This window comes from Brassica napus, chromosome C2 (assembly GCF_020379485.1).
Source record: "Brassica napus cultivar Da-Ae chromosome C2, Da-Ae, whole genome shotgun sequence".
Classification (NCBI taxonomy): Eukaryota; Viridiplantae; Streptophyta; class Magnoliopsida; order Brassicales; family Brassicaceae; genus Brassica; species Brassica napus.
In genome coordinates, this window is record NC_063445.1 from 8,826,458 (window position 1) to 8,942,155 (window position 115,698).

At 35.6% G+C, this 115,698-nt stretch overlaps 6 protein-coding genes, 3 long non-coding RNA genes, 1 other non-coding gene and 2 pseudogenes across 13 annotated transcripts; 3 read left to right on the forward strand and 9 right to left on the reverse strand.

Annotated features, from left to right (window-relative positions):
- Positions 1-1,270: 1,270 nt before the first annotated feature.
- On the reverse strand, positions 1,271-5,903 carry LOC106429182 (annotated as a pseudogene).
- A 234-nt stretch (positions 5,904-6,137) lies between these two features.
- On the forward strand, positions 6,138-7,390 carry LOC106429167 (protein OXIDATIVE STRESS 3 LIKE 2-like). Its single transcript, XM_013869904.3, has 2 exons — positions 6,138-6,724; positions 6,915-7,390. Exons 1-2 carry the CDS (start codon positions 6,450-6,452, stop codon positions 7,168-7,170), a joined length of 531 nt encoding a protein of 176 aa, XP_013725358.1. The 5' UTR covers positions 6,138-6,449; the 3' UTR covers positions 7,171-7,390.
- Positions 7,391-9,752: 2,362 nt separating this feature from the next.
- LOC106429176 (arabinogalactan protein 14) lies at positions 9,753-10,263 on the reverse strand. The gene has a single exon (XM_013869914.3). It carries the CDS (start codon positions 10,110-10,112, stop codon positions 9,930-9,932), a length of 183 nt encoding a protein of 60 aa, XP_013725368.1. The 5' UTR covers positions 10,113-10,263; the 3' UTR covers positions 9,753-9,929.
- Positions 10,264-23,957: 13,694 nt separating this feature from the next.
- LOC125582617 lies at positions 23,958-24,064 on the forward strand. The gene has a single exon (XR_007320074.1). It is a non-coding gene; the product is annotated as a small nucleolar RNA R71 (small nucleolar RNA).
- A 9,760-nt stretch (positions 24,065-33,824) lies between these two features.
- LOC106429141 lies at positions 33,825-36,333 on the reverse strand. Its single transcript, XM_048747131.1, has 8 exons — positions 36,164-36,333; positions 35,893-36,069; positions 35,690-35,776; positions 35,354-35,611; positions 35,111-35,275; positions 34,983-35,036; positions 34,757-34,903; positions 33,825-34,687 (listed from the first exon to the last, which is right to left on the reverse strand). The coding sequence occupies exons 2-8, from the start codon at positions 36,058-36,060 to the stop codon at positions 34,310-34,312; spliced, it is 1,257 nt and encodes a 418-aa protein (XP_048603088.1). The 5' UTR covers positions 36,061-36,069; positions 36,164-36,333; the 3' UTR covers positions 33,825-34,309.
- Positions 36,334-40,820: 4,487 nt separating this feature from the next.
- Positions 40,821-41,859, reverse strand: LOC111207049. The gene is made up of 2 exons (XR_007319140.1): positions 41,395-41,859; positions 40,821-41,310 (listed from the first exon to the last, which is right to left on the reverse strand). It is a non-coding gene; the product is annotated as an uncharacterized LOC111207049 (long non-coding RNA).
- Positions 41,860-44,816: 2,957 nt separating this feature from the next.
- On the reverse strand, positions 44,817-45,345 carry LOC106429170. Its single transcript, XM_013869908.3, has one exon. It carries the CDS (start codon positions 45,262-45,264, stop codon positions 44,968-44,970), a length of 297 nt encoding a protein of 98 aa, XP_013725362.1. The 5' UTR covers positions 45,265-45,345; the 3' UTR covers positions 44,817-44,967.
- A 291-nt stretch (positions 45,346-45,636) lies between these two features.
- Positions 45,637-49,067, reverse strand: LOC106429178 (pumilio homolog 12-like). 2 transcript variants are annotated; one of them, XM_013869917.3, is made up of 7 exons: positions 48,514-49,067; positions 46,970-48,046; positions 46,742-46,904; positions 46,478-46,641; positions 46,125-46,383; positions 45,938-46,053; positions 45,637-45,832 (listed from the first exon to the last, which is right to left on the reverse strand). In XM_013869917.3, the coding sequence occupies exons 2-6, from the start codon at positions 47,998-48,000 to the stop codon at positions 45,946-45,948; spliced, it is 1,725 nt and encodes a 574-aa protein (XP_013725371.1). In that variant the 5' UTR covers positions 48,001-48,046; positions 48,514-49,067; the 3' UTR covers positions 45,637-45,832; positions 45,938-45,945. The 2 variants fall into 2 exon arrangements, with proteins under 2 accessions (XP_013725371.1, XP_048603089.1); XM_048747132.1 differs by lacking the exon at positions 48,514-49,067 and having other exon boundaries at positions 46,970-48,466.
- A 2,367-nt stretch (positions 49,068-51,434) lies between these two features.
- Positions 51,435-53,614, reverse strand: LOC125581522. 3 transcript variants are annotated; one of them, XR_007319142.1, is made up of 6 exons: positions 52,873-53,614; positions 52,724-52,786; positions 52,568-52,623; positions 52,244-52,395; positions 52,006-52,146; positions 51,435-51,876 (listed from the first exon to the last, which is right to left on the reverse strand). It is a non-coding gene; the product is annotated as an uncharacterized LOC125581522 (long non-coding RNA). The 3 variants fall into 3 exon arrangements; XR_007319143.1 differs by having other exon boundaries at positions 52,006-52,127; positions 52,724-53,613; XR_007319141.1 differs by having other exon boundaries at positions 52,724-53,612.
- Positions 53,615-59,647: 6,033 nt separating this feature from the next.
- Positions 59,648-61,010, reverse strand: LOC106429154 (annotated as a pseudogene).
- Positions 61,011-79,284: 18,274 nt separating this feature from the next.
- Positions 79,285-82,099, reverse strand: LOC106429148 (probable serine/threonine-protein kinase PBL16). The gene is made up of 6 exons (XM_013869888.3): positions 81,539-82,099; positions 80,657-80,976; positions 80,436-80,571; positions 80,217-80,353; positions 79,952-80,075; positions 79,285-79,873 (listed from the first exon to the last, which is right to left on the reverse strand). Exons 1-6 carry the CDS (start codon positions 81,600-81,602, stop codon positions 79,407-79,409), a joined length of 1,248 nt encoding a protein of 415 aa, XP_013725342.1. The 5' UTR covers positions 81,603-82,099; the 3' UTR covers positions 79,285-79,406.
- A 16,036-nt stretch (positions 82,100-98,135) lies between these two features.
- LOC125581523 lies at positions 98,136-101,424 on the forward strand. The gene is made up of 2 exons (XR_007319144.1): positions 98,136-99,598; positions 100,897-101,424. It is a non-coding gene; the product is annotated as an uncharacterized LOC125581523 (long non-coding RNA).
- The last annotated feature ends 14,274 nt before the right edge of the window (positions 101,425-115,698 follow it).

Sequence of the window (115,698 nt, forward strand, 5' to 3'; positions counted from 1 at the left end):
AACTACGAATCTCTTTGTTCTTGTTATCTTCTTGAGATGGTAAAGAGTATAAATCTTATAGGTAGATTATTTTTTCAAATGTGTAAACAAAACCTGCTCTGTTTTCACAAAATAAAGAAATATCAGGAGATTCAAAACATAAACCACAAACATGAAACACCAAACTAATGTTGGGGCAGAGAACGAAGAAACCTAAGAATATCATGCGTCTTCAAAAAAATACACTATTACATGTCTCTGAACTAGACATTTTCTTTTTACCATGTATTTGTTTCTACATCTTGATGAGAATGTCCCCACATTTAGACAAGTAGCGTTCGCTAGGATGTACGCAGCCACTTTCTTCCCTCGCTATGTGTCTAAATATTGTCTCCATTCCATGAAGATGTGTAGTTAAACAATTCGGAACAATTGTTGTCTTGTTTGATCCAGAGGTTCATCGGATCATTGGAACACTATTTACCTATGTATAAAAAGCGTGATTATGAAATTTTTATCACTTAAATCATTGCTAAAGTTTTACATCCAGTATATCGTTTTATACTGCTCACCTAGCATACTAGGAAAGCCTTTTGAAAACATATCCTTGGTACATACCGACTTAAGCCAGATAGAATGAAGTCTTGGAGCGTCATTGGGATACTTGTTGGCACTTTGGAGTTTGGAACCACCTGTTAACTACCTTAGATAAGTAAGTCCTCTTCTCTTCTTCTGCACTTGGTATATGATATGATAAGATAAGATATACGATGTGTTACGTGTCTTAGTGTCTCACAAGATTATTATTACTTAATGATCAAATTTGAAGTGACATTTTATTATTCATCGTCTTTTGTCTGAATATGTGAATCGATAAACCAAGTCAATTTAAAAATATATAGCGTCTCCGGAAATTATGACATTTCGTAAAGACCAAATCAAAGAATTAAGAATAATATAATCTTGACATGATCAGAACTTGAAAGATCCTATCTAACATGTGGTGGAGATGAGTCATAGACACTCTCATTCTCATGGGTCCATAGTCCACATCCCATTCATGTATTTATTAGACTAGAAGTCAAAGGGTTATTTTATTTACCAATAGAACTATTGTTATTGATCAACAGTGAACATTCTTACATATTGTTTCATATTACTTTGCGCAAGAAAAAAAATTCATGTTTCCTAGTTTTTGATAAAATTCCATCTATTTTTATTTTATTTATACGAATCTATCGTTGTTCTGATTATCTTCTTGAAATGCATGAAATTGTTGAATCTTTTTTTTTTTGGTTTTAAAAATTGCTGGAATCCTTCTTACGTCTAATGTTTTTTGGGTCAAATATGTAAACTAAACAACAGCTCTGTTTTCACTAACTAGAAATGGTCCGGAGATTATAATTGTTTTTATAAAAAAAACAGGTGTCAGACACACACCATCACGTTAGAGTTCACTCAAACACTAACTGACATATCTCTGAAACTCTGTTAAGTTTCTTTAACTGCTTGAGCATGCGATGATATTTGTTTCGACATCTTGTGGAGAACGTCGCCATTTTTAGACAAGTAGCGCTTGCTAGTACGTAGGCAGCCACATTCCTCTCTTGCTCTGTGCCTTCATATTGTCTCCATTCCAAGATCTCCAGATGCGTTGATAAACATTCCGGATTTACTGTTGGTTCGTTCCATAGGTTCATCGGATCATTGTAACGGGCACTATGTTGCTGAGACGAAAAAGAGAAACATTACGCGTGTTAGTATTATAAATCGTTATAGAAAGTTAACACAAAAATGATAATTAAAGCTATTTTAACGATTGTATGTCAAACAAAATAAAGCTATTAGTAACTTGATTCTGCTACTAATTAACGTGTTAAATATGACTAGGAGAAAAACAAATATTTTTCTGCATTTTTATTATCGAGTGTATTTGTTATTATATGTTCAGGTAACATATTAGTCAAGTTTAAAGTAACCAAAAAAAGTTCCATACGTCGTACCGATTTAAGCTTGAGAGATCGAAGCAAGTAGATTCGCCCATCCCGCAGAACATGTACATTGCTCTAGATGCTCAAGACAGGGGAAGATAGTGCCACTAGGGTATGGAGTCTGCAATTAAACTATTTATTATATAATGTAATGAGAATAACAAAACATAAAAGGAGAAATCAAGACTTGTGGTCACCAATAGTAAGAAACTGTTTACCTCTGAAGTTAGAGAACAGAGAGAAAGATGCTGAATTGATGTGAGAGATCTTATAAACTTCTCAGATTGGCCACAAATAACCTGAATATTCGCCTTGATCACCTTTGGCATATGTTCAAACTTTAGAAAGTTACTGAATGTATCTTTAAAGTTCAGTTTCTCCAAAGAAGGAGCATTTATCACAAACCCATGATTCTCCTCAACGTATGCGCGTTTGTTTCCCTTTAAAGTTTTCAACAGATAAGCTCTTCAAAGAAGGCACATTGATATTGAATATCATAACATTGTCAGCTTGGGTTCGTTTTAAAACCAAATTATCAAGAACATCACAACCTTCTAGAAGCTTTGCAAGAGATTCATCGCCCGAGAATTTAACCGATAAAAGTTGCAAACTCTTGAGTGATGGCAAACAAAACCAAGGCGGAACAACCTTGAACATCACATCATCATCTTTGGTTTGGTTTACAACCAAATATTCAAGAACCGGACAAACTTGTAAAAAACTTGCAATAGTTTCATCGCCCGAGGAGTTCACCGATAGAAGGTGCAAACTTTTGAGCGATAGCAAACGAAAACTAGGCGGAACAACGTTGATATTTACTGCATGGAGTATCAATGACTTCAAGGTTACGCACGTACTCAAGCAACTTGGCAGTTTTAGCGTTTTTCCAGACATATGGATCCTCAACTTTCTCACAGATCGATTAACTGCGATGTTAACGCAAAAACTGATGTCTGAATCTAAATAGTTCCGACTAAGCTTGAGATGCAATCTCTCTAGAACTTGGCGATCCTTAGATAACAAAGATCCGTAAACAGAACTTAAAAAGGTCACTAAACTCTCATATGATTCATCATCAAACATGACATCAGGCACCAGTTGCCAAGGATTCTCCCACCGTTTTGATAGAAGATGTGTTGCTATATTCTCTTTAAACATCGGAAGTAATGAGAATATCTTCAAGATCAAGTCATCTGGCAACTCATTGATGCTCGGTTCCTCCATAATATTTTTGTCTGCTGGAGTTTCACTCACGGTTTCGGAAAATCCTAATTCGACTCGAACTAACCTGAAGGGGAAACTTGGGACGCAAACAAAGAAGAAACCTAAGAACCCTAGTTCAATTGTGTTTAGCAATTTTTTCAAAAACTATATTTTTAAAATAAAATTTATTAGGAATCAAAACAGTCGTATTCAATAAAAGTTAATTTCCTAATCCTATAGTTAACTTTTTCCAATATTCCTTTTTTTCTTAGTCTTACATGTTTCAATTACAATTGCAGTCTTATCCTCTCGATTTATTTTCTTCCTTTTTGATTGATTTAATTAAAATTTTAAAATAGATACAAACGAAAACTGTCTAAACGTTACAAAATAGAGCAAGATATCATATGAATCACCTCTTTAGACCTGTCATCAGCCGGAATAAAAGTAGAGAAACAGAGCAGAATCATGGCAATTCATGATGAAGATACTAATGTAGTTAACAAAAAAAAAGTTAGTATCTTCATCATGAATTGCCATGATTCTGCTATATTTCTCTACAGAGCAGAATAGACTGACGAATAATAACATTTTAATCACCTTGTCATATTTTCGAATTGCAACCTGAATATTCAATTGTTAAATAATTTACGTTATGAATATGTTTTATTCAGTGTTCATAATACAATCATTTGAAATTAAATATTTTTAAATTTTTAATAGATGGCATTTTTTATTTATATATACATATTAAAATCTATTTAATTTTATATTTTCTAAAACAAAAACATCATTAACTATTTATATACTCACAATTTTAAAAATAAACTATAGAATATAAGGGAGCATATAACATACAAAGTTCATAAATTTAATATTAATAATTGAAAATTTATGTGTAATTTGAAACAACAAAATCTAAAATATTAATTATTAAAGAAAACATAGAGAGTAGTTGATATTGTAGTGAAGATATTCGAAATCATTATCTTAAAAAAATGTTTTCTTCATATGTCGGGAAAAAGCTATCCGAAGCCGGACAAGATTCTTGGTTTAAGGATATAGCGTAATTACCGATTTATACTATCAAAGCAGAATCCTTCTTACGATTATGCCCTATACTTTTCCAATTAATTACAAAAAAATTCATTACTTTTTTCAATTGTTTTTAATGGTTTTCGGAAATTAAAAGTCCAACACATTTGATTCTATCCACCTAACAAAACAACCCAGTGTAAATAGCTTAGTTTGTATTGAGAGATACTTTATTTTGTCAGATCGTCTTCGGACACAAACAAAAACAACAGATTCTCATCGGAATAAACAAATCTATCATCGGAGCACACATGCATTATCTGAAAAGTAAAAAACAGAAAAAAATTAGTTTGTAAAAAAAAGTTTTTAAACGCGTACGATATAATGATTAGCAAAACGGTTGGATTCGTGTTATACCTTCGTAGATTGGTGATGATAGATCATGTTGCATCAGTTCTTACTTTATTATTTATAGAGAGAAGCAATATTTTTTAAAGATTATTCAGAAAATTCAAAAATACATTATTCTCTTTTGCCGGTTTTAGGATAGTTAAACCTGTTTTGGGTTGGGTTATAGAAAACAAAAGTTGGTCGTTCATTTGTAAGCCCAACTTATCAGTAATTCTTCATGTAATTTTTGATCATATAAGCTTTAAAGCTCAGTTTTTACTTTTTTATATTTGTTAACATAAACATGGATAATTTTTGTTCTTATTAAAAATGGTTATTTTTATGAATTAATTTTAAAATGGTTTTTATTTTATATTATAAATGTTAATTTATTTTCATTATTGAAATCAACTTCAATATAAATAGATTTATAAAAGATAAGAAATATTACTATGTAAAATATGGATTTCTCAATACAACGAAATCACAAAAAATATTATACGTTAAATATTTAAATTTAGCCAATTTTGTTCTAAAAATACAAAAATGTGATTTTTAACCGTATTATCCAAAAAAACAGGTATCAAACCGGCACCAAATTAAACTCGAACTTTATCTGAGTTTTTAATATTTTTATCCCAATCAAACTGAGAGCTAACTAATTAATCTGAAACCAAACCTAAACTCACAAATAATCGAATGGTCCATATATTTCTTAATTCGAAAAAACAAAATCACAATTGACACCGAAAACAAAAAAAACAAATTACAGTCGAAGCGAAAATTGAACGCACATGCCTAAATATATTAGTGAACAAATAGATGGATTAATAAATTTTTCAACGAAAAATATTCCGCGCTTTCAAAACGCGGATCAAAATCTAGTATACATAAAATGTCAATATAAAAATATTAGAGGATAGATATTTGGGATATCTTATTCTATATTAAAAATTAGGGTAAAGTCGTTACGAGTGATGGGAACTAAAAAATTTTGGTCCAATTAACAATAAATCAGTTAAAATAAAAATTAAAAGGTAACGATAGTGGTGACGAGGACATGATACGGATATGTTTAAAAGAATTGTTCTTATCCTCTTTGCTAACACACTACCATGTGGAATTGAAAACTCCTAAACAAATCTAAACCATATACTATTTAATAAATAAATCTTAGTATTTAATTACAAACCGACGTTGTAATATTTTATCCTCTCCTGCCAGCTTTAGACCTAATCTATCTTATCTACTATTTAATTTTGGAGTAAATGCCTATAGTTACCTTATTATCATCTTTTAAACTAGGACAAAGACAATGATTTTTTGGGATTTTTCTTAATTTTTATCGTTTCTAAAATTATTGTGATGGTATAAAAGAGAATATTATCTCATAAATGGCATATAAAGAAAAAGGGAGTTACAAAAACAAAACAAAAAGCGGGAAATGAGAGTGACGGTCCATAGAATGAGAACCGCATATCAGAAACACAATAATAGCAATTATCATATCATTTGCAATAGATAGATAGATAACAATAATAACAAACGATGAAAGAAATATTTTGAGATAAAAAGTGAAATTAGACAGAAGAGTCAACGTTATCCACGGCTTGCACGTAAGTAATACCCACACATTTATTTATCCTTTTTTTCTTTTTAAATTTTAAAAATAAAACTGGAACCTCTTCACATATCCATATATATAAATGTACATGTATATCTTCTTCAAATAGAACTCATGTTTCTGTGTTCCCAATTCCAGAACAACAACACACATCTTGACATCAGAACTCTCTTGTTCTGTTTCTAATCCTGTTTCAAGAATTCGTTTTACTTGATTTCTGTTGAAATATGAATCTGAATATAAAGAACATGGGCAATATGATCTATCAAGATTCAAGTAGGACACAAGAAGAAGAAGACCTTGTTGAAGGAGTTTCAAGATCGATGTTAGAAGCTGAAACGTTCTCAGTGGAAAAAGAAGAAAAAGATTTGTCATCTTGTTCATTATCTTCCATGTGTTCATCTGATTTAACAGAGGAGGATGAGGATGATGATGCTTCTTCATCTTCTTCAAATGGACCTCTTGACGATCTCTCTGACCTCATGTTACACCTCCCAATCAAGTAAGAAAACATTCTCTGATCATATTAGTCTCTTAAAAACTTCTTTCTGTAGTAATTATTTTAAGGTTTTCGATTACTTAATGGTGAATGGATCTAAAGATTTCCTCATCTCAAGATCTCAACTATCTCAAAGATTGTCTGTTTTTATTGATATTTATTTTCTAACAAAAGTTGTTTAATCTTTTGGCAGGAGGGGGTTGTCAAAGTTTTATGAAGGAAAATCTCAATCATTCACATCACTAGCAAGTGTTAAAAGTCTTGAAGATCTTATGAAGAGAGGTTTTAAAAATACAAGTAATAAAGCAAGAAGAAAGGCATGTAAGAGCACTGGAGGAATAATAGATCAAAGCTACAAAAGGTTTTATAGCCCAAAAGCTACAATCTCCAAGAAAGCCACAAGAACACCTTCTTCTGTTCTCTCTTGTCTAGCCAGGAAAATAATTTAGATCTGAGAGTCTTTCTTTAATTTTTTAAAAATCCTTTTTACGATTCACCAAATCGGTTTCAGTAACATAACCAAAAAAAAAACATGTTCACCTTAAATATTAAGCCTGTAAGAAAGCTATTCCAGTGTCTTAAATGTGTAGAAAAGTTAAATAGGCTTGTTCGTACACCCTTTTTGGCCTTTGGCTCTGTTTAGTTGAATGTGTCAAAGCTTGTTGCATAGCAAGAGACAGCTTGTCTCATGTTCCGAACCGATAACCTGAGAAAGTTTATGTAATGGATATCAGATCATTGATTGGTATGGCTATGCAAAAAAAAAAAAAAAGATGAAAACTGTATCTGGAAATTTGGATTTGAGTGGAATTTAGTTTAGTACTCTACTCTGATAAGTTGTAGAGGTACTCCTTCGAAAATAACGGAACTCGAGCACTTTTACTTCTTCAACTAACTTATCAACAACTTATGGGATATAAGGATTGTAGAGCTTTCTCCCTGTGAATGCCATTGTTATAGTATACAGAACTTATCCATTTATCAGCGTTTTTCTCGTTCTGGCTGATCATATTTATATTTCTTACCTTCTCTTCAAGATCAACTCAAAGGCGTTGATAAATCTTAGTAAACTCATTTCTGCTGGTCACACACTTACTCCAAACCTTGCCATACTTAGGATCATCACCACTCTGCGAAAAGGGTGCAAACAAAAAGTAACGCAGTGGTGTAGATTATACTGCAACCGTAGTGTAGAACGAGAACGCCTGTGAGGAAAGTTGGTTTGTTACACGATCCGAATTAAATCTAACTTGTGCTTCTTTGTAAAATGCCAGTTAGACTTAGATATAACTTGAGGTTTCTTGGAATGAGTACCCTTTATAACTTGAGGTTTCTTGGAATGAGTACCCTTTCCTTTGATCTTCGAACAGAGGTCCATAGCAAAACAAATATAGGGAGAAAACAAGAATATAAGTAAGCGAGAAAGGAGGTTTATTTGGAATTGAATCATGGCAAGTTCTGTGTGTTTTGGTTGCCAAAGTAAGTCTCCAACCCGCGGTTTGTTCTCAATTTGACTGTCTAGATTACCCAAATAAAAACAACAGTAGAAACATTAGCAAGTTCCCAACAACAAAGAGACGAGACAGTTAATTGTGACTTCAGTTGTTTGAGTCGGGTAACTTCTGCAACAAGTAAACACCAAAGAAACCTACAACGCAAGCTAAGAAAAACAACCACACCTTTGGACAGGTCTTAATCAAAGTCAGTGCACATCATGGAGAAATTAGAAGCCCAAGTTGCGCTAATACAAATAAACGTACGATGATGGGCTTAACGGGGCATATATTAGGGTTTAAACAAGTTCTGCTAATACTGTTTCAAAGGTAGTTTGTAATTGTATACTGCATCCAGTCAAACTATCAACTAGGGTTCGGGCGTTCGGGTTCGAATTGGCTATTTCAGACTTTTGGGTATTTTGGTATTTGGATTTTTGGGTATTTTCAGTTTAGGAATTTCTATACTTTGGATCGGATTCAGATATTTTAAATTCGGGTTCGGATATTTAGATTTGGAAAACAAAATCATATTCTCTGTTTCTTAAGTTTCTTGTATTAAAAAATATACCTTTAACTTAACTGATTTTCTAATTCTATTAGATTGAACGATTAATATGTTTAGAGATAAAACTTTAAAAATAGAAAAACACTCATTTGATTGTTGTTTTGAAGTTTTGGATGCTACTTTTGTTAATCTATGAGCTAAAAGTGCGCTTGATATGAATTTTAAATAAGTAGCAAATGACTTGTCCATAACTATATGTATATTATTTGATCTTGAGCCATGTATAATATTACTATAAATATATATATTTCTAATAAAATGAATGAAGTAAAATATAAATATATGGTTATGTGTACATATGTTTGGTTATCTTCGGATATTCATTCGGATTTGGATATCTAGTCTTTCTGACAATATTTGTTCAGGTAGTTTGATACTTTGGTTCAGATTTTTGTTTGAATTTTTTGGGTCGGGTTCGGAAACGGATTCAAATGTAAAATGCTCAAGCCTATTATCATGGAAAACAGTGGTAAACCATGCTTCAGTACCAAACGAATTAAAAGAAATCTTTTGGGAAGAATTAAATTATTTGATTACAATTTTTTATATTAGTTGCATTCTTAAAAAAGATATGCCATGTGAATACTTAAAAGGTGTTTGCTTTTTGTCCGCTCTCACTTTAAAAAGGAAGCATACTAGCCAGCTTTAAGTTGCTTTTATATATTCGAATTTAGTATATGACTAAAGGTCTATAAGCTAACTAATGTTTGAACAAAAGACACCATAAAAAACCAAATATATAAGTATATTAGAGCAACCTCAACGGAGTATTTTTGCTCTTGGGTTCTTAAAATGTGTATTGAGCAAGAACCCCCGTTGACATACACATGTATGTGTTTTAAGAATCCAAGAGCAAGAACCCCATTGAGATTGTTCTTAGATTATTATATCTAGCCTTACCGTATGAAAATTTCTCGATTTTTGTTTGCATCATATCTACCTTTGAAGATAATGAATAAATATATCAAAAGAGGAAAAATTAATGATTATTATTGATGTTAGGATGAGTCAATTTTAATAACGTTACATGGAAGAAATAGATCAAACTCAAGACATAAAATCAGCAACAAGATGTCAAGAACTCAACGAGACACAAACAAATGATTTTATTTAATTCACTTAAAATATAAGAAGGGGAAAAAACTTCTTAAAAGATTAATCCGAAGGCCAAAACCGTGACGGAGGCGAAGAAAGTAGGGATAAACGAGGATGCATCGGAGGTAGGGCTCGGGGCAGGAGCGTCAACCGCTGCAGCCGACTGTTCAACCGCAGAAAATACTATCAATGCAACCAAAACCGCTATGAAAAGCTTCATCTTCATTGCCTCCATTGTTATTATTTTGGATTTGAGACTCAGAGAGAGCAGATGAAGAGAAGGAAAAAGAGGTTTCGGTGTTTATTGTTGTTTTTGATTTGTGACTTGTGAATTACATTTGTTAGTGTTTATATACACGAGAACGCATGAAAGGCCAAGGTGTGTACATGTCACTTTACACCGACGCGTTGAATAATTTAATCTTAATGTTCTCAATACTTTATAACAAAAACCACGACCAATTTAATTTTAACTGTATAATATATGTGTTACTGTACTGTGGAATTGGTTTGTGACACGTAAAAGGTTTTAGTTATTTTTTACCAATTTTGTGCATTATATAAAGAACTGGTTACGACAACTGAAACTAGAAATAAGAGAAATTGTTGGAGCTTTAAACCTAAAAGGCTACAATGACATCGAAATATCACTGATTAAATAAATAAATAAATAAATAATATATATATATATATATATATATATAATATTTTAGAATAAAAAATTTTCACGGTCTAAAACCTGTTTAAAAATGCTGGTCGAGATTTCTCTCCCAGACACTAGTCTCAAGGCAAAGCGTATTCAGAAGACCAGCGGATAATAGACTGAAAGTGACCATTCACTTTCTTTCTTCAGAAAGAAAGTATTCACTGGGCACTTCGAAGGTTCTCAATAAAAACCCTACTCCTTACCCTGAAATAGCATCCTCCAAACAACTATTCCATCTTCACACCAGCCACAAATCTCGACCTAGAAGCATCTTCACGGCTTAAAACCTGTTTGAAGAAGCACAACAACAAGCTAAACAGTTCTCAACCGCAGCCATCACCACCACCACCACCGAAGATTCTTCAAGAGTTGTTCTAACTTTTTTCAAAGTAACAAAGCAGAAGAGTACCTCTATCATAGTAAACGGGTGCTAGGAGTAGACATCTAACTCCTCCAGCAACGAGTACTAGCAACCACAATCAATGGCGACGAGATTTACTCTGGCTGAAAAGGGGAAACAACAGATGAGAGAAGAACAGAATAACAAAGTGAAGAGAATCAAAGCCCCCAGCATTGATACCTCAGCTCTCATCAAGGAAAATGCTCTTACCTTGATAGGAAGACTCACCAACCCACAAGAGCAAAAGATATGAGCCCTCATTCCAGCCCTTCCACGCAAATGGAACCTGCAAGGCAAAGCAGTAGGCTCAGACCTGGGAAACAACTGCTTCCAGTTTAGATTTGAAAGAGAGGAGGACCTGCGAAGAGTTCTTGACAACAGGCCCTATCACTTTGCATACTGGATGGTCATTCTACAGAGGTGGGAACCAGTGATATCCAACTACTTTCCGTCCATGATACCATTCTGGATCAGAATCAAAGGACTCCCACTTCACTACTGGCAGGATGATATGGTCTGTAGAGTGGGCCAGGAGCTAGGCACAATGGAGAACCATGAATTAACAAAGACAACAGCCATGGTTAAAGTGTCAGTTGATGGACTAAAGCCCCTGGTCAAGGAATTGATAATTGAGTTCGACTCGGGAGAAGAAACCTCGGTCACCTTGGAATATGAGAGACTAGAGGGTCACTGCTCGCACTGCTTCTCGCTCTACACTCAAGAAGAAACTGTCCCCAGAAACGAGAGGAGGAAGCAAACCGAAATCAAAATCAATCACAAAAAGCAGAGGAGAATTTCTATGAAACAAGAACCTCAAGCTCTCGACATACGGAGAAAGTAGAAAAGGAACAAAGCAAGAAAAAGGTAGACACTGACCTAGTCGGCTTCAAGACAAGGGTAGATAGACATGGAAAGGTCTTTGGTGAGAGAGTAAGCACAAGACAAACTCGGATCCCTCCACCAGTACCTTCTACAAACGCTATACATCCCCCAAAACCGACATGGAGTCAAAAAATAACACAAGAGGAAGCTCAATCATACTACTCTCCACAGTACACTCAGAGCAGACAAGCTAGCTACAGAGAGACAAAAAGAGGACGAGACCTGTTCCCCAAACGAAGCCAAGGCCAATGGAGGCCCAAACATACGATGGATCCAGAAGAGAACTTAACAAGAACGGCGGAACAACGCTCCCTTGTTCCCAGAGATACCGTAGCTCCTGAAATAACATAAACAAATCCAATTGGGCTCCGCATTCCAACGATGGAGGAAGTAATGGAGGACTTACACCATGTAACAAGGCAGTACTTAAGCTGCCCTGATCTGGTGGAAGCAGCTGCTAGGAGACAGAGAGTCTCATTTGGAGATGCCTCGGGGCAGATGGAAGAGACGGCGGCGTCAATCATAGCAGCAGAGACTCGCAGACACGCTCTGTTCTCACAGTCTAGGGGACCCGAGAGTAACCCCAATACCCCACCACCACCACTGAACCATGAGTTTCCCCTCAGAGATATAACCCTCCCAGCTCCCACAGACAACTGTAGCCCAATGATTGAGGAGAATACTTATGCAGCAGGGGAAGACACTGAAATAGATCTTAAATACAGAGAGGTCGACACAACTCCACGACGAGAGTCTGAAGGACCTACAAAGTTGAAATCGATTGTCATTAGCCATGTCCTTGGACCAGATGAAGTACCCTTGATCCCCCAAGAACCTGTTGAACAGGTTAGGGAAGATGAGACCCTCAAAGATTTTCAAAATAAAGTCAAAAGAAGGGTACGTAAACCAACTCTGACCAGACCATCAGGGAATAGTCCTAATATCCTAAGGGGAGCTAGCTCGAAAAAAAGGAAAATCTCGCAGATACAGAACTCACCGGCTAGAGGAGCAGGCCCTTCAAAGGGACCTAGATCATCAGTGCAGAAGAAGGCAACCAGTGATGGAGCCTCTGCAGTACCACCAAAAAATTCGAGGAGTAATAACCCAAACCCGCCCATAAACCTCATTCCTGCAAGGACCAAGAGAAGCTCGGATTTTCGGGCCTCTCCACACCTGGCTCCTTAGTCGTATCAAGCTGGAATTGTAATGGGTTGGGGAACCCCATTACGATCCAGCGTTTGAAGGAGATCCACAGGAGAAATGCTCCTGATATCTTCTTCCTCATGGAGACAAAAAATCCCACTGAGGTGGTCTTGGACAAACTACAGTGGCTCCACCCAGATCAATACGTTGTGGTACCACCAGAAACGCCAGGTAGCGGAGGACTGTTCTTAACTTGGAAACCTGATATCAAACTAGAAGTGTTGAAGTCCTCGAAGAACTTCATAGACACCACAATTACTCATAAAGGAGTCAGCTTCCATGCCACCTTTGTATACGGGGAACCTGATCATACAAAACGTCAATCGGTTTGGGAAGAGCTGACAAAGTTACAAATCAATCAAGGGGAACCGTGGCTACTGACAGGTGAGAAGTGAGAAGTGCGGAGGACCAGACAGGGCTGAAGGGACCTTCTGCGCCTTCAGAACTTTCCTATCCCACAATGACCTCTTCGATCTAAAACATTCGGGTAGCTATCTATCATGGAGAGGACTGATATTAGAAGTTTTCAAGGCTCCTAAGACAAATGTTGTAGTATAAATGATTGTCGAACCAATTCTAAGGGACTTCAAGCACTGAGAATGCAAGTACTTACTTAATCTAAATGCAACCGATGATTTTAAAGGTTTTCAAAACTAATGATTATTACTAATGCAGTTTCAGAATAATAAAAATGGTAAATGAGTTGACTTTCTTAACTAAGGAAATGAGAACTCATGGGCATAGGAATTAGACCTTGGGTGATCAAGTTTCAAACTAAGGATGGCAAACGAACAATCAAACTATCAACCTTAAGCTTAGACACGATTCTAAACAAACTCTATAGATGAATGTTCATTTACTAACACATTTCAAACAACAAATGTCTTCGGTTGAATAATATGGAAGCAATCATTACTAACAGGTCTAAGGCTGTCTTAGCACTTCTAACAACAAATGTCTTTGGCAAAATATGCTAAAAGCTTAGAAGAGTTGTTTCAGGCATTTCATCGAACACCTTTTGGGTGGGAAATGCCTAAAGATCAACTTTTGAGAAGCTAACTCAAAAGATGCATTATGATTACTCTACTAGCAAGGTTTTGGAATGATCTACTCTAAAACATCCTAGCTCTAACCTAATCACCCTTAATCTTCCTAACCCATGAATTCAAATGGTGATTACTCACTACTCTTCATGATTCCTCTTAAATCCATTTTGGATATCAGATTAATCATACAGAGGGATACAACAACGAATTGGAAAACACAGAATTGCAATAACTAGATGAACAAAGATGATTCAAGAGATGAACTTTCCAAAAGTTTTTCTTAGAACAAAAGATCATCTGTCTGGTGGCTGCAAAAAATCCTTAAAACATAGGTTTTCAGAAGTAAAAACGTGCATAATGAAATGACTAAAAGGGCCTTGAGTAGAAATGAATTCGAGCAAACAGAAGGCGCGCAGCGACCTCCAGTAGTCGCTCCGGGAGGTCGCTCCAGGCTTCGGGAGCGACCTGGAGGGGTCGCTGCAAGACGTCGCTCTGGGTCGCTCTTCACGAGCGACCTCGCTGTGTCGCTCCGGTCACGTCGCTCCGGGTGATGGAGACGCGAGCGACCTCGCTGTGTCGCTCCAGGCCGCATCGCTCCGGGTGATGGAGACGCGAGCGACCTCGCTGTGTCACTCCGGTCAAGTCGCTCTGAAAGGATGTCACAACGACTTCACGGTGTCACTCCGGTGAGGTCGCTCCCATGCACTGCTCGTCCAATGATCACCTTTATCACCTATTTTGAGCTCCAAATGCACCCAAATGTCTCCAAGAACTCCATGTGGTACTCCAATACCTGATAAGGACTTATGTATGCAAAATGCAACCTAAACATGGCTAAATCCTAGTCTATATGATCAAAATGCACATGGGTGAATGAATAAGACAATGGAAATATGCAAGATATCAACTCCCCCAAACTTGTTCTTTTACTTGTGCGCAAGTGAACTTTCTAGAACTCATAGGGAGAGAGGTTTGAAGGTGGGAGCTCATAGCCAAAAGAAACACAACTAGCACTCGATTCAACATCTAATCTAACATGAGCACACTCTCTTATTACACTCTAGCTTCTCTAGGCCTATCTCAACTCTTTTTGCCCTTATACTCATCGTCAAGCATCTACACATTCAAATCAACCAACTCTCACATTCATTAAGCATAAATCATCAAGTGAATTCTTGCAAATGGTCAATTGGTCCAAATCATTTGGTTGAGTAAGGGAAAACTTTTATTCAAGTGGGTCAAGAGGTTCAATATTCATGATCTTTTAAAGTGGTTTACTCTCAAAACAAGTAGCCTTGACATTGCACATAATATATCTAAGAAAGTGACCAACTCATGCATACAATGCTCAATCTCCATTGTTCTACTCTTTTCCCAAACATACAAGTTATGCAATCACTTCATAATGTCAAACCCAACTCTCATCTCTCACCAAAAGATCCCAAGAACACTTTGCACATAAAACTCTTTTTCTTTGAAATCTATAAAGGATTTTCTTAACTTCTAAACAAATCTTAGCTCTAAACAACTTTTGCTAGCCCCCTTTTCTTTTTTTTCTCCTTTTTTTTTTTTTTTTTTTTTGTTTTTGTTTGGGGGCCATGACTTTTCACAAATCGAGCTAGAAGTTTCTCTACTTATCCCATAAAGACTAGTCAATTAAACACAAGAGTTCACTCTTTTCCTTCAACTTTATCATACTCCCAAATCAAACTTCACAACACTCACCCCCATCCTATGGCTAGACAATAATGTGCCTAATCTAGCAAGAATGCAGATCAAGCATTGTCGTTCCCGATACTCTCAACATTATGTGCATGTAAGACTTTCCGAAGAAGACCTCACTCATCAATCAATGAAGGCTTAAACAGAGGAAGAGATTTTGGGGAGAGGTCTACCACTAGAGGTTGTCAAAAAAGATTGGCATAAATGATGTGACAACTCAAGTGTGTATATCCATGATTCAGTACACAAGGGACCATGAGCAAGATGCATTAAGTTCGTTCAGTTCAAATAAGGTTGTAGTTGGCTTCAAAGACTGAGTTTCAGTAATCAACAAGTTTCAGGAATAGTTTTCAAGGCTCGAAGCATACAAGTCCTTTTGAGAGGTGCATAAGCTACTCAGGTGCAAAGTAGTGTTCTTTACAAGGCATTTAAAATCATTGCTCCCAATGCAAGTGAATGCAACTTATATGCTCTAGACTCTCCTAGAAATGCAAATGATGCAAACTAAATGATTTTTTTTTTCATATGCAAATAGATATGCAATGCATGACTCAATGAAACAACATCAAAGCAAACATGATCAAATACTTGGTACCTCCCCCAAACTTAAATGACACAGCCTCTGTATTGTCAAGGAGAGGGAGATACCCAAAAAGAGAAGACTAATATGGAAAAACAAAATGATATATACAGGGGAAAGTAGAGAAGTACCTTCAAGGATAGTAAGTGGGGGCAGATGCCCCAGCATCATCGTCGTCCGGTGGAAACGTGGTGTAGTAACCTCCATGTCCTGAGGTGTAGTCTCCATACCATTGTTGGCCCTGAACTTCTTCAATCTCAGCTTCACTCTCTGAAGAGGCTAGGGATGGAGACTTGTTTCCAGAGGCGGAAGGCGGAGTGGGTGGGTTCCTCCATTGTCGCTGGAGCTGTCTATCAGTGAGTGGGAAACCAAGATCAGTGGGCTGAGGTGGGGGTTTGGGGACTGATGTGTTCGCGAAGGCGAAGTCGGCTGAGCTACATCCAGCTATTCCTCCTCTGGTCAAGACATCGGCCACCTTCTTTATGAACTTGGCTGAAGTCTTTGCTTGCTTCTTCACCGTCTTGCTCAGCGCCTTGCACTTGTCCTTCAGCTTTTCGATTATTCTGTCTTGTGCCTTGTTCCATCGCTGAAGTTGGCTAATGTGGTCATGAGCATCACGAAGCGCACCAGGGGGAAGGACTCCATCATGTGGCTTGAAGTAGTAGCGTGGAGGTCCATAGATGGGTACAGATTCTTCCCTAGAAGGTTCTGTGAAGTCGTGTCTCGTCGGAACACTCCTTTTCCTTGGTGCAGCAATGGGACCGAGAGACCCGTGTTCTCCAAGAAAGTCTTCTTGGGATAAGTTGAAGCTGATAGCTCCAGGTCTCTCTAAGCTCGTCAGTCTCTGGTTTGGAAGAACCACTTCGACCGGCTTGCCCTGCAAGTAGTAGTGGTAGACGTAGTCCTTCCCATACATCCCACTGAAATAGGTGGCAATCCTCAAGTAAGTGCCATCGATGAACTTAGGCCCTGCTGCGTCTTTTCCCAAGGGAACATTCAGAAATTGGAGTGGTGTGATCATCCCGCATATCCCAACCTTTGGTTGCGAATCAGTTGTGTACCATGCCCAGTCTCTGTAGTGCTCGAGATGATTCACGAAGAAGCTGACCATCCCGAAGGAAGCATAGATGTTGTTGCTTGGATGGGACAACGTTCCAGGTGGGGCGTAAGGGCGGATAGCCGGGCAGAGCAGTCGCATGTCTTCCTCGGTGACACTACCAGCTTGCTTTCGTGGGTAGAATGCATGGACGAGCATCCTATGGAGGTAGCGTACAGACGGGTGCCGGATATGTGAGTTCTTGTCAGCCCCGGTAGAGTGCTTGTTTCCAGTGATTAACTTTCAAAGCTGAGTGGGGAGGTTTTCACAGTTGGGAAGGGAGTAGTCTGCCAAGTCTTGGAAACCCATGACTCTCCCAATGTCTTTGAAGTTCATGTTGTACTCTATCCCATTGACCTTGAACTTTATTTTTCCCCATCCTTGCCTCACGTGCGGATCGTCATGGTAAGTGACCTCAAGGGAAGACAAGAACTGACATGAGACATCTCGGTAGGTGGGGTAGGCCATGGTGAGGAGTTTGGACATCTTCAGGTGCCCCAGCATTGCCTCAATATCAGAATCGAGACCCACCTCCTTCAGCAAATCAAGGTCAGCGAATCTGGTCGGAGTCCAAGTTACCCCATTTAACAAATGGTGATACAGCTCTTCCTCAGATGGAGTTTTCGCCCTATCTCTATCCTCAATAACATCTTTCCCCTTGGACATCTTGGCCCTCTTTGTAGGAGCCTGCTCATATGCACTTTCATCGCCACTTTCTTCATCTGCGGCAACTGCTATACTCTTTCCTGCCCTCTTCTCTAGCTCCTTTGCCTTCTTTGCAGCCACGGTTTTCTGTCGAGAAGTCCTTTGTGTCCCAGAACCAGCTCGTTCCGAGGCTAAAGCCTTTCCTCTCAACGAAGACTCTTGACTTTCAGGTTCTTGCCTCTCAGCATCCGACTTTCCTTTAGTTTTCCTAACCATTGTACCTGGACCGGCTCGGGAGCAACCTGGAGTGGTCGCTCTGATGGATCGCTCTGTGTCGTAGTAAACGCGAGCGACCTCACGTGGTCACTGCGTCACGTCGCTCCCAGCGACAGAAAACGCGAGCGACCTCACGTGGTCACTGCGAGACGTCGCTCCGAGAGTGATTCTCGAGCCTTGGAGACAGAGAACGCGAGCGACTTAGCCGAGTAGCTCTGATCACGTCGCTCCCAGCGATAGAAACGCGAGCGACCTCACGTGGTCGCTGCGAGACGTCGCTCCTAGAGCGACTCTCGAGCTCCGGACACCGAATATGCGAGCGACTTGGACCAGTCGCTCTGATCACATCGCTCCTAGCTGGAGCGACCTCGTGGCGTCGCTGCGGAAACTCACTCCCACGCTCGAGTCCTTGCCTTGACCGGATCGATGAACCACCTGAACACTACTTCAACACTTTCCCTTCTTTTTTTTTTATGAAATATGATGAAAATGAAAATACCAATGCAATATGTACAAGGATACGCATGGGACTTCCTCCCAAGTGAGCTTGTTTTAAGTCTCTAGCTTGACTTTGCCTCCTTTTGGACTAGGCTGGGGGTAGGATCAGACAGTGGAGTTGAAACTCCATCTTCCTCAGGTGCATCCGCCATGTAGAGCTTAACCCTTTGTCCATTGACTGTGAAGTCTCTTCCATCAGTACTCCACAAAACTATTGCTCCATATGGCTTAACCTCTTTGACCTTGAAAGGGCCGGACCACCTTGACTTAAGCTTTCCTGGAAACAACTTCAGTCTTGAGTTGTAGAGAAGAACTTGATCTCCTTCTTTAAACTGTCTCTTTAGGATATTCTTGTCATGGAAAGCTTTAGTCTTCTCCTTGTAGATCCTTGAATTTTCGAAGGCATCCATTCTTATCTCATCAAGCTCATGTTGCTGAAAATGCCCTTTCTCCTTGGCACTCTTGATGTCAAAGTTCAGCAACTTTACTGCCCAAAGTGCCTTGTACTCAAGCTCCACTGGTAGATGGCAAGCTTTCCCATACAATAGGTTAAAAGGTGTGGTCCCCAGAGGTGTCTTGTAAGCTGTCCTGTAAGCCCAGAGCGCATCATCAAGCTTAACTGACCAAGCCTTCCTTGTAATCCCCACAATCTTCTCCAGAATGGACTTGATCTCTCTGTTAGAAATCTCAACTTGACCACTTGTTTGAGGATGGTAAGGAGTTGCAACCTTGCTTAACACCGTTCTTCCTGAGAAGTCCCTCAAGCAGTTTGTTGATGAAATGAGACCCTCCATCACTGATTACAACTCTTGGAACTCCGGACCTTGGAAAGATGGTGCTCTTGAACATCTTGATTACCACTCTTGCATCATTGGTGGGACTTGCAATAGCTTCCACCCATTTTGAGACATAATCAACAGCTACCAGGATGTACTTGTTGCCATGTGATGATGGAAATGGCCCCATGAAGTCAATACCCCACACATCAAACACTTCAACTTCAAGGATTGGATTCTGAGGCATCTCATTCCTCTTGGTGATGTTTCCCCTCCTTTGGCATGAATCACACCTTGAAACAAAGTCTTGTGTGTCCTTGAACATGTGTGGCCACCAGAATCCAGCTTGTAACACCTTAGCAACAGTCTTGAAGGTAGCAAAGTGGCCTCCATAAGATGATCCATGACACTGTGTAAGGATCCCATCAATCTCCTCATTAGCAACCACTCTCCTATAAAGTTGATCTTTGCAGAGAATGTAGAGGTAGGGCTCATCCCAGTAGTATCTCTTAACATCCTTGTAGAACTTCTTCTTGGCATAACCCACAAGATTCAAAGGCTCTTTTCTTGTGGCTAGGTAATTCACCAAATCAGCATACCAGGGTTCTTTCTCTTCTGTTGCTTTGACTTCTTCAAGCTTCCTTCCAGTCTCACAAACTGCTATCACTGCTCCAATAGCCATGATCTGTTCCTCAGGGAGTCCTTCATCAATGGGAATGCCACACTCCACTCTCAGCCTGGACAAGTGATCAGCTACACCATTCTCAACTCATGGCTTGTCCTTGATCTCCAAATCAAACTCTTGCAGCAAAAGAATCCATCTCAAGAGCCTGGGCTTTGCATCCTTCTTCGCCAAAAGGTGTCTCAACGCAGCATGATCTGTGTAGACAATGACTTTAGATCCCACCAAGTAGCTTCTGAACTTCTCAAAGGCAAAGACAATGGCTAGCATCTCTTTCTCTGTTGTGGCATATCTCTTCTGAGCATCATTCAGGGTTTGGCTCGCGTAGTAGATCACATGGGTCTTGCCATCTTTCTTCTGCCCCAAAACAGCTCCCACAGCATAATCACTAGCATCACACATGATCTCAAAGGGGAGATCCCAATTAGGTGGCTGGACAATTGGAGCACTGATGAGTTCACCTTTCAGCTTCTTGAAGGCTTCTAGACACTCCACATCAAAGCTGAAGGTGGCTTCTTTGCACAGCAGCCTGGTCAATGGTCTAGTGATCATGGAGAAGTCCTTTATGAATCTCCTGTAAAACCCAGCATGACCAAGAAAACTTCGGATGTCTTTCACTGTCTTTGGTGGGGGCAAACCAACCATAACATCGATTTTGGCCTTATCCACCTCAATCCCCTTCTCTGAAATCTTGTGCCCCAGCACAATCCCTTCTTTGACCATGAAGTGACACTTCTCCCAGTTCAGCACAAGGTTGGTGTCTTCACATCTCTGTAGGACCCTGCACAAATTTGACAAACAAGCAGAAAACGAAGATCCATAGACAGAGAAATCATCCATGAACACCTCCACAACATCCTCAATCAGATCAGAAAAGATCGACATCATGCACCTTTGAAAGGTGGCTGGAGCATTACATAGACCAAATGGCATTCTTCGATATGCGAAGGTACCATAAGGACATGTGAATGTTGTTTTCTCCTGATCATTGGGATGTATGGGGATCTGGAAGAATCCTGAATATCCATCAAGAAAACAATAGAATGGATGATTTGCAAGTCTCTCAAGCATCTGATCAATAAATAGGAGTGGAAAATGATCTTTTCTAGATGCAGAGTTCAGTTTGCGGTAATCAATACACATCCTATGCCCAGTGACTGTTCTTGTTGGTATCAATTCATCCTTGTCATTTTTAATCACAGTTATACCACCCTTTTTGGCACAACATGCACAGGAGATGCCCATTTAGAATCTGAGATAGGGTAGATAACACCAGCATCTAAGAGTTTAAGAATCTCTTTCTTTACAACATCCTTCAGGTTAGGATTTAACCTTCTTTGATGCTCGATAGAAGTCATTGATTCATCCTCAAGATGTATCCTATGCATACACAAAGAGGGTGATATTCCCTTGATGTCATCAAGTGAGTAACCTATTGCTTTTCTAAATCTTTTAAGTGTTTTCAAAAGTTCAGATAGCTCAGTTTCAGTAAGTTCACTACTCACAATGACTGGATAAGTTCCATTAGGACCAAGAAATGCATACCTTACACCATTGGGGAGAGGTTTAAGCTCCACCTTAGGCGCCTTAAGCTCGCTCCAGTCGTTTTGCTGGGTGTCCCCTTGTTGAATGACCGAGGCTTCCTGATGGACAATTTGAGGCAGCTCCTCATACTGATCCTTACTACCAAATCCTCTGTGTGAATCCAACATCATCCCATAGGCAGCACTCTCCAGGTTCTGAATCACTTCAGCTGGCCTCTCTATCGTCAAAGCATGCTGTAGAGGGTCTTCTATTGACAATTCTTCAAGGAGCTCATCAGCAAGGGCATCCATCTCTTCAATGTAGAAAACTTGCCCTTGAACTGTTGGTTTCTTCATTACCTCCTTGATGTCAAAGTGAAGAACATGCCCTTTACCCAAGTGGAGATCAATCTTGCCCTCTTTCACATTAACAATTGCTCCTGCTGTAGCTAAGAAAGGCCTTCCAAGGATTAAAGGATCTGCAGCTTCTTCACCCATCTCAAGCACCACAAAGTCTGTAGGGATCTCATATTTTCCAACCATAACGGGGAGGTCCTCCAAGATACCCACCGGGTACTTCACTGAACGATCAGCCAATACTAGAGACAGTCTACACTTCTTGTACTGAGTGAAACCAAGCTTCTTAGCAACAGATAAAGGCATCAAGCTGACACTAGCTCCCAAATCGCAGAGACATCTATCAAATACCATAGGTCCAAGAGCACAAGGTAATGTGAAGCATCCTGGATCTTCTAGCTTCTTTGGAACAACAAGCCTGGATGATGGCACTGCACTCATGAGTGAGAATCATCATGCCCTTCATCTCTTTCTTGTTTGCAGCTACAACATCTTTCAGGAACTTACTATATTGAGGAATTAGCATGAAAGCATCAATAATGGACATTGTGACTTGAACTTCACTCATTTGCTTCTCAAATAGAGCTTTGTACTTCTCTAGCAGCTGCCTCTTGAATCTACCAGGGAATGGTAGTTTGGGTTCATAAGGAGGAGGAACAAAAGAATTTTCACTTGCTGGAGCAACAACTTCACCATCTTTCACTGTTTTCTTCTCTTACCCAACCTTTCCTTTACCTTTCGCTTCCACAATCTTCTCCAAGATTTCATCATTGATTTTCTCATCAACAATCACCACTTCATCATCTATGTTGATGGCAACCCCCTCACCTTGTTTCTCAGCATCCTTGGTGAGAGCTTTCTGAGGTAACTCCTTACCACTCCTGAGGGTGATAGCTTTCATGGTCTCCTTGGGGTTTTGCTCAGATTTTCCAGGTAAAGAACCTTGTTGGCGATTTTGTTGAGTGTTCATGGCAGCAAACTGGTTCTCCAAGGTTCTGAACTTGTTGTTGAGCTCATTGTAGCTTCCATCAATCTTTGCGTGAAGGTTTTTCAACTCATAGCCAACATGCTTCTCACTTCTTGTCTGAGACTCCAAGATTTGTTTTAGTAGGGCATCAGTGCTGCTGACTGGAGGAGTAGAGGTAGAAGTAGTAGGTTGTTGTTGGGCAGGTTGTTGTCCTTTGTTGTTGAAACCGGGAGGAGGGTTTTGTTGAGGCTGATAGCTGCCTTGCTGGTTGTTCCGAGGCTGATAACCACTATGTTGGTTGTTGGGGTAAGGTCTCTGTTGGTAGTTGTTGTACTGAAAGTTTGGCTCTTTCTTATACCAGCTACCATTGTTGTTGATGAAGCACAGCTCTTCTTGCCCTTCCAAACCATCAACTTCCTGGACCACAGGTATGGCTTCTTTGTTTGGGTTACCAACAAAGTGCAGCTGCTCCTGGGTAGCCTTATCAGCAATGAGAATGTCAATCTTATCCTGGAGAGCCCTCGTCTGCTTATCATCTATTCGACTGCCTCTGTCGTGGTCTCCACTGTAGATAGCATCACTCTTTACCATATTGTCAACCAGCTATTCTGCATCTTCCTCAGTTCTCCCCAAGAAGAACCCATTGCTAGCTGTATCCAGTCTGGCCATGTACTTAGGCAGAGCACCACGGTGGAATGTGCTCAGCAAACTCTCCATAGAGAAACCATGGAGTGGGCATTGAGCTTGGTAGCCCTTGAATCTCTCTCAGGCTTCACTGAAGCCTTCCAAGCCTTTCTGTTGAAAACTGGAGATCTCATTTCTCAGCTTAGCAGTTCTTGAAATAGAGAAGAACTTTTCCAAGAAAGCTTTCTTGCAGTCATCCCAAGTGGTGATTGAGTCACTTGGTAGAGACTTCTCTCACTGTCGTGCCTTATCCCCCAGAGAGAAAGGGAATAACTTCAGCTTTAAGGCATCCTCAGACACACCATTGGTTTTTGATAACCTACAGTAGCTGTAGAACATGTCCAAGTGATCAAATGGGTCCTCTAGAGCCAAGCCATGGTACTTGTTGTTCTCGATCACGTTGAGGAGTCCTGATTTGATCTCAAAGTTGTTGGCTGCTACAGCTGGTGCTCGGATTCCCAATCTATGACCATGAATGTTGGGGTGGTCATAAGTGCCAATGGGTCGAGCTACTCGCTGTTGGTTTTGAGGAACGTTGTTGGCATCATTTTGAGGTATGTCTCCTATATCAGTATCCAATCTCTGCAAGTGAAACTGTTGCTCTTCTTCTCTTCTCTTTCTAGCACACTCTCTCTCTAAAGCTCTGATGTCTGCGGATCTTGGAACTAGGTTTGATGGACCCCTGCTCCTCAAGTTCATACACCTGTAAATTAAAGGGAGGTGAAGAAGGAGAATCAGTAACTAAAGAAAATAAAAACGACTTAGTCTCAAGCAAATGACTAAATCTCAATGTTCAAATCTACTTAGAATTTGGCAACGGCGCCAATTTGATATTAGGAGTTTTCAAGGCTCCTAAGACAAATGTTGTAGTATAAATGATTGTCGAACCAATTCTAAGGGATTTCAAGCACTGAGAATGCAAGTACTTACTTAATCTAAGTGCAACCGATGATTTTAAAGGTTTTCTAAACTAATGATTATTACTAATGCAGTTTCAGAATAATAAAAACGGTAAATGAGTTGACTTTCTTAACTAAGGAAATGAGAACTCATGGGCATAGGAATTAGACCTTGGGTGATCAAGTTTCGAACTAAGGATGGCAAACGAACAATCAAACTATCAACCTTAAGCTTAGACACGATTCTAAACAAACTCTATGTCTAGATGAATGTTCATTTACTAACACATTTCAAACAACAAATGTCTTCGGTTGAATAATATGGAAGCAATCATTACTAACAGGTCTAAGGCTATCTTAGCACTTCTAACAACAAATGTCTTTGGCAAAATATGCTAAAAGCTTAGAAGAATTGTTTCAGGCATTTCATCGAACACCTTTTGGGTGGGAAATGCCTAAAGATCAATTTTTGAGAAGCTAACTCAGAAGATGCATTATGATTACTCTACTAGCAAGGTTTTGGAATGATCTACTCTAAAACATCCTAGCTCTAACCTAATCACCCTTAATCTTCCTAACCCATGAATTCAAATGGTGATTACTCACTACTCTTCATGATTCCTCTTAAATCCATTTTGGATATCAGATTAATCATACAGAGGGATATAACAATGAATTGGAAAACACAGAATTGCAATAACTAGATGAACAAAGATGATTCAAGAGATGAACTTTCCAAAGGTTTTTCTTAGAACAAAAGATCATATGTCTGGTGGCTGCCAAAAATCCTTAAAACATAGGTTTTCAGAAGTAAAAACGTGCATAATGAAATGACCAAAAGGGCCTTGAGTATAAATGAATTCGAGCAAACAGAAGGCGCGCAGCGATCTCCAGTAGTCGCTCCGGGAGGTCGCTCCAGGCTTCGGGAGCGACCTGGAGGGGTCGCTGCAAGACGTCGCTCTGGGTCGCTCTTCGCGAGTGACCTCTCTGTGTCACTCCGGTCACGTCTCTCCGGGTGATGGAGACGCGAGCGACCTCGCTGTGTCGCTCCAGGCCGCGTCGCTCCGGGTGATGGAGACGCGAGCGACCTCGCTGTGTCGCTCCGGTCAAGTCGCTCTGAAAGGGTGTCACAGCGACTTCACGGTGTCGCTCCGGTGAGGTCGCTCTCATGCACTGCTCGTCCAATGATCACCGTTATCACCTCTTTTGAGCTCCAAATGCACCCAAATGTCTCCAAGAACTCCATGTGGTACTCCAATACCTGATAAGGACTCATGTATGCAAAATGCAACCTAAACATGGCTAAATCCTAGTCTATATGATCAAAATGCACATGGGTGAATGGATAAGACAATGGAAATATGCAAGATATCAAGGACAGAGGCATTCTCACCTAGTCTAGTGTAGACTTGACAGATCGATCAGCAACAACGAATGGATAGAGCTTTTCCCCTCCTGTAGAAGCAGCTACATGAAGTATGAGGGTTCAGACCATCGACCACTCATATCCTACCTGGATGCGATAAGGAAAAAAGACACTAAATTGTTCAGATACGACAGAAGGCTCCGAGAAAACCCAGAAGTGAAACAACTGATCCATGAAGTCTGGGTGGGAGCAAAAAACCTTCATGTGGAGGAAAGACTTACCTTATCTAGAAGGGCAATCTGTAGATGGTGCAAAGAGCATCAGGAGAATAACATGAAAGATATCGATCTTCTCAAAACACAACTGGAAGAGGTTATGGCTAATCCAATAGCTGATGAGAGTAGAATCCACGAGATCAACAAGAAACTTCTCTTTGCATATAAATCCAAAGAAGACTTTTGGAAACAAAGGAGCAGACAACTATGGTTAACGTTTGGAGATTCAAACTCTAATTACTTCCACGCGGTGACAAGAGGAAGGAAAACAAGGAATAGAATGACGGTGATTGAGGATGAAGATGGGCTACCTGTCTATGAAGTAACGCAAATCTCGGAGGTTATCTGCAAGTTCTACTCCCAACTCTTCACGGCTAGCAATCTAGATGGAGAAGATGTAGTAAATGAAGCTCTCCAACCCTGCGTTACACAAGAACAGAATGAAAGGCTTATTGGGATCCCTTCCTTTTGCGAAATTAAAGAGGCTACCTTTGCTATTCACCCTGATAAGGCTCCAGGCCCAGATGGCTTCTCAGCTAGTTTCTTTCAGACTAACTGGACACAGTAGGGGATGCAGTATCACGAGAGATCCAGCTCTTCTTCATCTCAGGGTACCTACCCTCGTCAATCAACAAAACATTTGTCAGATTGATTCCCAAAACCACAACGGCCTCTAAAGTGGCAGAGTATCGTCCTATAGCACTCTGCAACGTTTATTTCAAGATTATCTCAAAGCTCCTATCATTACGGCTCAAACCAGTGCTAAGTTCAATAATATCTGAGCATCAGTCAGCGTTTATACCAGAGAGAGCAATTCAAGACAATATTCTCATTACACATGAGGTTCTACACTTCCTAAAGGCGTCAAAGGCAGAAAAAAGGTGCACAATGGCGGTGAAAACAGATATGTCAAAAGCCTACGACATAGTGGAATGGGGTTTCATAGCTAAAGTACTAAAAAGACTAGGCTTCCACGAGATTTGGACAAACTGGATTATGCAATGTGTGACTACGGTTACCTATTCATATCTAGTTAATGACTCAAGCTACGGAGAAGTACAACCATACCGGGGGATTAGACAGGGAGATCCAATGTCTCCTTACCTGTTTATTCTGTGCGGAGAGGTTTTGTCGGGGCTGTGCAAAAACGCAGCAAAAAATGGTGATCTCCAGGGAGTAAGGGTCGCTCGAGGTTGCCCACGGATCAATTATCTGCTCTTTGCAGATGATACCATGTTCTTCTGTCAATCCTCGACGAAGAACTGTGCAGCGCTAGTGGAAATCCTCCCAAAATACGGGAGAGCATATGGACAACAGATTAATAAGACCAAATCCTCCATTACCTTCTCCTAAAAAACACCCCATGCAGTCAAAGAAGAGGCAAAGTTAATTCTTGGAATCAGTAAAGAAGGTGGAGTAGGGAAGTACTTGGGAGTACCAGAACACTTTGGCAGGAAAAAGAGAGACCTCTTCACTGCCTTAGTTGACAGAATCCGACAGCGAGCTATGAGCCTATCAACAAGACTACTGTCTAAAGCTGGTAAACTCACTATGCTGAAGTCCGTCCTCACCTCAACACCAACATACACCATGTCTTGCTTCTTGATACCTGTAAGTTTGTGCAAGAGAATACAATCAGTCTTAACTAGATATTGGTGGGATGGTCCCCAAGGGAAAAAGAAAATGTGTTGGGTGGCTTGGGACAAGCTAACTCAACCTAAAGGGAGTGGAGGTTTGGGTTTCAGAGATATCCAAATATTCAACCAAGCTCTACTCGCCAAAGTACCTTGGAGAATCCTAACGGCCCCAAGTAGCCTCCTAGCACGCACACTGATGGGAACATATTGTCACAAACAGAGCTTTCTAAAAGTCTCAGCGTCTAGTTCGTGCTCACACGGCTGGAGGGAGATTCTTGCCGGGAGAGATCTACTACAAGGCAACCTAGGAAAGGCCATAGGAAATGGTAATACAACAAACATCTGGAGAGATTCTTGGATTTCTCTAGATACTCAAACCAAACCCTATGGCCCGACCGGAGAAGCAGTAAAGGACCTAACAGTGGCAGACCTACTCACTTCAAACCTAGAGTGGAATAAAAAGAGAATCACAAAAGTATTACCTGCTTTTGCTGACCAAATCCAATGCCTCCACCCAAGCAAGTCTGGAGCTGAAGACTCGGTCATCTGGCTTCCTCTGCCTTCAGGGATATACTCTACGAGATCAGGATATAACTTCATTGCATCATGCCCTCTACCTCAGATACCGCAAGCAAACCCAGGAGACTTCAATTGGATTAAATGGAAAGGCTCATTCTCTCCAAAAATGAACATGTTCTTGTGGACAATCATACAAAACGTTCTCCCCTTAGGAGAGAACCTACAGAAACGAGGAATGAGCTCAGACCTGAAGTGCGTGAGATGCCAAGAAAGAGAGACAAAAACCCATCTCTTCTTCAACTGTTCATTTGCGAAAGAAGTATGGAGCGTAGTACCTCTAGCTCAAACGGTTCACATAGCCGCTGAGGATAGCTTCACGAACGTGATCACCAAGTTCCGGAAAATGATTTGCCTCCCCCCGACAGAAATAAGTGGTAACGTCCTACCCTGGATCTGTAGGGAAATTTGGACCTCAAGGAATGCTCTGGTCTTTGAAAATAAGAACAGCTCATCCAAAGAAACAGCAACAAAGGGACTAGCATCAGCAAAGGAATGAAACCTGGCTCAGCAAAAGACTCAAGCGCATTCTTCTCCACAGCATATTGCGAGAGAAGCGGCTCCATCAATGGGAAGTCAACAACAACAATCAACGGCGATTATATGCAATACAGACGCGGCGTGGGATAAGGAAAGGAAGAGAGCTGGACTAGCGTGGACATTCTCAGGCACATCCCCTCCGATCGCAATGGAAGAAACCCTCGTCCAGGAGTTTGTCGGATCACCGCTGATGGCGGAAGCCTTGGCGGTGAGAGCGGCTCTATCAAAGGCAGTGGACCTCGAGATCCCTGATCTGAAAGTCTACACCGACTGCACAACGCTCCTTGGAGCAATCAACGGCACATCGCAGAGAAAAGAGATTATTGGTGTTGTCTCCGACATCTGATCGATCTCTACTGCTTTCGCCTCTATCTTCTTTTTTCATGTTTCAAGATCGAACAACTCTGTTTGTGATCGACTAGCGAAGGAGTCCCTTCGATTTCCTATAACGAACCTGGGCTGAAGCCCATTGGGCCTTCTTTAATTTTTAATATAATTTTCAGTGACAAAAAAAAAGAATAAAAAATCTTCAAAATAAAGGTTAATGATAGTTTTGACCAAAAAAAATATAATATCAATAATAAATCTGTTTCACTTAATTTTATCTTGTGAGCATTTGTTAATTTATATATTTCTCTTCTTACGTTATTTATTTTCTATTTGTTGAAGAGTTAGGTTTCTTGATCCCCTAAAATAAGAGTTTGGTTTCAACTTTTCAGTGTGCTCGTCCAATGAATGTTTTTTTTTTTACACTTTTTATTTCTCCGAATTGCTTTTTATTTAGTTTTTTTCTTTCCTCTCTTACCACACACTTCATCTATATATCAGATTTCTTCATAATATAGATTATAAATGATCAGTAAACTTAATATATTTTTCTTTGTGTGTGTGAAATGAGTAGATATGATATAAGCAATGACCTGTTGAGTGGTGTCTTATAGGTAAAGAAGATGGAAACTGGATGATGGTTCCATGTGCTTAAGTAACATGATTTGGCCTAACCCATAATGTCTCCAAATTATTGTTGTTCTCTTTTTCTCCTTTACCTTTTGTTTATCCTTTGTTATTAATCGACTTTGATATTTGAGTTGGCGTATCAGTTTTTCGTTTATTATTCAATACTAGATTTTTTAACCGCGCTACGCGCGGATAAGATATTATATGTATTTTTTAATTCTAAAAAAATAATAAATAATATTGTATTACTTTATTTAAAGAATATAAAATAAAACTACATAACATAAATATATTTTTTAATTTTTCTTTGTGGAAATCATTATTTTGTTTGATTGTTGTACTTGATTCACATATTTGCATAGATATTTGTGATAGATGAATAATTATATTTTTATCATCAGTAAATAATATATATTTATTATATAATATAAGAAAAATGAAATTATTTACTTTTTAAATAAACTTGTCTCATGTTGGGGACTCGGTTATAGACATATCATATTCGAGTGAGACATTTTTACAGTTATCAATCTTCTTAACAGTCAAGAAACAACTCTGAATATCAAAACAATATCCCATACGATCTCTTTGTGGAATAACTGCTCTGAAGAAATTGAATTTAGACACAAAAAAAATCTGGAAATGGATGTGCAGATGTGTTATTTAAGTCAGCTTTACAAGGTACTATTTATAGTTCATATATCATTTATGTCCATCCTATTTTTTTGTCCATCATTTCTTAAACATCTTGAAATAACTGATACTAATTAATAATAAACTTTTGGCTCGCAGAAAAAAAAATCAAATTTGTCTAATTATCGCTTAAATATTTTATTAATATTATCTAAGAAACTTTTATGTGATATCATAGTTTAATTTTTATTAGTTTTTTTTTTGTTAATTTTTAGAGTTTTTTGTATTTAAGATTTTTTTCCATATTAAGCTTCTATTTTTTCACATAATTGATATATATATATATATATATATATGTGTGTTTGTCATAAAAATTACCATCAAATCAGTTTTACTTAGTTATTATTTTGTTTTTAATGAAAATACACTTTTTAAATAATTTAATTTAAAATAAAATTATTTATTAATTTGCTGTATTCTAAAAATTTGATTGATTTAATTAATTTGCTTTGGTGGATAACTTAAAAAGTTTTCATATGAATCGGGGAAAGCAAGTGTATGTTGTTATATTATATTTATTTGTGTATATAGAATCTATATATAATGCTATTGTAATAAAGAAAGAACATTATTTTTTTGTAACTTCAAAAAGATACATTATTACAATTTGAAATTAATCAAAATTGAATAAAATGGTAATTAAATATTTTTAAATCTAATTGTTTTTTATCTTGTTTAGTTGGATTCTCATGAAAATAAATCGATAGGTTAAACAAATGTTTCAAAATTTTTTATGTTATTGTTTTGTCTATAAATTAAAAAATTTATTGAATTGATATATTTAATTATTGCATCCTTAAATAATATTTTATTAAGACATTAGAGAACTATGTTTTGAGTTGTTTTGTCAAAATTGTACAAAAATCTATGCTTTTTCATATTTGTCACGAAAATTTATATGTTAAACTTACTTTTACAAAATTTTTAACTTTGTCACGAAAACAAAAAATCTATGCTTTTTCATATTTGTCAATGTTTTTACACTTTCAAAGAATATATTAGCTTAGTCACTTACTTATTTTTTTTTACAAAACAAAGTATCGGAGTGTTGAAAGTTGAATTTATATTACTGTAACTGTACATAAAAGTTTGTGATTACATAGTTAGTGATTCTTGTATATGTGTCCAAGAAAGTTTCAATGGCTTAGTGGTACATGTCCTATATGTATGTCATACTAACCCGGGTTCGATCCTTTCTGTCGCATTGTTTTTTTATTTCTTACGAAAAAATAATAAATGAGATGACGTGGCAACTTCGGGCTCTCTGATTGGTTGATTTTCCTATGCTGCGTAGACACTCTCTCCATGGCTTATATTTGTCTTTTAGTATTGTACTAGATTAAGATCCACGCCTTGCGCGGGATAAACATTATATATATAAATTATTTTATGTATTATATGTTCTTACATATTATGAAATAATAAATATATATTGAATAATTAAAAGTCAGTAACTATTACATATATAATTAAATTGGTGCGAACGTACAAATCAATTTTATTAATCCATTTTTTTAAAAAAATTGATAGGATATGTAATTAAATTTAAATGATATTAACATACATAGTATATTTTTAATATCAATGTCTATTAAATGATGATTTCTACTCATATGTTTTTTTGATTATGTGTATCTTTAATAGCAAAAACTTTAAATTACTGATAACAAAATTTTCATTATGGAATTAATAATTTTAGTAATTTATAATTTAAAAAAATTATCAATGTTAGTTCAAAACTTTTATCAAAAAAAATTATTCAAAGTAAATTTTGAAACTAAAATATTTATTTATTCAACATGGTTTATAGTTTAATTTAGAATGATATATATATACATATATATTAAATCTTAATGATTAATTAAATTAGATTTTTACTTATATGACTTTTACTTATATGATTTTGTAATCATTTGTATTTTTTATAAAAAAATTTTAAATCATGGATCGAAAAATTTGAATGTGAGACTTATAACAGTTTTAGTAATTTATAGTAATTTTTTAAAATTCAAAATATAACATATACAGAAAAAATCTAAATTTTTATAATACGGTTATTGTGATTTTTTAAAATTTATTTTAATAGTTTAAAATTAAACAAATTTGATAGAAGATACCTTATTTTTTATTAGATCTTTATTATTCAAAATCATTAATTGTCATATATACTTTAGCCACATTAGGCAATTCCATAATCTTTATTTAAAGAAATAATAAATGATATTAATAATGAAGTTATGGTTAGTTTAATAAAAACTTATTATATAATTAGATGGACTAACCTATTTTTTTAATAATTCTAAGAATCATCATAGTGATGACATGTGGTTACAAAAATAAGTTGTAATGTTTCTCAAATAATATACAGGGGATATTGATATCAATATTTAGCTTCAACATTATTATTAAGTAATTATTGGAACGTTTAATTATGTATATTATCATAACTCATTGTATTTTTTTTTTTTGAAAAAGGGCATCATAACTCATTGTATTTCGTCGTAACCTTTGTCAATCATCAGAGGTTCATCCGGTCGAATAATAATTTTCTGTGATATCGTTAAATTTATGATAGATCATACTTTTACAATTTAATTAAATTAATTTTATAGACTATACTTAAGCCTTTAAATCTAACATGCATGATAGTTTAGCCTTTTTTTTTTTTTTGATCAAATAGTTTAGCCTTTAAATCACAGAAAAATGAAAATACTTTCATTTGCAGCCCTTAATTAGTTATATTTATGTACCTTTTTCAACAGTTGTAGTTATTCACTTCTAACTGAAAAAAAAATCAAGTTAGTTAATTAGTTATTTATAAAAGTAAACCACTAAATTAATTATCATTTTCCTCAGTTTAAAAAAACATTATTAGACACTTATAATTGGAATTTCATTCATTCAGTAACAGAATAATTAGTTGGTGCAGTGAATCAAACATCCATCATTTCATAACCAAAATGTTCAAAAAAAATAAAAATCATTTCATAACCAAATGCAACAAAGGGAGAATGCAACCTTCTTGTCTTGAAGGTTACAAGAGAGAAGACTTATCCGATTCTCTCTTTCACAATATCAAACTACAAACAAACTTGTTCTACAGACAATCTCTCTTTCCCACTTACAAATTCTCTTTTCAGTAAGCAGCAAATGCAACAAAGGAAAGACTCCTAAACAACCCGAAGCTCTGCAACCTCCATGTCTTCAAGGTTACAAAAGATAAGACTTATCAAATTCTCTTTCACACTTACAAACTGCAGACAGAGTTGTTCTCTTCCAACCCAAGTAACAAATAAAAACCCCAAAACCGCAACTAAAACCTAATCAAAACATAGAAACCCAAAGGGAAAAGTGTAAGAAAAAAATCAACAAAAACGATATTTCCACACTTCACATAAACACAAGTGTTACTTCTCTACATCTTCCTCTTTCTTCTGTTCTACCATCTACTGACAATTAGGGTTTCTTCCGGGGCCACCATAGTAAAAGTAATGCCCCCAATCATCATTCTTACCAACCTCAACATCATAGCAATTCGACTTCTCAGTAAAAGTGTTGAGCCCTTTTGGTTCCTTCAGGTTATTAGAGCTATCAACAACTTGAATATTCCGAAAGTAACTTGCTTTCGAGAACCCTGCATCCGGAAACTGACCGCTCCCCATTTGAGTGGTCGTGTGGTGACCATCTTCCTCCATGTTCACTACTTCCCCACCCCATTCCACTATCGATGCACTGTCAGCTAAGTACGAGAACAGAAAGCTTGGCCAGTACCCCAACACGTACCCGTCCCCAAACTGCATCCACCAGTGCCCTTCTTTCAGATCCTACAAGCAAAAAAATGTGCACCAGTTAACATCTTTGGTAATGATGTGTTAATGGAAACTGGTTCTTACTTTCCAAATGGTAATGCTGATATCGTATTGCGGGTTATGGAAGCCAGATACAGGAGATATACTAGCTCCCATTGCTATTTGACTGTTGATTTGTATAAAACCGGAACAAAGGAGATTGTAGCAGCCAGTAGCTTGATAAGCATCACTCTGTCGTTTGTTCAAAATATAGAAAAACAGTAAGAATCATCAATAAACAGAATAAAACTTAACAGGGTTTGAAGCTTACCGTCCAGTATGTGAATAATCTTGTATTGTTATCACCATATAGATCCGGACTAACCTGTTTTGTGTATATATATATATGTTAAAAGAAACTAAAGATGTTTATGGAAAGAAGTTAAAATAGATAGGTACCTGCCAACCAGCTTCAATGCTGTTGAGATCTTGACCAAAAGCACCACCAAGAATCCACAGCTGAGACAAGCTGAACTCATTTGAGCTTTGTACTTTGGGTTCCCAAACGTTTATAGTCGCCTTAGCTCCGTAAAACTTGCCTCCTTCCACATAAGCTATAGCGTGCTAAATGCCACATACCAAAAAAGAGAGGTTTTAGATGAAGAAACTTCATGTAGGTGGGGAAGAATCAAGAGTCTTTACCTGGTGACCACTTTGGTTGGCGAGATCAGGATCAGCAGAACGCGGCAGGGGGACTGTACGGTGCTTCTTCTTACCGTAGCGTTTAGCGGAGCTTGCTCTCAGAACGTCTTCTTTCTTTGTCCTCCTCACTGGTATTGTCCCCGAGGAACACGCTCCGGTCTGGTGCCATAACTGAGTGACTGGATTGAACTTCTCTTTTGGCTTCTCAGACACTTTGTTCTCACCAAACATCAGGTCAGGGATGGTACTAGGATTCATCTGTTTTTAATAAACATAATATGTTAAGTCATAGACAAAACTAAAAAAGGATTGAGGCAAATGGTGAATCAAGAATACCTGAATCTTGTGGTCTTTGAGGAAAGGATGGTCAAAAGCTGGTTGCTTGGAGATATGAACACAGTCTATTATGTCACCGTCTGGACTCTGTTCACACACACACTCAAGGAGTTAGATTTACACATAGTAATCAAAAGGTTCCAACTTTCTTCTTACTAAACGATGGAACCAAAGCTTGCATGAAAGTAAAAAAGGCTAAAAACCTGAATGCTCTTAACGGCTGGTTTGTTCAATCGTTTCAAGTGTTTGTGCACTTCCAAGTTCTGAGTCGAGACACTGAGCCTCCCTGCTGCGCATGTTAGAGAGAGCAGTCCCCAAGAGCAGAACCAAATGAAAACCCTCTCATTGCTAAAATGCGCCTCAGAACTCATCTTCTCAGTCTAAAGCCAACAAGAAGAAAGAGAGAAAGATATGGTTCTCACTAATCTAAGAAAGCTCTTTATTTGGTGGAGTTTTTTTGAAAAAAGCAAACACCTTTATTAGTCTTCTTCTCTCTAGAAGACCTCTTACTCTGTAACCCACCACCACTAACACCAGTGATTCTGCAGCGACATTGAAGTGGGTCTCTCCTTTTTTGATGATGAAAAGACTCCCACTTTTTGTCTTTCTCCTTTTTTTGCCACTTTCTCTCTCTCTACTTCTAATTAACCCTTAAAAATACATGTTATGTATGAGTAATAAAGACAAAACTAATAAAGATCCAATTACTTTACAGCCCTCGAAAGTAAATAATTACGAAAACGAAACCGTCTAAAAACATCATTCGGAAAAAAACACCTCAACTTTCAAATGATTATTTGTTTAATGGGTATTCAAATAATTGTTTGTTTAATGATAAAAACATTAACGGTAAAAATACATGTGTATAAAATGAGTTTTGTGCTGTCTTTGGTAACAAATAAGAGGATTCGTTTTGTGATGTCTTTGAGTTTCACTGAAAGGTAAGGTTAATCTAATACGGTCACTGGATCAGTCTAATATTCAAACTCTAAGAGAAATGTGTGGCATAGCTCTACTTTCTTAAGAGAAATGAGATGTGTAACATGTGTTAATCACAAATCAATATTATTCCTAACGAAATAAGAGTTTGGCATATGCTTATATAAAAAATAATACCATTATAAGTTCTATAACTGTAAAAAAAAAACAATTTGAAATATGATGCAAGTAGGAACCCACAAGCATGGCGAGTTAGTCGATGCAACTCCTGATATTTCACTAGATCCGAAGAGCAACGAACCAAAATTGATTGCATAGAATATCAAAATATGGTAAATTAGTTGGTTTGCTAGATTATAGGAAGTATAGTATTTTAATTTTAACTAAATAAAGAAAATACAATAAATATTTTAAGGTTATTAATTATTTCAGTGACATATTGTAAGTTTAAAGTTTAATTCTTATTTGTACTTCTATTTTAATAGTACAGATGCAAGACTAAACTCCCAAACTTAATGATAAATAATGATAAGTTAGTGTTATGCAATTTAATGCGAAGACGGTCGTTTCAATCTACACTATTAAACAATAATCTCTAATAGAATTATGTTTTTGTTTTTTAAAGTTAATTATAATAGTATGCCACTGCTTTTTAAAATTATTTTAATTAAAAAGATATTCTTTTTTTCAACCGATCAGAATTCATCAATTTTCCAAACCAATTATATTCCACATCATTTAATATAATTCCATCTTTGTATCGTTCTTTTTTCTAACTGACTAAATTCATAAAAAAAAATATATAATAATGCTCTAAGAACCTCTCCTGTTTTCTAGATACACACTCTAATCTAATAGCTTACTCAAACACTGAAAAGCCACAGAATATATAAAAAAATTATTTGCGTACTTTTCAAGCATATATTCCTCTTCTACACTAGTGTTTCTTTCTGTTTTTTTTTTTTTTGAGCAAAGTGTTTCTTTCTGTTAATTTATGATTTTGAAATGAGAAAATTCTGAAACATCGTATCGAACGATGTCAATAAAGATACAATAAATAAACGAGAACAAAGTTCTGCAAAAAGTGGCAACTTTATCAGTAAATATTAAACATATTGTTTTGACCCATCATGCTACTGGTCCAATAGCTTATTACTTTTTGTTAAATACATTCTAGTACTATATTTTATTTGAGCAACTCAGATTAAACAACTAATTACTTCTTCTTTTTTGAGAAAAATAATAATTACATTGTTTTGTTATAAAATATATACGCATATACTCCCTCTGGATTTAAATATAAGATGTTTAAGGTTTTACACACATATTAAGAAACAATAAATACAATATTTTAGTTGTTACTTTTTGATTATATCAATAAAGTTTCACCACTCATAATTTTACTTTTTAATTTATATTTAAATTTTAAAAATAAATGCATTAATTATATCTCAAAACATCATACATTTGTATACAAGATAAAAATATAGAACATCTTACATTCGTATCCGGAGGGAGTATAGTTTTCTGTTATCACGAAATAGACAACTAAAACTACATTTTTTTTGTCAACCAACTAAAACTACATAGTTATAAATTATAATTAATGTTCTACAAAACAAAGCTACTTTGTTACAAAACAACGCTACTTTGTTCTAAAAAAAACATAGCTACTTTCCACTCAAATAGCGGATTCAGGGTGCATGGTAGCCGTACAGAAATGAAAATATATAAATCAGCTTATTTGTAAAAATAATTTGATAATTCCTATGGAGTTGGCTTATAAACTATTATATAATTATTTTAAAAAACTTCCGTTGAACACACTTAAACTTTATCTTTAAATTGACTTATTGTTTTTTCTTTACTGAAATTTACTTATTGTTATTTATTTGAATGGTTGATAGTATTACTGCACTAGAAAACTAAGTCTAAAGTAATCTAAAATGTCACCAAAACATCAACTTGATTATAATACTTTTAACAACACTTAGAAATATTATCTCCATGTACAGAAGATTAATGTTCTGCTTTTTTATTATACACTAAAGAGTAAGGTTTTAAGTTTAGTTAATGCATTTCACTTTAAAATTAAAACATAAATTTAAAGTAACATATATATATATAAGTGGATGAAATTTATTAGGAAGAAAATAAAACTTTATAAAATTTACAAATTAAATTATAGGATAATAAATAAAAATAAATATTAAAATTTTCTTAATACGTATAAACAACATTAAATATCATTTAAAAAAATACAGAGGGAGTATAAGTTTCTAAAGTTAAAGATAAGCGTAACAGAAAATATGACTGGAATAAAACAAAGCTTTCACATTGATCCAAAATTTAGAATATGTTAAAATTAAAATAATCTATAATTTAAATATAAAAATGTGTAAAATGATGGAAATTAATCTAAAATTTGATAAAAGTAATAAAATCGTATGTTATAAACAGTGGTGTAATTTGAGAATGGAATAATAGTAAATATGGTTGGTAGTTGGTACGAGTTGCCTGGTAAAAATAATGCTGTCTTTTGTTTGTTTGCAAATAGTTCCAGTCTAGTTAAGGACTATAAACCTGTATATTATGGGGAAGCAGACACAAGATTATCTGTCCCGATGTAGCTGTTGGCCTATCTTCTCTTTCGGTTTGCTCGCCGTTACCAAGGGAAACGGAGACAGTGCCAGTCCCCGTTTAAATTCTGACGGCGTCATCTCATTGATTGACTCGACGAAGGGAGAAATAAATCAAATCTAACGAACGTTGGGGAATCCAATACGAGTCAAAGACTGCAGCAGAGCATCATTATGAGGTTCCACAGAAAAGAGAGATTTTGGTATAAAATTTTAAAGGGTTTTTATGATTGTCACTTTTGATATTTTAAAGAGAGACTTACATAGAGAGACACATTATGTCTTATGTTTACGCTTGGAGACACATTGTCTAGTTGACACACTTTATGTGTACAGTTGTTTTATTTTGGACAGAAATGACCTTTCCTTTGAATAAGCTGAAGAATATTATTTTTAAAGAGGCATCCGAAAGCTAACTAGATTTATGTTTGGTTGCAGTTAAAATTAAAGGTTTAAACGGTTTGAAGACGTAAAAATCAACGTACAATTCAACAACAATTGAGTTAGTTAGTTATTTTATTTATATTATTATTATTTTTCATTCCATTTTATGTTTATTTGTTCTTTTTCCAAAGTTTAAGACATATAAAGCAAAAATAATTAATACTATAAATTATAATTTCTTTTTCTCTACATTTTAACATCCATTTTCATATATATTTTTTATAGATTTTAATAATTATATAAAAATACGTGGACACGAGAAATGTGGACAGACAATTGTGGACATAGAAAAAAAAATACATGGACACGATAAGTGTGGACAGAAAATTGTGGACATAGAAGAAAAATACGTTAACAATGATTATTTTTCACTCCATTTTATGTTTTTTTGTTTTTTTCTCCAAAGTTTAAGACATATAAAGCAAAAATAATTACTACTATAAATTGTAATTTCTTTTTCTCTACATTTTAACATCTATTTTCATATATATATTTTTTATATATTTTAACAATTATATAAAAATACGTGGACACGAGAAATGTGGACAGACAATTGTGGACATAGAAAAAAAACATGGATACGATAAGTGTGGACAGAAAATTGTGGACATAGAAGAAAAATAAGTTAACAGTTATTATTTTTCATTCCATTTTATGTTTATTTGTTTTTTTCAAAGTCTAAGACATATAAAGCAAAAATAATTACTACTATAAATTGTAATTTCTTTTTCTCTACATTTTACCATCTATTTTCATATATATTTTTTATATATTTTAATGTGGACAGAAAATTATGGACATAGAAAAACAATACATGGACAAGAGAAGTGTGGACATAGAAGAAAAATAAGTTAATAGAAAAGATGTGGACATATAGATGGATGAAAAAACGTTAAAAAAAACTTTTATTTTCATTTTTTAGTTTTTTTCTGTTTGGTTAAAAGAATTATTTGGTAACATATATATTTAGTTTGTAAATAGTTCATATTTGAAAAATATTTATAGAGAGAAGATAAGCGTGGACGGCTACATGTGGACATATAAACATGTAGGAGTACATGCGTATGAGTGTGGACGGGTAATCATGAACGGTTATTTGTGGACAGATATGCATGAACATATGCATATGGATAAAATATACATATGGATAGATAGACGTGCGTGGATCTGTACAATGGACAATTATTTGGTGGTGATTTGTGTTTGTGTGACAAAACATATATGCCAAACAAAATGTCAACCTTATGAATAATGAGATATCAAAAGCATAAACAGTTAGCAATGAAGCTCTTATCCTTTTCCTCAGCAATGTTCCAAACACCATCTTCATCTAATTCAATTTCAGAGGTAGATGGCTTTTCAACAGATAACCATAAAGGTAGGTCTTGAGACAAAGAAATAAAATGTTTTAAAAAAACACAGGATAAGAGTATTTCCGAATGCAAGACGGAAGAGACATAAACAGATACCTTTGTGTACTGATTCTTTACACGGAGTGAACCTGAGAAGAAAACTAAATCTATTGTATATATGATGACTTGCATAGAAGAGAAATTGGGACGAGAATACACACTCATACTCCAATTGTTGTTCCAACTGCTTCAAAAATTAACAAACGAAAAGGGAACAAATCACCATCAATAAGAACATGAATAGGAAAAAGTTTGAAACTTTGTCTCATACCAATCATTGCACGATCTACGGCTAGAGTTGCAGGGTTTGTGTCTTTGCAGATTTGCAGAGGTTCTAAGAGGAATTGCAGCGGCTCTAAGAGAATTAAAAGTGTGTATGGCGCCAGTGGTTGCTCGTGGTGAAGAACAGAGCCCTCTGTCTGAGCTAAACGAGATGATGATTGGTTCAAGCCTTTTGCTGGAGCTCAACGAGAGAGGGAGAGTGGTTCCGTCGGTGGGGTTTAGGGATGTAGCTTTCCATTAACGATAGATATTGTTATTTAAGCGGATTAGAGATTGTGATTTGTGAGAATTGGGGAAGTTAGAATTTTATCAGTTAATGATTTTGTTTTTAAAAAAAAAAAAATCTGCTTAGTTACAACAAGAAGGTAACGAGAGAGAAAAAGCTTTCAAGGGTATAATGGACAAACGGTAAGACAAATGTGTGTTGCAAGTGGGATGTGTTCTTTAGTGTAATTAGAAAGTCAAAATGTGTCCTCCAATGTAAATTTCTCTATTTTAAAAGAACTTACAAATTTCCTGTACTTAATTTTCACTTGTATCAGAGAAGTCATGAAAAACAAGCTAGTGTCAGAAGGCTTTTCTAGTTATTCTATGCCACTTTGAAGCAATTAAAAAACATATCTATTTATAAATAATAACTATAATGCTTTTTTTTTGTCAACACTATAATGCTTAAAACTCTAAATTTCCTAGTCCGTAATAAAGTCATCAGTGAGTAATAGATATGTTAATTTTTTAAGAAGAACGAATTTCATAAAATGTTCTCTTAATTAATTTCTTATTCTTGTTTATTTTGTTAGATAGCTTTGAGTAGGTAGGTTAGGTACAGGAAGTAAAAAAGATGAGCATTTACATGTGTTCTTTCGGTTTTTTTTTTGTGAAGTCTTTAATTAATTCAGCCATCATCCTCGTTAATCACCACTCTTGTCTTTTCTAATTACAAAAAGTAAATTGTACTCCTTGTCTAACGTGCGTGCACTAAACAGACAAAAGTGATTACCGCAAATTTCATCTACGGTTCGTATAATCTCTCGGTGCTAATCGGACTGTTGGATGCATCTGGTATCATGTTCTTTTGATAACTAAAACTTTGTTTCCTGACCGTTTTGATTAAAGACTGATCTTTAGAAGTTAGAAAACAATGTACTAATGTTACAAGGGATTTAAAAACGTCTGCCAGTCAATTCTGTAATAGTAGTACTTGACATATGGGCCCATATCCATATATGCAGTGTTCTTACACTAGCTAGATTTTATGGATATCTGAGCATGACAAACTTTTAGTCATTTGTCATTGCAGAATCAATGGTTCTTATAGTTAAAGCCTAAAGGCATGCGTTTCATTATTACATAAGTCTGTCTTTTAAGCATTAGTTCTTGTTAGAAATGGAGTTATATAATGTTGCGGTAATTATGATCCGCCGAGACAGAGCGAAGTGAAAAATTGAATCGATTTTAAGTTCCTATTGATTAATCTAAAATCACAATTTCGTGATCCTGTTTTAATTCTCATTTCATGAATATCAAAGTTTTTGGTTCTTTCTAATTTTGTTTCCAAATTGAATACGGGACTTGTTGCCACTTAAGCCTTTATCGGTCATCCTATTCGCACGAACTTGGGCCATCTTAATCCTCCTCGCACTGACTCGGCACAAGTTGGATTTGTTTCATTTACGGTATAACTAATATGCCTCGTGAATTTTGTTTTATACCATTTTCACACATAGCTGCTTGTGTAATTTATGTTCTATAGTTCGGAATGATAAACATTATAATTTCGATATAATTCAGTGAAACTTTAGTCGACACAAATAAAAACTGAGATGGAAAAATTATAAATTAAACATTTTTTTTTTATCAAACAACAATTCCATTAATTTAAAGTCTCAACCTCCATCAAAAGAGGAAATATAAAGTAGAAAGGCACAATTTGCCATATTACATACAAACACAAGGAAACACAACATATACATGTGAATCCTCAAAAGATAAGATAAAAGATCGAATAGCCAATAAAATCCAATGAACATCAGAAGGCAACTCTCTAAAAGGAGGTGACTGAGTTCATGGCAGTCTGAGTGCAAACCAGCTGAGAAATGCCCAAAAGGGCTAGACACTCTGCAACAAAGGCAGTAAGGTCATGATACTGGGACAATGAACAACCAAGTCTTCGTGAGACCAAACAAATCTGATGTAATGTAAAGAAGCAAATACCGTTGCTTTTCTTTCCAAATTGCCACCAATGGTTAGAAAACAATACATACACTTCCACAGTTAAACCACAGACATATAAAACCCTGCGTACTGCTCACTGTCCCAGTATATAACACTTTAAACATAAACAAATTCTAACAAACACCTGAGTTAAATAACTGGAAGGAACATTAAGAGTGACATACTTGAGGATTCTGCAAGATTTTGAAGTTCAGTTCCCACATAAAGTACCTCAGAACGCTATGAAACTTTAAGCCTTTCACGTTTTTGGGAAAGACTTTTCTTCAATTGAAAATCGGGAATTAGATTCCATAAAACATCTCAAACCTGGAGAAAAATATAAGAGATAGATTGTATCCTTGCATAAGGCCCATAAAACATAAGATATTGTCGGACAAGCCAGCCCGAGACTTCGGCTTAAGGAAACGGCTAACGGCTTAGCGCGCGGTCTCGGCTCCTGACCACTTTTACTTGGCTCCACGAAATAGGAGCGCCGACTTGGTTACGAGGCTAATTACTCGAGCCTTTTATCAGGCCGGAGAAGAGCTAAAGCCCATTACTGTGAGACGAGCTAGGGTAAACGGTGGAGAAGGGAAGTTCGACTACATAAGGAGGAGAGAGGGGAAAAGAGGAGGATCCGAACATCTACACACACTCTTGGCGCTAAAACTAGGTTTTACTCTTTTGTATTTTTGTCGACTTGTATTTTCTTGGCCACTTCTCCAAGCACCGGCTTACTTTCTAACAGTTGTTCCTCATTTGTAACCGAACAACATTCCAATCTAATAAAATGCATTTGAACTAACCCACCGACAAGTTCGGTTTCTCTTCCTCGTTTCCCGACTGAACTAACCGAACTTGGTTCAAACAAAAAAGTTCAGCAAGAAATCAGTAGACATCTCAAGGAAACACACATATTCACACACACAGACAACAAAACTTTAAACTTCAACAGAAATAGACCCAAATAAATTTCAGTTCCAAAGAAGATTTTGAGAGGGTTCAATGATTTGAGAAGTGTACCTCGCTCCATTCCGAGACGGTCACACAAGAACAACTCCTTGACGAATAAAAGAAAATATCGACAAAAGACTGATCTACCAAAAAAACTCTAAGTAGAGTTATGCTCGGTGAGTGTTTACAGATAAATCTCCTGATTAAACACTTTGAGACATCCTCTAGATCAAATCATCCGAAAACAGAGTTAACTGGAATTTCATTATAATCTATATGTCAATCAAAAGCTAGATTAAACACGCTTAACTAACTAATCATATTCTTAGATCAAAACCGATTCTTTGAATACAGAACAAATTATAAAAACATCCTCCCATCACAGATAATTTCGTCACTCTAAATGAAGATGATGGTAATTCTGATGATTAACAATCGAAGAAGAAGAAGAAGACGACGACGATGATGAATCGTCATCCCAACTATCATCATCAGGTTCTGGTGGGGCAACACAGATATAATTCCAGAACCATAACACGAATCGACCCAATTGCTGAAGCGGAAAACAGCAAACGAGCTGCAACATCTCGCCGCTTCTGATTCTATCCGACGCCGGAATCCACCGTAACCGCTGAAATATATCCGCCGATAGGTGCGCTACGGACATCACCGTGTCGCCTCGGAACACCATGTCTCTCTGCAAGTCGTCCTCTTATCTCTACAATTTTGGATTTTTGTTTTTTCTTACAGTCGATCTCTTTGTCTGTGACTCTGTGTTTTATCAACAACGTTGACTTTTCAAACCTATGTGATTTTGACACGTTGACTCTATCAAGATGTGGAGAGCTTATTATTTTACAGTTGACACTTTATTATATTGAACTGTAAAATAAAGCTCTTTTTAAAGTGTCAACGTGTTCACTCTATCACTTCCTTTTTATTCAAAAACCTAGTTACTTCTTTCCCAAGGAACCATTCCACACAAAGAAAATGAAAACCTAGTTACTTCTCACCCAAAGAACCTTGGATATAAATCAGATTTTTAGGGCGTTTATGTCATTGATAATCAATTTTCTCTTTTATACGTCACAAAAACATTTAATATGATATTTCATAACAGAGATGATTATAAGATTAGGTTAAAGGCATTCTCTGAATGTTTAGTCTCTTTGGATCTTTGAACCAAAAACGTTACGTTACATTACATTACACTTACAAGGTAACTTTACCAACAACAAGCAGCAACATTTGGTACAAATCTGCAATTATCAAAGAAAAAAAAAGAAACATATTAACGGTAAAATCATGAGACAAAAGTTTAGTGTTCAAAAAAAAAAAAAGTGACAAAAAGTTTAGATTTTTACCTGCTGAGTTACTTCTTCATGCTAAGTGCAGAGAGGACCTTTTTACCGTAACGATTGGTACGAAGAGATGAGATATGAAGTTTAATGGTATCAACCAAAAGACCATGAAGACTCCCCTGCAACAATCTGATTTTTAGATACTGAATTTAAAACAGTATTTAAATTATTCACTAATTTTTTTAATTACCTTGGATCGTTTAAGAGCTGCTTGAATGACATAATTTCCATAAGGATCCAACATAACTTGATCCAGACAACCATAGGTTATGAGTTCTATGATAATGCGAGCTTGGTGTTTGTCATCAGCTAGTTTCAGACACTTCTCAACCACATTGCTGCTACATTTCTGCGTCGATAACTTGGTGTAACTCCCTTCTAATCGCTCGAGTATCTCGTTGATTGCCCATCGAAGCTTAAGATCAAATACATATTGAAGAACATAGTTCCTGCAAAGCATTGGATTTTCTCTCCATTATCATCAAGCATTGTTTTCAAAATCTCAAAAGAGATAATATCCAAAACATATATATATATATATACCCAAAAGGGTCTTGTGAGAAGAGTAGAGCATTAGATGCAATCTCAGAGACTAAGTGTTCCTTTTGATCTCCTTCGAAATGGGCAAGACATTTTTGTAGAACACAACATCCATATCGATCAGTTGCAAGCTCAACACAATGAGTCATCACAGCTTCAAAAAGAAACTGGACATACAAAAACAAAAAGATAGATCATATTTTCATATCAGTTCAGATTATTAGAGTGAATCTTTAACTTAAAAAAAACAGTGAAGAAAGTCATTACCTTCTTGCAGTGAGGTAACAAGTACTGCAAGCACCGTTGAGCTACATGATTACCGTTTACATTCTTTATCAATGTCACAACGCTATGCTTCAAAGCAGATACAATGATTGCAATCCCCTCTTGTCTCTTAACCGTTTCAACTATCTTTTGAACAGCTCTAGTCCTGTAATAACATAAAAAGATCAATGATACATATAGGAAGAAAAGGTTTTAAAGGTTTTGTTTTACCCGTGCATGTCACAAGAGATTTTAATAAGCAGTCCTGGCTTTCTAGCTATGGAATGAACAATCTGCATTCTCTGATCTTCGCTGCACAATTCGAGCAGCTTCTGAACTAGATAGTTCCCAAAAGGGTCTATCATAAGCTCGCTGATATAGTCAATGATCTCGTTAAAGATCATATCGATATCGTTCCCATCTCCCTCAGCAAACTTCCTCTGCAGGAAGCGGCATCCGTGCTGGTCCTTGGCCATGTAGTATATCTTCCCTCTTGCCTCTGCAAGAGAGTTGTACTTTGGAGGATGTAATGTTAGATTGTTGAGGCTCATTGCGAGATCTTGGTCGAGTCCAACAGTACCGTACTTTATGACTTTAGCAGTGTTTAAACCAAGTGGCGATCTCATTAGAATCTTCTCTGGATAGTACATTTTCTTCCTCACAATGCTTTCATCACCGTCTTCTCCATTACAAAACAAGTTTCTGTTAGACTGTTCAGCTCGGCGGTAACCAAAATGTTCTTGTCTTGGAGAAGTATCCATTAAAGGGTACTTGTTATTACAGAGATAGAGGAGATGAGAGTTCATAGGCATGTACTGTTCTTCGTCGATATTCTTCCAGTTGATATTAGATTGATCCAAAGCTTGATGGTGAGGCTGAGAATTAGAATTAGGAAAGTAACCAACATGTTGAAGCTTCCTAAGCATTAGTGGATCGAGTTTTCTTGAATCAAACTTGTCTGCATATACACAAGGTGAGGTGTTTGGAGAGTGGTAAGAAGGGAAGAACATAAGTTGGGGATTCCCTGGAGTGTTTAAGTTTAAGTTTCCTTCAGCAAATGAAGAGGTTAATGCACGATCAATAGGAAGATGAGTTCTCTGTTCTTCAAATGTAGCCACTTTCTTGATGGATGATGATGATCTGGTTGAGCTCAAACAAATAGGGAAAGGGCTATAGTCGTTTCCTGAAGTAACTTTGGGAATCTCTCCAAGAAGCTTCTCTAATTCATCAAACTCTGTCTCATTTCTTCTTCTATGATCCATATCAACAGAGGAAAAAGTCCAAACTTCCAACTCCAAAATTCTAAAACTGAAACGAAACAAGAACACTTGAGGCTGAATCAAATTACACCAAAGAAACTATGTGAAGAGTTTGATGTAAGAAACAGACAAAAGATCTTCATTAATGTCACAAAGAAACACCTTATAACATATAGTAAAAGAAACAGAAGTCATTGGTAGGTTCTTAAATACATCAAAAAAAACAAAACATTGGGATTAGAATCCACCACTAGTTAGCAACACAACATTACTTTTATTTTGTCTTAAAGATACTTTCAGTTTCACTAGAAGCTGAACCATTCAAGATAAAAAATATTTTACATATAAATCTTCCATAGTGAAATCAAACACTAAACAAAACGATCATCAGATCTTATCAAAAATAAACGATCATCAGTTTGATCTCTAAGGATGACCCACAAATCTTATAAAAAGAGACCAGTTTTGAAAAAAGAAACTGAGATTTTGTACGAGGATCAAAAAAAAAAACCTTACAATATTAAACAGAAGGAAAAGGTCCGATCTTAGCTAGTGTTCCGATCAAAGCAAATGAAATCACCAATCGGCAAAAGGTGATGAAGGAGGAAAAAAATCTCACACACGCAAAGAGAGAAAGGGAAACAAAAGAGAGACTAAAAAACCATACAAGAAAAAGAAAATATTTCTGTTTCCAAAAGAGGAAATATAATAAAGAAGAAGAAGAAAAAGGGAGAGAATTATGAGAGATGAAAATAGTTTCTAGGAAAAATGCAAAGAGAGTGCAAGGGATAGAGAGGGTGTTTATATTTTTGGTAGGCGGCGTGAAGAAGAAGGAGAAATATAGAGAGAGTTTCTGAGTAAATATATCGAATCATTTTTTATGTTTTGTTTATCAACCATTTTTATGTTATTTAATAGCAAAATTAGAGAGAGAAAAAAGAGACAATGAAAAAAAACAATAGGATCTTTTGATTTTATCTCCTTATGAGAAGAGGAGAGCTTAATTAGATGAAATGAAATTGAATTAAACTAAATTAATTCAAATAGGAAGAAAATAGACATAGAAATGATGAGAAGAAAGGAAGTAAAAAAAAGGAGTGCATGAAAATGGAAAGGTCTTTTGGGTACAAACTTATAAAGTACTAGATCTTTTTTCCGCGCTACGCGCGGATTATGTCTTTTAAATTTATGTTTTAAATTATTTTCAAACATTTGAAAATATAAAAATATTATTCTGAAGTATGTGCAACCGCAAAGAGTTGAAATATCATAATATGTATTGGATGTCTTTCAAGCAAGTTAAATTTTTGAAAAATAGTATTCCAAAATTTGGATTTAAGCAAAACAATATTAATTTCTAGAATAACTTTAAAAAATATATTTAGGCATTCAAAAAAATATTTTTTTTAAAGGTGTCACTACTGCATACCAATTATTTAAACACGAAAATAAATTTATTAATGTTGTTTTTGTACCTAATATCCAAAATTGTATGACATTCTCTTAGACCAAAATCTCTATTCTAAATATTTCTCACACTTAAAAAAGGTTATTTTCACATTATTTGAAATACGAAAATGCTTCGCAGTAGCTTAGTAGTATCACTATCACCAACTCAATGTTTAATGATATATAGATAATTAACTAAAATCTTGGTTGTTTTTAAGAAATGTGCTTATGATTCAATTTTTGGTACATTACTTGTTTTGATGATCTAATAAAAAGGATAAAACCTACTTAATATATATGTATATATTGATAATTTATTGTATTTTATTATTCATTATGAACAATTTTACTGTCCATTTATTAGATATTCTATTTTTCTCATAAAATAATTTTGTGTATAAAATATGAAACAATATTTAGCGATAAGTTTGGATTATAAACGTTCAGTCAGCAAATTATTCTATCTTAAAATAAAATTTCAAACTTAATATAAATATACCTAAATTCAATAATTTTGAATGCTGGTTTTTTGGTTTATGATAAAAACTAAATGGGAAAATTTGGAGAAATATACTACAGTAAATTTTTAATTTGAAAACTACACCATTGTGTAAGTTTTTTTTTGAAAAATACACTTATGTATATATAAATTTACTAAATTGTCCAATCTGAATATTTCTCAATTCCTAATTTATTTTGTATTTAAAGTAAGGTTTTAGAAAAACAGTTTTTTTTTATAAAAAGAAATGTTTATCTTAAACTATTTATCTTTATCTACAAAATATATTATTTTAATATATCTTAAACTATTTATTTTTTGAGAAAAAAAAGAAGGTAACCTTCTTTGTATCCTCCATGTCTGAAACAAAACTTTTATTCTATAGTTTCACAGATTCTTCCTATTTCCTCTCATTTCATTAAGAAATTTGCTAATTCATGAATCAGATTTCAGTTTCTAATTCTGCTTCTATTTTATTCTGAAAATACTTCTGTTTTTTTTTCGTTTAGTAAAATTATGCTGCATATAGCTAGAGGTTTTGGAAAAGAGAAAAAATCATGATTTTTTGTTTTTATAATATAATTGTTATTTTAAAATTTTAAAAGATAAAATAACATATATTTATCTAAACATACAAATTTATCTTAAACATAAATAATTATAATAATAATACTATTTTTAGTTTGGAGTATATTTTAATTATTGAAATATCTAATATGGATAAAAATGTCAATTCACATTGAATAAAGTTTATTTTTCAAAAAATAAATAGAAGGTGTAATATCGCAAAGGAAAAAGGAAATGCATAAAAATTTATGAAATTGTAAAGGGATGGAAGCATGTTGGGTTGACGGGTTCACAGATTTGTTACTTCACTCATGGGGTCATTTACGACCATCCTCTTTGCCCTTAACACCCTGGGGATTTGGCTCATCGCCTTGACGTTCAATATTACAAATATTGAGATCAGAAAGCGGTAAACAGAGAATGATACTTATGTCACGCCAGTCCCACAACTCCTGAGAAGAAATATTTGTGGAGAAGAGTGGTGTCATGCTTCTCCACCAATTTTGACAAAAAAAAAAAGAAGTATTGTTTGCTTCCTGGAATTCACTCATCTCTGCCCTCACTTGTAATTGGGGTATTGTTTGATTTTTTTTGCCCCTTGAATGCAATCTGATTCTTCAAAAAAAAAAAATTCAATCAGTATTTCTTGTCAGAGAAACTGGACATTTTTGTTCTAATCATATAACTTAATATCAAAATAATAATAATTTTTTTCAAATGTAAAATTTAAAAGAAAATAAAATTTAAAACATTAGTACTCTTCGAACTGAATCCAACAACACAACTCTGTAACATTCTTGGGACAGTATATTCTTTTCTTTTATTTTTTAAACGTGGAAAGATTTACTCGTAAGTTCTTTGTAAATTACATTTGGCAAAAAAAAATTGGTCGAAAAAAAGTTCTTTGTAAATCACAGAAGACTTAAAATATGTTAAAACTTTCCATGCTGAAGACCTTTCAAAGAACACCACTGATCTCTAAAAGACTTTAAGAGTCTGCTTTACAATACAAAGATCCACAATAGTAGTTATTTTCTTGGTTAAGTAGTAGATCCTACTTGATCAAAAAAAAGTAGTAGATCCTAAAAATGTTACGAAGTGACATGTTAGAATCTCTGGACAACAATTACTACTTCTGCAGCATCCTTACATTTCCAGGGTTTCATGCTAAGCCTATTTTCAAGTGGTGGGTGGTTCAGCACTCATAGCTTCATGTCTGAAACTCCAACCTTAGTCCCATTCACAAAACGATCCGAGAATACAAAAGGTTGCAATCTGGACTTCTCTTCAAACTTGTTGTGTCAATGTTGGAATGGTCACAGTCAAAACCTTTAGTCCTTGTTCTTCAAGCGATACACACCACTCTGGAGATTAGATTTTGCATAATAGATTAGTCAAGAGAGACATAAAAGCTCCAAAATAAAAGATGGGAATGTTCTATGAACAAATGATTCGAGAAAAACAGTCCACAACATTACGTAAAAGAAATTTACCGATGAAGGATGCAGGCGTAGAGTTTAGCGGTGCGTCCACATCTCTGATCACTTCACCTTGACTGATCACCCAGTTGACCAAGTGATAGGGTGTACGTGAATTGGAGAACATGTTCATGTATCTGCAGGTTTCCTCTTGATCTTCAGTTTTCATGTGTGATCGTTTGGAAATATCAAGCAAAAACAATTAAGTAACCGAAAGCAACTAACTTTTAGTAGCCAATAACTATATGCATACCTAAGGGAGGCCTTGCCAAAAAGAAACTACCAGTTGATAGCAATGTTCTTTAACTGCAAACTTCTTTCGGATTTTCCACTTCATAGCCTCTCCGCCAATTCAGTCATAGCTTCTGTTATGGTTTCAGTTAAAGCAGTTTCGTCTTCTGAACCCTGAAAGATTTTTAAGAGCGTCAGTATGATTCAGTAAAGCTACAACAGCCCTTCCATATACAAATATGATTCAACAAAAATAACTCCACAACATTTTATAAATGAAAAACATTAAATTTGAAATTCTCATGTCACCTGTAGAGTAGAAACAATGTTTAGCTAAAGAACGTACCAATAGTGGAGTCAAATGCAGATATGGCTCCACCAGAAGCATCTTTATAATGCCATCTGTGAAGTCAAAATCAAGAAAACATCAGAATATACTCAATCATCTGTATTCCCTGTAAATTGAAGACTACAAAGAACTCTCCATAGAAAAGAGACTCACCAAAGAAGTAGCAACTGTGGAACCCAAAGATCTTCTGAAGCACAGATTCTCGCAGATCTCTTCCTAACTCCGAATCAAATATCAAGCTAAAGAAGCTGAGAAGCTACGATTCCAGCAAATTAAACAACGGTGCAAGAGTCAGAACCAACCTCTTTACTCAATCTTTCACTAATAAACGGCATGAACATCTCCAAACAATCATCATCAACACCACAATAACTACTCTCTTACACTTCTTCATCCACAACCCAAACTCGACTCAAATCAGCAAAACTAAACCCAGAACAAATCACCTTCAAGCTTCGTGTTCTCCGTGGGTGGAGGCGCTGCGTCTTCCGGCAGCCTCGTCGGAGCTCATCTCGTCTCCCCACCCGGTACCTGATCATCAAGATGGAGGAGGAAGCGTCCGTCGTCGTCAAGGTGGTACCTTTCTCTCTCGTTGCGGTTCGGTTGGATCTCTGGTGTGGTAGATCCCCAGGTGAGCGCCATCGCTCTGGTGGTTCGTCAGTGAAGTTGTCAGCTTCCTGTTAGAGGACTACGGGAGCGGTGCTAGAATTGCCAAATTTTAAGAATACATTGAACTTCAGGGAATATGAAGAGATGAGAAGAGAAACTCTGAAGATTAAGAATTAACGGAGACGGCGAGTTTATTTGTGGAGGAAGGAAAGCGATGAACGCTGCGGTTACATGTTTTTTTTAATTGAACCGGATAGCTCAGTCCATTGCTAACCAATGAAGCCCATCGGAACATATTAGAGCCCATACAAAATCAACAGTTTACTGAACAGATCTACGTGGATTATTAAAATGTTTTGATTGGCCAAATAAATTTGCCTACGTGGACATGTTAAAAACACTCCATATATTGCTTTTAGTATAGGATAGATCTCTCTTGCTTCTATCGGTACGTTTCTATCCCTTTTTTTCTTTTTAAATATGGCTCTCTGCTTTTTTCTTCTCTCTTTATATATACAGACATTTACCCACGTAGATATGTGTACACATCTATCTATACACGTTTTATTATAAGTTTATAACGTATATTTCTACACATGCTTTTAACTATTAAAAGACTATTTACAAACGCTTTAGCGGCTTTACAAAGTTGTAGTATTTCATTCACAATTTATCATAAATACATCTACAATTTATAATTTAAACACTTTCATATAATTAACTGTATATTCTTTTTGAAACACAACACAAATTAACTTTATATTCATTATTCAAAAATTGAATTAAAGTGGTTGAAACTGAATGAAATTTTGGCTAATTGTTATCCTAAGTTGGAGACTTCTAACCTGAAATGTCTAGATTCATAACAAATTGTTGAGTACTTAAAAGTCAGAAGTTCTTAGGAAGCTATTAAATTGTTGTCTTTTACCTTAAATTTATCATCAACTTGCAACGTTTTTACTTGCAGTGTTTCACTCTTTTAAGTAACAACATAATGTTAGTAGTATATAATCTCAGACGAATTCGAAAGAAAAAGTCGTAAACATATCTCTATTTGATACATTGAAGTCTTGAGAAAACCGTTTCCTTTTGTTAATTGCTTGAGAAAATAACTTATGAATCTTTCGAGTTAACATTTAACAATTACCTGTTTGTTTAACGAACGCAGCGTTCGTCATTGGCGTCTTAGATTTCTTCATAAGTTTCTTCACGTTGATTAAATAAAATGAAAAACTGAAACGCTGCGTCAGGAAAAAATGAAGCTTTCCGGTGCTACCGCTGACGCCAAAAAAAGTGGCGACCATTGTTCCTCATTTCTCTCTTCTCTCTGCAACTGAAAACAGAGACGCGACTTCAACTGTTCATCTCTCTTTCTCTTTGGATACTCCTTTTTCCTTCTAAATTTTGATATGTAGACGCTGCCGCAGCGTTTGTTTAACGAACAGGGTAATATCATGAGTAATTACAAACTAACAGATCAAGTAGGTTAACTAGCTAGTTTCTTTCAAAAAATAATTCTTTTAAATGTTACAAATCATTCGCCGTAATAAGAAGAAGAATATTTACGTTCTTGAAAAAATAGCCAACGGTGACAAAGCTCCACTGAAACCCTAATTTTCATAGCTCACAGTCTATCAATTTATTGCAATCAAACATCTTTTTCATTGTCACGCGATCTACACAAGCTACAATATTCTACTCAATTCTCATATCACAAATCACTTGCTACGATAAACTATATGTTTGTTTGCGTGTTCTTTTTTGAAAACAAGGGTTTGCTCTATATGTTTGTATGTTAGTCGAGCCAATCAGATTCTAACTCGCAGATTTAGATGCATGATTGACTTAAAAATGCTCTAAAGTTGTTATCATCAATAATAGCATATCACACTGAACCTAAAACTAAAATGTGAACGAAATTTCAAGAAAGACAACTAAGTAGCTCTCATTCCCTTCAAAATTTTTCTCTCCTTTAAAACTCCAAGTTGTCGTTTTACAGTAAAAACTTATGAACAACCCCCAGAAATAAGGTTATGATGTATGAATCATAACGGAACCCACTTGCAACTTTTAAAGTATGAACTGACTTTGAAAATGTTGTAAAGTTGTATTTCACCAAAAAAATTGCAAAGTTGTAGAGTTTTTTCTCGTCATAAATTCGTATTACTGGATTTAAGAACAAACCAAAATGGTAGAAATAAGCTTCAAGGAACCAAGACAACTAAAGTAACTTCTCATCAACTTTAAAACTATACATTGTGGTTTTATAGAAAAATATTATGAACAAAACCCAAAAACAGTGGGTTATAGGAAAGATATGAGTCACAATGGAACACACTAGCTATTTAAAGTATGATTTAATTTGAAATTACTCAGTAGTTGTATTATCAATTTCTTATCAATAATTCTCTTTCTTAGATTGAAAATAAACCAAAAATAACTAATAAATTATAGAGGAGATTATAGAGTTTCATTGGAGATGCCCTAAGGAATCTCTCACCAATTAAAATAAACAAAAAAACAAAAAAATGGAGAAAATTAAAAGATACAGTGTGAAAGTGTCTTGTACAAGAGACTATAGTATTTTTTGAGAGACAATGGAATAGACAATGAAAAAAAGACAATGAAAAAAAATCGGATCTTTTGATTTTATTTTCTTATGAGAACAGGAGAACTAAATTAAGTGAAATCAAATTGAATTAAATCAAATAAGAAGAAAATAGACATAAAATGATGAGAAGAAATGAATTAAAATAAAAAAGGAGTGCATGAAAATGGAAAGGTCTTGTGGGTCACAAACTTATAAATTCTCTTCTCTCTTACTTCTTTTGGGTACGTTTTTTTTTTGACAACACTTTTGGGTACGTTTCTGTCCCTTTTTTCTTTCTTTTTATTTAATGACTTTCTGTTTCTTATCTAATCTATTAAAATTTAAGTACATTTGAGAATTAACCCTTACTTTACAATTATAATTACATCTTCTGCCATTGACATTACAAAGTATTTATTTACTAAACAATTCCCAGACCTTTTCATGTTTTTTACCAAGCCCAACTCAGTGGACATCTACGATAAAGTCTTTTTTTTTGAGCAACCTACGATAGTCTCATAGATAGAAAATAAATGATTAATATTTCAAAAATATTCCATTCCCTTTACGATGTACCTATTTATTCGGCTGGTATCGTGATAAGGAGACTGACATAACAATTATTATATGCTTTAAACCACCTCATAATCTAAGGTCATTATTGTGACAAATCTTAATATCTAAGCTTAAGAGGTATATTCCTTCCAAGTTCTTGCAAAACACGTTTTCAATAATTTTCAGTTTTAGATTTTTTTAAGAAAAATCTTCACACGAGCCATCAATATATAGAATATTCCTTCTATCATACCACAAACCCAACATAAGTCTTTTTAATGTTACAAATCTAAAAATATAATTGCAACTAACCAAATCAGTTTTTGGTAAAAAATGTGTAAAAGTTTATAATAAAAATATCATTATACCTATTTATATATCTTATTAAGAACTACAAATGTTGCTACAAATAAATAATGAAATATTATAAATATATATAAACAAACAAATTATTTCTTTTAGTTAATTCACCTTTATTGTTATATATCTATGTTTCATTGCTAAACCATCGTGATATATATATATATATATATATATATATACACGTCTATATTTATGTATATATATATATATGTATATACAATTGAATAAAATAATTCGACTGTTTAAAACAATTAATAAAATTATTGCATATAAAATATAAAATCATATTATACATAATGGGTCTATATTGGTTAGTCTTAAGAAAAATATATACGATCAAACACGTAAGAAAAATATATACGATCAAACATGGAAGAATAATTTTATGAACTATATAAAAGTTAAAAAAACACCCACACAGGCGTGCGGATCAGAATCGAGTTTTCTTTATATATACAGACATACACACATAGATATGTGTTAAATATTTATACGCATGCTTTAAATATTTAAAGACTATAACAAACGCTTTACAAAATTGTAGTTTTTTTGTAACTGAAAAATTGTAGTATCATTCACAATTTATGGTAAAAATATATCTACAATTTTATAATTTACAATTTTCATATAATTGTGTTTATATTCATTATTCAAAAAATGATATGAATGTTTTGTAAAATTGGTTGAACCTGAATGAATTTTGCCTATTTGTTATCCTAAGTTCGAGACATTCAAAACTGAAACGATAGATTCACAACAAGTTATTAAGAAGTCAGAAGTTTGTAGGAAGGCTATTAAATTGTTGTCTTTTACCTTAAATTCATTATCAACTTGGAGCGTTTTTACTTGCAATGTTTCACTCTTTTGAGTAACAGTATAATAATGTTAGTATAGTATATAATTTCAGAATAATCCTTAAAAAAGGTCTAAAACTCTTTATTAATAAAATGTTCAAAAGACATCTCTAATAGATACATTGAAGTCTTGAGAAAGTTTTTTCTTCTGATAATTGTTTGAGAAAATAACTTATGAATCTTTTGAATTGACAAAATCATGAGAGATTAACAACTAACACATTCTTTCAAGTAGATTAGATAGCTTCTTCCAAATACTAATAATTTTAAAAACTAATCAAATCATTCAGCTCAGTGCCGTGCATAGAGTTTAGGAGCCTAAGGCAAATTTTAAAATAAACTTATTTACAACTATAATAAAAACTATTTTTTAATGTCACCTTTACAATACACAAGTTTAACAAAGTAAAAAAATAAACTTATTACTTAAATATGCTATATTATGGTATATAGAAAAAAAAACATGAAATCAGAAGGTGAGTTAGTCCATTCTAATGGAAAAGATTTTTTAAAAATAAATATAAACTACTAGAATAGAAATTATTTTAAATTTTGGGGCCCTAAAAAAATTATATTAATCAGGGATCTGAGACGAGTGCCTTTATAATACACTGTAGGCATGCTTCTGATTCAGCTGTAAAAAAGAATTTTTGCTTTCTTGAAAAGTAAATAGCTAGGGGGGATAAAGAAAATAGATAACGGTGACAAGGCTCCACTGGAACCCTAATTTGCATTGCTCACAGAATCAATTTAATTATTACAATCAAACATACACAAGCTACAAATGTTCTACTCAATTCTCAGATCAAAGATCACTTGCTTCGATCTTCAGAACACAGCCAAAAACTAATTTGTTTGTATGTTCTTTTCAGAAACAAGGGTTTGATATATGTTTGTATGTTTGTCGCGAGCCAATCAGATTCTAACTCGCAGATTCTTATGCATGATTGACTTAAAAATGCTCTAAAGTTGTTATCATCAATAATATTATATCAAATTGAACTTAAAAACTTAATGTTAGAACGAAGTTGCTTCAGCTTCCAAATTTTCTCTCCATTAAATCTCCAAGTTGTTGTTTTACAGTAAAAAGTTTTGAACAACCCCATAAATTATAAGGTCGCGAATTATGAGCATAATAATTTAGTTTACAAAAAAAAAGAATTATGAGCATAATGGAACCCACACTTGCAACTTTTAAAGTATGAACTGACCTCGAAAATGTTGTAAGAAATTTTTCTCGTCATAACATGCCTGTTCTTTTTCTTGACGCATGCGGCAGCGTCAGCGGTTAAAAAAACACGAAGGAAATATTGTAGTTAACGCCATCGTTTTTTAAGTTTGTGTCGCTGCGAATTATTTTACGGAGTGTTGCCGGCGATGTTAGTGACACTGAAAAAAACAGTGTTCATCGGAATTGCCTTCGTGGTCAAACGCGGATGTCGCTGCCATTTATTCTCCATATCCTTAAGCCTCAAAAAACTTACAATTAGGCATTATTTTGAACGCTTGACGCTGACACTGCGATTCTTTACCTAACAGGGCTAAATTCGTATTACTGGATTTCAGAACAAATCAAAATGGAAGAAAGAAGCTTCAAGGAACCAAGACAACTACAATTACTTGTCATCAACACAAAGTGTAGTGCTTTAGGATCGCGCGCGTCTTCATGGTTTCTGATTGAATCTAGCCGTTCGATCGGTTATTCACCTAAACAGAATGAAGTTGAAAGTCTCAACTTAAAGTCTAAACCTCACCAACTCTACTCTACTCTACACACGTACGAGCGAGCTTCTTGTAAACACTCAAGTCATTTTGTCAGTTGTCACGTACTCACGTTGGAAAGTTTGATCAGTATAACATTTTTCGGTCGTCATAATGGCTTATTGGGTTTTTCCTAAAGTAGTAGGCCCATTATAGTAGGCCTTTTTTAAAATAACAGGTCACACGCAATATGTAATATATATTATTGGTATAATATACAATACCATACTTGATATATATTGTTGGTATTTGGTATCAATGATCAACAAATCAACATGCTAAAAAAAGCAAAAACTCAACATGCTCAAAACGTACTATCGACCTTCATGCATCGCAGGGGTAATCTGAGGTGGTGAAATTCACCACAAAGTTTTTTAGTAGTTTGGAAATAATCAGTTTCAAGCGCTTACTCGAGTACAAACCCTCGCTTCTCTATAGACTTTACCTGGCTGACACATATAACCTTTGTTGGGAGCACAATGAGAATCCTCCGAACAAATACACAACCCTTCCAAAGCACATCCTTGTTTCACTATCGTTACGTTTCCTTTTAACCCTAGAATCTGATCGGTCCACTCTGTAGAAAACAACCCCAACGGATCCAACCTCTCCTTTACTTTCAAAAACGCATTTGCGTTTTTATATTTTCTAATGACACCATCAAATGCTATATTCCTATTCTTCCCCCAATGTGGTAACGCCTCGTATTTTAATACTATGGCTATTTGCTCGATCTCTTCGACATAGTCCTCATAGAGACGCGCGCGGTGTCAAGGGATCATCTTTGCTTCGGTAGTAAGTTAGGTCAAAGTCTAAAGCTTTCTTCTCTTTCCCGAGAAAAGCAGGGGAGGATGTGACATAGCGCATTAAAATACCGTTGCTGCCTTCAAGGACGCAGAGAGATTTTGGTTCGATCTTCACAAGTGCTTTGATGTCGTTGATGAAATCTTTGACATGTGTGAGAGGAATACTTAACGTTGTTTGAAGAAAAAACTCTCCGTTTATGCGTGGGTCCCACGGACAAGCCGTGATCAATCCATCCTGAATGCTGTCTAGACACGAACCGGACGACATCATACGGTCTTGGCTTCCTATAACCGGATAGCCTGTAAATATAAAGCCTGTGGTAGAAATTATAAGTGAAATATTGATAAAAGTTTAGTCAATTTGTTCTAAAAAAAAAAAAATTGATAAAAATCTAGTCAATTTGTATGCAAAGAATCTTAGATGTATAAGAAAGTCAATAAATTACCATTGTTAGTCACACCATATGAGATTGAAAACAAAAATGAAGATGTTTCCTCTGTTCTAACACACCTCCTGTTTGCATCTGCAGATGCCTCTTCACTCTCCTCTGCATACAATGAAAGCAAATATATAGAAGAAACATTATAAATGTGCAAAAGATATATAATAATGTTAGATATCTTGAACAATAAAGAATCAACCTACTAATCTGTTGACGGCTAAGGCTGTGGAGAGTTGCGGACGGAATGGGAAAAAATCGAACAAGCCATCGCCAGAAGTGTTGAAGGGAACTCTATCGTCCATTCTATACACCACTTTGCCTTGGCTCGGTAACCATATGAAATCTGCAAACCACTTTGCCTTGGCTCGGTAACCGTATTTTTTTAAAAAATTTCAAGATTTTCAAAAAATATTTATTTCAAAATAAAAAGGAAACTACTATTCAATTTAGTGAAAATGCAAAATTATTAAAGGAATCAATTTGATATATAAAGTAAACCTTGGAAAGACCAACATAAAATCAACTAACAAAAAAAATCTTAAAGAATACAAGATTTTAAAATAATAAAAAAATATGAATCTAAAGCACTTTTCATTACATATGAATCTAACAAAATATGATTTCAAAATGGAAGCTATTTCTTTCAAAAAAATATCAATAATAAATTTTGTAAGCAAAATTGCCAAATAACTAAAAGAATCAGTTTATTATAAGAAATAAATGTTTGGAAGATCAACATAAAATTAAGTAACAAAATAATCTTAAAAATATAAGGATTTCAAATAATAAAGACAATGTAAATCTAAATCACTTTTTCATTACGTATGAATCTAAATAACATATGATTTCAAAATTGAGGATATATATTATTTAAGTGTTCACATAGAATTTAAAAATATCATTATAATAATATAAAAGTCAGCATCTTAATTTGATAAAGTAAATAAAAATATTATTAAAGATAATTAACTTGATATATAAAATAATTATATATTTGAAATTAAACAAAAAATTAACAAAAATAAAAATATTCAAAAAGAAACAAAGTTTTAAAAAACATATTTATAAATAATCACGTATGTAAAAATAAATAAAAATCAGCACAAAACTATAAAAAGATAAATTAAAATTTGTAAAACTTATCTTTAAAGTTAGATTGATATTTGTAGCTAATTATTGAAAACTTAATATAATAAGAGATTGTTCACGTACCTTATAGGAATTGATATTGATCGCATATTATTACTAAAAATATAATTATGTATGTAACATTTAATATGATATGAACTATATGCTTTAAAAACAGAAATAACTGAAGATATTCAAAAATAACATATACTATATATAATTTGATGCCGTAAATTATTGAGAATATCCGTATATTATCTTGAAGCACCAAGAAAAATATGTTAATCACCATTTTATATATTACTTATAGAACTTTCAAAAATTGTTTCTTTCATAATCAATGTAAAATTTAGAAAAAACCAAAATCATTAAAGGAATCATATTGATATATAAACTAAATATTTGGAAGAATAACATAAATTTTACGTACAAAATATAATATTAAAAAATAAAAGAATTTGAAATAATAAAGAAAATATGAATCTAAAGCACATATGATTTTAAAATTGAGGCTATATGTTATTTAAAGTGGTCAAATAGAAGCTAAAATTATTATTAATAATATGTATTCTCAAAATGTTAATTTGATATTTTTAAATATAAAATTTCAGATATTTCACTACAAGAAAACACATGCTTAACGACGAAAATTAACGAGGAAAAACAATCCTCGTAAATTTGCGTCGAGTTTACGACGAATTTACGTGAAAAACTAAAGTCATCGTTATTTCCTCGTAATATAACGACAAAACTGTTTCGTCGTAAAGTGGATGTAATTTTACGAGTATTTTACGAGGAAAAACTATTTCCTCGTAAATACGACGTAAACTTTGCGTGGTATTTACGAGGGAATAGTTTACGTGTATTTAGCGAGGAAATTTTTGAATCCACCAACTTCATAGGTGTTACACGTTTTTTTTGCCCACCTAATTAATTTTCGTCGTAAATTCATAGCAAAATTACAACTACCAGATTCGAATTTTCCTATAAATATGGATGTTTGAACATCATTTTAAACACACCAACAACAAAAAACGTGAAAGAAAAAAAATGGCTGGCTCCGGGACTATTTACGAGTTGCGGAAGTGGATGTATATGCATAGAGATGCTAACGGGAGAGTGACGAAAGAATACCTTGCGGGTCTGGAGACATTTATGCATCAAGCAGATTCAACACCGCTCGCCCAAGAAAGTGGTAAGATGTTCTGTCCTTGTCGGAAATGCAACAATTCGAAACTGGCAAACCGTGAAAATGTTTGGAAGCATTTAATAAATAGAGGTTTCACGCCAAATTACTATATCTGGTTTCAACATGGAGAAGGTTTTAATTATGTTCAGAACGAAGCTAGTAGTAGTAATAGCAATTTTCAGGAAAAAGAACCGGTTGATCGTCATTTGCATAATGAACATAGTTACCATCAGGAGGAGATGATAGATTATGATAGGGTTCATGATATGGTAGCTGATGCATTCGTAGCTCATGATGAAGATGAAGAACCTAATATAGATGCAAAAAAGTTTTACGAAATGTTAAACGCGGCGAATCAACCACTTTACAGTGGTTGTAGAGAAGGTCTCTCTAAATTGTCGTTAGCTGCTAGAATGATGAATATTAAAACTGATCACAATCTACCTGAAAGTTGCATGAACGAATAGGCGGACTTGTTTAAAGAGTATTTGCCGGAAGACAATGTGTCTGCTGATTCTTATTATGAGATTCAGAAACTGGTTTATAGTCTTGGGTTGCCTTCGGAGATGATAGATGTTTGCATCGACAACTGCATGATCTATTGGGGAGATGATGAGAAGCTAGAAGAATGTCGATTCTGCAAGAAGCCACGATTCAAGCCGCAAGGACGGGGACGTAATAGGGTACCGTACCAAAGGATGTGGTACCTACCAATTACAGACAGATTGAAAAGATTGTATCAATCAGAGCAGACTGCTGGAAAGATGAGATGGCATGCCGAGCATACTCAGACGGATGGTGAGATGACTCATCCATCAGATGCAAGAGCCTGGAAACATTTCAACAAAGTACATCCAGATTTCGCTAGCAATATCCGGAATGTGTATCTCGGATTATGCACAGATGGATTTAGTCCGTTCGGAATGTCAGGGAGACAATATTCATTGTGGCCAGTCTTTCTTACTCCATACAACCTGCCACCGGAGATGTGCATGCAACGGGAGTTACTATTCTTGACCATATTAATACCTGGTCCGAACCATCCAAAAAGTCCCTGGATGTTTTCCTACAACCACTGATAAAAGAGTTGAAGGATTTGTGGTCAACAGGGGTGAGGACGTATGACTGTTCAACGAAGACGAATTTTACGATGCGAGCGATGCTTTTGTGGACCATAAGTGATTTTCCTGCCTATGGGATGTTGTCTGGATGGACTACACATGGGAGATTAGCTTGTCCATATTGTAATGGAACGACAGATGCGTTTCAACTGAAGAATGGTAGGAAGACAAGTTGGTTTGATTGTCACCGTCGATTTCTTCCCATTGGCCATCCTTACCGAAGAAACAAGAATTTGTTTAGGCACAAAAGGGTTGTGAGAGACACTCCTCCTCCATATCTAACTGGAGAACAAATTGAAGCGCAAATCGACTACTACGGAGCTAACGAAACAGTTCGTTGGGGTGGTAATTGGCATGTCCCTCGTAATATGCCAGATTCTTACGGTGTTCATCACAACTGGCACAAGAAGAGTATATTTTGGGAGTTGCCATATTGGAAGGATTTTCTTCTGCGCCACAACCTCGATGTGATGCATATAGAGAAGAATTTCTTTGAGAACATCATGAATACAATATTGAATGTCCCAGGGAAGACAAAAGACAACATAAAATCGAGGTTGGACTTGCCGGATATTTGCTCAAGAAGCGAGTTACATATTAAAAGCAATGGACAAGTTCCCGTTCCGATATTCAGATTATCTTCAGAAAAAAAGTCGGTGTTGTTCAACTGGGTGGCATCAGAAGTGAAGTTCCCCGATGGGTATGTTTCGAATCTCTCTAGATGTGTTGAAAAGGGTCAAAAGTTCTCCGGGATGAAGAGTCATGATTGTCATGTATTTATGCAACGACTACTGCCCTTTGCATTTGCGGAGCTACTTCCAACAAACGTACATTACTTGCAGGTACGTAGTGTATTATATCACAATAATTTACAAAATAATATATGACTAACAATGTGTTTAATTTTTTTTTGAATATAAAAGGCATTGGAGCATTTTTCAGGGATCTGAGCACACGCACTCTTAAAGAAGAAGTTGTGGAACAGCTTCAGGAGAACATTCCCATCTTATTGCGCAACTTGGAGAAGATATTTCCTCCCAGATTTTTTGACGTCATGGAGCATCTAGCTGTCCACCTCCCATATGAGGCATTGCTTCGTGGACCTGTACATTACGGATGGATGTATCAGTATGAGCGAGCCATGAAATATTTGAAGGGAAAAGCAAAGAACCTCGCCAAAGTTGAAGGTTCTATAATTGCTGGAAGTTTGACGGAAGAAGTTTCTCACTTCACATCGTACTACTTTGCGTCAAAAGTACGTACACGGAGAAGAGCTCCAAGAAGATATGATGATGGTGGTGTTGCGCCAACATATGCAGTTGCTGGTGTTCCAGACATCTTTTTCCAGATTGGGCGACTCGGTAGGAAGTCTAAAGAGGTTTGGTGGTCGAGTGAAGAAGACGCTCATAGTGCACACACCTATATTCCACTCAATTGCGAAGATCCATTGATGCGTTATTTTGAAAGGTAACATATATTGACACTTCGAAACACATATAAGTATAATTAATTGTATAATTGCGAGAGATTCATTCCTATAAAATGTGATTTTACAGCCTATTTGTTTCTCAAGTCGAAGAAACATTTCCTGGTATATCCACAAGTGACGTAGACAAAAGGAAAGATCAACACTTCATTAAGTGGTTGGGGAATCAGATATTAACTAAAACATTTTTTTCATACATTATCTGTATTTCATTAACATTCTCTTTATTTTTGCAGGTTGATTATGACGACGACGATGCAGATTATCCTAAGTGGTTACACGAAGTAATTCAATCTCCACTTGTAAAGGTCACCACATCACAGATGTATTTCACACGAGGCTATACTTTTCATACATATGACTATGGTAGACAGCGGGCGACCAGTAACTATGGAATATGTGTGAAAGGGGAAACAGATTTCTACGGGATCTTGACGGAGATTATTGAAGTCGAATTTCCAGGGATACTGAAGCTGAAATGCGTCCTCTTCAAATGTGAATGGTTCGACCCCGTCGTCAACAGAGGTGTTCGGTCTAACAAATTCGGTGTAGTTGATGTCAACGGTGGACGAAGGTACAACAAATTCGAGCCTTTCATCTTAGCTTCACAAGCAGACCAAGTTAGCTTCCTTCCATACCCTCGGATGAGAGATTCAGGTATAAATTGGTTAGCAGTGATCAAAGTTACACCTCGAGGACGAATCATCAGTGGAGAAGAACCACCATTGCAAGAAGAACAGATAAATGAAGTTGAGGAACCTGAACAAGAAATTGATGACATCCTTCTCATTGATCCGCATAATCACGAGTACGAAGATCTTACCGATGATGCCACAGACGAAGCTGTTGAAGATGAGTTTAATGAAAATGATGATGTTTCTAGTGATGGCGAGAATGTCGATGTATCCGATTGATGTATTTATTTTATGAATAAGATGAGGGAGTTTGTTTTATGAATAAGATAATGTGGGGTTTGTTTTATGAATAAGGTAATGCCGGGAGTTTGTTTTATGAATAAGCAAATGTGGGAATTGTGGTTTGGAATGGAAATAAAGATGGGGTTTGGAGTATATGAAGTAGAAAATAAGGAATATGGGGTTTGGGGTTTCGGATTCAAGGGATTTAAACATAACACTCGTTAATTCCACGTAACAAAAAATCGTCGTAAAGGACTCGTAGGTCAACGAGGAAATAACGAGGAAATATAAAAATAAAGAACGCGGGACTCGTTAATTTCACGTAGGACAAAATCGTCGTAAATACCACGTACGATGAATTCGTCGTAAAAACCATGTAGGATGAAATCGTCGTAAATACAACGTAAGACAACGAGGAAATAACGACGAAACCTAAAAATAAAGATGGGGTTTGGAATATATGAAGTAGAAAATAAGGAATATGGGGTTTGGGGTTTGGGGTTTGGGGTTTCGGGTTTGGGTTTCGGGTTTGGGGTTTGGGGTTTCGGGTTTTTGGTTTCGGGTTTCGGGTTTAGGGGTTCTGGGTTTGGGGTTTGGGGTTCGGGGTTTAGGGGTTCGGAGTTTGGGGTTTCGGGTTTAGGGGTTTGGGGTTTCGGGTTTCGGGTTTTGGATTTCGGGTTTCGGGTTTCGGGTTTGGGGTTTCGAGTTTGGGTTTCGGGTTTAGGGGTTCGGGGTTTGGGGTTTCGGGTTTTGGATTTCGGGTTTCGGGTTTCGTGTTTCGGGTTTGGGGTTCTAGGGATTTAACCATAACACTCGTTAAAAATAATGACGAAACTTAAAATTAAATATGGGGTTTGGAATATATGAAGTAGAAAATTAAAGAAGGGGTTTGGGTTTCGGGTTTCGGGTTTGGGCTTTCGGGTTTCGGGTTTGGGGGTTGGGGTTTTGGGTTTCGGGTATGAGGTTTTGGGTTTCGGGTTTCGGGTTTCGGAGTTGGGGTTTCGGGTTTCGGGTTTGGGCTTTCGGGTTTCGGGTTTGGGGGTTGGGGTTTAGGAATAACGACGAAACTTAAAATTAAATATGGGGTTTGGAATATATGAAGTAGAAAATTAAAGATGGGGGTTTGGGTTTTGGGTTTCGGGTTTGGGCTTTCGGGTTTCGGGTTTGGGGGTTGGGGTTTGGGGTTTCGGGTATGGGGTTTCGTGTTTCGGATTCTAGGGATTTAAACATAACACTCGTTAATTCCACGTAGGATGAAATTATCGTAAATACCACGTAAGCATAAATCGTCGTAAAGACCACGTAACCAGAAATCGTCGTAAAGACCACGTAAGCAGAAATCGTCGTAAAGACCACGTAAAAAGATTTAAACATAAAAACACGTTAATTCCACGTAAGCATAAATCGTCGTAAATACCTCGTAGTGTAAAAACTAGAAAAAAGGGAAAAGGATAAAAATACCAGAATAACATGTGGCAAGACTTCCAGCAATTATAATACGTAAGTCTCGCCCACATGAATTCTAATATCTTATCCTTTTCCTATTTTTTTCAAATATTTATAATTTGAATATGATTTTGCTGAGGAATGTGATTTCAGATAGGTGTGTGATTTGAGAGTTTATGTGTGGTTTGAGAATGAGAGTTGTGGGTATATTTATAGGAAAGCAAGTCTCGTTAATTCCACGTAAGCAAAATCGTCGTTAATACCTCGTAAACAAAAACACGGGCCTTTGTGATTCCTCGCAATTTCCTCGTAAAAGAAAAACACGGGCCTTTGTAACTGCTCGCTATTTCGTCGTAAACTTACGACGAATTTGCGACGATATGTAATCTTATATATACACCCGAGCGCTCACTCTTTCTTTCCTCTCTACTTCCTCTCTACTTCCTCTCCATTTCGTAGCAATGGTAAGCCTCTCTGATTCCTCTCTAATTTGGTTAGTTTATGATAGGTTAGGTGGTTAGTATAGGGAATTTAGATAGGTTTGCCGATTTTATGTTATTTAGTGTTGATTAGGTGGATAATGTTGGGAAATATATTGTTGATGTTAATTTTAAAAATTTCATTTTTTTCCCAGGTTCGAAAAGGAAGACTTACTGCCCATTACAGAGAGATCTTCGGTGAGCCGGGTAGTCGTTTAGACCCGGCCTCTTCTTCCGCTCCCAGTTCTTCGGGCCAGGAGACTGTCCCCGAGACTCAGTACACTCAGAGAGTCTCTGGGTCTACTTCTTCTAGTGCACCATCGGCTCCTCATGTGCCTCCTCCGATGCCTCCTCCTGTGCCTCCTCCGATGGCACCTCCGATGTTCGCCGATATTCATCCTGATCTGATGGTGCCTCCGAGTGCTCCTTACTCGCAGTACACTGTAGAGGACATTCTCAGTCTGCCAGGCAGAGAAAGTTTACCAGTCATCGATGCAGACCGACCGGACGGAACGTTGTGGTATGTTGCATTAAAATTTTTTTAATTCGTTTAAATTTCTTTTATAACATTAAAAAATAATTTATATTTTAAATTTGTATTTTCCAGGTGGGGGGTTGACGGATGTCTTGCATCGGACGTAACCGACACGATCAAGGGTTACTTCTCCATGGCACATCCAAACTGGAGTAAGACGCCTCACTACGTCAGAAAGACGTGGTTCAAAATTTACGCTGTAAGTTTCTATTAATTAATTATATATATTTTAATTTTTTCATGATTTATACATATACTTTCTAAAAAAATAATTGTTAATTTATTTTTTCCAACATCAAAAATATAATTGGGCCTTGGGGATCACTGAGAGGGTGAGGAAGAAGTTTAACGCGAAAGCGAAAGTTCGCTTGTTGGACACGGTCTCCAACTGGAAGGGTGACTGGATCGTGAAGGAGTATGAGCGTGGCAAACCCGCTGAGCTCACCACGGATGTGTGGGATGGCCTCATCCGTTATTGGCGCCTTCCTGATTCCATTAGAATCGCCCAGGCTTGCTCTAACTCCCGTAACACGGTCGATGAGCACGGGAACGGGCCGATGCTTCACACTACGGGCCAAAAATCCCACGCCGGTGTCCGTTTGGAAATGGTAATTAAATATTTTATTAAATAATTTTTTTAATACATATATTAATTTATTCTAACTTACTTAACTGTTTTTTAGGCCAAAGAGACGGGACATCTCCCGTCTCTTATGGAACTTTACGAGAGGACCCACAAGAACAAGGGGGGCGTATTTGTAGATGGCAAGTCCGAGCAAATCTACAACGACGTAGTTGTTCGGGTTGAAGACCGCCAGACTCAGCTGACCCAGCAGTCTACCGACGGATTACCCGTCACCTTATCCACACTTGAAGTGGATAAGATTTACGAGGAGATAAATTTTCAAAAAAAGTTAATTTTTAATTATTCATTTAATTTAACTTTAAATTTTTACTTACAATATTTATTTTTTGTTTTTAAGGTTGTCCCTAAAAAAAAGGGACGGACGTTGGGTATTGGTTCCGTCAACGATGTTCCGAGAGCGACATCGTCTTATGGTCAGCGACGGGATGATGAAGTCACGGAGCTGCGTAGAGAGTCCGCTCAGCTGCGTAACGAGTTGACCGCGACAAAATCTCGTATGGGTGGAGTCGAGGGCTTCTTGGACGTTATTGCGGCCACAAATCCGGAATGGGAGTCCATGTTGAGGAACATGCGACAACAACATCCCATTCAAGGCGAGTCATCCGACGTACATAACGAGGCGGATGTTACGAGGAGGAGTGATGAATTCTACCGGGCGATGAACGACCCTTAGTTTTTTTTTTTGGTTGTTGTATTATATAAATTCAAAACTTATTTATATATAAAATATTTTCATATTGATTTATTTTTATTTTGAATTTTAATTTATTATTAAATTAAATAATTTTAATTATTTTTTAATTATATTTTTAAATTCTGTAAAATAATAAAAACAAAGTAAATTTGTATCCAATGTACGACCTCTTTACGTGGAAACCTTACGAGGAAATGACGAGAAACATTTAACGAGTATTTTACGAGGAATCATTTACGAGGAAATAACGAGGAAAAGTTTACGACCATTTTACGAGGAAATCATTTCGTGGTTGTTACGTGTATTTTGCGAGGAAACTTTTTCAAGGTATTTACGTGTAGGTTAGGAGGAACTATTTTCGAGGTATTTGCGAGGAATTATAGCGACGTCCTTACGTGGAATATTGACGTGGTTTTTACGAGAAATCGTCCTACTTCGTCTTTACGAAGAAATATATTCCTCGCCAAGTTACGACGAATTAGCGAGGAAATATGTGTTACGACAGACGTGTAACGAGCAAACGCGTTTCCTCGCTAATTCGTCGTAAAGCCTCTTTTACGACGAATTAGCGAGGAAAACCGCCCTCGTTAAGATTATGTTTTCTTGTAGTGTTTTATTTCTCTCAAAATAAAATTTAATAAGTTTAAATTTTTTTGCCAGAAATAATTAACTTTATTTTTAAACTAAATATTTGAAAATTAAAAATAAAATTTTATCGAACAAAAATAACATTTTAAAAAAGAAATCAACATAAAAAAATATTCTAATAATCATGTATGTGAAAGTAAAATAAAAATAAATACAAAATTACAAAAAATGATAAATTAACTAATGTATTAATTATCTTAAAAATTAGATTGGTATTTATAATAAATTCTTGAAAACTTAACATAAAAAGAGTTTAACAAGAAAAAACAAATTATGTCCAGAGCCAATATTACGATAAGGGCTATATACTATTAACAATATTCATATATAAATAAAAATACGAAAAATATTCCAAATCAGTATCATTGTTTAATATTTTTATAAATCTTAATATTTCGAAAGTAAATCAATAAATTAATTTCAAAATATGAACTAAAATTAACTAACTTGATATATATGCTAACTATCTTAAAACATAACACTAAAATTTATTTAAAAAATTCATAAAGTATGTCAAAACATAAAATAGCATATACATAAAAATAAAATATATAATTAATATTAAAATAATTAACCTAATCAAATAAGTAAAAAATAAAATTTTAGTATTTTTATATTGGTGTTGGCTACAAAATCATCTAATTTTATAATAGATTATAAAAGGTTCTTAAAAACATTGGTCAATTTTCGTTTCTTTTTTACCGGGCCAATTCAGTTTTGGCTTATAATAAGCTTACAAAGTTCTATTAAAAATAAAATGTGGTAAGAATAATCCACAATTAATACACATATTGTTGATTAAACAGTTTGTTTATCTGCTTTTGAATTGTCATTTATCAATTAAATAAATTAATATAGTTATTTACTCATCAACAATTAGATTTTAATAAATTTTGAGACAATTGTTTTTAAAAAGTCATAATCCAAATATTCATTTAACTAACCAAACATGTTTTTATGAAACATACCTAAATTTTTTTATTATCTAAAATATTTTTTTTTAAATTAGGTCACTAATAATAATAAATCGAAGTACATGGTACCCTTTTCCGAGAAAATTAACTTCTCAATCGGGGAAAACATTTTGTGAACCGCTAAAACATCATAATCCCACCATTAATTTATATTGTAACTATATCAAGTAGGAGATATATTTAATTTTTTAGATTTTTATTTTTTATTTTAATAAATAAAATATTTCTTAATATTAGCATAAATTTTATATATATATATATTCTCCCTTTCTTATATCTAACAAACAGATAGTTACTATTATTTAAATTTCATCAAAATATTTATTATGATTTAGACCTAAATATACATATAAAACTATTAGATATGCATTTAAAAGAATTAAATAAGAGTATTTTAAATACAAATATGCATAAAATAAGTATATAATAATATATTCATTCTAAAAATTTGGTAAATACAAAAAAGTTAGATATATTGCATAAGGATTAATCTTTTATGTCATTCAAATAGAAATACATATAAAATTATAATAAAATATTTATAACAGTGGTGTATTAGTTAATAAGCATGGAACAATCTATATGACGCTTTTAATTTTTTTTATTAAGAAACAATATACACATGTTTATAAATACATTTACACATTTACGTATACAAACAAAGTGATATCTAAATATTAGTTATTTAAATGGTAAAATTGTATAAAAACTTAACTATGAAAAATAATAAAGCGCACTTTAAATAAATTTCATAGAAAAATGTATATAAAACAATTTTCTATTATATTATCTTAATATTATTAAAAAATAAAACTAATTATTAATAAAGTATTCATAATAGTGTATAGCATAGTATAGTAGTGTACATGTACTGAGAAATCTATGTGATATTAAAATTATGTACTTATAAGAAACTATAAATACTTTAGTAACAGTAATTTTACTTTTATAATACAAACAAATAAATAGCTATGTTCAAAAATAACAAATTTATAAAAATAATGTAAATAAGAAATCAAATAATATTTTAATAATATTAATAAAAATATTTTTTACGAAATTTATCTTTTTCTTAAAAAATATTGCAAAATTAAATTAAATTATTAAAGCAGATTTGCGTTTAACGCGAATAAAAAATCTAGTTTAAGTGAAATATTTGATCATCGCTTCATTTATAGTCTCCACATATCATCGCATTGTCCCATCATTAAATATATATTATTACTATCTAGCAACCAGTATAATTTGAGCTTTTGTGGGTATAAAGTATTGGGACCCTAGATTATGTAGCATCACATGATGTCAATATAATGTTGCAAAGAAAAAGACAAACTTTTGTATGGAAAATAGACTCAACTGTTTTAAACTGGGGCTTTGATGGGGGTAGTTATACCCTACCATCACATAGTTACTCTTCTGACAATGATATTATGAGATTTAACTTAGCAGAAACTTCTCATCTGAAACCCTGTTAAAAACGACAAGTTATAGAAAATTAGTAGTCTTTGGTGGACCGGTATGATACAGGCTTCGATAGTTTGTCGTAATAGGCTACAACTTACCCTAAACATCTCAGCTCATCACCCATTTCACACCATACAATAAACCATAAATGGAAACTAGCGAGGGCCGTATGTGGATCAATATTTGTAGATTTTTCTTTAAAGTCATTAACTAGATTTTGACCCGCGCTTTGAAAGCGCGGGATTTATTTCTTTTTAAATAAAGATCTTATATACTCCCTCTGTTTTGATATGTAAGTAGTTTTCGCAAAAAATGTTTGTTTCACAATGTAGGATGTTTACATAATCCAAAACACCTTTTACATTTATTACATGTTGTATGACCAATCAAATAATTCATACTTTTTTATTATTGGTTGAATTTATGTATTAAATGCTATTTTTTTCAAAAGTAAAATTTTTCTTAATATTCACACTTTTAATTAAAACTATTTACAAATAAAAACAGAGGGAGTAATAAATATGGTCAGTTATAAATATAGTGCGGGATTGGTTATACATATTTTGGTTACAAATATTATTAGTTATAAATATGGCAAGTGAATTAATTATGGATCAATAACTTTTTTAAAATGATAGGTTATAAATATAGCAAATGAATTAATTTAAAAAAATCCAAATTAGGTAATGGCACTCTCTTGTAAATAACTTCAAAAGCTATGAGCAGAATTCTAGTAGGGATTCTGCTTTAATAGTATAGATTAGGCTGTTACCAACTGGCCTACACTTTCGGGTTATTCAAGTAATATCAGCGTAGTCCAATACTTATTAGCTGGACTCAAAATTATAAGTTCATAACTACGGTCGTTAGATTGGGATAGATAAGAATATTTTGTAATTAATAACCACATATCTAACCATCAATAAAGATGTGAAAAAAAAAGGTAGCCTGAGAGACACATGGGAATTGAGAAATAGGTGCCCACATTATGGATGTGTCTAGATGAGACGATCAATTATGTATTTATTTATCATGCGCTATATTGCCCATCCCTTTAACTCCTGACAATATTCCCAACTTCCCTCGAATAAATTAGATGTCAAATAAAAAATATAGAATGTTTGCTAGGAAGAATGTCCAACCAAAATGGAAATATGGAAGAAGAAAATTCCTGGACGGAAGAAGAAAAATTATTCAGGGATGTTATAATATAACTGAAAAGCGTGTAACAAAAATCTATTTGAGGGATTATTATCCGCAGCAATTTACTATGAAAAATAGCTTAAAACATGGACGGATCTAGAAAGTAAATTAATATGGGACACAATATATATTTCTAAAATAAACTAAATATAATGTAATAAATTAACTTAATTATTATTTTACATATATTTAACAAAACAATTAAGTTAAATAAAAGAGACAAGCATTAATAATAAGTATCTAATTTGTAAGGTTAAGATAAAAATATATATTACACATATAGTTTCATTATAAAACACATATTCAATAATATGTTGTTGTCTTAAAATAAGTATTAATATAACAAAATAATTAATTAATACTAAATAAAATCACTTATGGAGAATAAGAAAATAGTTTTAGCAATACAAACTGTACAATAAAGGAGAAAAGGATTTTACCAAAGAAAACAATAAAGGAGAAAATATACTTTTTTTTTACTGCAAATATACATAAAGGAGAAAATATACATATTTATGAAAATAAAATAAGATGTTAAGAAAATAAAACTTAAAAAGAACAAGTGACGTTTCAAACTAGAGTTGATGTGAAGGGTGGATGAGCTCTATTAAGTCTATTAAAAATATAGAATGTTTGCTAGGAAGAATGTCCAACCAAAATGGAAATATGGAAGAAAAAAAATCCGGAAGAGGAAAAATTATTCAGTGATGTTATAATATAACTGAAAAGCGTGTAACAAAAATCTATCTGAGGGATTATTATCCGCAAAAGTTTACTACGAAAAATAGCTCAAAGCAGGGGCAGATCTAGAAAGTAAATTAATATGGAGCATAATATATATATATATATATATATATATATATATATATATATATATATATATTGTTATATATTTTTTCTAAAATAAACTAAATATAATGTAATAAATTAACTTAATTATTATTTTACATGTATTTAACAAAACAATTAGGTTAAATAAAAGAGACAAGCATTAATAATAAGTATCTATTTTGTAAGGTTAAGATAAAAATATATATTACACATATAGTTTCATTATAAAACACATATTCAATAATATGTTGTTGTCTTAAAATAAGTATTAATATAACAAAATAATTAATTAATACTAAATAAAATCACTTATAAAGAATAAGAAAATAGTTTTAGCAATACAAACTGTGCAATAAAGGAGAAAAGGATTTTACCAAAAAAAACAATAAAGGAGAAAATATACTTTTTTTAACTGCAAATATACATAAAGGAGAAAATATACATATTTATGAAAATAAAATAAGATGTTAAGAAAATAAAACTGTAAAAGAACAAGTGAAGTTTTGAACTGGAGTTGATGTGAAGGGTGGAGGAGCTCTATTAAGTCTTTTGGCCAATAGCACTAACAACAACCATTGGTAACATATGAGTGCATCAAATTTATATTTTTGAGTATGTAGCACGTGCCACACCCTGCTTTAGCTTGGGTCCGCCCCTGGCTCAAAAGAGTGTGGAGCTTCACAGTACCGGCCTTGAGGGGAAGCCACAGAAGCATTGGCTTCCGGCCTTCTATATTATTAACAAATATCGGCCTTTATTTCAATAAACCATCTTTAGTGTAGTGGTTTACTTAACAGTGTATTGAGTAAGGGGCTTAGGTTTATGGTGGTAGCCTATTTTTTCTTATTTTGCTTCTAGCCTTGTGAAAGTCAAGACCGGTGCTGGAGCTTCGCTTTGTCCCAAAAAGAACGCAGATAGTTAAAAGAATGACTTAACCTTTCCACATACGGAAATGATAATCATGATAGGAGAATGGATCACAAGTAGCGTCGCTGTTGGGTTCTGGAGCTCCATCTATTAGGGGTCGGAGGAATCCGTTAAGGTTTGTATTCGTTTCATCTAAAATCAGAAAGACTGATATGGGCAGTGTGAAGCCTGATAAGATGAAATAAATGCTATTTTTATATCTATACGTTAATGAGCCTTATGTTAGTGTTTTGGTTTGGCGAAGAATACAATCATATTAATGAATCTCAAAATCCACATGGTACAGAATTTCGTTAATGTATAAGAAATAACTAGAGTTTGACCCGTGCATCCGCACGGGTGTTTAATTTAATAAAATAGACATATAAATTTTTTTACAATACAAAATATAATAGTTGTACAAACATACATTCATATGGGTATTTATTCAATTTGTAATTGTGATAAATGGACTATTTTTATTGTGTGTAAGTTTTTGATTTCTCAAATTGTGGTAGAATACAAAACCAATTAAAAATATATTATATAATATATTTGTCGATTTATATTTTTGACTATTGTAACCATTTTGATGTATTTATTTCTAAATTAGAGTACCAATTATTATGTTTATATATATTAATAAATCTATATTTTCAAAATTAAATGTATCATGTTTTAATAACATAGATATAATATGTCTCTAAATTTTTTTTTTATATGCCAAATAAATTTCACTTTTATTTTCATTTTTGAGAAAATATTAAATTGAAATTTATTTGTTGTATTCATATAATTCAAATTTATACGTGTGAATTGTATTAATCATCAAATTATTTAATATCTATTTAAATAAAAATATCTATAGTTTATATTTTGCATGTGAAATAAAATAATGATATATATGAATATATCTACAACATTTAAAGTTTGTAGATACATTTTAAATAAATTTGTTTAGTTTTATTGTAAAATTTGGTTACAGAATAATCCGGTTAGAAAATAATCGTAAGTTTCGTACGTTTGGTTAGAAAAAAATTTTAAAAAATAAATAATTTTTTTGTTAATCAATTAAGTTTGAAGTTTGGATAGCGAAAAATCTAACAAAATAAATGATTTGTTGTCAATTAATCAATAGTTATTAATTAGGTAGCACATGTAGTTATTAGAATGAAAAAAAAATATTTCTAATACTTACTTCACTTTTAATAATATAGATATATTAAAATAGATATTTTGATTATATTGAATATATGGAGGGCGTAACAAAGATATAATATTCATTGAACAAATGGACGATGTTTGTATATGTTTTCTTGTTGTTCATATGTTGATCTCGTGTGGTTAAAATGATTTTTTCACTTATTACGTAATTTTTGTACACTATAGTATAAATATATATTTAAAAATTGGATTGTAAGTTACAACTGATTCATGATATGATTATTAAAGTACAAAATAATCATCTTTTTCGTGAAAAAATATCTCAACTGATTCATGTTTTGATGTTCCTTATTGTTTAGATTTGCTTAAATTATTGTTGTCATGTTTTTAGTTAAAAAATCAATTTAGGAAAATGCATTAATAAAACAGGAAAGACAAAGAATATTTATTGTTAGGTTTATTAAATATTGCAATGACATTCTATTGTAAATATTGTGCAAGTCTAAGGGTTATTTTAATTTTGTACTTCTCTTTTAATAGATTAGATTTGGAAAAAGCATGATTAAGTATAAAAAAGTGTTATGTTTTATTGAAAATGCAAGTAGATACCACTGTGGAAAGTTAAATGATATCAATTAATAAGAGTGTAAAGGTATAAGACTATAAGTTCGATATGAAGAAATTTGGATCTCCTTTTTCTTCGAGGTTCTCTTGTATAAGTTGATGGCGTGGATCACAACCGTAACGAGGTCTCCGGTGAGTATCTGATGACTTTATAATCATTTTAAATGTTTTGATCTTTTTTACATTTTAGTTTGACCATATCAACTCGACATGGATTGTTATATCAGTTAAGGATAGGCATTTGATCTTTGTGGGTACATCATTTTTTCTAGGTCTTAGTCACACTGGATCAGACTCTCAGACTAGATCTAGAAAAGAGTGAAACACGTCCCCAATAAATACGAACTTCAATCCAGTAAAATTGGATTTATATTGATTACTATTATTCCTGAACCAAAACATGTATATCAGTGGAAGTTTTTTTAGTCCAGTTGTTTAGCTGATGGTTCATTGATGCTTCTACACCAATAGGTTTAGGGTTCAAACCCTAGAAATTTCAAATTATGCATTGGAGAAAAATGATAACAAGAGATTTTCAGCATAGTGCATGGTGTACCATCGGACATGGATCTCATAGGACGGTTCAGAGTGAAGCAGTCAGACGTGTATTCTTGTAAGGTGGAGAATTGTCGACCGTAGAATCGTGTATGTAATAGTTCTCATCGTTGTAATAACATAACTAACCAAACTTAAAAAAAAAAAGGTATATCAAACAAATTAAATTAAAATTCTCAAAATATACATACATTTAGCTAGAATGATTAAACAGACTTAAAAAAAAACAGGTATGTCAAACAAATTAAATTAAAATTTACAAAATATACATACATTTAGCTAGAATGAGTCAATTGACCTGTGATTTTAGAATCAATATGTTTGACCAATCTGAATCAGATCGTCAAAACTTTTGTGTTCAAATTAAGTTGCATTGACGAACCTATTTGAGGCCCATCTTTTATTGGGCCATACGAAATAACAGACGTACATGAAACCTGAGGTGGATGCTAAATATGGCAAGCAACTTTTACGCTACAGACAACATTGGACTTAGAGCATCTGCATTGCAGTATGCTGAGCGTCTCTTATGTTGAGGGGGTCCACGAATTTTGACAAAACCGTCTTCAATTGTTGCAGAAGAAGAAACGTATATTGGGTATATGCTGTACTGTTTTGTGGGCCCCACGACACATGGCGGTCCTATAAATCCGAAAAAATAAAATAAAAATTAAAAAACTAGAAACCCAACCACGTTTTTGGGATAAAGTTGCTCTTACACACTAGGTTAAAAGCTCTCTTAATCAGTATTTTGTCAGAATACACACAAACACAATCTTGTTTTTACTTTTGAAACTGTACGTTAAGAAATTAAAAGAAACCAAGTGATCAAATACTATGTGACATCAATTATCATCATCTTCAGTGACCTTCTTCACCTCGTCAACCTCCTTAAACTCTTCAACCTTCTTCAGTTCTTTAACTTTCATCAACCCATTCTTAGGCAATTCGTCTATAATGGTGATAGCTGCTTTCTGAACAGTGGGGACAAGTAAGGCCTCCTCTTCTGTGGCCTGAAGAGGCTCCAAAGAATCCACTATGTCCCTCATTAAAGGCCGAGCCTTAGGGTTCCGGTTAAGGCAATGGTAAGCTAACATTGCAGCCTTTTGAACCGACTTAACAGGGTATTCACAGTTCATTCTAGGGTCTACAATGTTCAACACTTTCTTCTTCTCTTTCAGCAGTGGAAGAGCCCAATCTATAAGGTTTTGCTCACGCGTTGGCCGTGACTTGTCTAATGATTTTCTCCCTGTGAGAAGCTCTAGCAGAACTACACCGAAACTGTACACATCACTCCCTGGTGTCAAATGACCTGTGCACCAAGAAAGTTGATATGATCATAAAGATAAGATATATCACAATACTAAAATGGTATCTATGAGAAACTTACCAGTCATGATGTATTCAGGAGCTGCATAGCCGTAAGTTCCCATTATACGTGTGGAAACGTGAGATTTGTCTCCTACAGGACCGTCTTTAGCGAGTCCAAAGTCAGATAACTTCGCATTGTATTCCTGTTACGAACACTAATATGAAACCTCCACAGTTGTATTTGTGCCCATATACAAGAGACGATCTTTATGCTATACTACTACTAGTAATATTACTAAGTACTAACCCTTTTTTTTTTTTTGTAACATTTACTAAGTACTAACCATATCTAGAAGAATGTTGGAGGTTTTGAAATCGCGATATATGACTGGTTTCTTTGCTTCATGAAGAAAGGCTAGTCCTTTGGCTGCACCGAATGCAATCTTCATTCTAATGGCCCATGAAAGAGGAAGCAACACTCCTACCAAGAATTACAATACAATCCATTCAAGAGTGATTTCCATGTAAGATAGACATATAAGTGTAAGAACCCTAAAACTCACTTGAGAAAAGGTTGTTCTCCACGCTACCACGAGCCATGTACTCGTAGATTAGCACCCTGTGATTATCCTCACAGCAATAGCCGACCAACTTCACCAAGTTCGGATGTGAAAGCTGTCCCAAGAATATCACCTCTGCCTACACAACATCAACACAGTAGATAATAATCTCGGTCCATTATCTGAAACTTGGGATACAAGCAAAAGACAGAGAGACTACTAACCAGCCATTCTCTGTGGCCCTGATAGCTATTATCGCCGTCGTGAACTTTAACTGCTACAGGGAGTGGTTGAGGAACTTTTTGATCACCTAATTCCTCTTTAATAAAACCCTTGTAGACACTTCCAAATCCACCACCGCCGAGAACTTTGTCTAGTCTGAAGTTACCTGTAATGTTCTTAAGCTCATCGTATGTGAAAGCTGTCAGAGGATTCGTAGCTGAGTCACGTCTTAGATCTTCTACTTCTTTTGGGTTTGATGGCAGCTTTTGAACTTCTTTAATATACGTCGCTTCTTGTGTTGGACTCTGGTCTTTAGGTGACTCTGTTCAAAAATACAAAAATATATCCATTGTTTCGATTCTGCGGGTAGAGTTAAAGATTCTACTAAAATGGTGTGGAGTTGATTGATTTTGGAAATATTCTTCTAGGTGGTCTAAATAAAGTCCAACAACATAGAATATTAGAATGTATAATTAAAAACATGACTTTTGAAGGGACCAATCTAGAAGAAAATAAAAGCATAAACCACTCTGATAAAGAAAAGAGAGATGAAATGGAAGGAGACTATAGAACAAAGAACACCACAGATTAAACTTGGTTCAAAAATATATACAAATAAGTCCAAACTTAGAGAATATAGAGAAACGAGGAAAATAAAAAACCTTCATCTAGAAATAAACCCAGAAAAGAGGAATATTAACAGAGCATAATAGAGTGAACCACGAAAGTAAAAGAATATTAAATTTTACTTCCATAACAGTACCGTATAATTTTCTCTTTTTTTGCCTAATAACGTATAATTTTTTTTTGCATCTAATATAACGTATAATTTTCCAGAAAACAAAACACCAAAATAAAAAAGAAGAAGAGGTAAAGAAATAAACCTGATTTAGCGTTTGCAGAAACTCTGTGATTAAAGGGCTCAAAATTACACCAACAGTTACCCATTATTCCCAAACAACACACACACTCGCACAAAAAAAAAGAAGAAAAAAAGCTTACTATATAATGAGAAATGAAAGAAAACAACCCAACTTTCTTTTCTCTTGTACGTTACAAATGCATGCCCATAAAGAAAAACCTAGTTCTCAGTTTCTCTTCTTGGAATATAATTCTCCTCTTCCGGGTTTTCTTTATTTCTTTCTTTTCTTTTTTCCTAAGAACCAAAAAGGTAAAGATTGTTGAAAGAGAGACACACTAAGGAGATGTTTCTTCTTCTAGAGAGAGAGAGAGAGAGATTCTTCGTGGCAATGATGGGCGGAGAGGTATGAGGTTGATGAGGAAGAGGTCGTTGCCCATGGCGAAGATGGGCCCATTTTCTATTTCTCTTTATTCCACTGACAAATCAAAACAGAGACTCAGGAATGTAAAGCAAGAACCATTCATTGTTTTATTTATTCGTGGGATGTTTTTATTTGTTTAATAGTGCGCATGTATGACTATGAATGACGATGCGCATTTTCAGTCCACAACTCTTTTTGTATTATTTGCCTTTCCCAATTCTTTCTTATTAATTTTTTTCGTTAAAGTTTGTGTTCACATTTCTTTCTTTTTTGGCGTCACTTCACATATATTTCATTTTTATTGAATACTATGTTAGTGAATAGTTTCGCAACTTATATGGGGAGTTCTTTTTATACAAAAACGGATGTGCTCATTTTACACAAGCAGAGCTGTCGACTGGCCTATTTACTTAAAAGACCAAAACAAATAATAATAAAATTTAAATCTATTATATATTAAAGGAAAACTTCTTTTGCGTTAGCTTTCTCAATGAGAAAATAAAAAAAAAATATTTTTCTCCGAATAGTTTTATATAAAGAGTATATCTTTTTTTTTTGAACACATATAAAGAGTATCACTACAAGAAAACATATTTTTTACTAGGACAGTATTCGTTGTAAATTCGTCGTAAACGGGGTGTTACGACGAATTAACGTCGAAAGACGTTTCGTTGTTAAACGTCCGTCGTAACGGAGGTTTCGTCGTAAACGACTCGTTACGTTTACGACGAAATATATTCCTCGTAAAGCGCAGGGAAAGGATTCGTCGTAAACGCCACGTAAGACTTCGTCGTAAATCCCACGTAATTATTTCGATGTAAAGCACACGTAAATACTTTCGTTGTAAATCACTCGTAAACCTTTCGATGTAAAATCCTCGTAAATATTTCGATGTTAATTACTCGTAAACGTTCGTTGTAAACTCCATGTAATGTTTACGAGGAGTTTACATCGTTACTTATTATATTATTATTAATTAGTATATAATAGATTTTAATTTATTTTTAATATTCAGAATTTAATATTCAGAATTTAGAATTTTAAAACAAAATATGAAATTGGAAAACATATTTTAAAAAAGTCATACAATAATATTTAAATTCATAATACAAACTGAAAAAAAAACTACATATTGTCGAAGTAGTTGGTGGGGTTGCTCGGCTGTTGACGGGTTGGATCGGACTCTTGGGGATCTCGTGGTGGCATTCCAAGAGCGGCTCGTCTCTCACTCAACATTCTCTGCATAACCGGGTTTCCCACTGCCATCACGTTTAGCAAATCCTCAAGAGAGTCTAAACGAACCTGCTGACTATCCATTTGAGCCTTCTGGCTATCCATTTGAGCCTTCATCTGAGCAGTCTCTTCATCCCGTCTCGAACTGTATGACGAAGTTGCCCTTACAACTTCGTTAACAGAGCCTATACCGACTATCTGTCCCTTCTTTTTAGGAGCCACCTATAAAATCAAAACATATATTAATATAGTTAATTATGTTAAAATATTTAAAATAATGTAAACTAAAATTTTAAGTTACCTCTTCGAAAATTCTGTCGACCTCTTGGGTGGACAATGTGACTGCTAATCCATCGGGAGACTCCTGGGTTAATTGCGTCTCCCGTTCTTCAATCCGACCGGCCACTGTTCGGAAGAGTTTCTCAGATGCAGGATCCACAAAAACTCCGTCGGATGTGGCGTGAGTCATCTTGAATAGGTCAGACAGAGAAGGTAAGACTCCCGTCTTCTCGAACTACAAAAAAAAAATAAATTAAATATTATATTAATTGAATATTTTAAAATATATATTTAAAACAAAACTTACAGCTTCTAGACGGACTCATGCATGAGGTTTTTGTCCGGTTCTGTGAAGCATGGGCTAATGACCATCTTTATCCATCGTCCTTCGAGAAGCCGAGCACGAATTGGCCTTTCTGATCGAAGAGGGGTCCTCCCAATAGGCGATGAGGCCATCCCACACATCCGTCGTGAGCTCAGTGGGCTTTCCCTCATACCCGTAGATCTCCCACTTGTCTTTCCAATCAGAGACTGTGTTGCAGAGGCGTATCTTTGCCTTTGCAACGAATTCAGCCTTCACCCTCTCGGTGATTCCCAAAGACCAATGCCACTTTTGCTGAAACATAAAAATTTTGAAAAAATTACGATTAATAATAAATATTAAAAATATATATATATATAAGTGAAAATTTAATTAAATTTAAAAATCTTACCGCAAAACATTTAAACCACGTGATCTTAACGTGATTTGGTGTCTTGCTTCAGTTCGGGTATGCCCCGTCGTAGTAACCCTTAATCGTCTCCGAAACGCTCCTGCTAACACGGTTGTTAGCCCCAAACCTGAAAAAAAAAATAATTTAACCGTTACAAAATAAAAATTAATTAAATTTTAAAGTAATAAAAATTAATAACTTACCAATAAGTTCCTCGGGGTCTATCGGGGTCTAGAACATCCAAACCCTCCCGTCCAGGCTGGGCAAGCAAATCCTCCACCGTATATCTCGCGAAGGGAGCATATGAAGGCACACGCAAATCCGGATGAACTGCACCTTCTGGGACAGGCTCAGGTGCAGCCGCTGGAGGAGGAGGTGGAGGCATCTGCGGTGGAAGAGGAGGACTCGAAAAAACTCTCTGAGAAGTCTGAGAGTCTGGAACTGCATCGGAAGACGATGAACCGGAAGAAGATGTACCGGAACCATCGCCAAACAACTGGGCATAAGTAGGTGCTGCTGGTTTCCTTCTAGGAGCCATCTAAAAAAAATTAAATAAATTTAATCAATTATGACGACATAATTAAAAAATTATTCCGTTACCTAACTAATCACCTAAACTATAGGATTCCGTCATCTAACTAATCACCTAAACTAATTATCTAAATAATCACCTAAACTAATTATCTAACTAATTAATAACCTAAACAAACTTTAAAAAAAAAAAAAAAAAAGAGGGAAGAGAATGTACCTTAGGGAGAGGAGAGGAGTTTAGGAGGAATGGACGAGGCAGCCTCGTCTCGGCGTCCCAATATATAAAAGAGTTTCGTCGTAAACGCGACGTAACATTACGACGAAGTTACCAGACCCGCTTTTTTTCATTTACGACGAAGTTACCAGGCCCGCGTTTTTCGATTTACGACGAAATTACGTCGAAACGTCTGTTTACGACGAATTTACAAGGCCCACGTTTGCGACGAATTTACCAGGCCCGCGTTTTTCCATTTACGACGAAATTACGTGGAAACATCGGTTTACGACGATTTTACAACGCTTAACCCTAAACACCGAGAATGAAATCCCTAAACCCCAAAGTCACATATCATCTAACATCATATCTCTTCTTCTCTACTACTTTATGCTCTTTCTCCAACTTAAACTCTAAAACCCTAAAACTCCAAATAATTTTTTTAAAATTAACACAAATACATATTATATAAAACAACATTTGTTACACATACATTAGGATGGTAAAAAAACAATATTTCTTTAAACATACGTTACAATAGAGAAATACAACATCAGAGACATATATTACATCACTCTAAATCGTTTTCGTTCTCATCAATATTACATCTTCTCAATATGCATGACATCCAGATTGTGGCGTAAGAGAAGATCCTTCCAATAGGGTAGCTCCCAAAATATACTCTTCTTATGCCAATTGTGAGACACACCATATCCATCAGGCATATTTCCAGGAACATGCCAATTTCCTCCAACTTTAACTGTTTCCTGAGCTCCGTAATAATCAATGTCTGCTTCGATCTGCTGGCCGGTTAGATATGGAGGAGGACCGTCTCTGACAATTTTTTTGTGCCGAAACAATGTCTTATTTCTTCTGTACGGATGGGCAAGTGGAAGAAAGCGACGATGACAGTCAAACCAACAACTCTTCCTACCATTCTTCAGTTGAAAAGCATCCGTCGATCCAAGACAATATGGACAAGATAATCTTCCATGTGTTGTCCAGCCAGACAACATCCCATAAGCAGGGAAATCACTTATCGTCCACAGCAGAACTGCTCGCATCGTAAAATTGTTTTTCAAGGAACAATCGTACGTCCTCACCCCTTCTGACCACAATTGCTTTAGCTCTTCTATCAACGGTTGAAGAAAAACATCAAGAGACCGTTTTGGATGCTTCGGCCCAGGGATTAATATGGTCAAAAATAGAAATTCTTGTTCCATGCACATATCCGGCGGTAAATTGTACGGCGTAAGAATGACTGGCCACAAAGAATATTGTCTACCAGACATTCCAAATGGACTAAATCCATCGGTGCATAACCCAAGATAGACATTCCGAATATTTGTAGCAAAATCTGCGTGTACCTTGTTGAAATGTTTCCACGCTCTTGCGTCTGATGGATGTGCAACCTCACCATCTCTCTGGACATGTTCCGCATGCCACCTCATCGACGCAGCAGTCCTCTCAGATTGATATAATCTTTTCAATCTGTCTGTAATTGGTAGGTACCACATCCTTTGGTACGGTACCCTATTCCTCCCACGGCCTTGCGGTTTGAATCGTGGTTTTTTGCAGAATCGACACTCTTCTAACTTGTCATCTTCTTTCCAGTAGATCATGCAGTTGTCGATGCAAACATCAATCATCTCCGAAGGCAACCCAAGACTATAAACCAATTTCTGAATCTCATAATAAGATTCAGCAGACACGTTGTCTTCTGGCAAATACTCTTTAAACAACTCCGCCCATGCATCCATGCAATTCTCAGGTAAATTATGATCCGTTTTAATATTCATCATCCTAGCTGCTAGAGACAATTTAGAGAGACCTTCTCTACAACCAGCGTAGATTGGTTGATTTGCAGCATCTAGCATTTCATAAAACCTTTTTGCATCCAAATTAGGTTCTTCTACATTTCTAGTTCCATCAGCTATTGTTGTAGTTGTTTCTAAAAATGCATCACTAATCATATCTTGAACCCTATCATGATCTACCATCTGCTTATGATCTTGATGATAATTATATTCATTATGCAAATGATTCGGTTCTTCACTATGATGACCATCCTCAAAATTATTATTACTACTACTAGCTTCATTTCCCCCATAACCCTCTCCATGTTGATACCAAATGTAGTACTGTGGTGTAAATCCTCTGTTTACTAAATGCTTCCATACAGTTTCACTACGTGCAAATTTTGAATTCTTGCATTTCCGACAGGGGCAGAACATCTTACCGCTTTCCTGTGTGATCGGTGTACAGCCCGCCTGGTGCATGAATGTCTCTAGCCCGCCTAGAAATGCGTTCGTCACCCTCCCGTCGGAATCTTTGTGCAAATACATCCAACTCCGTAACTCGTAAATACTACCGCCACCGGCCATTTTTTCTTATATTTTTTTTCTTATATTTTTTTTTCTGATTTTTTTTTTCGGATTTTTTTTCTCCCGTTTGTGTGCTGTGAGGAAGAGAGTTGTGGGAAATGACATATATATAGAGAAATTTTCGAGTTGGGTAGTTGAAATATAACAACGATTTTACAAGGAATATTTTACATGGATTTTACATGGTTTTAACATATTATTTACAACGACTTTACGACGAAATTAGGTAAGTTAAAGCACATTTAATACACGTTTTCACCTAAATATAACGGTAACATGCTTCGTTGTAATGTCGATGTAATGATTACGACATATTTCTCATTCCACGTACATTCGTCGTAAACTTACAAGGAGTTTACGACGAAATCAGTTCGTCGTAACTTTACATGGCGTTTACGACGAAAGTTAGATTCCTCGTAATTTCGTTGTAAAGCCCATGTAAATTTACGACGAAATATTTTCGTCGTAAAGTTTCGTTGTTATAGGCACGTTTTCTTGTAGTGTATATCTATACTTGTCAAATAATGTTATCTACAAACAAAAATAGTGGATAAATATGATTTGAATAATTAATTAGCATCAACTAATATAATTAGATGAAAAAATTCCATAGACACCTTACCTAACATACTATTATTATACACTTATTTTATTTTCAGATATACAAATACACAAGATTAATGTTCCACTCAAAAAGCTACCAGTATGACTATGAGTTCTTCTATATATATCCTCACAGCATCTTTAATTGAAACCCATTTAGGGGTGCTTATTTTTTATTTTTTTTTCTGATTAAAAAAAATAATTAAAAAAATAATCAATCGTAGACCGCTACGTATCAGTGAAGTCCACAAACAGTGCACACAATCCACTTAAATCGGTGCTTATTTGAAGCATATTTAACCCAAAAACCCATTTTGGGGTGCTTATTTATTTATTTTTTTTATTTTTTTTGATTTAAAAAAAAAATTTAAAAATGAACTAATCGCGGGTTACCACGTGTCAATGGAATCCGCAAACAATGCAAACAACGCAGTAGCAACAGTGTTTATATAAGCGGCATAGACACCGGTTGTTTCAATTTAGTGGAATCCACCCCACTATTTTATTAATTTTTTTTAAGCTCCCTTCTAAACACTTTGGGATAAAGATTTTCTAAGCAACTGTTTTTAAGTTTTTTTGTGGGGTCTACACTAAACACTTGCATCAAGCATCTGCGTTGAGGGTGCTCTCACGCACATTTAGCCTTTATGTCTCTTGATTATTATTAGACTAGTATAGAAATTTGTGGAAAATTATCTTTTAGAGAATTAAGACCTAAAGTTTTATGTATATCATAGTTACGCGAAATTTATAATCCGAAAGGGAAGCAATAAATGGTTAGCTGTTCTAGACGTGTGATATTTTTTTCTTAGTTATCTCAGCTTTACATGATTATAAGTTTAATTTCGTTTGTTTACATCTTTTTTTATTGTCATCTGAAAATTATATTAAAAATGGTGAAATGCGATCGTACACACGAAAACTGAACACAAAAACTGAAAAGAACAGTTTCCTTTCGGAAACCACAGTTTGTTACTTTGTTTACATCAACACGGTAAATTAATTGGATTAATCCTATCAACTAGGGGTGGACAAAGAAACAAAACCAAACCGAGTCAAACAGAACCAACCGAACCAAAACCGATCCAAACCGAACCAAAGTTTACCATCAAATAATTTGGTTTAAGATTTTCCTAACCCGAACAAACCCAACCGAAACCGATCCGAATTAAACCGAATCGATAAACCAATGTGTTTTTATTACTATTTGAATTAAACATACTAACAACATGCAATATACTAAAATCTTAACACTGAAGTCCCTATTAACTTTATTAGCAATGTTGGATTTTTTAATTTTATATTTACTTTAGTTAACTTTGGTTTGATTGTGTTCTTATAAAAAAATTTGTGGTTTTTTTTTTATTTTTGTTTCAGTTTTATATTAGATTTAATCTACATTGTTTATTTTTCATAGTCATTGACGATTTCATGACTATCCATTTATATTTTAAAACATAATTTCTCTTAAAAGAATTAAACTAAGAGAATCCGATTAAGTCGAACCAAAACACATACCAAGTCGAACACAAACTGAACCGAATACAAACCGAACCGAAACCGATCCAAACTGAATTAATTATGGTTTACTTCAGTTGAAAAAAATTCTAAAATAGAATTAAATAAACCGAACCCAAACCGAACCGATAAAATAACCGAGTGCCCACTCTGACAACTATGCTTTTTTGCTTCCTCCTCTATAAATGATCTAATAACATTTTTCGTGATGAGTTTTGTAAACTAAACTTGTTTAAGTGTATACCTCCCCCCTCCCCAAATTAATAATGTCTTGAGAATTTTCTTATTAGACATTTTTTAGACAAGGCCCTAAGTTAAATATGTTATACCAAATCATAATTCCAGCTTTCAACGAGTGAAGTTGAAGTTATGATCATACTTTAATTCGTATTTTGTTTAAAGTTTACTCATTGAAATGCAAGAAACCATAAGTGTGTGAATGCATAATAGCTATGTGTGTCTATGTGTAATAATAAGCGGTAGAAAGTTTCTTCAACAAGAGATATATTTCAACACCCACTAGTTTGTTTCTGTGGATTGCTTTTTATCTCCTCCAGGTGTTAGGCTTGAATATCATTTATGTTTCTTTTATTTTATTTCTTGCTTCGTTTAAAATTAGGCTTGAAATGTCTTGTTTTCCAACTAATAGCAAATTTCTGAGTTCTTTTGGATACAGAAGAAATCGAAGTTCTTTGATTCGTGGATGGAAATTTGCTATATGTATATTTCATTCCACACCCACTTGTTCTTTTATCGTTTCTATATTTCTCAGGGTCCCCTTAAGATATTGCTAAACAATTACTGTCTTACTCTCTTTTAGTAAAAGGAAAACTATTTGTTTACATTTCAATCACGGAACGCCAGTCTTTTTTTTACAACAATCACGGAACGCCAGTTAGGACCAAAAAACCCATATGCCATATGTTCATACAGAATCACTTATTGAGCATATAAATTTTAAAATGAAAGATATTTAGTGTCTAATTAGTTGGAAAAAAAGGATTTTTAGTGGTTATATAACTTAGTGGTTCACTGTTTCTACGAGTGTTACTTATTAATTAGTCTTTCAGTGACATCATCCCAATCTAGTTTATAATTCGGTAGAATACACTAATAATAAAAAACTAACTCTACATACGTAAACACTTATATATTGCATGCTGATAAACTTTGTAGATAAATAAGATTCTACAGTTTAAACCTTGTTAATTTTATAGACGATAATACAGTCAGATATATATAATATAATATGTTATCTTATATTAATTTTGTTCCTTGTCATAAGCGGGTCAAGAAAACGAAAAGAGTATCCTATATCTTATGGGTATCTATAGCTAGTATCTAACTATTGGAACATGTTTTTTTTATTAACCAGTCTAGTATCTAACTATTGGAACATATGGTTTTTCATATTAACCAGAAGGCGTAGGGCCTCCAATCCAAATATTCCTCTAGGTCAGGAGTACCTGAAGTTGCTAATGCAAGATATGCACTACAAGAAAACAACGACATACTGAGGGAAAAAACCGTCGGTATGTCGTCGGAATAACGTTATTCCGACGACATACCGACGAAACAAGTCCTCGGAAATAACTCCTCGGAAATTCATTTTTCCTCGGAAATCCCTCGGAATTTTCCGACGGAATTCCGAGGAAACAAATTTCCGAGGAAATTCCGAGGACCACCAGTTCGTCGGAAAGCTCCTCGGAATATACCAAGGGAGAACTTCATCGGGATATTTCGATGGACTTTCCGATGGTCCAATCCTCGGAAGTTCCGACGAAATATTCCTCGAAATTTTCATCGGAAAATTCCGAGGAACGGGGTCGCTCGGAATATTCCGAGGAACATGTCCCTCGGTATATTCCGAGGAACGGGGTCCCTCGGTATATTCCGAGGAAGATGTCCCTCGGTATATTCCGAGGAAGATGTCCCTCGGTATATTCCGAGGAACGGGGTCTCTCGGTATATTCCGAGGAACGGGGTCCCTCGGTATATTCCGAGGAAGATGTCCCTCGGTATATTCCGAGGGTTCAATTCCTCGGAATGTAAAAAATATTAATTTTTTTTAAAAAAATAAAATTTTTGAAATTTAAATTCAAAAATATAAAATTAAAATTAAAATTGAAATCATATTAATTAATATTCAAAGTTTCACAAATAAAAATAAAACATTCCGAGTTTTTGGAAAAAAAAAAACTACGGGTCTGGCACGTCGGGGAACACCTCGTTCGGGTACATCCTCTGCATCATCTCCATCATTTGCTGGTTCAGCCTCCTCTGTGCCTGATAGCCCGCCTATTGAGCCGCCATCTGGGTCTCCAACAAAGATATGCGATCGCCGATCACCCTTGTCCTTCAACTGAGCCGTAAGTACTTCTGGATCAACAAAGGGCGGTGGTGCAGAAGAAGGAGGAACCGACCTGGTGCGACGACCCAAACCGACCAAACGTCCCTTCTTCTTTGGAACCGACTGAAATAGAAAATATCCAAATTTAGAAATTTAAATCAAGAAATAAATAAATTGAACTTTAAAAAAAAGAACTTACGGATTCAACGATTTCGTTGATTCGAAACCGGGATAAGTTGGTCGAAGCCGTCGAAGCGTCATCCTCGGTTTGAAGCTGAGACACTTCGTCTTGCACCTGAGTTTGGACCAGGCTGACCACTTCCCTCACAAGACCGTCATCAATCTGGCCGGTCTTCTTGTTGGTATACGCCCTCTTCATTAGGGCGAGATCATCAACCGGCTCGCCATCATTTTCTTCCGCCTTGAAAAAAACATAAATTAAAAAAACATTAGAAATTAGAAGAAATAGACAAAAAATAAAATTTCAAAACTTAAATAATTGAAGAAAAAACGGCTTAACTTACCATGCGATCTCCCAGAGAGGCAATAGATTGAGCACCCAAGTTATGCTTGAAGACGCCCTTCCCTTTACCGTCGCTCCTGCGGTTGGTGGAGTTGGTGGAAGAAATTTCTTTCGTCTCTTTCTTATCCCAATGCGCACACAACTCCGTCCAGACCGTGTTGTTTATCGACTTTGGGACCTTTTAATAAAAAAAAAAGAAAATAGTTTAATAAATTAAAAAATACTTTAATAAATTAAAAAATTGTTTAGTAAATTAAATCGAACCTTATTGATTTCCCACTTCTTCTTCCACTCGTGGATCTGCTTCCCGTAGTTGTCCATAACTTTATGGACGAAGTGGTGATAGATGAAGAGCGTCTCATCGGAATTCCAGGTGAATTCTTGCTGAAAAAAAAAACACAATTAGTAGAAAATTTATATTAAAGATTAAAAATATAAGTAAAAAATTAGAATACTTACCGCAAACTGCCGAAACCACAGATGCTGCTTGTCGGTAGGGAAGTCAGTGAAAGTCGGATGTCCTTTGTCGAGGGCCGAGTACATCATACGGTTGATCCATGCGCTGATCCCGTTCCCGGATCGGTTGAACCTAATAAAAAGAACAAACGCTTAATAATGAATCAAATTTTAATGAAAAAAAAATATGTTTAATTACCATGTTTGACCCCGTCCATTTGGATACGGAGTGAGATAGGGAAGATGGTCACGACCGGGCTGTCGAACCAACTCCGCAACACTCATCACGCCCGGAGGACCCGGAGGAGCAGGAGCGGGTGCAGCAGCGGGAGCGAGAGGAGCAGGAGCGGGTGCAGCAGCGGGAGCGAGAGGAGCAGGAGCAGGTGCAGCAGAGGGAGATGTATAGTAGGAGCTGTGGGGCGAAGGGGAATCCTGAAAATGGCCGGAATCCCGAGACTGGCTCCCCGTACCACCACGAAAATGGCTGGAATCCTGAGATGAATCTGAATCTGGATCTTGGTGAAACTCTCCAATCACTGGTTCATCCTCTACGTGAACGACGGCTTCCTCTCCGAAGTCGGTTAAATCGACTACAAGGCCAACTCCAGCTAAATCTTCTACTGCACTTAAGTTGTCGGATGTGCTTGGTTGTAGTGGGTCTTCCAGCTCAGAACTTCCCTGAACTCGGCCTCTCGGGTTGAGTCTTGTAACAGTAACCCATGGATCATCTCTGTTCCTTACCCAGGGGTACTTGATGTAACAAACCTGTAACATTAAAAAAATTATTAGTAAAATTATAAATTAATACACATGATGATGAATCATTCTAAATAATTAACATTTAATTACCTGATCGGCCTGAGAAGCAAGAATGAAAGGATCATAATATTGCAGCTTTCGCCTCGAATTTACTGATGTAACACCAAATGCATCTGTTCTCACACCTCGATCTAGAGTGTTGCCGTGCCAATCACAATAGAAAACAGTACAGCGCAATCCAACCATGCCCAAATACTTGATTTCCAAAATCTCATGTATGTGTCCGTAGTATACATCATCTCCTGATGCAGAACAAACGCCAGCATCATAAGTCGTACTCGAACGTCTCCTCTTCTGAGTTGTGAATGCATATCCTCGAGTACAAAATCTCGGATATGACTTCACAATAAATTTTGGTCCAACGACCATCTCGCGTATCCAATCGTCAAATGTTTCACCTCTGGCCAAACCAGCAGACACCTATATATCAATAAATTTGAATTAGTATAATATGTGATAAATGATATTTTAATTTGTTTAAAGCACTCACATAAGTAAACATCCATCCAGAAAATTCTCTCTGCTTCATTTCTTCTAGTTCGTCCTCTGTGGCGTATCTATATTCGAACCTCTTTTCTGCCATGAAAATCCTGTACATATGATGACAATAATGTAATTAATTAAGATTTAAATTTCAACTTGTTAAAATAAAAATTTGTAAGCTTATTTATTTACCTCTCATATTGAAGAGCATCTTCACAGTTGGTGAGCAAATATGTTTGCAAATTACTGCGCTCCTGCTCAGTAAGTCGACAGTCCTTTGGTTTTCCGCTAAGTCGTCCAACGTTTGTGAAAATGTCTGGAACCGTAACATGATATGTTGCCCGTTCGCCTCTATCATCATGCCGAGCAGGTCTTCTGTTTTTGGTCTGAACTTCTGCTGGAAAGTAGTACTCGGCAAAGTTTGAAGTTTCTTCATTGATCATCTGTGCGACTATAGAACCTTCCACCCTACTTAAATTTTTCACCATCTTCTTCAAATAGAACATATACCGCTCATACAGATACATCCATCTATACTGCACAGGATCACCAAGTTCCAATTCTCTTGCCAGGTGAATAACAAGATGCTCCATAACATTAAAAAATGAGGGAGGAAATATCTTCTCAAGGTTGCACTGAATCACGGCTATGTTAGTCTTCAAATTTTCAATACCTTCAAGAGTCACTGATCTTGTGCATAAATCGCGGAAGAAACCACTTATCCCTGCAATTTCTTCATGAACATTTCGTGGTAATAGTTCCTTGAAGGCAAACGGAAGGAGGCGCTGCATCATTACATGGCAATCGTGGCTTTTCAAGCCAGTAAACTTTCCTTCCTTTCTGTCGATACAGTTACGCAAATTAGATGCGTAACCATCTGGAAATTCCACATCGTTTGAAATCCAATCAAAGAACGCATCTTTTCCCTCTGCATCAAGTCGGTATATGGGAAAAGGAGCCCTACCATTCTCATCAACATGAAGTTCTGAACGAGCACATATATCGACTAAATCCAGTCTTGACTTCAAATTATCCTTTGTTTTACCTTGAACATTAAGGATCGTGTTCATGAGATTGTCAAAAAGGTTCTTCTCAATATGCATGACATCTAAATTATGCCTTAGCAGATGATCCTCCCAGTATGGCAGATCCCAGAAAATATTTTTTTGTGCCAGTTATGTAGGTCTCCAACAGCATCTACCGGAAAACGCTCATGTCCACCGACGTCTGGCGTCCTTTCTGCACCAAAATCTCTTAGTTGTGTCTTCAAATCTTTCCCACAAATTTCCGGAGGTGGACTGTCAAACACCCTCTTGTTCTTCGTAAACAAATTCATACTCCTATGATATGGATGATCAGGTGGTAGGAATTTCCTGTGACAGTCAAACCAATACGTTTTCCTTCCGTGTTTTAGTTTGAAAGCATCAGTGTTATCTTGACAATATGGACATGATAGCCTTCCATGCGTTGTCCATCCAGATGACATACCATTTGCTGGAAAATTGTCCACATTAGTACTGCCCGCATTTGAAAGTTTTCTTTACACGAAACATCGTATGTTTCAGCACCTTGAGCCCATAGTTGTTGCAACTCATATATTAATGGCTGAAGAAACATATCAAGTGATCTCTTAGGATGCTCTGGTCCGGGAACGAGAATCGAGAGAAACAAAAACTCTCGTCGCAAGCACAAGTTTGGGGGTAGGTTGTATGGTGTAAGAATGACTGGCCATAGAGAATACTGTCTTCCACTCTTGCCAAACGGGCTGAAACCATCAGTACATAATCCAAGGTAGACATTTCTTCTCTCATACGCAAACTCGGGATACTTTGATTGGAAATGCTTCCACGCTTTTGCATCTGAAGGATGTCTGATCTCACCATCTGTTGAGTGCTCCGCATGCCATCTCATTGGTTGCGCTGTGCGTTCAGACAGATACAACCTCTGCAACCTTTCCGTCAAAGGCAAATACCACATCCTTTTATATGGCACTGGAACTCTTCCACTCGTATCTTTATAACGAGGCTTTCCACAAAATTTGCATGTAACCCGCTGTTCATCCGCCCTCCAATAAATCATGCAGTTGTCGCTGCATACATCTATTACATGATACGATAAACCAAGACCAGCTACGAGTTTCTGAACCTCGTAGTATGAACCAGGAGCTACATTATCCTCGGGTAGAATACCTTTTACAAAATCAGCAATCGCATCCACACAGTCTTCAGCCAAATTATAATCTGTTTTAATGCCCATCAATCTTGCAGCAGATGATAAAACTGAATGACCATCTCTGCAACCTTCGTACAATGGTTGCTTTCCAGCATCCAACATATCATAAAATCTCCTAGCTTGTGCATTGGGTAAATCTTCTCCTCTAAAATGATCATTTACCATCTCCTCAGTACCTACACCATAATCTACATTCGTTCTAATTGGTTCTTCTAATCTAACCGCTGGCTGAGGTTCGCTAGTACTACCATGTTCATAATCAGTTTCCCCATGATGATACCAAATTTTGTAACTTCGTGTAAACCCACTCAAATATAGATGAGTCCAAACATGCCACTCTTTAAAAACCTTTCTATTTTTACAATTAGAGCAAGGACATCTTAACATACATGTTTTTGCTTCCGGTTGTCGGTGAACTAACCCCATGAATTCGGTTATACCTCGTTGGTATTCTTCCGTAAGCAATCTCGTGTTCGGATCCAAATGAGGTCGATCGATCCAAGAACGAAAATAATTTGAAGAAGACATGTTTTTTATGAATCAAATTCGTGTGTAAATAGAGTAAGAGGGAGGATGAAGATATGGAGTGAATAAAGAGGAAGAGGAGTGCTTGTATTTATAGTTGAAATCCTGCCGACAGACCAAGGAAATTCCGACGGAATTCCGACGCCAACGGCTATTTCGTCAGAATTTCCTCGGAATTTTTAAAATCCCCCAACGGCTATAATATATCCTCGGAATTCATCGGTTTTTTCCGAGGAATACATTTTTCCTCGGTATTTCATAAGAATATTCCGACGGATTGATATTTCCTCCGAATTCCGTCGGTATATAAAATTCTGAGGAAACCAAATTTTGGGTTTCCTCGGGATATCTTCGGAAATTCCGAGGATTTAATTTTCCGTCGGAATGTCCGTCAGAATACCGATGTTTTCTTGTAGTGATGGCATAAAACCTTTTTCTCAACAGAAACCGAATTATAGACACAATATATCTATTATCTAATTTAAGCACTAAGTCACTAATCCAACTCACGTTGATACTATTGGAATACTTGTACGTTATTGGAATATTTGTACGTTTAAGGTTTGTGTCGAAGTACCACAACTTATATATATGAAAATATACAAAATACTACAGATTGTACATCTAAAAAACTTAGGTATATATAAATTACTTTAAAATATTTAAAATTATATCAGCATTTAAATTTCTTAATTGTAGACCAACCAAAATTTTCTTCTCAAGTACTTTAGTACGACACAATAACTTAACTTGCATCTTACGATTATACGTTCTCATATATAAAGAGGATTAGAATATGAGAACGGAGAGGATTATATGACAATGTTTTAATCATTTAGGATTACTATACGTACGTGCATCATCATTAATGGACATTGGTTGATGTTATTAATACTGAAAATAATGAACCAAATCTAAGAATCTTCCTAGATGAAAATGCAGTCCACCAAGTATCAACTGAACCAAATACATAAATTTAGTAAATTATGGCAAGCATTGCACCATATTTCTGTGCTTCCTCTTTTCTCTCGTTTTTCTTTCTAATTGGAGATTAATGTTAAGCTTAATTAACATGCACCTTCTTTGGAAAAAACTCTTTTTTTTTGTAAAAGACTTTGCAGCACACAAACCTGAAAAACAGATATATGTATTTCTAATCATAAAATATCTGAGAGTTCCAAAAAAAAAGAGTTCCAAAAAAAAAAAATCATAAAATATCTGACTAGAGACAATATATAAGACTTCTAAAATTAAAGAATTGCTGTAATTTTATTTTATATACTTCTGAAAGACTGTGTAGAGATGTGTAGTAACATGATAAGGATAACCACCGACTTTACAATCGGTCTAGGTCATGATCATTTCTCAAGTTCTTGCGTCAATCCTACGCATTTATCAGGTAACATAATGTTGGAAGGTTGGTTGAACATAGTTGATTGGAAGTTTTGGATGAAAAGGGGCCATGATCCAAGGGACCAAATACTCCCAACATACAAAACAAAACCTTAGACCATGCGCAGCAGGGGTTTTAGTGAGGTTCATGGGCTCGAGTTCTAACGTGCCGATGAATAAAAGAAAATAAAAAATGGGTTCGTTTTGATGAACCGGACCTTACGAGTGATATCGTATGAAGCGGGTTCAAGCCACGCGTCGTGTGTTGATTTGTTGAACGAAAGCGCGTAGAGGAGGAGGAAAGTTGGGCTTCCCCGTGTATCGACTCATTTGCTCTTCTCGACCAAAAAGCTAGGGTTTCGTTGTGAGAGGCGATTTCTCGTGCAACGCCGTCTCCCGGAGGTTTTCTCGTTCTAATCGATGACAGAGTATCTTCTCCACTTGCTCAGGTGAGTATCGAGTAGATTGAGGGTTGAATTGGGTCGATTTTGTGGTCGAAACTCGAAACTGTTTTCTCGGATTTCAAATCAATTTGGGGCTTTCGAGTTTGGGATGTAAATCTATATGTGGGTTTCGAATAATTGCTGTAAATCGTCATGGTCGTTTCATTTAGGGTTCGTTTCTCTGAGATTTCAAATCGATAGAGGGATTTCGAGTTAGGGTTCTAAATTGATTCGGGGGGTTTCGTTTAATAATTGTAAATCCTCAAGAGGGTTCGATATAGGGGTCGTTTATTATATTGTTTGGATTTTAATGTTCTAAAATAGATTCGATTTGTTTTACAGATGGATCCCTCAGAAGAGAGAAAGCATTCAAAGAGGCAAAAGACTACATCAACATGCTTTCATACACTTGCGATTCAGAATACGGGATTCCGAGAAGGTGTTCCTGTGGTGGGAGAATCATCGACGAGGTTCGAGTGAAGCAGGAGTACGACACTCTTCCTGGGAAGCGTTTCTTCACCTGTGCCAACTACGAGGTAAGACTCTGAAGAACATTTTCATTCATTATGTTTATAGACATACGTATGCTGATATTTTTTTGGTTCTAAACAAGGCTGATGGGTTTCACTATCGTCAGCCTTGGGTGATTGGTGTCCAGGAGCAGATCGAAAGCTTGACTAAGCGTCTAGAGGAGGCTGAGGAGGTGATGAAGTTTGTACCGAGTCTGAAAAACCAGATTGAGACACTAGAGGTTAGTAAACAAATTTTTTTTTTGTCACATTTTTCTCTACATATTTTTTCTAATAACTTATTATGTGAATAAGACATTTTCATTGTTGTTTCCATGTGCATGCACAGGCTAAAGGGCTCACTCGGCAGGTTGATCGCCTCACTGCGGAGGTTTATAACCTCACGGTGCAAGTAGCTGACCTGGAGAAGCTCTGCTTCGAATAACCACCAAAGGTTAGACTCTATCTTAACTGAACTATAACTACGCGTTTTGGTTGCTTCGTAGCTAGACGTTAACTAGAACTGAAGTAGGTTGAGTAGAGCTTTAAATGATCTGAACTAGCTAGACTATAACTCGTACTTGAATTTGCTTTATCATTCATTGTTGTGTTTGTTGGTTAAAGTTTAAAAATTGTTCGAGTTAAATAAACCTGATTTGATGTGTAATAAATGCTAACTGTGAATAAGTTGTTGTGTATTTAAATTTAGTTGTTGTGTAATTAACTGTGGTTGTTGTTGTGTAATTAACCTAAGCGAAACTAGTTTAAAACATAGGGAATCCACTTATAAAAACACAAACAATCCACCCTTAAAAATCACTAAAACCTCTAAACATCAAACAAAACCAAAACAGAAAATGGATCCTTTTTCCCTACACTCTCCCGGGTTTGTTAACCTGTTAGCCTCACAGAGCAGTCCACCACTAGACGTAGACTCTGCTGAGGCACATGTTTCCTCTCCCGGGTTAGTTAAGCCAATGGAAAGGAGAAAGTGGTCAACCAAAGAAGACATTGTGCTGACCAGTGCTTGGTTGAACACCAGCAAAGATCCCATTGTCAGTAATGAACAGAAGTTAGGATCCTTTTGGAAGAGGATAGGGGAGTATTTCAATTCGAGTCCTCACCTCGTTGGCTCCCTTCCAAGACACTGGAGTCAATGTAAGCAGAGGTGGGGAAGGGTGAATGCGGAGTTCTGCAGGTTTGTGGGATGCTATGAAAGTGCATTGAAGGAGCAATCGATTGGCCAAACAGAGAATGATGTCATGAAGGCTGCGCATGACATCTTCTTCAATGACTATAATGCCAAGTTCACTTTTGAACATTGCTGGAGGGAACTTCGGTTCGATCAGAAATGGAGATCACACTCTCAGCCGAAGGAGAAAAGTAAGGAAGGTGGTCCGCAAGTGGTGGCTGACGAGGAAGAGGTTAGGCCTCCGGGTGTTAAAGCTAGCAAAGCTGCCAAACGCAAGAAGCCAAACGAAGCAGCTTTTGATCGGATACAAACCATCCTAGCTCAGAAAAACACCATATCCAAACAAAAGATCCTAGATCGCCTCTTAGCCAAAAACATAGACACACTTTCTGATCATGAAGTGGCTCTTAAGAATAAGCTAATCTCTGAAATGCTTTGATTTGGTTAGTGTATTAGCTTGTTTTTGTTTATTCAATCTTTTTTCCTTTCTTTGAATAGTAGCAGTGTATTTGGTTAGTGTATTAGCTTGTTTATTGATTCTGTTCTCTTTTGTTTTGCAGGTCACGGGTTGGAAGGCCAGGGTGTTGCAGGTCACGGGTTGGAAGGTTGCGGGGTGTTGCAGGTGAAGGATTTTGTTTGTTTCTATATGTTATTTGTGGATACTTTAAGCCACGGGTAGTAGGACTTTATGTCAGTTTTTAATCCCGGATGTAAACGGATGTACTATGTGTAGGATTTGATGTCTTTTTCTGTTGATTCACGGATGTAAAACAATGTCTCTCTCTATATAAACTATGTCTTTCAGTTTGGTTATAAAATGTGCATCACTTCTCTTCTCTATGTCTGTCTCTTATTATTACAACTGAGAAAAACACACAAAGAAACTGTCTCACTTCTCTTCTCTTGTCTCTCTCTCGTTATCACCTCTCTTCTCTTGTCTCTTCTCTTCTCTTGTCTCTCTCTTCTCTTCTCTTGTCAACAAACTGTGGTAACAATCTGTTCGTGGTGCTCAAACATCAAACTTGAAGCTTCAAATTTCTCTCCTATAGTAGTGAATTCAACAACAAGCTTCAAGCTCCAAATCAAGGTAAGTGATAATGCAAAAAGATGATATAATGCGAAAAAATATACCTTATGAAAAAATATGATAGAATAATACAAAAAAAAAAATAGATTTTGATGAAAGATGATATAATGTGAAAAAAATTAGATTATGAAAAAAGATGATAGAATAATGAAAAAATATAGCTTATGAAAAAATATGATAGAATAATGCAAAAAAAAAAGATTTTGACAAAAGATGATGTAATGTGAAAAAATATAGATTATGGAAAAAAAATGATAGAATAATGGAAAAAAATATATTTTGATAAAAAATGATACACTAATGAAAAAAAAATTATGAAAAAATATAATAAAATTATAGAAATATGTACAATTGATTAAATTTTAGTTACAAATCCCCTTTTGTCATTTTAGGAAAAAAAAAACACCCAATGTCTTCCTCATCAAGTAGTTGATGAAGCTTTAGAAGAAATGGTCGACCAAGTAGTTGATAATTTCATCGACTCAGTGATTCATGCTCCCCAACAAGCCGGCGAGACGAGCAGGAGAGTCAAGTAGAAGTTCGAAGGTGAAAAGGAGAGAAAGTATCCATGTCGGTGATATGTTAGGCATTCGCAGAGAAGTTCTAGATACAGAGAAGCATGATCGTTTGAAAACTGATTTAATGGAAAATATATGGCAAAAGTTTGGTAATGAAGATGAATAATGTTTGTATGTTTGTATGTTCTCGATTTATGTAATCTACTCTTAATGTATTCAATAAAAAGTTTTAAAATATTTATAATATATTTTAATATTTTATTCATGTATTCTCAATAATTTGATTTTTTTTTAAATATAAATATTATTATTTTATTCTTATGAACTCATTCTTCAGGTTCACTAATGCAGAAAACAATAGATACATGTTCATAACTATTCATGGACCCACCAAAAAATATTAAAAAATCCTTATGAATCCCAAGGGGTGGTTCACTAATGCTCTTGCTCTTATCATCCTCAGCAGCAGCAACAACAACAATACCCAACGTAAATAAAAGTGGAGAAACCTCTAATCTAGATTGAGAACAAACTTAAATATTGCATCAGACAAAACTCGCATGTAATCCATTATGTCCATTTTTTTCATCTTCTCCAACCTTTCACTGTTACGTCATTTGATTCTAAACCGTCGCTTACGTGTTTTCGAGTCTCTTCCCTACCATTTTCTCTTCATGGGCGGAGTTCTTCAGAATCTCTGACGTGTTGGGTTCCTGAGATAATGCCAGATCGAACCAAATCGAGACCAACCCACGTCGGCATTTCACTAAAGTTTCGATTTTTATCAACCCTTAGCTAAAAAGATGGAGACTTTAAACCTAGATGAGCATTTCGAGTAGAGAAGACGAAGACCCACTGAAACATTTTCACAGAGACTTACTTACTCGCTGGGGCCGTATTGGGCAGCGTCGTACACACCATCGTAGCTCCAATCGAGAGAGCCAAGCTCCTCCTCCAAACCCAAGAGAGCAGCATCGCCCTCGCCTCGGGGAAGAAGACAAGATTCAAAGGAATGCTCGACTTCATCCACCGCATGGTCCGTGAAGAAGGCGTCATCTGTAGCGCTCAACTTCTCCCTCAAGGATCTCTACAAAGGTCTTCTCCGAAACAGCAGCACCTCTCGAGAGAAGAATCATCATCTCTTCTCTGGGGGGTTGTACTTTGGTGGGTTTGATACGGTTAAGGAGGTTTTATTTGAGGATAAGGAGCTGGCGTTGTGGGAGAGATGGGTTTTGGCTCAGGGTGTGACTACTTTTGCTGGTTTAGCTTCTCTGGGGGTTGTACTTTGGTGGGTTTGATTGATAGACTCTCGATCTATGTAACTGAATAATATTGTACTTCTTATTGAATCAAAAGAGAGATACAACTTTGATTGTGAGAAGTAGTCAAGCTCTCATAACGAACTAAGTACAAATCACCAGTCTCATAACGACTGTGAAGTAAAGACTCATAACGTCTAATACATTCAAGATCAAAGCATAATCAGCTCAGCTCAACTACCACTTCTATTTATACTTCTACTCTTCACTCAATAACCGTAACTGCAAAGACTCCACTTCAAATAGAAGTTTTCCCTTCCTTTCTTTATTTTTAATCTTCACTTCAACACTCCTTCTCTTCCACGTCTAACACTTCTTTGCCTCTCTTCTTTCGATAATAAACCTTCTTGAGTCTATCAATACTTCCCCCAACGAAATCCAGTTTTCCCTCAAGCTGGTACGAAGGAAACACTGCTTGAACTCCTCATAAGAGACCCACGAATCCTCCAAAGCTGGTTTATCGAGCCAATGAACCAACAATTCCAACTCTCCTTTGCTTCCAAAACGTTTATCCAAAATAATCTCAGGTACCACTACCTCTTCTGCCTCCATAATACAGTTAGGAGGAAGCGTATCACTCAAATCTTGTTGCCCAACTGCCAACTTTAATTGAGAAATGTGAAAAAAGGATGAATACGAGCCGCTGGTGGTAGTAACAACTTATAAGCCGTTGCACCAATGCGTTCCACAACTCGATAAGGGTCATAGAACTTCGCAGCTAGCTTTTGACAGAAACGTCTGGCCAATGTCTTCTGTCGATAAGGTTGTAATTTCAAACACCATATCTCCCACATTTAACACCACATCCCTTCTCTCTTTATCATCCTGCTACTTCATTATCTCCTGAGCACGTAGAAGATTCTGTTTAAGTGACTCCAAGACCACATCCCTTTCTTGTAAAGCCTTCTCCAATTCATAATTGGACGTTGAACCAGACTCGAATCTCAAGAGTGGAGGAGGATCACGCCCATATAACACCTTAAATGGGGTCGACTGAAGTGATTTATGGTATGTAGTGTTTTCCCATAGTTCAGCCCAAGCCAAATAAGTATGCCACGATCGCGGGTGTGAAGAGCTGAAGCATCTCAAATAGGTTTTTAAACATCGGTTAAGTACTTCTGATTGACCATCAGTCTGAGGGTGGAAAACGGTACTGTATTTCAATGTTGTGCCAGCCAAACGAAATACCTCCGTCCAGAAAGAGCTCCAAAAAAATTGATCTCTGTCAAACACGATTGTCTGGGGAAATCCGTGCAACTTAACCACCTCGCCCACAAACTTCTTTGCAACATCAAGAGCCGTAAAAGGATGCTTAAGACTCATGAAATGAGCATATTTACTGAGGCGGTCAATCACTACCAAGATGACATTGAACCCATTCGAAGTAGGAAGTCCCTCTATGAAGTCCATATTGATGTCTTCCCACACACGCTCTAGAATAGGTAACGGTTGGAGAAGTCCAGCTGGAGACAGAGTTGAATGTTTGTGTGTCTGATAAACCGCTCAAGCTGCTACATACTGTTGAATCTGCTTATACATTCCCTTCCAAAAGAACGAACATTGAACTCGTTTTACTGTCTTCAAAACCGCTGAGTGACCTCCCATCTTACTGTCATGAGCCTCATGTAGAATCACTTGAATGAAACGAGATGACTTCGGTATCACCAGATGATGTTTAGACCACAATTTTCCATCAATGACCTGAAACTTCTTTGAAATCAACTCCCCTGTCTGAATCTTTCGAATTGTTTCCTGAATCAACCCATCATCTACAATTTCTTTATACAAATCTTCCCATTGAAGCACTTTAAGGACCGTTAACGCCAACAATAGTGAAGATACCGACACAGATCTTGACAAATCGTCCGCTGCTTTATTCTCAGGGCCTGGTTTGTAGAATATTTCAAAGTCAAATCCCAAGATCTTCGTTAACCACTTCTGATACTCCATATTGACTTCTTTCTGTTCCAACAAAAACTTGAGACTGCGTTGATCTGTATGGACATGAAACTTGCGTCCATTCAGGTAATGTTTCCACTTCCTTATAGCCATGACGATGGCCATGAACTCCCTCTCATATGCTGGTTTTAGCTGTTCGCGTGGAGTGAGTGCGTGACTGAAATACGCTATTGGACGTTTATTCTGCATCAAGACAACTCCCAATCCGAAGCTTGACGCATCTGACTCCACCACAAAAACTTGCTCAAAGTCTGGTAAGGCTAGTACCGGTGCATGAACCATTGCATACTTCAGTCGATCAAATGCTTCTTGTGATTCCTTGGACCAAGCGAAGTGATCCTTCTTCAATAATACTGTCAATGGTCTAGCAATACTCCCATAATCTTTGACAAATTTTTGGTAATATCCTGTTAGACCCAAAAAAACCTGAAGTTGCTTAACTGTCTTTGGTAACGGCCACACGTTCATAGATGTAATCTTCTCTGAATCAGTAGCTACCCCTTGAGCTGATATTATGTGACCCAAATCCTCACACTACAAGAAAACATAATCTTAACGAGGGCGGTTTTCCTCGTGAGTTCGTCGTAAAAGAGGCTTTACGACGAATTAGCGAGGAACCACGTTTGGTCGTTACTCATCTGTCGTAACACATATTTCCTCGCCAATTCGTCGTAACGTAGCGAGGAATATATTTCGTCGTAAAGACGAAGTAGATCATTTCGTCGTAAAGACCACGTCAACATTCCACGTAAGGAGGTCGCTATATTTCCTCGTAAATACCTCGAAACAAGTTCCTCGTAAACTACACGTAAATACCTTGAAAGTGTTTCCTCCTAAAATACTCGTTTATCTTTCCTCGTTATTTCCTCGTAAATGGTTTCTCGTAAAATACTCGTTTATTATTTCTCGTCATTTCCTTGTAAGGTTTCCACGTAAATAGGTCGTACCTTAGCTACGAATTTACTTCGTTTTTATTATTTTACAGAATTTAAAAATATAATTAAAAAATAATTAAAATTATTTAATTTATTAATAAAATTGAAATTTAAAATAAAAATAAATCAATATGAAAATATTTTATATATAAATAAGTTTTGAATTTATAATACAACAACCGGAAAAAAAAAAAACTAAGAGTCGTTCATCGCCTGGTAGAATTCATCACTCCTCCTCGTAACATTCGCCTCGTTATGTACGTCGGATGACTCGCCTCGAATGGGATGTTGTTGTCGCATGTTCCTCAACATGGACTTCCATTCCGGATTTGTGCCCGCTATAACGTCCAAGAATCCCTCGACTCACCGAAGATCTCTCTGTAATGGGCATTAAGTCTTTATTTTCGAACCTGAGAAAAAAATTAAAATTTTAAAATTAACATCAACAGTATATTTCCCAACATTATCCACCTAATGAACACTAAATAACATAAAATCCGTAAACCTATCTAAATTCCCTATATTAACCACCTAATCTATCCTAAACTAACCAAATTAGAGAGGAATTAGAGAGACTTACCATTGCTACGAAATGGAGAGGAGGTGGAGAGGAAGTAGAGAGGAAAGAAAGAGTGAGGGCTCGGGGGTATATATAAGATTACATATCGTCGTAAATTCGTCGTAAGGTTACGACGAAATAGCGAGCAGTTACAAAGGCCCGTGTTTTTTAATACGAGGAAATTACGAGGAATCGCAAAGGCCCGTGTTTTTATATACGAGGTATTAACGACGATTTTGCTTACGTGGAATTAACGAGCCTTGCTTTCCTATAAATATACCCACAACTCTCATTCTCAAACCACACACAAACTCCCAAATCACACCCTATCTGAAATCACATTCCTCAGTAAAATCCTATTCAAATTATAAATATTTGAAAAAATAGGAAAAGGATAAGATATTAGAATTCATGTGGGCGAGACTTACGTATTATAATTGCTGGAAGTCTTGCCACATGTTAATCTGGTATTTTTATCCTTTTCCCTTTTTTTTTTCTAGTTTTTACACTACGAGGTATTTACGACGATTTCTACTTACGTGGAATTAACGAATGTTATGTTTAAATCCTTTTACGTGGTATTTACGACGATTTCATCCAACGTGGTCTTTACGACGATTTATGCTTACGTGGAATTAACGAGTGTTTTGTTTAAATCCTTTTACGTGGTGTTTACGACGATTTCTGCTTACGTGGAATTAACGAGTATTATGTTTAAATCCCTAAAATCCGAAACCCCAAACCCCAAACCCCAAACCCCAAACCCCAAACCTGAAACCCAAAACCCCAAACCTCAAACCACGAAACCTCCAAACCCCAAACCCCAAACCCCAAACCCCAAACCCCAAACCCCAAACCCCAAACCCGAAACCCGAAACCCGAAACCCCACACCCCAAACCTCAAACCCCGAAACCTCTAAACCCCAAACCCGAAACCCCAAACCCCATATTCCAAACCCCAAACTCCATATTCCATATTTTCATATATTCCAAACTCCATCTTTATTTTTAAATTTCGTCGTTATTTCCTCGTTGGCTTACGAGGTATTTACGACGATTTCTGCCTACGTGGAATTTACGACGATTTCTTATACGTGGTCTTTACGACGATTTCTGCCTACGTGGAATTTACGACGATTTCTTATACGTGGTCTTTACGACGATTTGTGCTTACGTGGAATTAACGAGTATTATGTTTAAATCCCTAAAATCCGAAACCTCCAAACCCCAAACCACAAACCCCAAACCTGAAACCCTAAACCCCAAACCTCAAACCCCGAAACCTCCAAACCCCAAACCCCAAACCCCAAACCCCAAACCCCAAACCCCAAACCTCAAACCCCGAAACCTCTAAACCCCAAACCCCAAACCCCAAACCCCATATTCCAAACCCAAAACTCCATATTTCTTATTTTCATATATTCCAAACTCCATCTTTATTTTTAAATTTCGTCGTTATTTTCTCGTGTGCTTACGAGGTATTTACGACGATTTCTGCCTACGTGGAATTTACGACGATTTCTTATACGTGGTCTTTACGACGATTTCTGCCTACGTGGAATTAACGAGTATTATGTTTAAATCCCTAAAATCCGAAACCTCCAAACCCCAAACACCCAAACCCCAAACCCCAAACCCCAAACCCCAAACCCCAAACCTGAAACCCCAAACCCCAAACCTCAAACCCCGAAACCTCCAAACCCCAAACCCCAAACCCCAAACCCCAAACCCCAAACCCCAAACCTCAAACCCCGAAACCTTTAAACCCCAAACCCGAAACCCGAAACCCCAAACCCCAAACCCCATATTCCAAACCCAAAACTCCATATTCCTTACTTTCATATATTTCAAACTCCATCTTTATTTTTTAATTTCGTCGTTATTTCCTCGTTGGCTTACGAGGTATTTACGACGATTTCTGCCTACTTGGAATTTACGACGATTTCTTATACGTGGTCTTTACGACGATTTCTGCCTACGTGGAATTTATGACGATTTCTTATACGTGGTCTTTACGACGATTTGTGCTTACGTGGAATTAACGAGCCTGCGTTCTTTATTTTAATATTTCGTCTTTATTTCCTCGTTGGCTTACGTGGAATTAACGAGTGTTATGTTTAAATCCCTAGAATCCGAAACCCCAAACCCCAAACCCCATATTCCTTATTTTCTACTTCATATATTCCAAACCCCATCTTTATTTCTATTCCAAACCACAATTCCCACATTTGCTTATTCATAAAACAAACTCCCACATTACCTTATTCATAAAACAAACCCCACATTATCTTATTCATAAAACAAACTCTCTCATCTTATTCATAAAACAAATACATCAATCGGATACATCGACATTCTCGTCATCACTGGAAACATCATCATTTTCATTAAACTCGTCTTCAACAGCTTCGTCTGTGGTATCATCGGTAAGATCTTCGTACTCGTGATTATGCGGATCAATGAGAAGGATGTCATCAATTTCTTGTTCAGGTTCCTCGACTTCATTTATCTGTTCTTCTTGCAATTGTGGTTCTTCTCCACTGATGATTCGTCCTCGAGGTGTAACTTTGATCACTGCTAACCAATTTATACCTAAATCTCTCATCCGAGGGTATGGAAGGAAGCTAACTTGGTCTGCTTGTGAAGCTAAGATGAAAGGCTCGAATTTGTTGTACCTTCGTCCACCGTTGACATCAACTACACCGAATTTGTTAGACCGAACACCTCTGTTGACGACGGGGTCGAACCATTCACATTTGAAGAGGACGCATTTCAACTTCAGTATCCCTGGAAATTCGACTCCAATAATCTCCGTCAAGATCCCGTAGAAATCTGTTTCCCCTTTCACACATATTCCATAGTTACTGGTCGCCCGCTGTTTACCATACTCATATGTATGAAAAGTATAGCCTCGTGTGAAATACATCTGTGATGTGGTGACCTTTACAAGTGGAGATTGAATTACTTCGTGTAACCACTTAGGATAATCTGCATATGTGATGTGGTGACCTTCAAAAAAAAAACGTGTAACACCTACAAAGTTGGTGGATTCAAAATTTCCTCGCTAAATACACGTAAACTATTTCCTCGTAAATAACACGCAAAGTTTACGTCGTATCTACGAGGAAATAGTTTTTCCTCGTAAAATACTCGTTAAATTACATCCACTTTACGACAAAACACTTTTGTCGTTACGTTACGAGGAAATAACGATGACTTTAGTTTTCCACGTAAGTTCCTCGTAAAATCGACGTAAATTTACGAGGATTGTTTTTCCTCGTTAAATTTCCTCGCTAAGCATGTGTTTTCTTGTAGTGTCAACCTTCTCCACTCCAAAAGTACATTTCTTCTGATTTGCAAACAAGCTCTGCTCTCTTAGTACTTGTAATACCAGACGAAGATGCTCCTCATGAGATTGTTGGTCTTTACTGTAGACCAATATGTCATAAAAAAACACCAAAACAAACTTCCGAAGAAACGGTTTGAAGACCTTGTTCATCAAATCTTGAAATGTGGTTGGGGCATTGGTGAGACCGAAGGGCATCACAAGGAATTCGTAGTGACCTTCCACCATTCTGAAAGCTGTTTTATGAATATCATATTCCACCATTCTGATCTGATGATAACCGGATCTTAGATCAAGTTTGGTAAAGACAGATGCTCCGTGTAGTTCATCAAGTAGCTGATCTATGACTGGTATCGGGTGTTTATCTAACACAGTTGCTCTATTCAATGCCCTGTAGTCGACGCAGAAGCGAAAAGACCCATCCTTCTTCTTTACTAATAGCACTGGGCTCGAAAAAAGACTGGTGCTTGGTCTGATGATCTCGGTAGTTAACATATCATTGACCATTTGCTCCATTGCTACTTTTCTTGCGTGAGGGTATCGATAAGGCCGAACAGAGACTGTCGATACTCCAGGTTTGAGGTTGATCGCGTGTTCTTTGCCACAAACTGGTGGTAAAGTTGTAGGAATCGCAAACACGTCTTCAAACTCCTGGAGTAATTTTGAGAATTGTATACAAACTTCTGGAATCGGAGATGTTGCGATAGAAGTAGTAAGAAGCACTTCTCTTCATTCCTTAATACTTGTATAGACTGGCATCAGAGACTTGAAGGAGAACTTGGTGCAATGTAACGCCTTTTCTCCCAACAAAGTCACCTTGTTCCCGTTATAGACAAAGGAAAGGACCTGCTCTCTCCAGTCCACTTCACACTTGCCTAAGGTTTCAAGCCACTGAATGCCGAGTATCACATCTACGTTTCCCAGTTCAAGGGAGATGAAGTCACTTGTGAAGTTGGTTTTGTTTAATTGAAATGTGACTGCTCTGCAAATTCCCGAAGCATTCACAGTCACACCATTACCCAACAACATGTCCAGGCTACTGTCAGCATAAATTTTCAGTCGTAGCCTGTCCACAACTTCAGGTGAAATGAAGTTGTGAGATGCTCCGCTATCGAGCATGACTATCACCTCTTTACCGCATATCTCTCCTCTCATCTTGGTCGTCATAGGAGAGTCAATGCCCAAGTGCGAGTTTAGTGATAACGTGTGTAAGACTTGCTGTTTGTAGCCACACTGCAACTCTTCTTCTCCATTGGTGTTAACCACTTCAAGTTCTAACCCGTTGATCACTGTTAACACTCGTAATTGCCTGTTAGGACACTCCATCTTATGAGCTGGTGTCCATGGTGCTTTACATCTAAAGCAGATCTTCTCTTTGAGCATACGATCTAACTCAGCATCTGAATATCACTACAAGAAATATCGGTATTAATAGCACCCGATAAACGCTATCATATCGTTTTCATAGCGTTTCAAAGAACGCCGTGACAGACGCAGCTATAATAGACCCCCCCCCCTAGCGTAGCTTTTTTCGCGTGCTGTAACAATATACAGATATTATAGCGTTGGTCCTGTGTTATATTATACCTATTTATAGCGATTTCTTTTCGCTATTTAAATATTTTATGTGGCACTTTTCGTGTGCCATAAAATATTTTGTTATGACATTTGTTTTTTGTCATAGAATACCTTTTTGTAGCTCAGTTTTTTTTGGATTTTTGAACATTTAATAGCAATTTTTTTGTGCCATTGAATATTATAATACAGTGTTTTACTTGTGCTATGACGTTTATATTCTAGGTAATACTGAATAGCTAATATTTTCTATATTGACACATTTTTCGGTTTGAATTACTAATTTTTTTATATGGGATATAGAATTGAAAAATATTGTAAAAAAAAAAGAAAATTAAAAAATAGAATTTTTAGTGACCGTAACCAGACTAGAAATATGCAAAAAGCACTATAATGTACCAAAAACTAAACCGGGTTTAAAATCTAAATCTAACAAAAAAAAACCAAAAATATCCCTATAACTCCTTCGCACCGCCTCCTCCGCACGTCTCCCGCTCTGCCTCCTCCGCCGCCACAACCTCCATCTATGAAACTCCTCCATCGTTGCTTATTCTTTTGCTTCCGCCTCTTCTCTCTGTCTGCTGATTTTCTTCATCTTCTTCATCTTCTGCTTATCCCTGAAACCCAGTTTTCAAAACATAAACAGAAAAAGATTCAAACTTTCATGGAAAATTCTTTTTATCAACTTCATTTACCAAAAAAAGAGCCGAAATCAGAATCAAAAGAGAGAGAGAGAGAGAGAGATATTACGAGAACCTCTTCATCATCATTCACTACCTCTAAAAAATGAATCAAAAGGACCAAATCGATCAAAAGGACGGACTAGAGATTACGAATCTAAACCCTAATTGGAGCCCCGATGAGGAACTTACTCGATGGCTTAGTCGATGTCAGATTCTGTTTTGATTGGAGATTCTCTTGGGCTCGAGACATGAACCAACGAGGTGAGAAGTGGAGTCCTTCGTAAAAGATGGAGGGTTTATTCCAGAGTAGGAGAAAAGATGGAGCTACGAATTTATTGTAGGTGATTCGGGAAGTGGGTTTGGCGCTGTGATGTCGTCGGAGAAGAGGTATCGGCGGCGAGAAGGTTTGGTGGAGATGGGTCAACGAGGGGAAGGTACGAGCATAAGCTGCCATGAGTAAAGCTCAGAACTTTACAAAGAAAGGTTCGAATTCAAACGGTGTAAGACTCAAACTCGACGATTCAGAGGTGGTTTCTTGATTAGAGTAGAGATTTTTCTTTCAGGTTTACGGTAGAAGATGAGAGGAGCAGAGATCGAGAGAGAGAAAACCCATTAAAAAAAAGAAGCAAATGTTTATGTCCCTTAGATTAAATTCATCAAAGGTTAAGATTACAAAAAGAAGTTATCCCCACTTTCTTGTATAAGCCAATAGAAAAGAATCACTAGGATTGCTGTTGAAAAGAAGAAGAATAACGTAAAAGGAGGTGAGATAGACGGCTGTGATATAATAACCGGTAATCCTTGCCCTTCTCGACCGATGAGAAAGAAGTTTACGGATTGACACTTACTTTTAGTGTTTCTTTTGTGTTTTGATTATCATGTTGTTTAGTTTTATTATTAAAGTGCATAATCTATAGAAAGTAATAAAAATTGCAATTTAAATTTCGAGATTCTAAATAAAAGCTTAGACATGTTGAATAATTACAAGTTTTTGATGGTTATATTCTGAATAAGTATATAATTTGAGTCTTAGAATATACTTAAATCTGTGACAAAAAAAATATATATATATATATATACTTGAATTTAAATTTAAACTTTCTATTATAATTCTTTATGGTTTAGGGATTTAGAGTTTTGAAAGTATAAGGGTTAGAGTTGTATATAAAAGCTTAGACATGTTGAATAATTACAAGTTTTTGATGGTTATATTCTGAATAAGTATATAATTTGAGTCTTAGAATATACTTGAATCTGTGACAAAAATATATATATATATATATATACTTGAATTTAAATTTAAACTTTCTATTATAATTCTTTATGATTTAGGGATTTAGAGTTTTGAAAGTATAAGGGTTAGAGTTGTATATAAAGGTTTGTTATTAAGATTTAGATTTGATGTTTGTTGAATTTTTGGGAATAAGGTTTGGGTTTTTGGAGTAGAGTTTGGGGGTCAGGGGATAGGATTTGGGGTTTAATACTAAAGTTCATAGTTAAGTTTCCAAAAATATAGTTTAGATTCAAAGTTTAGATTTATGATATAAAGTTTAAAGTTTATATCTAAAGTTTTAAGTTTGAAGTATATTTAGAGTTTGGAGAATAAGGTTTGGGATTAAGTTTTGGGGTTTGGGATTAAGTTTTGGGGTTTAAGGTTTAGAGTTTACATTTAAAGTATAGATTTTAGATTAAAGGTTTCTGCTTATAGTTTAGGATTTAAAGTTTATAATTTTTAAAAAAATTATGTTTTGTTATTTCTAATTTAGTTTAAGATTTATGTTTTGGAATTTATAGATTAAAATTAAAAAGACTAAATTACGACTTAAATTTTAAAATCTTCTAATTAATACTACCATTATTGACTATTAGTTTATATTCATGACTTTGTATATACCGTTGGAATTTGGGGTTTAAAGTATTGTATTTAGGTTGCGGTTTTAAGATTTAGATTTTAAATTTGACATAAGATTTTTTATAATAATTAAATTTTGAGTTTAAGATTAGAGTTATATTATGAAAAGACTGAAGTTTAAAGCTCATATTTAGGGTTTAAAAACATGTTTAGAGTTTAGGGTTTTGCTTTTTTTTTTCAAAAACCACAAAAAACAAAAAAAAAATTTTTTAATAAATCTGAATGTGCTTACAAAATTTTAACCGGTTCCAAAATTGGTTTACAAAATTATATTTGGTTTAAACATTTTGTTTACTTCTTCATTTTACGCTTGCCTTAAAACAAAAGTTCATCACTTTTAACCTTGGTTTAATCCAAGTCCATGAACTGAGCTCAAAATTATATTCAATAAACTTATAAAACATATATTTTACATAGAATCTTTTCAAGTCTTACACTTATCATCTTCACTTCCAGACACAAGCATCTTGTTAATCTATCACTCAAGCAACAAGATGACAGAGAGGACCAACCATCGAATACACCACAAAAGGTCACATCCTCAGACATAAAATCCAACAAACGCAAGCACAACGCCTCTCTTTATACAGCTAGAAATACAAAGGAGAGAGAGAGCGAGAGAAGGAAGAACTCACTTCCCACACAATCATGGCGCCCTGGTTGATACCCCTACGTTTTTGTTGAGTGAAAATGTAAGAGCTCCTGCTCTTACCGCTGGTGATGATACGATTTGGTATATAGGCCAAGCTCTGCAGTGAGAGGATGTGGTCTGAAAACGTTCTCTTGGCCCTTTTGCTCACACAACAACCGATCCCAAGATATTGTCGAGGCACAGGCTTTTCTCCATTGCTCCAGCTGCTACACATACTCTTACTACTAGTCGAGACACAAGAGCTTTATCTACACTCTCTAGAGCCTGAGAAATAAGTGTTGTTAAGAGTATATGTATATTCCTACATAGCCATTAAACTGCGGAGCAGCTGCCTCAACTTCAGACAGAAGACATAGTCACGAACCCGAAACCTCTGCTTCGTCCTAAGGTGAATGAAAATGGCGATAAGATAGCTTATGATTTCAAGTCACGAACCTACATAACATATAAATAACCCTTGTCATGTCATGTAATCTTTGCAATGACATTTAGAGCCCGTGTTTTGGGACACCTCAGGAGAATAAAACAAGCATTACCAGTAAATGTTCAAGGAATAAGAAGTAGCAGACTGTGCTGATTAGTACAAGCACTACAAACTCTTGGCCCACATCTTTAGTTGTTAGTGTATGGAAAAAATAAGCCATAGACTGTGTTCATGCTTTGAGGGTTAACACTCAATTGTTTTAATCTCAGACTCTCTCCAATCAAGCTGAGCCAAAAGAAAAGAGTCTTACCTCAGAGGAACCAAGAACCTTCTTGCAGTAAACTACAGGAGCAGCAACCACATTCATTGTAAACACCCCTGACAGAAAAATAA

What these genes read in the sequence shown, in the direction of transcription:
- LOC106429167 (XM_013869904.3), top strand. Translation starts at nt 6,450, where the DNA reads ATGAATCTGAATATAAAGAACATGGGCAATATGATCTATCAAGATTCA. An exon ending in ATGTTACACCTCCCAATCAA is followed by an intron (nt 6,725 to 6,914) that starts GTAAGAAAACAT and finishes ATCTTTTGGCAG; the next exon opens with GAGGGGGTTGTCAAAGTTTT.
- LOC106429176 (XM_013869914.3), bottom strand. Translation starts at nt 10,112, where the DNA reads ATGGAGGCAATGAAGATGAAGCTTTTCATAGCGGTTTTGGTTGCATTG.
- LOC106429141 (XM_048747131.1), bottom strand. Translation starts at nt 36,060, where the DNA reads ATGAGTTCTGAGGCGCATTTTAGCAATGAGAGGGTTTTCATTTGGTTC. An exon ending in CCAACCAAAGTGGTCACCAG is followed by an intron (nt 35,276 to 35,353) that starts GTAAAGACTCTT and finishes TGTGGCATTTAG; the next exon opens with CACGCTATAGCTTATGTGGA. An exon ending in GCATTGAAGCTGGTTGGCAG is followed by an intron (nt 35,037 to 35,110) that starts GTACCTATCTAT and finishes TACACAAAACAG; the next exon opens with GTTAGTCCGGATCTATATGG.
- LOC106429170 (XM_013869908.3), bottom strand. Translation starts at nt 45,264, where the DNA reads ATGGTGTTCCGAGGCGACACGGTGATGTCCGTAGCGCACCTATCGGCG.
- LOC106429178 (XM_013869917.3), bottom strand. Translation starts at nt 48,000, where the DNA reads ATGGATCATAGAAGAAGAAATGAGACAGAGTTTGATGAATTAGAGAAG. An exon ending in TGTTACCTCACTGCAAGAAG is followed by an intron (nt 46,642 to 46,741) that starts GTAATGACTTTC and finishes TTGTATGTCCAG; the next exon opens with TTTCTTTTTGAAGCTGTGAT. An exon ending in TTCTCACAAGACCCTTTTGG is followed by an intron (nt 46,384 to 46,477) that starts GTATATATATAT and finishes AATGCTTTGCAG; the next exon opens with GAACTATGTTCTTCAATATG.
- LOC106429148 (XM_013869888.3), bottom strand. Translation starts at nt 81,602, where the DNA reads ATGGGTAACTGTTGGTGTAATTTTGAGCCCTTTAATCACAGAGTTTCT. An exon ending in CCAACATTCTTCTAGATATG is followed by an intron (nt 80,076 to 80,216) that starts GTTAGTACTTAG and finishes TGTTCGTAACAG; the next exon opens with GAATACAATGCGAAGTTATC. An exon ending in TCCTGAATACATCATGACTG is followed by an intron (nt 79,874 to 79,951) that starts GTAAGTTTCTCA and finishes CTTGGTGCACAG; the next exon opens with GTCATTTGACACCAGGGAGT.